The 144,179-nt window shown below is 44.8% G+C and overlaps 2 protein-coding genes across 2 annotated transcripts; one reads left to right on the top strand and one right to left on the bottom strand.

The window, feature by feature from the left end:
* Positions 1-11,169: 11,169 nt before the first annotated feature.
* slc5a12 (solute carrier family 5 member 12) lies at positions 11,170-29,642 on the top strand (the record flags this gene model as incomplete). The annotated part of the gene is made up of 15 exons (XM_084168691.1): positions 11,170-11,514; positions 18,059-18,124; positions 18,298-18,349; positions 18,671-18,738; positions 19,228-19,382; positions 21,037-21,177; positions 21,732-21,861; positions 23,929-24,017; positions 24,304-24,416; positions 24,521-24,588; positions 24,682-24,768; positions 25,041-25,234; positions 25,912-26,015; positions 27,157-27,278; positions 29,472-29,642. 15 exons carry the CDS (start codon positions 11,170-11,172, stop codon positions 29,640-29,642), a joined length of 1,905 nt encoding a protein of 634 aa, XP_084024817.1.
* A 5,754-nt stretch (positions 29,643-35,396) lies between these two features.
* On the bottom strand, positions 35,397-122,972 carry ano3 (anoctamin 3; the record flags this gene model as incomplete). The annotated part of the gene is made up of 26 exons (XM_084168525.1): positions 35,397-35,579; positions 36,976-37,171; positions 37,413-37,560; positions 38,354-38,506; positions 38,898-39,067; positions 58,129-58,226; positions 59,790-59,847; positions 60,490-60,601; positions 60,758-60,794; positions 61,325-61,489; positions 62,359-62,499; positions 62,750-62,832; positions 66,206-66,266; positions 74,053-74,149; positions 75,848-75,982; positions 79,166-79,287; positions 82,003-82,058; positions 87,549-87,655; positions 94,361-94,495; positions 95,369-95,413; positions 95,649-95,749; positions 97,027-97,182; positions 97,957-98,180; positions 100,866-101,034; positions 104,406-104,566; positions 122,927-122,972. 26 exons carry the CDS (start codon positions 122,970-122,972, stop codon positions 35,397-35,399), a joined length of 3,159 nt encoding a protein of 1,052 aa, XP_084024651.1.
* Positions 122,973-144,179: the final 21,207 nt, after the last annotated feature.

The following is a 144,179-nucleotide window of genomic DNA, read 5'->3' as shown; positions in this document are numbered from 1 at the left end:
AATGGGAGAAACTCCCCAAATACAGTTGTGCCAAGCTTGTAGCGTCATACCCAAGAAGACTCAAGGCTGTAATCGCTACCAAAAGGTGCTTCAACAAAGTACTGAGTAAAGGGTCTGAATACTTATAGACTTGATGCTGTAATCGCTGCTTCAACATTACGGGGTATTGTGTGTAGATTGATGAGAAAAAAAAACAATTGAATCAATTTTAGAATAAGGCTGTAGCGTAACAAAATGTGGAAAGAGTAAAGGGGTCTGAATACTTTCCGAAGGCAAAAAACTCTCAACAAATCCCTAAGTATTAAAATGTAACAAAATATCAAATTTAAAAAATGACCAGGTAAGACATGACATCGTGGGAGCCATGGCAACACACACATAACCATGGCAATGGCCAGTGGTATAGAAATTAAAGGATAGTTATGAAGTAAAGTGGTTGCTTTGTGTATATCTTGTTTCGTCTCTATTGCCATTGTCCTGGCTTGAAGACGGTTCAGTGAATGGCTAAGTCCCAAGTCCATAGTAAGTCAATAGAGCTGACTGGATAGCTAGCTAGCACGAAGAATTGGTAGCTACCCATGACAAATGTACATCTACCTTGCATAACATTAGTTTAAGGTAATTTTTTGCCTGTTTAACTCTAGCTGTCTAGCTAGATTATTACGATTCACATATCTAGCTGATAATTATGAAGTAAAACGTTTGCTTTGTCTATATCTTGTTTCGTCTGTCGTTGCCGTTGTCCTGGCTGGAAGAAGGTTCAGTGAATGTGGAGGTGCAGCTTGAGGTAATACAATAGGGGGAGTGCTTCTCAAATGTAATGTTTTAATGCGTTCTCCACACTTTCGTCCTCACAAGAACGTACTCAAGAGAACGGCGTTGGAGAATGCACTCGGAGCATGAGCGTGTGGAGCACGGTAGAATGCATATTGAGAAACATCTACTGTGTTCTGCCCTTTAAATCATTTTCTAACCAGCTACATGCAGCCCGGTCCAGGTCAATTGATGAACGCCTCTGAATAAGTAATGAGTGGAATCACAGTGTCGAAGGCTTTAGACAGGTTAATAAAAAGGGCTGCGCAATGTTTCTTCTTATCCAAACAATTAAGAACATCATTAAAAACAAAGAAGTAGCAGAGATGGTGCTATGACCTGGTCTGAAACCTGACTGGTGTATATTTAGAGTTAAAAAGGATCTAAGTTCAGTATTTACCAAGGATCCTATAATTTTTGCTAGGCAAGAGAGTTTGGAAATGGCGTGGTTACATGTGGTTGGACGAACTGCCAAATACTCTAAAGCTTATGGTAGAGAAATTAACATTAAATTGTAATAATGTAATGTAATATGGCATTTAGCAGACGCTTTTATCCAAAGTGACTTACAGTCATGTGTGCATACATTTTTACATATGGGTGGTCCCAGGGATCGAACCCACTACCCTGGCGTTACAAGCGCCATGCTCTACCAATTGAGCTACAGAGGACCAGTGGCAACAGCTCCGGTGGACATTCCTGCAGTCAGCATGCCAATTGCATGCTCCCTCAAAACTTGAGACATAATAATATAATAATAATAATACATCTGTGGCATTGTGTTGTGCCTTTTACTGTCCCCAGCACAAGGTGCACCTGTGTAATGATCATGCTGTTTAATCAGTTTCTTGATACATCACACCTGTCAGGTGGATGGATTAACTTGGCAAAAGGGGAAATTCTCACTAACAGGGATATAAAAATATTTGTGCACAACATTTGAGAAGAATAAGCTTTTTGTGAAACATAGGACCAACACTTTACATGTTGCATTTATATTTTTGTTCAGTGTAGTTTGAAGAGAAGAGAGTTGGAGAGACTTGTACTTTGTCTTAAGCTATGTTTTAATAGCCTACCTTTTAGGAGTGGGTGATATACATTTGACGGAGACAAATGTGGGTGATCAATATTTATTTCTAGGCAATGTAGTAAACTATACCCTAATCATTAATTTTTTTATTGCCTATTTAGGAAGTACATTTCCTTGGAGAGATAACTGCCCCGTGCTTCTCCGCCCATGCATAGGCTATAGCCTACTCTATTTAATTGAGACCACATGAGCACCTGATCTCACACGTATGGCTACTGAACTTGAAGCAGCAAGAATGATGAGAGACACTTGCACTTTCTCTCGAGCTACGTTTTGCATATAGGATGTGGCCTACCTTTCAGGAGGACGATTAGCATATAGGATATAGACAACCTTTCAGGAGGAAGATTAGCATATACACTACCAGTCAAAAGTTTGGACACACCTACTCATTCAAGTTTTTTTATTTTTTATTTTAAATTTTTTACATTGCAGAATAATAGTGAAGACATCAAAACTATGAAATAACACATATGGAATCATGTATATCATTTCATAGTTTTGATATCTTCACTATTATTCTACAATTTAGAAAATAGTAAAAATTAAGAAAAACCCTTGAATGAGTAGGTGTGTGTCACGCCCTGACTCAGGGGACTCTTATATGTTGAGTCAGGGTGTGAATATTCTATGTTAGTAGTTCTATGTTTTCATTCTAGGATTATGTGTCTGTGTTTGGCCGGGTGTGATTCCCAATCAGAAACAGCTGTCGCTCGTTGTCTCTGATCGGGGATCATACTTAGGCAGCCTGTTGGCACTCGTTAGTTGTGGGATCTTGTTCCGTGTTTAGAGGCTTGTTTTGTGTTTAGCCTTAGGACTTCACGTTTCGTTGGTTTGTTGTTTTGTTCGTGTGTTTAACGTTTTAATAAACACGTACGCATTTCACGCTGCGCCTTGGTCTGACCCGTCCTTCAACGCCCGTGACAGAAGATCCCACCAAACACGGACCAAGCAGCATGCCCAGGAGGACCGAACACCCTGGACACAGGTGGGGAAGATGTGGTCGTGGGAGGAGATATTTGCGGGAAAAGGACCCTGGGCGAAGAAGGAAGCCCAGGCAGGAGAGGAGCAACGGCAACACAGAAGCCGGCCGAGGAGGAAGCCCGATAAGCAGCCCCAATAAATGTTTTTGGGGGGGCTAAAGGGGTGGTCGGGGAGCGAGAGAGAAGAGCCCCGACCACTGCACCCGGTGGGTTTCCAGATTGAGTCCCTAAGACCATGGGAAAAGAGTGGGAACAGTATTATACTGAGGAGTCGGAGGATAACGACGACGATGAGTTTCTGTTCCCTAACTCGTGGGGGCTCCCGGAGGAGTCCTCACTGGAGGAGGAGTGCCGAGAGAGAGAGAAGGATCGGATCTGCAGGGTAAGAGAGGAGGCCACCACATTACGGAGGCTGATAGATAGAATAGAGCGGGAGAGATCCATCCAAGAGGAGGCACTGCAGGAGGCTCGTAGGGAAAAGGACGAAGTAGAGGCACGGAGAGAGGAGCTGGTTAGGCAGCATAAGGAGCGGGGGTTAATAAAGGAACCCAGGTATGCGGAGATACGCACTGCGTCACCAGTGCACGTTCCCAGTCCAGCCCGGCCTGTTCCTGCTCCTCGCACCAAGCCAGTGGTGCGTGTCGCCAGTCCGGCCGGCCTGTTCCTGCTCCTCGCACCAAGTCAGTGGTGCATGTCGCCAGTCCGGCCCGGCTCGTTCCTGCTCCTCGCACCAGACCTGTGGTACGTGTTCCCAGTCCGGCTCGGCCTGTTCCTGCTCCTCGCACCAAGCCAGTGGTGCGTGTCGTCAGCCCGGTACGCCCCGTACCTGCTCCCCGCACCAAGACCAGTGGTGCATGTGTGCAGTTCGGCACGGCTAGTGCCTGTTCTCCGGAGCCAGAGCAGTCCGCTTAGGCAGCCTATTGGCACTCGTTAGTGGTGGGATCTTGTTCCGTGAGTAGGCTTGTTTTGTGTTTGGCCTTAGGACTTCACGTTTCGTTGGTTTGTTGTTTTGTTAGTGTGTTTATCGTTGTAATAAACATGTAAGCATTTTACGCTGTGCCTTGGTCTGACCCATCCTTAAACGAACGTGACAGTGTGTCCAAACTTTTGACTGGTACCGTAGGATATAGCCTACCTTTTAGGAGGACGAGTTGCAGGAAGAGACAAATAAATGATTGTCACGAGTGTCGGTGTAATGCGGTGGATCGAAGTAAAGAATATAACACAGAATACCTCCACACAGGGAGGAACTAACCCGCACACCAACGACACACGAAACGAAAAAACAACCACGCACAAAACACATTGGGAGCCACTTGGTTAAATAGGGAAGGCGTGATTACAATAATGGGCAACAGGTGTGTGACAATATAGAAACATAGAATATAGATCGGCAGCAGCTAGTATTCTGGTGACGACGAACGCCGAAGCCTGCCCGAGCAAGGAGGAGGGGCAGCCTCGGCCGAATCTGTGACAGTACCCCCCCCCCCCCCCCCCCCCCCACCCCCCCCCCCCCCCCCCCCCCCCCCCCCCCCCGACGCGCGGCTCCAGCCGTGCATCGACACTGGCCTCGGGGACAGCCAGGACGACGCGGCGCAGGGCGAGTCGGATGACGACGGTGGAAATCCCTCAACATGGAGGGATCGAGGATGTCCCTCCTAGGGACCCAGCACCGCTCCTCCGGACAGTACCCCTCCCACTCCACGAGATACTGCAGGCCTCCCATCCGACGCCTCGAATCTAAGATGGAACGGACCGAGTACGCCGGTGCCCCCTCGATGTCCAGTGGGGGCAGAGGAACCTCCCGTATCTCAGACTCCTGGAGTGGACCAGCTACCACCGGCCTGAGGAGAGACACATGGAACGAGGGGTTAATACGATACTCAGGAGGAAGCTGTAACCTATAACATACCTCGTTCAATCTCCTCAGGACTTTGAATGGCCCCACAAACCGCCGACCCAGCTTCCGGCAGGGCAGGCGAAGGGGCAGGTTTCGGGTCGAGAGCCAGACCCGGTCCCCTGGTGCATACACCGGAGCCTCAATGCGGTGGCGGTCGGCGCTCGCCTTCTGCTGCCCGATGGCCCGATGCAGGCGCACATGGGCAGCGTTCCAGGTCTCCTGTGAGCGCCGAAACCATTCATCCACCGCAGGTGCCTCGATCTGGCTCTGATACCAAGGTGCCAGAACCGGCTGATAACCTAAAACACACTGGAACGGAGTAAGGTTAGTGGAGGAGTGGCGGAGTGAGTTTTGGGCCATCTCTGCCCAGGGGAGGAAAACCGACCACTCCCCTCGCCGATCAGACACTATATCCTCAGGTATCCCATAGTGCCGGAAGACGTGTGTAAATAGGGTCTCAGCAGTCTGTAGAGCCGTAGGGAGACCGGGAAGAGGAATGAGGCAGCAGGACTTAGAAAACCAATCCACAGCGACCAGGATCGGGGTATTTCCTTGTGAGGGGGGAAGATCTGTCACGAAATCCACCGATAGGTGGGACCACGGTCGTTGTGGATCGGGTAGGGGTTGCAATTTCCCTCTGGGCAGGTGTCTAGGAGCCTTACACTGGGTGCACACCGAGCAGGAGGAAACATAAACCCTCACGTCCTTAGCTAAGGTGGGCCACCAGTACTTCCCACTAAGACAATGCACTGTCCGACCGATACCAGGATGACCAGCGGAGGGTGACGTGTGAGCCCAATAGATCAAACGTTCGCGGACCTCCAGCGGGACGTACACACAACCCTCTGGACACTGGGGAGGAGTGGGTTCGTTACGCAACGCCCGCTCGATGTCCGCATCCACCTCCCACACCACCGGTGCCACCAGACACGACGCCGGAACTATGGGAGTGGGCTCCACGGAACTCTCCTCCGTGTTATACAGTCGGGACAGAGCATCTGCCTTAGCGTTCTGTACGAAAGGGTGAAACAAAAACGGGTGAGAAACATTGACCACCTTGCCTGGCGAGGGTTTAATCTCTTCGCCGCCCGGATGTACTCCAGATTGCGGGGGTCAGTCAAAATGAGAAAAGGGTGGTTAGCCCCCTCAAGCCAATGTCTCCACGCTTTCAGGGCTTGGACCACAGCCAACAGCTCCTGGTCCCCCACATCATAGTTGCGTTCCGCCGGACTGAGTTTCTTAGAAAAGAACGCACCTATCCCAGCCTCCGATGCGTCCACCTCAACCGTGAAAGCCAAGGAGGGATCCGGATGAGCCAGCACTGGAGCCGAGGTAAACAGGTTCTTCAGATGATTGAACGCCCTGTCCGCCTCAGCTGACCACCGCAGGCGCACCGGTCCCCCCTTCAGCAACGAGGTAATGGGAGCCGCTACCTGACCAAAGCCCCGGATAAACCTCTGGTAGTAATTGGCAAATCCCAAAAATTGCTGCACCTCCTTCACCGTGGTTGGAGTCGGCCAATTACGCACGGCCGAAATGCACCCTAGGAAGGAGATGGACTCCTAAAAGAACAGGCATTTCTCCGCCTTGGCATACAGGTCATGCTTCAACAGTCGTCCAAGTACTTTACGCACCAGGGACACATGCTCGGCCCATGTAGCGGAGTATATGAGAATGTCATCAATATACACCACTACACCCTGTCCGTGCAGATCCCTGAAAATCTCATCGACAAAGGCTTGGAAGACTGATGGAGCATTCATCAACCCGTATGGCATGACGAGGTACTCATAGTGTCCTGAGGTGGTGCTGAAAGCCGTCTTCCACTCATCTCCCTCCCGAATACGAACCAGATTGTACGCGCTCCTGAGATCCAATTTCGTGAAGAAGCGCGCCCCGTGCAGTGATTCCGTCATACATGCTATCAGAGGTAAGGGATAGCTGTACTTGACCGTGATCTGATTTAGCCCACGGTAATCAATGCACGGGCGTAAACCACCATCCTTCTTCACGAAAAAGAAACTTGAGGAAACAGGTGAAGTGGAGGGCCGAATGTATCTCTGTCTCAGAGATTCTGAGACATATGTTTCCATAGCTGCCTTCTCCGCCTGTGACAGAAGATACACGTGACTCCGGGGAAGTGCAGCGCCTACCTGGAGATTTATCGTGCAATCCCATCGTCCGTGGTAATTTAGTCACCCTCTTTTTACTGAAGCGAGAGCCAAATCGGCATACTCGGAAGGAATGTGCACTGTGGAGACCTGGTTTGGATTCTCCACCGTAGTAGCCCCCAAGGAAACCCCTACACACCTCCCTGAGCACTGACTGGACCATCTCTTGAGAGCCCTCTGTTGCCAGGAAATAGTGGGATCATGAGTGGTTAACCAGGGAAGTCCCAACACCACAGGATGCACAGGAGAATCAATCAGATAGAGACTAATCCTCTCCTCATGACCCCCCTGCGTCCTCATTAAGAGTGGTGCGGTAACCTCCCTGATTAGACCTGACCCTAGCGGGCGACTATCTAATGCATGGACAGGGAAGGGCACATCAACACGAACAGTAGGAATCCCTAAACTATGAGAATATTGACGATCAATAAAATTGATCGAGGAGAAAACTCTGGAAACACAACCTCTATACACAACTGACCAACAGGGAGCTCTGGGTGAGTCGGGTGCTTACTCACCTGAGATGGTCGACCAGTGCTCTGCTTACTGCCTCGACTCCCTGGGGACCCTCCCCAGCACCGACCCGCAGTGTGTCCTCTGCGGCCACAGTTGGTGCGTGGGACGGCCCCTCTCCTGGTCTCCCTAAGCGCAGCACCTCCGAGCTCCATGGGGGTAGAGTCGGAGGTGCTGGGGGATGGAATGAATGGGCCCTGATCAGAACGTCTGCGGGTCTCCAACAGGTTATCCAGCCTGATGGACATCTCCACCAGTTGGTCCAGGTTTGAGATTGGTATCCCTGCAGGCCAGTTCCCGCCGAACGTCTTCCCTTAGGCTGCACCGATATTGGTCGATCAGGGCCCTCTCATTCCATCCGGCGCTGGCTGCCAAAGTCCTGAACTCCAGCGCAAAATCCTGGGCGCTCCTCCTCTCCTGTCTTAGGTGGAACAGACGCTCGACCGCCGCTCTCCCCTCTGGTGGATGATTGAATACCGCCCGGAAGCGGCGGGTGAAATCCTCGTAGCGGACCGACCTAGCGTCAATTCCTCCCCACTCGGCGTTGGCCCACTAGAGCGCCTTCCCCAACAGACAGGAGATGAGGGCGGACACGCTCTCGTATCCCGAGGGCGCCGGGTGAATGGTTGCCAGGTAGAGCTCTACCTGGAGAAGGAAACCCTGACACCCGGCTGGTGTACCGTCATATGCCCTCGGGAGCGAGAGCCGAATCCCACTGGGCCCAGGTGGCAAAGGGGTGGACTGTGGTATGGATGGTGGAGTGGTTGGAGGAGGTGTGGGAAGGCCACCTCTCTCCCAACGGTCCGTATTATTCATCACCCTCCCCATGGCGGCGCCGAGAGCCTGGATGATACTCTCCCATCTTTGAAGTCGTTCCTCCATCGATTTGGACTGACTGGCTGTACCTGCTGACTCCATAAATGGTGCGTGGTTCTGTCACGAGTGTCGGTGTAATGCGGTGGATCGAATTCAGGGGAAAGATAACTTCCAAGTGATTCTCAGCCCATGCATAGGCAGCCTACTCTATTTCATTGAGACCACACATCTACGAGGCGCACTTGACCTCAAACGCTGACTGCACCACAACGATCTCTGTCAGGACCCGCGGGAACGTAGCCCCCCTAGCCCAAGCCCTCTATGTGATTTGAAAACAGCAGGGGTGTGCATATTTATTTGATATAATAGCACTGCATCAGTTTACCACAGCGGGCTTCCCAATTGGGCTAACAGTAACAGAGCTAACATTGGAATTCAACTTTATGGTCACAAGATTATTACTGACAATACCCCTGGGAACATGGTTATCTGTAGCAGTATGATAACGCTGTGAAATAGTGGCAATGGGAAGAACTAACTGAGCAAGGGTCAGGCTGATTACACTGTAAGAGGCCCTGATGTACATTTTGCCCCTTTCATATTTGGCTGCAATCCATCCCTCTTGTAAAACTGGGGCGTCTCCCAAAAGTGGTCAAAATTGTCAATGTGCTCCAAATCCATCGGGGAACAGCAGGATTTAAGCCACTAGTGGAGCCAGAGGAGACGACTAAAGCGTTCCATTCCACGACCTGTTGTTGGTTGAGGCCCTGAAATGAGAACCCACTTGTCTGCCTCCTTTAGTTTGTCTACGAGCACTCTGAAGTCAGATTTTAATTGCTCAGATTTTGTTTGTACCAACATTAACGACTATACTGTGAGCATACGGGTGCTTCTCCATCACAGCAGGGACCTGGTGATCTATGTCCTGAACACGGGATCCAGGGAAGAAGTGGGGCCTTTGCTTCCACGACCACCACATCCCCTAACTATGGAGCTCCCTAGAACAACCACCGCTGGAGGATGAGGAGAGGGCCACTGCGAGTCTGTGTGATGGGGGGGGCTGATGCTATGGGGGGGCTGATCCAAGGGATGACTTTTGATCTTTGCGCTGGGTGCTGAGGTGAAGTAGGAAGGACAGGGGGAGCGGCGTAGGGCCTCGTCAGAGGGCTCCGGTGAAGTCAGGGGGGGGCTGTTAGAGAGCCGCAGGGCTGGACGAGAGGGCAGAGGGAGGATACGTTTGAACCTTCCTCCTCTCTTACCTCTAACTTCATTCCACTTTGCTTCCGATGGTGTAGAGGAAGACGCAGTAGTCCTACGGTTCTCGTCGGTGGGATGTGTGGTCCGTAGATACTGCAGAGGTCATTTAGAATTGTTGCATCAAAAACAGCATGCAGTCTTGAAGTCTTCTTAGCCAGAGCGAGACGTTCTTTTAGGTCCCTGTTGTCCTCTAGTAGTTCAATGATCCAGTCTTTTGAGGCAACCAGCTGTTTACACCTTTCACAAGTGTATAAAGTCAGTAAATTCTTCGTCTTTCACAGGTCTCATATTTCACGACTTTACCATCCCATCTCCAGATCCGACTCCAAATCAGAGAAAATCCGACGTGCTTAAACTCCCAGAAACAGCGGTCCTGGCAACAAGATAAGCTTTGTCGGGTGACATCCAGATAACCTAGCTAGTTGGAACTAGCCGGGGATAGCCTGGTAACGCTAGCTCCAGGAGATGACAAAATCCAGCCAACACAGCGCGTTAAGAACAGCACTAACGCCGTGGTCCCAAAATAAAACACTTAAAACAAAATGTGTTTCAAAAGGTAGAACATGTATGTAGGTGTCTTAAAAAATATAAAAACACAGAAGCGCTGTATCGTCACGGAAACATTCTGCTTCCTACTTCCTGGTCACATGTCGACCCAGCCTACTCTCACTCCTACTTTCAGAGATACTGTGTCTCTAAGCAGTTTCTCAGCCTAAAATCCGTAATATATTAGTCAGTCAGAAACATGTTGACAAAGAGTATTTTTCAGGGAACATTAATAATTGATTAAAAGTGACAGTTGGTGTCTCGGTAACTGCTAGACCCAATAGCACTCCTATTTTGGAAATATAGGCCTACTTGCGCTGTGAGAGATTTGTGTAACTGACAAAGACAGAATGAGAGAGAAAGGGGTTTATTATGTTAAGAAGTAGGTTATTGAGACTAACAGAGTAAATCACATTGACAGTCTCAGCATGTGGGTATACAGGGAGAAGTTAATTGCTCCTGTAAGTCGCTCTGGATAAGAGCGTCTGCTAAATAACAAAATAATAATAATAATAATAAGTTAATGATTGACGTGATCAACCACCGCAGTGACAAACTTCATCAGCAAATTTGACAAACTTCCTAAATCATCAACTCTTGGTAAGCACTAAGCAACTCAGCACTAAGCACTTTCAGTTATTCAGTTAAGAAACAACATCTTTAGAGAATGGATCAGAGAGAGAGAGAGAGAGAGAGAGAGAGAGAGAGAGAGAGAGAGAGAGAGAGAGAGAGAGAGAGAGAGAGAGAGAGAGAGAGAGAGAGAGAGAGAGAGAGAGAGAGAGAGAGAGAGAGAGAGAGAGAGAGAGAGGCGAGAGAGAGAGAGAGAGAGAGAGAGAGAGAGAGGTGCATATAGTAGAGAGAGGTGGAGGAGGCAGAGGGGGCAGAGAGAGAGAGAGCGAGAGATAGAAAAGCCACTCTGCCGAAGTCTTTTTTCATTTAATTTGATTTATTTGTCAATTTAAAAACAAAGTTTAGCCACAGAAGTAAGCCTTCCCTGCATTACAAATTATTGAGGACAACAACACTAAAAAACGTATTTCCATTGTGGTCCTCTGACCACAACCATCTACTATAACCGTCATGGATGATGAACGAGTGGGGACCTTTGTGTCGTTGGACTATGTCGTATTCGCATGTCTGTTCGTGGTCTCCTCAGGGATAGGGGTGTTCTTCGCGGTGAAGGAGAGGAAGAACCCCTCATCGGAGTTCCTGGTAGGGGGTCGTCAGATGACCTTTGGTCCCGTGGCCCTGTCCCTCACCGCCAGCTTCATGTCTGCTGTCACCGTGCTGGGGGCGCCCTCCGACGTCTACCGCTTTGGGGGGTCGTTCATCCTCTTCGGCGTGGCCTACACCTTTGTGGTTATCGCTACAGCTGAACTGTTTGTGCCGGTGTTCTACAGATCGGGGATCACGAGTACCTACGAGGTACTGTGCTTTTTTTAATGATTTCATCTTTATTTAAAAGGGGCAATATGGGATTCTAACAACAACAAAGCCTGCCACCCCGCCATACATAAATGTTTTGGTAAACAAACATGGACGTATCAATCCCAGATTTCACCTTTAACCTTTATTTAACCAGAAGGTCCAGTTGAGGTCAGAATAACTCTTTCTTTACCAAGGGAGACCTGGGCAAGAAGGGCGGCCTGACTCAAGGATGGGAAACTGACGGCCCGCAGGCCACACCCATTTGTAGGCCCACAGATACATTTTCCAAAGACAAAACAAATATATATATATATATATATATATGTTTTTAAAAATGATTACTCAGTCAGGGTCTTAACTTACTGTTGAGAGTTAGAATAGAAGAATACGTAAGGTGCAATTTCTAAATTTTGATTGTGCACCAGCAGTTTTCTCTTGTTATGTCAGTCACTGACAGTCACTCAATTAGCCCATGTCAGCTCCATTCTTTTTAGATTGGTAAATTAGTCTAGCGGCCAGCTATTTAAACTTGTAATCATGGTCAAACGACTGACTGGGGGGGGGCCCTTGATTTTGTTAGTCACTCTCACTCAGATATCATATTAAAAACTTCAAACATTTCTCTCCAACCTATGGCAAAATGTGTAGAATTACAGGAAATGAGCTGTAAAACTGCACATTGTTCTCTCTGCCCCACGGCAAAATTAGTACAATTGCGTGAAATGAGCTCATACATTAATTTTAGTGCGACTTAATTCGTAGGAAAATACACACATTTTTTTTGTGTGACTTCATTCATAGGAAAGTACATTTTTGGGGGTGCAAACTTCAGAATAATCTTTTGAAAGTTATTAGGGCAATGAATGGTGTTCTACACTGCCTTTTTTGTTTGTTGTGTCCCACATTTATTTATATATATATATTTAAAAAAAACGTGTTAACAACCCAGTATTGTTAATCAACCAGGTTGTTTCGCCCGGAATAAATATAACATAATAGTAGCCTTACGTGGTTATTTGTTTTATTAACGCTGTTTGTTTTATGCTGTTTGTTTTATGCTTGTTTTCACATAATACTTTGGGATACTGGTGCACTTGTAGTCAGAGAGGTCCTTTTTTCCTGTAGACAACAGTCGGCCTACAAGATATTCTTCACAACTCATTTAATATTTCATGGAGACTACATTACACCATTTTCTTCATAATGCATTTTAATACAAGGCTTCACTTTTTGGTGTACATTACACCATTTTCTTTCATAATGCATTTTATACAAGGCTATGTCGAATTTTATTAGGGTGGCCAGATTGGAGAAGAAAATACAGATCTTTCTGTTTTTTTTTTTTTTTTGTGGTATCGATGAAGGTGTTTGATTGGGGAATGGGGATACATTATTATAATGGAAAAATATAATACACACACAAACACATATACACACACTCTCACTTTGTTTGTACTCATGTTATAGCCAACTCTTGACTTTCGTATGTATTAAAATATTTGTATCTAGTTGTCATGTATTCATTATCTTTCACTGCTTAAATATTTGCAGTTTGCATGTTTCAGTAATGATTAACATGGTTAAATAGTGGTAAATCTCTGCTTGATTTAGCTTTTGGTATATTATAGTCCCCTGTAGCTCAGTTGGTAGAGCATAGCGCTTGCAACGCCAGGGTTGTGGGTTCGTTTCCCACGGGGGGGTGGGGGGGGGGGCAGTATGAAAGATGTATGCACTCACTAACTGTAAGTCGTTTTATCGTCTGCTAAATGACTCAAATGATTTGGCATTTTTATACATATTCTGTATTTCCACTGAAGAAATAAATAATTCATCAACACACTACTGTAAAGAAATGGACACTACCTGTTATAAAACATAAAATGCTCTCCATAAATAAGTGGTGGGAAATGCTCAGTCTGAAGCCATTTGGCTATAGGTTTCACAGCCCTATAATAATGATACAAGATATATCACCTTAAAAAGGGTTTATTTACAACCTCTGGGTTATAACACGTTGGGCAAAGTGGTAAAGGAGAGTTTGACATATAACCCCTAACTTGAGTTCGGTCTTCACCAATGAGAACCAAGAGGGGTCCAGCTTCGTCCTTCAGGACTGGGAAAGGCCTCGATTCTAGGCCGTAGAAAATCCTTCATCCATCTCATTAGATGAAACCAGGATGGGGATCAACAGTGATTCAAAGTACTGGTTTGCGTCCTAAAAAAAAAAAAGGATAGTTGTGTTTTACTGCATGACACACTTACATTATGTGTCCACCCATATGATGTGGATCATTGTCAGGTTATTTGATGTATGAGCTTCAATAACACTTTAAACAGGTCGTTTGTAAATGTGTAGAATGTGTTTGTTTTATGTAAATTAGACAGTCACAGATGATTTTCTTCTGAATAACTGGTCAGGGCACAACACTTTCCATTCAGCTTCAGGCAACTTTGATTGTAAGGCTTGATCACACCTGTAGTGACTACTTCTATCCGTCACCGCCCATTGTTGCTCATCCATTGTTCACTAGATATATCAACGTAATTACACCCAACACAACGTTGAAAAACAGAACGCTTCCCACCGCTAGATCACATAACTAGACGTGAGCTGGACGTGATCCCAACGCTGCCACCAATGTAGCGGAAGAAAGTGAAAGCTGCAACAGGGACTCTGACCAGGGCAAAGAGAGCTCTAACGGCCGTTGCCATGACAGCCTAATAGTCCTCATATGCCTTGTCACAATTGCCTCAGTATATAACATGATTGACACGACCGTAACAATCATCATGGAATGGCCTTGGTAAGTGGCATAAGTGTAAGCCAACGTAATTCATTATTGTACATTAACCTGTTTAACTGCATTGATATGGCTTAATTGATCACAGTCCAGACTCGTTATAGTTGCAGATACCATGCAGTTGCACCAGGGGAATTTAAAACCAAACAGACTAATGTTTCCCCACATTTATTGATGAATTAATTTCCCATCATGAAAATGTATCCCCATTCCCCAATCAAATACCTTCATCGATGCCACAACAGCAAACAGACAAATACAGTTTTTTACTCCAATCTGGCAACCCTCATAAAATCCGACATAGAACCAGTATCCCAAAGTATTAAGCGAAAACAAACATAGAAACCAGTATCCCAAAGTATTAAGCGAAAACAAACATAGAAAACAATATTGGCATAAAAAAGGCTACTATTACATTATAAGTCTTTCGGTGACAACCTGGTTGATTAACAATATTGGGTTGTCAACACGTTTGTTTAAAAATATAAATATATGTGGGACACAACAAAAAGGCAGTGTAGAACCCCATTGCCCAAAATGCATTGCTCCAATAGCTTTCAAAAGATTGTTCCGAAGTTTGCCACCCAAAAAATGTATTTTTCTATGAACGAAGTCGCACAAAAATGTGTGTATTTTCCTACGAATTATGTTGAACAAAAATGTGTGTATTTTCACACAAATTAAGCCACACAAAAATGCACAAACACTGGCTAAATACTTTTTGTACATATTTGCACAAATTGAGTGTGAGAATACAGTGGGGGAAAAAAGTATTTAGTCAGCCACCAATTGTGCAAGTTCTCCCACTTAAAAAGATGAGAGAGGCCTGTAATTTTCATCATAGGTACACGTCAACTATGACAGACAAAATGAGAAAAAATATTCCAGGAAATCACATTGTAGAATTTTATATGAATTTATTTGCAAATTATGGTGGAAAATAAGTATTTGGTCACCTACAAACAAGCAAGATTTCTGGCTCTCACAGACCTGTAACTTCTTCTTTAAGAGGCTCCTCTGTCCTCCACTCGTTACCTGTATTAATGGCACCTGTTTGAACTTGTTATCAGTATAAAAGACACCAGAAACAAAATTGTAGACCTGCACCAGGCTGGGAAGACTGAATCTGCAATAGTTAAGCAGCTTGGTTTGAAGAAATCAAGTGTGGGAGCAATTATTAGGAAATGGAAAACATACAAGACCACTGATAATCTACGCAAGATCTCACCCCATGGGGTCAAAATGATCACAAGAACGGTGAGCAAAAATCCCAGAACCACACGGGGGGACCTAGTGAATGACCTGCAGAGAGCTGGGACCAAAGTAACAAAGCCTACCATCAGTAACACACTACGCCGCCAGGGACTCAAATCCTGCAGTGCCAGACGTGTCCCCCTGCTTAAGCCAGTACATGTCCAGACCCGTCTGAAGTTTGCTAGAGTGCATTTGGATGATCCAGAAGAGGATTGGGAGAATGTCATATGGTCAGATGAAACCAAAATAGAACTTTTTGGTAAAAACTCAACTTGTCGTGTTTGGAGGACAAAGAATGCTGAGTTGCATCCAAAGAACACCATATCTACTGTGAAGCATGGGGGTGGAAACATCATGCTTTGGGGCTGTTTTTCTGCAAAGGGACCAGGACGACTGATCCGTGTAAAGGAAAGAATGAATGGGGCCATGTATCGTGAGATTTTGAGTGAAAACCTCCTTCCATCAGCAAGGGCATTGAAGATGAAACGTGGCTGGGTCTTTCAGCATGACAATGATCCCAAACACACCGCCCGGGCAACGAAGGAGTGGCTTCGTAAGAAGCATTTCAAGGTCCTGGAGTGGCCTAGCCATCTCCAGATCTCAACCCCATAGAAAATCTTTGGAGGGAGTTGAAAGTCCGTGTTGCCCAGCGACAGCCCCAAAACATCACTGCTCTAGAGGAGATCTGCATGGAGGAATGGGCCAAAATACCAGCAACAGTGTGTGAAAACCTTGTGAAGACTTGCAGAAAACGTTTGACCTGTGTCATTGCCAACAAAGGGTATATAACAAAGTATTGAGAAACTTTTGTTATTGACCAAATACTTATTTTCCACCATAATTTGCAAATAAATTCATAAAAAATCCTACAATGTGATTTTCTGGATTATTTTTTCTCATTTTGTCTGTCATAGTTGACGTGTACCTATGATGAAAATTACAGGCCTCTCTCATCTTTTTAAGTGGGAGAACTTGCACAATTGGTGGCTGACTAAATACTTTTTTCCCCCCACTGTATGTTGAGACGGCAGCTGCAACGCTAAATATAAAGAATACATTTAGTCTAATCTTTATCCTATAACGTTTTGCCTATGGAGCGGACCCTCTCCACCTACTGGCTATATTCAGCTCTTGTTAAATCTCTGAATCTCAGCTCTTTCTCCAATCTCAGAGGGGAAAGCTGTACGGGTTCACCTTTAGATGACCTGAACAAAGGTGAAGCCGAAAAACTCTAGATTGCACATCCTGTTTCAGGTAATTGCATCATCAAGGGTGGCCTCTGACTGTCTCTAATACAGGTCCACCCTGACAGTGAGGCTTCAGCTGTCCAAAGGCATTTTATGGTAAACAGCAAGCAAAGCACACTAATTACATCCTCACAGGGTGGTCTCTGTCTGTCTGACTTTGATAAAGGTTGAATGTGATGGGACTAATAACAACAACTAATAACAACAAGATAACTAGTGTAAGACATGCTGTGTCCATAATAAGTATATAGGTTATATATTGTGAGCTTTTGTGAAAGAGCACAGTTAGAAAGATATGGCATATAGAAGCATACCGGATGGACATCATGAAAATGATCGGAGGAAGTTCAGGAGTAAAAACAAACAAAATATAATTATTGACTGTGTCCATAAAATGTATATAGTATGTATAAGCTGGAAGTAGAGGCCTAAGCATTTTTGTTCACTAGTTTACTCCAATTAGGGAGGGGATGGTGGGGTTGGAAAGTAATAAAGCGAAATATATATATCTTTAAAGGATATGTATGTATATATATATGTATATATATGTGTATATGTATGTATGTGTATGTATGTGTGTATATATATATATATATATATATATATATATATATATATATATATATATATATATATATATATATATATGCGAGAGAAAAAAAAACATATGGGGGATTGGAAGTGATGCAGACAATTACATTGATGGAAGTTACAATCTATCTGCAATATTAAAGCTGATACTTAACAGTGATGCCCTGATACAGATTAGAAACAGATGCTTTGAACTAACAGTGATGCCCTGATGCAGATTAGAAACAGATGCTTTGAACTAACAGTGATGCCCTGATGCAGATTAGAAACAGATGCTTTGAACTAACAGTGATGCCCTGATGCAGATTAGAAACAGATGCTTTGAACTAACAGTGATGCCCTGATGCAGATTAGAAACAGATGCTTTGAACTAACAGTGATGCCCTGATGCAGATTAGAAACAGATGCTTTGAACTAACAGTGATGCCCTGATGCAGATTAGAAACATATGCTTTGAACTAACAGTGATGCCCTGATGCAGATTAGAAACAGATGCTTTGAACTCAGAACAATTGTTTGTTATCCACTGTTACTTTGATCTAACAACATCTGTGTGTGTGTGTGTGTGTGTGTGTGTGTGTGTGTGTGTGCGTGCGTGTGTGTGTGTGTGTGTTTGTTTGTGTGTGTGTGTTTGTGTGTGTTCTCTAGTATTTAGAGATGCGGTTCTGTAAGGGGGTCCGCATGGCTGCCACTCTGATTTATATTGTGCAGACGGTGAGTTTGTCTGGAAACACACATGGCATGTAGCTTTACCATTCAGCATTTTTTTTTCTTCCACATAAACAATGTCAACAATGTCAACAAACATTCAGGGGATTATCCAGTTAGAGTTGTTGTATTTTCCTAGTGTTCCACTCTTGGTCTGTGTGTGTTTCTATACATTTCAGATCTTATACACAGGGGTGGTAGTGTATGCTCCTGCCTTGGCCCTCAATCAAGGTATGTCATTTTGCTCAGTGGTGCAGAATTTACCACATTGGGGCGGCAGGTAGCTTTAGTGGTTAAGAGCATTGTGCCAGTAACCAAAAGGTCGCTGGTTCTAATCCCCGAGCCGACTAGGTGAAAAATCTGTCGGATGTGCCCTTGAGCAAGGCACTTAACCCTAATTGCTCCTGTAAGTCGCTCTGGATAAGAGCGTCTGCTAAAATGACTAAAAATGTAAATAACAAATATAAAACCATTGTAAGCACATGAGTTGAATGCAAGTTCTTTATTTCTAAAGAATCTTTCTTTTTCTGAACCTTACATTTCTTCCCACAGTCACTGGCTTCAACCTTTGGGGTTCTATATTCGCAACAGGCATTGTGTGCACGTTCTACTGCACACTGGTGAGTTGGGTTGGGATAACAGGCATTGTGTGCACGTTCTACTGCACACTCTATGACTATAGAGTTCATCCTTCTTCCTGACATCATGCAGGCATCCTCTCTTACTGTGTTTCTGAAAGAGGAGCAGAGCACACCTGAATAAATAGTCTAGTAACATAAACAGTGACAGTGTAAACGAAGCACCTCCCAGTCCCAGGTCAGGACGCGGGACAATTCAGCTATGCTATACAGAGTGATGGTCATGTGGGGGAGGCTAGGTTATGGTGTGGTGCTGATGGATGGTCTGTGGTAATTATCTCTGGTGTGTGTGTGTGTGTGTGTGTCCCTGCGTGTTTCTCTCTCTCTCTCTCTCTCTCTCTCTCTCTCTCTCTCTCTCTCTCTCTCTCTCTCTCTCTCTCTCTCTCTCTCTCTCTCTCTCTCTCTCTCTCTCTCTCTCTCTCTCTCTCTCTCTCTCTCTCCCTCTCCCTCCCTCCCTCCCTCCCTGTGAAGGGTGGGCTGAAGGCAGTGGTGTGGACAGATGCGTTCCAGATGGTGGTGATGGTGGTGGGCTTCATGACCGTGCTGGTCCAGGGGACACGGAAGACAGGGGGCGCAGCCTCCGTGTGGGAGGTGGCTAAGACGGGAAACAGACTCGACATCTTTGAGTAAGTGCAGCCCACCACACTGATGACATCATACTCTCCTCAGGTCTTGGTTTGTCAATGGCTTTCACACAGACACTTCTATTTGTACGTCATACTGTCTATTGAACACAATGTATTTGAAGGTGAAGTTTAGGTATTAAAGGGATAGTTAGACATTATTGTTGCCTTGTGCTGGACGTTGCTAAATAATCTGCTAGTGGACATAAAAAGGTTTGGATGAAAAAACAACACTAAACTAAACACTAAAATTCACTAAAGTAAATTGAAAATAAGGTAAAACCTAAAGAAAAAGTGAGTGAATTATCCCTTTAAGTAGGGTGATAGGTCACAGGTCATAGGTTAAAGATAATGGTCAGGGTCGTATTCACCATATGGAAGAATGGGAGGGACTATATATTTTTGTCCAACAAGAAACTCTTGTTCCATTTTCCGTTGCAAAAAAACGTTTTGCTACGTTGTGCACTAATGTAGGGGTTCTCAAACTGTTTTGGGGGCCCGGGGACCCCTTTTGTGATAGACAATTCATCACGGACCCCCTCATAATCAGAACACACCCCGAGTGAGATAAAAATAGAAAGAGTTCTACTATGATTTTGGCAGTGCATGGCCGGACCAACCGGTCTCGGGGGCCTGGGAAGGAACATTTTAAAGGCTCATGTCTTGGCATTGGAGAGACATTTTTCAAGCAAATGTCCTGCGTTTTGCCATGGAGCAGAGAGAAAACTTTGCGACCTTAAAGCTTTAAACTTTACAGTGCGTTTACGTAAAAAAAAAAAAATCATTTATGGGAATAAAATAAGAACGATTGAGTTGATAAAATGTATAATTGGTGGAGTACTGTGGATACCAATATCCCTGTGAGCCTCTCAGGACCATGTTGCGCAGGGTTAATGCAGCATTCACGTGCCAGTCGGAACCAGGAAACCCGGGAAAACTCAGACTGGCCAATCAGCTGAGCCCCCCAGCCCCGACCAGCACACGAATGCAACATAAGAACAGAAATTGTAGATTCATATTACATTGTATTACACCCTCTAAACTTATTTCACAGATCCCTGGGACAAAATTGGTTTAATCTGTTGTTGTTAGTAATATTCATAAAAATATATATGATATATACACTGAGTATACTAAACATCAGGAACACCTTCCTAATATTGAGTTGCACTCCCCTTTGCCCTCAGAACAGCCTCAATTCGTCGGGGCATGGAGTCTATAAGGTGTCGAAAAGCGTTCCACAGGGATGCTGGCCCATGTTGACTCCAATGCTTCCCACAGTTGTGTCAAGTTGGGTGGATGGCCAGCAGCGTTTGCAGTTCTTGACACAAACCGATGCGCCTGCCACCTACTACCATACCCAGTTGAAAGGCACTTCAATGTTTTGTCTTGCCCATTCACCCTCTGAATGGCACACATTACACAATCCATGTCTCAATTGTCTCAAGGTTTAAACATCCTTCTTTAACCTGTCTCCTCTCCTTCATCTACACTGATTTGAAGTGGATTTAACAAGTGAATAAAAGATCATAGCTTTCACCTTTATTCACCTGGTCAGTCTATGTCATGGAAAGAGTGTATATATTTTGAGATCTGGCCGCGGACCCCCTGCAGTAACCAAAACCCTGCACTAATGAATACTACTCTATGCCCTCAGCTTTGACCCAGACCCTCTGAGACGCCATACGTTCTGGACCATCTCTATTGGGGGAACCTTTACCTGGCTGGGCATCTACGGGGTTAACCAGTCAACTATACAGAGATGCATCTCCTGCAAAACTGAGACACACGCCAGACTGTAAGCATCTTCCGTCACTAAGACATTTACCGTTTTCACACACCACTACTAAGCCGACCTGAGCTGTACTAAAACTGGCCTGGTTACGCATTCCACCATAGTTGAAACCGGTCCACCATCCAGATCCGACACGTGTTTTGGAGTCCACTCTAACAAGGCGCTTCTCTTTTTCGTGGTCGTTCGAGCCCGGATCTGGACAACTGCACAATATACTGTATACCTTTATTATGAAGAGTGTCTGTGTGGAGCAGACAGGATGCTTCACATCACTACCCAGTCTAGCTACCTTTGCCTGCTACCCAGTCTAGCTACCTTTGCCTGCTAGCCAGTCTAGCTACCTTTGCCTGCTAGCCAGTCTAGCTACCTTTGCCTGCTAGCCAGTCTAGCTACCTTTGCCTGCTAGCCAGTCTAGCTACCTTTGCCTGCTAGCCACGTGTCAAGGCTGTCTTACTGTACGGCACTTTGTGATAGCGGTTGATGTGAAAAGGGCTCTATACATAAAACATTTTTTAAAAAAGATTTTCAGTAGCATTTGTCTGTCATCCACTTCCCAGAGCTCTGTACTTCAACCTGCTGGGTCTGCTGGTCATCCTGGTGTGTGCGGTGTTCTCCGGTCTCATCATGTATGCTTTCTACGCCCACTGTGATCCATGGACCGCCCAGTCAGTCACAGCAGCAGACCAGGTTACTACTGCTGCTATCCTTAATGTCTCTGCTTGTCCCTTTATATTTACGTCATTTAGCAGACGCTCTTATCCAGAGCGACTTACATGAGCAATTAGGGTTAAGTGCCTTGCTCAAGGGCACATCGACAGATTTTTCACATAGTCAGCTCGGGGATTAGAACCGGCGACCTTTCGGTTACTGGCACAACGGTCTTAACCACTAAGCTACCTGCCGCCCGTTATACAGCCACAGTAGCAGACCAGGGGTGGAAGCACAAAGCACCACTTTTCCCTAAAAGGTTGGTATATATCAAATTTGAACTCGACAGGAAAGTGTGCGTACCTCCACATAAATCTCAGACAACTTGTAGTGGTTGAAGAATTGTATTACAATTAAAACATTGTTCTTTTTGGGGGAAATTGGAAGTGTTTGACGCACAGGAATTAAAAATAATGGTAGGCTTAATAAAAAACATTAAAATGTAGGCTAATGATAAAACAGAAGCATAGCCTAAAATATTTATTTTCAGTTTATTATATGGGCCTAAATCATCATCATACGTTCTGACATGACTGGTTTATTCCCGCTACACAATCAGTATTAGACTACCATTCATTCAATAGCCAAGCAAGGAAACAGACCGGTAGCCTAGACGGTATGGTGGACTGCAGTATAGACCGGTAGCGTAGACGGTATGGTGGACTGCAGTATAGACCGGTAGCGTAGACGGTATGGTGGACTGCAGTATTGACCGGTAGCGTAGACGGGATGGTGGACTGCAGTATAGACCGGTAGCCTAGACGGTATGGTGGACTGCAGTATTGACCGGTAGCCTAGACGGTATGGTGGACTGCAGTATAGACCGGTAGCCTAGACGGTATGGTGGACTGCAGTATTGACCGGTAGCCTAGACGGTATGGTGGACTGCAGTATAGACCGGTAGCCTAGACGGTATGGTGGACTGCAGTATTGACCGGTAGCCTAGACGGTATGGTGGACTGCAGTATAGACCGGTAGCGTAGACGGTATGGTGGACTGCAGTATTGACCGGTAGCCTAGACGGTATGGTGGACTGCAGTATAGACCGGTAGCCTAGACGGTATGGTGGACTGCAGTATAGACCGGTAGCGTAGACGGGATGGTGGACTGCAGTATAGACCGGTAGCCTAGACGGTATGGTGGACTGCAGTATAGACCGGTAGCCTAGACGGTATGGTGGACTGCAGTATAGACCGGTAGCCTAGACGGTACGGTGGACTGCAGTATTGACCGGTAGCCTAGACGGTATGGTGGACTGCAGTATTGACCGGTAGCGTAGACGGGATGGTGGACTGCAGTATTGACCGGTAGCGTAGACGGTATGGTGGACTGCAGTATTGACCGGTAGCCTAGACGGTATGGTGGACTGCAGTATTGCTGTGACTGAGGAAGGAGAGTGACGTCACAGCCTTCTTAATGTCAGAGCCTCTCTGATTCATCAAGGAAAACATGCGTCTGATTTATCAATGAAAACACAGCGTCCATGTTGCAATAATTTGTGGCGCACGCAAATCCTACAATATCCATTTACACCGGAATTTAGTAAGACATTTAGGCACGGTTGATAAATGAGGCCCCTGGTTACCGTCTCTGGTTGCGTCCCATAACACCCTATTCCCTATATAAAGTAGTGCACTACTTTTGACCAAAAGCCTTATTGACTCTGGTTAAAAGTAGTGCACTATAAAGGCGATAGGGTGTCATTTGGTACTCAGTCTCTGTTCCATTTCTAGCCCTAATTCTACTCCCATTCTAACGCTGTCACAGCCACAGACCAGGTTGCGGTCACTACCGTCCAATCAGGGTGTCTTGTTCTATATCCAACCCTTAATTCACATCCGGTCAATAGAGTCTGGGGTGAAATTCCATTTCAATTCAGGAAGTGACTGAATTGAAATGGAATTGACTCCAACCCTGGTGTCTAGTGACCTAAATAGATACAGTCTCCAGTGTTTGTGTCCAGGGCTCTGCTACCCAGTACTCATGAACTTCATCTCATTTCTCTGCGGCTCATGCCATAACCTTTTTCACCCTGTCTCTCTGCAGCTTATGCCGTATTTTGTCATGGAGATTCTGGGGGAGTATCCTGGACTTCCTGGGCTGTTTGTTGCCTGTGCCTTCAGCGGAACACTCAGGTTAAAGGAATCACTGTGTGGATCATTTGAAACTTGTTTAAGGGTGGGTTTCCCAAAAGCCTTCGTAGCTAAAGTAGTATGTTATTTAGCTCCCAACAACGCAGCCACAAGCGAGTAATTGTAAAAATCAAGTGTTTGGAGGTCAATCTTCAATGCATTTAAAAAAAACCAAGGCTTTGGAAAACCCAGCCCAGAATTACATTGTCTTGCCTTCATTGCGCTCTAGCTAAAAGTTCAGTATTTATTAAGAGATCTCAACTAATTCCCTGTCTGTGCCCTCTCTCAGTACTGTGGCAGCCAGCATCAACGCCCTAGCCACGGTGACCTATGAAGACTTTGTTAAGCAGTGTTGTACTAACCTCTCCAACAAAGCCAGCGGCTGGATCAGCAAAGGACTGTGTAAGAATAACTCCCAGTTATTACTATAATAGAGGCCATAAATTGGAGCCAAGCTTGTGCTGAATAACGCCAACGTACACACTTTACAATCTTCGCCTCTGCAGGTATCGTGTTCGGCATAGCCTGCACCACCATGGCAGTTGCCGCATCCTACATGGGAGGGATTGTACAGGTAACCACTGTCCCTGTTAGCGTGTGAATGACTAAAGTACGTGCACAGAGCTGACGCCTATGTGATTAATACGTCTTGCTGTGTGGTTCCCAGGCGGCTCTGAGTATCCATGGTATGTGCGGCGGCCCCATGCTGGGCCTCTTCTCTCTGGGAATCATCTTCCCCTGGACCAACTCTATGGTCAGCATAGAAAAACCTATTCCATCTTCTCCATGGTCCTTCCAGACAGATTAAGCCTGATCCTGGACTAAGAAACTATTTCACCATTAAGAATAATGGAATGATTAAGAATTAGGCTTAATCCAAGAAACTGGTCCTGAATGGTTACCAAAAACTCCACCTAAACACAAGCAATTCTACATACATCTATAGAAATTCAGTTATCAAGTAACTCATTTATAGATGATCATCTTCCTTAATTCAGTCCCGTGTGCTGTACTTGTTGTCTTCAGGGAGCAGCGGGTGGTCTGGTAGTGGGAATCTCCCTGTCGTTCTGGGCAGGTGTTGGAGCGTTCATCTACCCTGCTCTGGACATCAACACCAGGCCTCTGTCTCTCAGCACAGAGGGATGTGTTCAACCAAACTCATCTGTCCACACCACCACTGATCCACCTTCTTACCTGGACCCTTCCACTCTACCACCAAGGTACAGTACGGTCTCGGTCACCAGGGCCCTGTTCAGTATGGAGAAAACGTAGCAAAACTATTTTAACGGAAAATGAAAAATCTGTGTTGTTATTGGACAAGTTCAGGCTGTGCCCGACCCTCTTCAAAATATTTTCAAAAAACGATTTATCCCGGCTGAACACAACCCACGTTTACTAAGATCTCTTACAGAGCCCATTGGACCAGACATTTTGCCTCCAGAATGATGACTCAAATAGTGCCATGATACACTGGATGTATTGTATTCTGTACAGAACAGACCTCCCTTTAATACAGATGTAGGATCTTAATTTGAGCCAGTTTGCTACAGCAGGAAAATCCTGCAGTAACAGGAAATTTGAATTATTATTTGGATTATAATGAATGGATTTATTTTGTAGGGGTTGATACATTTTAAAGTGGAAATTACAAACTTTAGAAGCCTTTTTAAACATTGAATACACTAAAAGTGTGCATTTCCTGCAGTGCAGAAATCCTAGTTGGAGAATAACAGATTTCCTGTTTATTCTATTCTGACTCCGGGAATTTTCCAACCAGGATTTCTGAAAAACCTGGACATTCTGGGAAAATTACCAGAATTTTGCAACCCTAACTACAAATCAGTTGGATGTAAGGTATTGGAAATAGGCTACATTGTGACTCCTCTGTCCTCCACAGGTCACTTCTGGCTGATCACTGGTACTCCATGTCCTATCTGTACTATAGTGCTGTTGGATTTCTAGCCACCGTTACTGCTGGCCTGCTTATCTCCTTCATCACAGGTACTGTGTGTCTGCAGCATAGATATACAATTAGAACACTAGAATGGGAATTTATCATACAATTAGAACACTAGAATGGGAATTTATCATACAATTAGAACACTAGAACGGGAATTTATCATACAATTAGAACACTAGAATGGGAATTTATCATACAATTAGAACACTAGAATGGGAATTTATCATACAATTAGAACACTAGAACGGGAATTTATCATACAATTAGAACACTAGAACGGGAATTTATCATACAATTAGAACACTAGAATGGGAATTTATCATACAATTAGAACACTAGAATGGGAATTTATCATACAATTAGAACACTAGAACGAGAATTTATCATACAATTAGAACACTAGAATGGGAATTTATCATACAATTAGAACACTAGAATGGGAATTTATCATACAATTAGAACACTAGAATGGGAATTTATCATTACATACATTGGATGACAGAATTAAATAGAACATTTTAAAACCGGCAGTTCAGATCCTGGAATGCGTTCAAATGTTATTTTGCTGCTGTGCTTGCCTCTTGACATAACGTCAATATTATACATTCCTGTGGTCTGCTGCAAAGACACCTTGGAAGAGACATCCGTCAACAGGAAGAGGTCATAGAGAACAGGAATCAATGGCTGCTGTCTGAAAGACAGAGAAAGTGGTCTAAACCTCTTGAGTTATGTTGCTGTGGTTCCGGTACTCTCTATGTCATCACATTACCGGTCTGTCTGCAAAGATTCAACACACACTGTCTGTCTGTGAGGACGGATTCAACTACAACTGCTATAGAATATGGACCAATGCATGTGGTACTTTACAATCACACAAAGGCCATTTAGAAAACCATTGATTATATGTACAACTGCACTGAGAAAGACTGATTCATGATCTCATTCATTATTGAATGACCAGGGAGGGAAAGTCTGTTTGGCAGTGGGTCTAACATGTGGTCAGTATACCACATACCTACCAGTCACCCCAGCTAGCACAGAATGTTCCTGTAACATCCCCTAAAAAGGTTCTCCGTTCGTTTTTTTAGAATTTTCCCACAACATTCTGGAAACCAAACTTCATTTGCTGGGATGTGTCATTCTCTGAACTTGAAAGTGCTTTCTATCCTCGGTCTCTGACAGGACACACCAGGAGTCAAGATGTGAAACCGTGGCTCCTACGACCGGTGTGTAACCTCTTCTGCTTTTGGTCGAAGAAGTACAAGAAGATGTGCTGGTGTGGCGTCAACCATGAGTTAAAACAGGTGAAAGAGACACACGACAGACACGCTAACTTTTATTATATAACATAGCATAACCAGCATGACAAGGACCTTGTCAGCCAATCAACATTAGGACCATACATGTAGCATCTGGTCCTAGAAAAAAGTGGTAATATAAATCAAATCTCATTTTATTTGTCACATGAGCCGAATACAACAGGTGTAGACCTTACCGTGTAATGCTTACTTACTTACAAGCCCTTAACCAACAATGCAGTTTTAAGAAAGATATTTACTAAATAAACTACAGTAAAAATATTAATACATAAAGTAACACAATAAAATAACAATAACGAGGCTATATACATGGGGTACCGGTACAGAGTTAATGTGTGGAGGTACAGGTTAGTCGTGGTAATATGCACATGTAGGTAGGGGTAAAGTGACTATGCATAGATAATAAACAGTGAGTAGCAAATAGTCCGGGTAGCCATTTGATTAACTGTTCAGGAGTCTTATGGCTTGGGGGTAGAAGCTGATAAGGAGCCTGTTGGACCTAGACTTGACGCTCCGGCACTGCTTGCCATGCTGTAGCAGAGAGAACAGTTTATAACAAGGGTGGCTGGAGTCTTTGACCATTTTTTGGGCCTTCCTCTGACACCGCCTGGTATAGTGGTCCTGGATGGCAGGAAGCTTGGCCCCAGTGATGTACTGGGCCGTACGCACTACCCTCTGTAGTGCCTTGCGGTCGGAGGCCGAGCAGTTGCCATACCAGGCGGTGATGTAACCAGTCAGGATGCTCTCGATGGTGCAGCTGTATAACAAGGATCTGAGGACCCATGCCAAATCTTTTCAATCTCCTGAGGGGGAATAGGCGTTGTCATGCCCTCTTCACGACAGTCTTGGTGTGTTTGGACCATGAACTTGAAGCTCTCGACCTGCTCCAATACAGCTCCGTCGATGTGAATGAGGGCGTGCTCGGCCATCCTTTTCCCGTAGTCCACAATCATCTCCTTTGTCTTGGTCACGTTGAGGGATAGGTTGTTGTCCTGGCACCACACTGCCAGGTCTCTGATCGCCTCCCTATAGGCTGTCACATCATTGTCTGTGAACAGGCCTACCACCGTTGTGTTGTCGGCAAACTTAATGATGGTGTTGGAGTCGTGCTTGGCCACCAGTCGTGGGTGAACAGGGAGTACAGCAGGGGACTAAGCACGCACCCCTGAGGGGCCCCCGTGTTGAGGATCAGCATGGCAGATATGTTGTTGCCTACCCTTACCACCTGGGGGCGGCCCGTCAGGAAGTCCAGGATCCAGTTGCAGAGGGAGGTGTTTAGTTCCAGGGTCCTTAGCTTAGTGATGAGCTTTGAGGGCACTATTGTGTTGAACGCTGAGCTGTAGTCAATGAAAAGCATTCTCACGTAGGTGTTCTTTTTGTCCAGGTGGGAAAGGGCAGCGTGGAGTGCAATAGAGATTGCGTCATCTGTGGATCTGTTGGGGAGGTATGCGAATTGTAGTGGGTCCAGAGTTTCTGGGATGATGGTGGTGATGTGAGCCATGATCAGCCTTTCAAAGCCCTTCATGGCTACAGACGTGAGTGCTACGGGCGGTAGTCATTTAGGCAGGTTACCTTGGTGTTCTTGGGCTCAGGGTCTATGATGGTCTGCTTGAAACATGTTGGTATTACAGACTCGGTCAGGGACAGGTTGAAAATGTCAGTGAAGACACTTGCTAGTTGGTCAGCGCATGCTCTGAGTACGTGTCCTGGTAATCCGTCTGGCCCTGCGGCCTTGTGAATGTTGACCTGTTTAAAGGTCTTACTCACATCGGCTACGGAGAGCGTTATCACACAGTCGTCCGGAACAGCTGGTGCTCTCATGCATGCTTCAGTGTTTCTTGCCTCGAAGCGCGCATAGAATTCATTTAGCTCGTCTGGTAGGCTCGTGTCACTGGGCAGCTCGCGGCTGGGCTTCCCTTTGTAGTCCGTAATAGTTTGTAAGCCGCATCCGACGTGAGTCAGAGCCGGTGTAGTAGGATTCAATCTTAGTCCTGTATTGACGCTTCCCTGTTTGATGGTTCGTCAGAGGGCATAGCGGCATAGCTGTAATTAGCAGTACTACACAGGTATAAGAGCAACTCAATGTTAAGTCTCACCAATAAAGTGCGTACATGTCTGTACATGTGTTCAGCCTGGGTCTAGTATGACATATCAGTATCTCTTTCTCTTGTCTACTAGGACATGGAGGACCCAGACACAGACACTGTTAAAGATGAAGGTCCCTTCGTCAAGGAAGATACCGGCAGAAATGGGACGAAGAGGAAAGTACAGCCTGCCCAAAACTGCTATAACCTGCAAGAGAAAGTATATGACAACGCCGGCTTTACCGAAGACACACAGCCTTTTTAAAAGCCATAGAAATAGAATTACTAGCCAGTGGAATAATACTGTATTATCATACTACTGTAGTATAATACTACTGAAATATAATAATGACTGTAATTCTATGTGTAATGTTAAAAGCATTACGTTTAGTCTCTGAAAGGTAATAAACTGCTTAGATGATTGGTGACTACATGATAAAAGCAGCTACACCCACTCTCTCCTCCAACTCTCTCCTCCAACTCTCTCCTCCCACTCTCTCCTCCAACTCTCTCCTTCACTCTAAAAAACAACAACACATTCTGTGTGTTCCAAATGGCACCCTATTGATAGGGCTCTGGTCAAAAGTAGTGCACTATATATAGGGAATAGGGTGCCATTTGGGATGCATCCATTACAATATTGTAAAACCTGGCTGAAGCAATCAAAGAGTGCAGATGTTTTTTCATTTATGGTTGTTTACTTTGTACTCCCGGAATACAAACTGAGGCGTGAATATGAATCTAGTTCAACACACTGCCCCACTCAAAACAAACGCACATTCCGAACAGTTGATTCAAAAGATACAATCCATGATTTATTACAGAAAAAGTGTGATATCCAAATCTGATTAGGTTCCATCATATTCATTGAGTCTTTATACATATTTGGGTATGTTTTTCCACGTAAACAGGGATGACGTGATAACAGTGTTTAGTTTAGCTGCACCTCATGTTAGAACAGTTGATGACAACGTATAGATCGTAATAGTTTTATATTATTTTGGGACTTTACCTGGTTAATAAGGATGAATAAAAAATATCTAATAATGTGGTGGGTCATGGAAATTAGAACGATTTTTGAGTTGAGTCACAGCACACTTATTTTGCAACTTTTGGGGACGGTTTCAGGGACACAGATTAAGCCTAATCCTGGACTAAAAAGCTTTTTTTTTTATGGACTCCATAGATCTTGATTTTTAAACCAGGACTAGGTTGTGTCTGGGAAACTGTCCCCAAACGTTGCAAAAGAAGTGTGCTGTGACTCAACTCAAAAATCGTTCTAATTTCCATAACCCACCACATTATTCGATATTTTTATTCATCCTTTTTAACCAGGTGAGTCCCAAAAATAATATAAACAAAACAATGTTTTCAGCCAGATTCCAGTCTTAAGCTTCAAACAAGGAAGGTTTTGCTGCATCCGTCCTTGAAACATTACTAAACATTACGATGACATAAAAACACAATACAACAAAATGTTCTAATTCAAAATGTCTTCGGAAGATATATTATCAGCCGTGTACGTCAATCAGGGCATTAATCAATCAACAATCTATTATCTTGACTGATTAAACATCACGTATGATCAATCATGATGAAATAAACTATTTTCTTCTAACAGAATAGAGACATTGCTTTCCAAGACTTGTTGACTTGCTCTGGTTAAAGCAGTCATGCATACTCAACACCAATAATAAACTGATATCTGCTCTGGACACTGTGGTCATGGTACCACATGCTGAGCTTTCCAATGACCAATCACATCGAAGGGAAGATGTTTTATGACCAATCACGTTGAAGGGGAAATGTTTTCTGACCAATCACATCGAAGGGAAAATGTTTTCTGACCAATCACATCGAAGGGAAAATGTTTTCTGACCAATCACATCGAAGGGAAAATGTTTTATGACCAATCATACTGAAGGGAAGATGTTTTCTGAGCTTGAACATTCCTCAGTCAATCAATCCAAAAACCTACAAAATCTCAATCAATTCCATATAAACTGGACTTGTACTTAAAAGAGGAAACAAACCTATATTTAACAAATCCTGTTTATAACTGATTATATGTATTAAGACACATCAGACTACACATGATGTACTGACTGTATGTCGTTACGTTATGATGATTATAATATCAACTCTGGTATGGTTACGGTAAGGCTCTAGGATAGCTATATGTGCTCATTTGATACAATAAATTAACAAATCATGCTTTTTAACTTAAATTGAAGGTGCTTAATCGTCTTGACTTATGAGTGGTGGTGCGTCATAGTCATGCAAATGCTAAGAGTGCAAAACTATATATTTTAAAAAGCAGAAGAATACCTATTGATTGAATAAGATGATCAAAAGTGAAAATCACCTGCCAGACATTCAGAGGACACCTGAAGAAAAGCGAAAGTTTTACATTCATAGAAATATGATTACTAGAACGGGCAAAGCCCATCAGAGATTGAAAGGGAATGTACGTTCTAGCAATTCTATTTTTATGGTTACATTGCCTTGAATGCAGGTACAGAGAAGTGAACGTCGTGCTGGTCGATCGCATTCAGAATCGCTACAAAAATATATTATAAATAATAATACATTTGAAAAGTATACACATAGCAAAAAAAGTAAAAAATAAAACAAGTTTTATAGAAAGTGTATATACAGAATATAGCAAAGTAAAATAGAAAACTATAACAGTTAAACATTAAATAATATACAATAAAAGTAGAAACATGTAGAGTTGCAAAATTCCGGTTACTTTCCCAAAATTCCCAGACATTTTCAGAAATCCTGGTTAAAAACAAGTGAAGTTTTTGTCCTGATCAAGCCACAGTCTAATTCCCTTAAAGCCACAGTCTGTAATTCCCTTAAAGCCACAGTCTAATTCTCTGTCTGTTTAAAAGTAATGCACAAATAAAGGAGTTCCAGCGCTCCACTCCACTGAAGCTTCTAAAGCACAGCACAAATGCTTTAAATCATAACGCTGGGATGTGGTTGGTCTCTGGGTCTCCAGGACTTTACGTGTGGTTGGTCTCTGGGTCTCCAGGACTGTACGTGTGGTTGGTCTCTGGGTCTCCAGGACTTTACGTGTGGTTGGTCTCTGGGCCTTTAGTCAAAAGTAGTACACTACAAAGAGTTTAGGGTGTCATTCGGGGACGCTGCCTCAGCCACATTCTGAGCGCTTCCAGTAGCCAATGAAAAACAGATTGATTTTGTGAAAGGAAGAACAGATTTGCCAGTGCACTCTAGTGCATGTACAGTCCAGTTCACTTCAGGACTCACATTTGCTGTTTTTTTTTTTTTTTTTAGTTCTCTCTACTTTGCAGCGACATCATCAGAGAGTTTGACAGTGATATCTGGTCTTTTTTTTTCTCTTCATATCACAACATTCCTCCAAACACAATCCTCCGGGGGGGACATTTCAGAGTTTTGTTGTTCTAAGCCATTACTGGAGAAAACCGACAGGATAAATATATTTTTTTGCACGTACAGTAAAGCATCTGCAGCACAAACAGGCACATGTGATGTGACACATTTCGTGGTTGGTTAAAACTGTCGTTATAGTAGTCCCACACCTTATTCACATATTAACATCCCCCGACTCAGGACAATCAAGGCCGACAGTCTTATAATATCCACCATTCACACAGAATAGAAACGTACTGTACAATAAACCAGGCATCAAGACATGTATGTTGTCTATCCAGAAATACCAAACTAAATTAACCATGCATTTTACATGATTTAAATGGAGAGCATTAAACCTCTATCAAACTTCTGAATGGTAACATCTTCCCAGATATGTTTTTCAGCTGTTGTTTGACCAATGAACCAAAATACTTTTACAAATCAGCATGCTTTGAGGGCAACATTACTTACAGTCATTTTGCATAAACAACATTATTATTGTCCATTGTTATTTTTGGTAGCCACATACATACGTCACCAGAATCACTTCAGCCACAAGAAAAACCTCTACTAGTGTCATTCAGCATTTAGCGCACAGCCAAGTCCAGACAAGACAAACACAGCCAAGTCCAGACAAGACAAACACAGCCAAGTCCAGACAAGACAAACACAGCCAAGTCCAGACAAGACAAACACAGCCATGCTGTGAGCTGCACCAGACCGGAGTGTGGTATGTCATAGCAGGCTGCTAAGCTAGCTGCCACATAGAGAAGAGCCAACATAGAAATAGAGTGACATAGAAAGGGTCAGACATCAATACCCCTCAGCCCTTGTTCTGCATAGTAAACATTACACAGGTAGGTCCCCGCCCCCCCCCATCCCCCATCGAAGCCAGGACACGACACAGGACAGGCTTGACAGGGTACAGACAGGACAGGCTTGACAGGGCACAGACAGGACAGGCTTGACAGGGTACAGACAGGACAGGCTTGACAGGGCACAGACAGGACAGGCTTGACAGGGTACAGACAGGACAGGCTTGACAGGGCACAGACAGGACAGGCTTGACAGGGCACAGACAGGACAGGCTTGACAGGGTACAGACAGGACAGGCTTGACAGGGCACAGACAGGACCAAGGGTTCCTGAGGGATGGAGAGCTGAAAGGGGAGGTGGAGGACAGTAACAGGGATGGGTGCAGGGGACAGAGGATGGGGACAGGGGACAGAGGATGGGGACAGGGGACTGAGGATGGGGACAGGGGACAGAGGATGGGACAGGGGACAGAGGATGGGGACAGGGGACAGAGGATGGGACAGGGGACAGAGGATGGGACAGGGGACAGAGGATGGGACAGGGGACAGAGGATGGGGACAGGGGACAGAGGATGGGACAGGGGACAGAGGATAGGGACAGGGACAGAGGATGGGGACAGGGACAGGTACGGGGACAGAGGATGGGGACAGGGGACAGGGGACAGAGTATGGGGACAGGGGACAGAGGATGGGGACAGGGGACAGAAGATGGGGACAGGGGACAGAGGATGGGGACAGGGGACAGAGGATAGGGACAGGGGACAGAGGATAGGGACAGGGACAGGTACGGGGACAGAGGATGGGGACAGGGGACAGGGGACAGAGGATGGGGACAGGGGACAGAGGATGGGGACAGGGGACAGAAGATGGGGACAGGGGACAGAGGATGGGGACAGGGGACAGAGGATGGGACAGGGGACAGAGGATGGGACAGGGGACAGAGGATGGGACAGGGGACAGAGGATAGGGACAGGGACAGAGGATGGGGACAGGGACAGGTACGGGGACAGAGGATGGGGACAGGGACAGGTACGGGGACAGGGACAGAGGATGGGGACAGGGACAGAGGATGGGGACAGGGACAGGTACGGGGACAGAGGATAGGGACAGGTACGGGGACAGAGGATAGGGACAGGTACGGGGACAGGGACAGAGGATGGGGACAGGGACAGGTATGGGGACAGAGGATGGGGACAGGTACGGGGGCAGAGGATGAGGACAGGGACAGGTATGGGGACGGGGACAGGTACGGGGACAGGGACAGAGGATGGGGACAGGGACAGAGGATGGGGACAGGGACAGGGACAGAGGATGGGGACAGGGACAGGTACAGGGACAGATGATGGGGACAGGGACAGGTACGGGGACAGGGACAGAGGATGGGGACAGGGACAGAGGATGGGGACAGGGACAGAGGATGGGGACAGGTACGGGGACAGAGGATGGGGACAGGTACGGGGACAGGGACAGAGGATGGGGACAGGGGATGGGGACAGGTACGGGGACAGGGACAGAGGATGGGGACAGGTACGGGGACAGAGGATAGGGACAGGGACAGGTACGGGGACAGAGGATGGGGACAGGGACAGGGACAGGGAAGGATGGTAGGAGGGTTTCTGGTAACCGAAGAGGGCTTCTTTGGTGTGCAGGGGGAGAATGGGAATGCTTATGTTACCTGTGTGTGTGTGTGTGTGTGTGTGTGTACATATATATATATATTCAGTGTACTGTGTGTATATATGTGTGTATGCTGCAGACGAGGTTCTGTATGTATTACAGGGACATAACATCACATGACTAACGCTAAGGCCACTCGTGGTGATATCTCCTGCCATTCTTCTCTCTCTCCTTCTGTAGGTGCTCCAGCTCTGCTTCGTACATCATCTCCTGCATCAGGTACTTCTCCCTCCGCATGCGGTCACACAGACTCTTGGGCATGTCTGGGATCAGGTACGCGATGAACGACTTGAAGCCAAACACCAGGTGCTGAGGAGAGAAACGGAGGATGAGGAAGACTTTGTTGTCCATTGTCATTTTCAGATCACGGAAATTCAACACGGGGCAAAACAAACTCCCTGAGGGGTTTTTACGGGGGGGGGGGGGGGTAGGGTGCCGCAGCATCTAGGATATCTAGAATCCCCAGAGGACCACAGGACTGGTGAACCTCAGGTTGCAGGCCTTACCTCTCTAATCCTCGGCAGTATGGGAAGGTATGTGCAGGTCATTGCATCATGCTACCTAAAGTCTGACACACCTAATCAGTGTATGAGACTGAGAACTAGATTGAGGCGAGAGGATAGGAGAGGCAAGTGATCTACGCTACCGTTCAAAAGTTTCGGGGTCACTTAGAAATGTCCTTCTTTTTATTGGCAAGTCTGAGATATGGCTTTTTCTTTGCAACTCTGTCTAGAAGGCCAGCATCCCAAAGTCGCCTCTTCACTGTTGACGTTGAGACTGGTGTTTTGCGGGTACTATTTAATGAAGCTGCCAGTTGAGGACCTGTGAGGCGTCTGTTTCTCAAACTAGACACAGTAATGTATTTGTCCTCTTGCTTAGTTGTGCACCGGGGCCTCCCACTCCTCTTTCTATTCTGATTAGAGACAGTTTGCGCTGTTCTGTGAAGGGAGTAGTACACAGCGTTGTACGAGATCTTCAGTTTCTTGGCAATTTCTCGCATGGAATAGCCTTCATTTCTCAGAACAAGAATAGACTGACGAGTTTCAGAAGAAAGTTATTTGTTTCTGGCCATTTTGAGCCTGTAATCGAACACACAATTGCTGATGCTCCAGATACTCAACTAGTCTCAAGAAGGACAGTTTTATTGCTTCTTTAATCAGCACAACAGTTTTCAGCTGTGCTAACATAATTGCAAAATGGTTTTCTAATGATCAATTAGCCTTTTAAAATGATCAACTTGGATTAGCAAACACAACGTGCCATTGGAACACAGGACTGATGGTTGCTGATAATGGGCCTCTGTATGCCGATGTAGATATTCCATTAAAAATCAGCCGTTTCCAACTACAATAGCCATTTACAACATTAACAATGTCTACACTGTATTTCTGATCAATTTTATGTTATTTTTATGGACAAAAAAATGTGCTTTTCTTTCGAAAACAAGGACATGTCTAAGTGACCCCAAACTTTCGAACGGTAGCGTATATAGCGAGAGAGACAGATCTCAGACATAGAGAGTAGACGATGGCCCTAACCCTGTGATGTTTGCTGATCTGAAGGGTCTAGATAGGTATAATCAGTGTAGTTAGGAGAGAGTGAGAGAGAGAGGGATTTCTGACGTACCTCGAAGACTAGGATTAAGGCCAGGTGGGCAGCCAGGACGTGTCAGACAGACAGACAGAGCGTGGGCGTGCTGACCTACCTCAAAGACTATGATGAAGGCTAGTCTTGCAGCCAGGACGTGCCAGAACTGCAGAGTGAAGTCGTATGGTACTGGGCTCCAGGGAGAGGCTCTGTAGTCTCTGTACCTGCAGTATCTACTCTGCTCCTCACTCACGTTCCAGCGCACGCCCATGTCAAACACCGACAGGCTGCTGTTCATGTAGCCTCGCAGACACCTGCCATGGAGAGAGATGGGGGGCTCAGAACCATGGACTACAAATGGAAAATTAGCCGGTTGTCTAAATCTAGCACATTCACAGAAATGCACGTTGATCAACGTCCTGTCAAATGAGCCTAAAGTAAAGTAAAGAAAACGAACACTGGGACACGTGGCCCAATAGAATGGTTGGCTAAATCTGCACCGCTAAATCAGACAGTAGACATTGATGACCAAAGCGGGAGTAGAGGAGGACCTACTTCTCGTGGCGGTATCCCTCGTCCACACAGGGTCCGTATCTGAACGCGTAGACGAAGCGGGGGATGTAGTCGGAGGTGATGGCGATGACGAAGGCGTTGGTGATGACAGCCAGCACGCCGATCCCCTCCAGGATACCATGCCAGATACCTGTCAGACAGGGACAACAGCCTGTCAAGACAGGGACAACAGGGACACCAGCCTGTCAGACAGGGACACCAGGGACACCAGCCTGTCAGACAGGGACAACAGGGACACCAGCCTGTCAGACAGGGACAACAGGGACACCAGCCTGTCAGACATAGACAACAGGGACAACAGCCTGTCAGACAGGGACACCAGGGACACCAGCCTGTCAGACAGGGACACCAGGGACACCAGCCTGTCAGACAGGGACAACAGGGACACCAGCCTGTCAGACAGGGACAACAGGGACACCAGCCTGTCAGACAGGGACAACAGGGACACCAGCCTGTCAGACAGGGACAACAGGGACACCAGCCTGTCAGACAGGGACAACAGGGACACCAGCCTGTCAGACAGGGACAACAGGGACACCAGCCTGTCAGACAGGGACAACAGGGACACCAGCCTGTCAGACAGGGACAACAGCCTGTCAGACATAGACAACAGGGACACCAGCCTGTCAGACAGGGACAACAGGGACACCAGCCTGTCAGACATAGACAACAGGGACACCAGCCTGTCAGACAGGGACACCAGGGACAACAGCCTGTCAGACGGGGACAACAGCTGGTCAGCAGAGAAACCAACTCAGAAAAAGGACTCAAGAGCACAACGGTAGGAAACGGCATTTCCGACTTGGGACTCAAACCAGCAACCTTCTGATTGCAGGCCCGCCTCACATTAGGCTACCTGCTGGTTCGACTCACGTTTTCTTCACCTGTGATAAACAGCACAGACATTAAAAACCACTACTGACCAATGTCTGTGGCTCTGGCAGGCATGGGCCTTCTCCACTGAGTGACAAACTTGTAGGCGTCCAGTCGTATCTCTATGATGTTGTTGAGCAGAGCCAGGAGAGGAGCCAACGGGAACGCAGCTACGAAGATGGTGGTGAAACCAAACTGGAGAACTGAGTAGGAGAAAAGAGTAGGAGCAAGACGAGGAAGAACAAATAAAGAAGAAGAAAAAAAATGAAAAAAGAACGAAGAAGGAGGAGGAAGGAGGAAGTGGTTATGGTCGGTTTGAGCATCCTGTGGTGGGCCTCAGTAGAAGTCCTCTGTAGAACAAAGCGACCTCGGTCTAAGGCTAACTGAATACAGGCACAGGGGCAATGTAACAGATTTAACCATAACCACATTCTTATTGATTTAAAAAATAAACCATCACAGAACCATCAAGGACCATATTGAAATAAGTGTTGTCCTCTGGGCTTTGTACTTTTTAACTGTACATTAATGTTATTTAAAACAGGGAAGTTAATTGAGATGTCAAGGTAACATAAATAGCTGAAATGTCTTAACCCATCTCCAGGTACTCGTCCACCAGTCCGTGGGCGTTCATGGGCTGCAGGTTCCAGTCTTTGTCCCATTGAGGAAGCTGTACTTTGTTCTCCACATTCTGTCCCCCTCCTGTCCTCTCCTTCCTCTCTGTCCGCTTGATTTTCCTGCGAGACCACCAGTTCTGAAGCAGACTAGAACGAGAGAGAGAGAGAGAGCGAGGGGAAGCGAGAGCGGGAGAGAGAGAGAGAGAGAGCGAGGGGAAGCGAGAGCGGGAAAGAGAGCGAGGGGAAGCGAGAGAGGGAGAGAGAGAGAGAGAGAGAGAGAGAGAGTGAGGGGAAGCGAGAGCGGGAGAGAGAGAGAGCGAGGGGAAGCGAGAGGGAGAGAGAGAGAAAGAGAGAGAGAGAAAACGAGAGAGGGAGAGCGAGGGGAAGAGAAAGAGAGAAAGCGAGAGAGAGAGAGAGAGAGAGAGAGAGAGAGAGAGAGAGAGAGAGAGAGAGAAAGCAAGAGACGGAGCGAGAGGGGGGAAGCGAGAGAGAGAGAGAAAGCGAGAGAGAGAGAGAGAGAGAGAGAGAGAGAAAGCGAGAGAGAGGAAGAGATGATCTTCCTGTCAGACCACCAGTTCTGCAGTAGACTGAAAACACTGAACAATACAGTTAAACTTTAGCTAACTGTAAACTCAAACCCAATTGTCCCTGACGAAGCCCTGTAGGAGCACTAAGCTGAGCATGCACGGAGAAGGATTTGATGTGGGGTTTTTTCAGCTGAACAAAATACTTTTCATGTGGTAATGAGAAGAGATCTTGAGCATCTCCGTGTGCTGTACAGAAACACACACAACCAGGCTCAACATTACCACCGTTTTATGCAATGCTGAGTTTACACAGGCAGTAGAAATCTTATATTTTTCCACTAATTGGTATTTTGACCAATCAGATAAGATTCTTTGCCAATAATTGGGGAAAAGAAGATCAGAACTGTGCTTCCTGTGTAAACGCAGCTTCCTGTACGCAGCTTCCTGTGTAATCGCAGCTTCCTGTACGCAGCTTCCTGTGTAAACGCAGCTTAACACACATCCAGCAGAAACACTGGGCGAAACTGTAAAAACTGTTAAGAAAAAAATATATAGATTTTGGCATTTTATTTGTCTTTTATTAGGATCCCCATTAGCTGTGGCGAAAGCTGCAGCTACTCTTCCTGGGGTCCACACAAAACATGAAACATGACATAATACAGAACATTAATAGACAAGAACAGCTAAAGGACAGAACTACATGAATTTAAAAACGGCACACATAGCCTACATATCAATACATACACACACAAAATATCTAGGTCAAATAGGGGAGAGGTGTTGCGCCGTGAGATGTTTTTTTGAAAACAGGTTTGCTGTCCATTTCAGCAAAATGAGATGGAAGGGAGTTCCATGCAATAATGGCTCTGTATAATACTGTATGTTTCGTTGAATTTGTTCTGGACCTGGGGACTGTGAAGAGACCCCTTATGGCATGTCTGGTGGGGTAAGTGTGTGTGTCAGAGCTGTGTGTAAGTTGACAATGCAAACAATTTGAAATTTTCAACACATTGTTTCTTATATAAATAAGAAGCGATGCAGTCAGTCTCTCCTCAACTCTTAGCCAAGAGAGACTGGCATGCATAGTATTTATATCAGCCCTCTGATTACAATGAAAAGCAAGATGTGCCTCTGTTCTGGGCCAGCTGCAGATTAACTAGGTCTTTCTTTGCAGCACTTGACCACATGACTGGACAATAATCAAGATAAGACAAGACTAAAGTCTGCAGGACTTGCTTTGTGGAGTGTGGTGTCAAAAAACTTTGGCTTCCCTCCAGGCCTGAGAACAAAGACTTTCCTCTAGGCTTAGATTAAAGATATGACATATAGGAGTGGCTATAGAGTCAGCTACCATCCTCAGCTTTCCATCTAAGTTGTCAATGCCAGGAGGTTGACATAATATCTTTACAAAATCGATCTAACTTTGCCAAATTAAAACTTACAATGCTTTTCTTTCATTATTTGTTTTTTTAATGCATGAATACAATGGCTCACTGTTCGTTGTTGGCATTTCCTTCCTAAGTTTGCCCACTTTGTCAATGAAGTCATCATTAAAATAATTGGCAACATCAAAATGGTTTTGTGATGAATAAGCCATCTGATTCGATGAAAGACGGAGTTGAATTTGTCTTTCTGCCCATAATTTCATTTAAGGTACTCCAAAGTTTCTATCATTGATCTTGGCTTCATAATACAGTTTCTTCTTCTCTTTGTTGAGTTTAGTCACAATTTCTCAATTTGCAGTAAGTCAACCAGTCAGATGTGCAGCCAGACTTATTCCTCATCAATCCATGGAGCCTTAACAGTTCTAACAGTCAGTTTCTTAACAGAAGCAATTTCATAAATTCATGAAGTGCGGCGTCTGGATGCTCCTTATTAATCACATCAGACCAACACATATTTTTAACATCATCCACATAAGAGTCACAGCTAAATATTTTGTATGATCTCTTTTACACTATTTTAGGCCCAGCTTTTGGAACTTATACTATATGCCAATGGGTACGGATACAGCTTTTAGAACAAAGTTCTACAGTATTAGTAAAAATGTGATCAATACATGTGGATGATCTTGTTCCTGTAGTGTTTGTGAACACCCTGGTAGGTTGATTAATAACCTGAACCAGATTACAGGGAACTGGTTACAGTGAGAAGCTTCCTCTTGAGCGGACAGCTTGATGAAAACCAGTCACCAAGAAAGTAGACCTCTCTGTTTACATCACATACACTATCAAGCATTTCACACATATTATTTACTGACTGTTAGCATTTGGCAGGTGAACCTGCAATCACAGCACTTCAATAACACTTGACATGAGATCTTCTCTAAGCATTACAGGGATATGACTCTGAATGTACTGTATATAGCAACACCTCCCCCATAAGCATTCCTGTCTCTTCTATAGATGTTATATCCTTGTATTGCTAAGTGAGTCTCAGAAATGGCTAATATATGAATGTTATCTGATGTTAGCAAGTTATTGAATGGGGCCCCGTGTAGCTCAGTTGGTAGAGCATGGCGCTTGCAACGCCAGGGTTGTGGGTTCGATTCCCACGGGGGGCCAGTATGAAAAATGTACGCACTCACTAACTGTAAGTCGCTCTGGATAAGAGCGTCTGCTAAATGACTAAAATGTCAATGTAAAAATTTAATTAACCTTATTTCTAAGGCTACATATACTATAATAATAATAATAATAATAATAATAATAATATGCCATTTAGCAGACGCTTTTATCCAAAGTGACTTTTTTTTGTGTATGGGTGGTCTACTACATGACCAAAAGTATGTGGACACCTGCTCCTCTAACATCTCATTCCAAAATCATGGGCATTAATATGGAGTTGGTCCCCCCCCCCTTTGCTGCGATAACAGCCTCCACTCTTCTGGGAAGGCTTTCCACTAGATGTTGGAACATTGCTGTGGGGACTTGCTTCCTTTCAGCCACAAGAGCATTAGTGAGGTCGGGCACTGATGTTGGGCGACTAGGCCTGGCTCGCAGTCGGCGTTCCAATTCATCCCAAAGGTATTCGATGGGGTTGAGGGTAGGGCTCTGTGCAGACCAGTCAAGTTCTTCCCCACCAATCTCAACAAACCATTTCTGTATGGACCTCACTTTGTGCAGGAAAGGGCCTTCCCCAAACGTTTGCCACAAAGTTGGAAGCACAGAATTCTCCAGAATGTCATTGTATGCTGTAGCGTTAAGATTTCCCTTCACTGGAACTAAGGGGTCTAGCCCGAACCATGAAAAACAGCCCCAGACCATTATTCCTCCTCCACCAAACTTTACAGTTGGCTCTATGAATTGGGGCAGGTGGCGTTCTCCTGGCATCCGCCAAACCCAGATTAGTCTGTCGGACTGCCAGATGGTGAAGCATGATTCATCACTCCAGAGAATGCGTTTCCACTGCTCCAGAGTCCAATTGCGGCGAGCTTTACGCCACTCCAGCCGACGCTTGGCATTGCGCATGGTGATCTTAGGCTTGTGTGCGGCTGCTTAGCCATGGAAACCCATTTCATGAACTTCCCGACGAACAGTTATTGTGCTGACATTGCGGACAGAAGATTTTCAGCACTCTGCGGTCCCATTCTGTGGGCTTGTGTGGCCTACCACTTCGCGGTTGTTGCTTCTAGACATTTCCACTTCACAATAACAGCACTTACAGTTGACTGGGGCAGCTCTAGCAGGGCAGAAATTTGACGAACTGAGTTCTTGGAAAGGTGGCATCCTATGACGGTGCCACGTTCAAAGTCACTGAGTTCTTCAGTAAGGCCATTCTAATGCCAATGTTTGTCTTTGGAGATTGCATGGATGTGTGCTCAATTTTATACACCTGTCAAATCAAATCAAATTTTATTTGCCACATGCGCCGAATACAACAGGTGTAGACATTACCGTGAAATGCTTACTTTCAGCCCTTAACCAACAACCAAGATAACAGTCTATGACAAGGGTGGCTGGAGTCTTTGACCATTTTGAGGGCTTTCCTCTGACACCGCCTGGTATAGAGGTCCTGGATGGCAGGAAGCTTGGCCCCGGTGATATACTGGGCCGTACGCACTACCCTCTGTAGTGCCTTGCGGTCGGAGGCCGAGCAGTTGCCATACCAGGCGGTGATGCAACCAGTCAGGATGCTCTCGATGGTGCAGCTGTAGATCTTTTTGAGGATCTGAGGACCCATGCCAAATCTTTTCAGTCTCCTGAGGGGGAATAGGCTTTGTCGTGCCCTCTTCACGACTGTCTTGGTGTGTTTGGACCATGATTGTTTGTTGGTGATGTGGACACCAAGGAACTTCAAGCTCTCAACCTGCTCCACTACAGCCCCGTCGATTAGAATGGGGGCGTGCTCAGTCCTCTATTTTTTCCTGTAGTCCACAATCATCTCCTTTGTCTTGGTCACGTTGAGGGAGAGGTTGTTATCCTGGCACCACACGGCCATGTCTCTGACCTCCTCCCTATAGGCTGTCTCATTGTTGTCGGTGATCAGGCCTACCAATGTTGTGTCATCGGCAAACTTAATGATGGTCTTGGAGTCGTGCCTGGCCATGCAGTCATGGGTGAACAGGGAGTACAGAGGGGACTGAGCACGCACCCCTGAGGGGCCCCCTTGTTGAGGATCAGCGTGGCAGATGTGTTGTTATCTACCCTTCCACCTGGGGGCGGCCCGTCAGGAAGTCCAGGATCCAGTTGCAGAGGGAGGTGTTTAGTCCCAGGATCCTTAGCTTAGCGATGAGCTTTGAGGGCACTATGGTGTTGAACGCTGAGCTGTAGTCAATGAATAGCATTCTCATGTAGGTGTTCCTCTTGTCCAGGTGAAAAGGGCAGTGTGGAGTGCAATAGAGATTGCGTCATCTGTGGATCTGTTGGGACGGTATGCAAATTGGAGTGGGTCTACGGTTTCTGGGATAATGGTGTTGATGTGAGCCATGACCAGCCTTTCAAAGCACTTCATGGCTACAGACGTCAGTGCTACGGATCGGTAGTCATTTAGGCAGGTTATCTTAGTGTCCTTGGGCACGGGGACTATGGTGGTCTGCTTGAAACATGTTGGTATTACAGACTCAGTCAGGGACATGTTGAAAATGTCGGTGAAGACACTTGCCAGTTGGTCAGCACATGCTCGGAGTACACGTCCTGGTAATCCGTCTGGCCCTGCGGCCTTGTGAATGTTGACCTGCTTAAAAGTCTTACTCACATCGGCAACGGAGAGCATGCTCACATAGTCATCCGGAACAGCTGGTGCTCTCATGCATGCTTCAGTGTTGGTTGCCTCGAAGCGAGCATAGAAGTGGTTTAGCTCGTCTGGTAGGCTTGTGTCACTGGGCAGCTCGCGGCTGTGCTTCCCTTTGTAGTCTGTAATAGTTTTCAAGCCCTGCCACATCCGACGAGCGTCAGAGCCGGTGTAGTACGATTCAATCTTAGTCCTGTATTGACTATTTGCCTGTTTGATGGTTCGTCGGAGGGCATAGCGGGATTTCTTATAAGCGTCTGGGTTAGAGTCCCGCTCCTTGAAAGCGGCAGCTCTACCCTTTAGCTCAGTGCGGATGTTGTCTGTAATCCATGGCTTCTGGTTGGGGTACTTACGTACGGTCATTGTGGGGACGACGTCATCGATGCACTTATTGATGAAGCCAGTGACTGATGTGGTGTACTCCTCAATGCTATCTGAAGAATCCCGGAACATGTTCCAGTCTGTGCTAGCAAAACAGTCCTGTAGCTTAGCATCTGCGTCATCTGACCACTTTTTTATTAATCGAGTCACTGATGCTTCCTGCTTTAGTTTTTGCTTATAAGCAGGAATCAGGAGGATAGAGTTATGGTCAGATTTGCCAAATGGAGGGCGAGGGAGAGCTTTGTATGCGTCTCTGTGTGTGGAGTAAAGGTGGTCTAGAGTTTTTTTCCCTCTGGTTGCACATTTAACATGCTGGTAGAAATTAGGTAGAAAGGATTTAAGATTCCCTGCATTAAAGTCCCCGGCCACTAGGAGCGCCGCCTCTGGATGAGCGTTTTCCTGTTTAGTTATGGCCTTATACAGCTCATTGAGTGCAATCTTAATACCAGCATTGGTTTGTGGTCGTAAATAGACAGCTATGAAAAATATAGATGAAAACTCTCTTGGTAAATAGTGTGGTCTACAGCTTATCATAAGATACTCTACCTCAGGCGAGCAAAACCTTGAGACTTCGTATTAGATTTTATGCACCTGCTGTTGTTTACAAATATACACAGACCGCCACCCCTTGTCTTACCGGAGTCAGCCGTTCTATTCTGCCGATGTAGCGTATATCCCGTCAGCTGTATGTTGTCCATGTCGTCGTTCAGCCACGACTCGGTGAAACATAAGATATTACAGTTTTTAATGTCCCGTTGGTAGTATAACCGTAATCTTAGGTCATCTAATTTATTTTCAAATGATTGAAGATTGGCTAATTGGATTGATGGAAGAGGCAGTTTACTCGCTCGCCGTCGGATCCTTACAAGGCACCCCGACCTACGTCCACGATATCTCTGTCTCTTTCTCCTGCGAATGACAGGGATTTGGGCCTTGTCGGGTGTCTGTAGGATATCCTTCGCGTCCGACTCGTAGAATAAATAATCTTCGTCCAATTCGAGGTGAGTAATCGCTGTCCTGATATCCAGAAGCTCTTTTTGGTTATAAGAGACGATGGCAGAAACATTATGTACAGAATAAATTACAAATAACTTGAAAAAACACACATAATAGTACAATTGGTTAGAGGGCTGTAAAACGGCAGCCATTTTCTCCGTCCCCATTCTCATTGCTCCAAGATACAGTCTAGTATCTTGGAGTGTATCATGGCGAAGGTAACTACAGTCTAGTATGTTGGAGTGCGTCGTGGCGTAGGTAACTACAGTCTAGTATGTTGGAGTGCGTCGTGGCGTAGGTAACTACAGTCTAGTGTCTTGGAGTGCGTTGTGGCGTAGGTAACTACAGTCTAGTGTCTTGGAGTGCGTCGTGGCGTAGGTAACTACAGTCTAGTGTCTTGGAGTGCGTCGTGGCGTAGGTAACTACAGTCTAGTGTCTTGGAGTGCGTCGTGGCGTAGGTAACTACAGTCTAGTGTCTTGGAGTGCGTCGTGGCGTAGGTAACTACAGTCTAGTGTCTTGGAGTGCGTCGTGGCGTAGGTAACTACAGTCTAGTGTCTTGGAGTGCGTCGTGGCGTAGGTAACTACAGTCTAGTGTCTTGGAGTGCGTCGTGGCGTAGGTAACTACAGTCTAGTGTCTTGGAGTGCGTCGTGGCGTAGGTAACTACAGTCTAGTGTCTTGGAGTGCGTCGTGGCGTAGGTAACTACAGTCTAGTGTCTTGGAGTGCGTCGTGGCGTAGGTAACTACAGTCTAGTGTCTTGGAGTGCGTCGTGGCGTAGGTAACTACAGTCTAGTGTCTTGGAGTGCGTCGTGGCGTAGGTAACTACAGTCTAGTGTCTTGGAGTGCGTCGTGGCGTAGGTAACTACAGTCTAGTGTCTTGGAGTGCGTCGTGGCGTAGGTAACTACAGTCTAGTGTCTTGGAGTGCGTCGTGGCGTAGGTAACTACAGTCTAGTGTCTTGGAGTGCGTCGTGGCGTAGGTAACTACAGTCTGGTATCAAACGGCAGCCATCTTCTCCGGCGCCATCTCTTTCTAGCAACGGAAGCTTTTCCGTTTTTTCTATTTTTATTTCTAGCTGAAATAGCTGAATCCACAAATTTGAAGGGATGTCCACATACATTTGTATACAGTGTATATTAATATGGGCTATTTTCAGCCCTTTCTTAGCTTCTCAGAGATAAGACATAATATGGAAAAGAACAAAGGAAAATAAAACGAAAACATTCAGCAGTCCACGAATCAGTTGATGTGTGTAAGTGTGTGTGTGTGTGCTGCGGGGTTGAAGCTACAAACCCAAACTCATCCCTTCCAGGCTTCTGACAATGAGCCTGTCATAGCGGATGTAAGCAATGTCCCCACGCGCTCTGGCAGCTCTCGGGATAAGGCCGAGATAAGTTATTTTCTCTTCAGCTACCTTGTCCTTGAACCTCAGGAACTTGACCACTATCGGCCTGGGCCAGTCACCTGGGCCGTTGGTGGGTTTTCCAATCCTGTGGGCGCGGTCCACCTAAATCTTCTTGTGGTCCATCTTCAGTTTCTTTGAGATCATTTCCCTCACATTGTCCTGAGACTCCGTCCAGGTCTCATGTGGAGATTCTGCAATTCTGTCCACAACAATGTTGTTTCTGCCTTGATTGTCCCTCGAGATAATCTGATTTCTCCATCATTGTTATCATGGACTCACATACAGAACTGATGTCCTCTTTCAGTTTTCCTGTTTAAACTCATCGAGCTGACTCTGGGAGAACTGCAAACTGTTCTTCAGATCCTGGACCTCTCTGGTCAGGTTGTCCATTCTTTTATTAGTTGAATCCACCAGTATTTGGACACTTGAAGATATTTTCTTGTTGTTGTAACAACTGCTTGTAGAACTATTTTTGTTCGTTTAAAATATCCTTCACCTGTGATAGAGAGACACCACTGTCCTCAACAGTACTCCCACCGGCTTTGGTCTTTCTCATGGTAGCAATGTAGGCTACGTTGTTACTCCTCGCAGTTCCAGACAGGGTAGGTCACAGGGAAGATGGAAACAACAAACAGCAGGGATCTAGGCAGTCACAAGCCCGGGACAATCCGCGGTCCCAGCCACAAGGGCTAACCGTATCGCGGACAGCGTTCAAGCCCTCAAGGAAACCCCGTTAGCTTGATAGGCAGCTAACCGTTGCAGCTAGGCTAGCTGCTACACCAAGCAGCTCATCAGACCCTTGGTCAGCAGGATCCCTGGACAGATAGCAGCGGTCCAACTGATTCCCTGGACAGATAGCAGCGGTCCAACTGATTCCCTGGACAGATAGCAGCGGTCCAACTGATTCCCTGGACAGATAGCAGCGGTCCAACTGATTCCCTGGACAGATAGCAGCGGTCCAACTGATTCCCTGGACAGATAGCAGCGGTCCAACTGATTCCCTGGACAGATAGCAGCGGTCCAACTGATTCCCTGGACAGATAGCAGCGGTCCAACTGATTCCCTGGACAGATAGCAGCGGTCCAACTGATTCCCTGGACAGATAGCAGCGGTCCAACTGATTCCCTGGACAGATAGCAGAGGTCCAACTGATTCCCTGGACAGATAGCAGCGGTCCAACTGATTCCCTGGACAGATAGCAGCGGTCCAACTGATTCCCTGGACAGATAGCAGCGGTCCAACTGATTCCCTGGACAGATAGCAGCGGTCCAACTGATTCCCTGGACAGATAGCAGCGGTCCAACTGATTCCCTGGACAGATAGCAGCGGTCCAACTGATTCCCTGGACAGATAGCAGCGGTCCAACTGATTCCCTGGACAGATAGCAGCGGTCCAACTGATTCCCTGGACAGATAGCAGCGGTCCAACTGATTCCCTGGACAGATAGCAGCGGTCCAACTGATTCCCTGGACAGATAGCAGCGGTCCAACTGATTCCCTGGACAGATAGCAGCGGTCCAACTGATTCCCTGGACAGATAGCAGAGGTCCAACTGATTCCCTGGACAGATAGCAGCGGTCCAACTGATTCCCTGGACAGATAGCAGCGGTCCAACTGATTCCCTGGACAGATAGCAGCGGTCCAACTGATTCCCTGGACAGATAGCAGCGCTCCAAATGATTCCCTGGACCGATAGCAGCGGTCCAACTGATTCCCTGGACCGATAGCAGCGGTCCAACTGATTCCCTGGACAGATAGCAGCGGTCCAACTGATTCCCTGGACCGATAGCAGCGGTCCAACTGATTCCCTGGACAGATAGCAGCGGTCCAACTGATTCCCTGGACAGATAGCAGCGGTCCAACTGATTCCCTGGACAGATAGCAGCGGTCCAACTGATTCCCTGGACAGATAGCAGCGGTCCAACTGATTCCCTGGACAGATAGCAGCGGTCCAACTGATTCCCTGGACAGATAGCAGCGGTCCAACTGATTCCCTGGACAGATAGCAGCGGTCCAACTGATTCCCTGGACAGATAGCAGCGGTCCAACTGATTCCCTGGACAGATAGCAGCGGTCCAACTGATTCACTGGACAGATAGCAGAGGTCCAACTGATTCCCTGGACAGATAGCAGCGGTCCAACTGATTCCCTGGACAGATAGCAGCGGTCCAACTGATTCCCTGGACAGATAGCAGCGGTCCAACTGATTCCCTGGACAGATAGCAGCGGTCCAACTGATTCCCTGGACAGATAGCAGCGGTCCAACTGATTCCCTGGACAGATAGCAGCGCTCCAAATGATTCCCTGGACCGATAGCAGTGGTCCAACTGATTCCCTGGACCGATAGCAGCGGTCCAACTGATTCCCTGGACCGATAGCAGCGGTCCAACTGATTCCCTGGACCGATAGCAGCGGTCCAACTGATTCCCTGGACAGATAGCAGCGGTCCAACTGATTCCCTGGACAGATAGCAGCGGTCCAACTGATTCCCTGGACAGATAGCAGCGGTCCAACTGATTCCCTGGACAGATAGCAGCGGTCCAACTGATTCCCTGGACAGATAGCAGCGGTCCAACTGATTCCCTGGACAGATAGCAGCGGTCCAACTGATTCCCTGGACAGATAGCAGCGGTCCAACTGATTCCCTGGACAGATAGCAGCGGTCCAACTGATTCCCTGGACAGATAGCAGCGGTCCAACTGATTCACTGGACAGATAGCAGAGGTCCAACTGATTCCCTGGACAGATAGCAGAGGTCCAACTGATTCCCTGGACAGATAGCAGCGGTCCAACTGATTCCCTGGACAGATAGCAGCGGTCCAACTGATTCCCTGGACAGATAGCAGAGGTCCAACTGATTCCCTAGACAGATAGCAGCGGTCCAACTGATTCACTGGACAGATAGCAGAGGTCCAACTGATTCCCTGGACAGATAGCAGCGGTCCAACTGATTCCCTGGACAGATAGCAGAGGTCCTGTCACACTATAGAGGTGAACACTGGAAACACTGGACCTTGATGGCAAACCCCCATCTCCCTAAAAAACAACAGCTACACACACACATCGCAGCAGCGACACACACGTGCAACATTCCCATGTCTGCTGTGGGCCAGCCCTGACAAACAGAGCAGAGCACAGACCAACTAACCACTGTTACCACGGTTACTGTCCTCCCATATAGCTCTCTCCTCTCTCCCTGCTGCCCTTTCCCAGGCCTCTTAATATACTGTGGCCTTGATCCCTGTCTGCTGGAGGGGAAAATTACACAACCTTTGACCCCTTGGTCTGGCTGCAACCATACAACCAGAGGTCCAACCGCGTTGCGGGATCCTAACTCAAAAAGGGTAGCTAGCTAGTAACTCTTTCAATAGAACACTTTTTCACAACTTTCCAAAAACAACAAACCGAGCTCTCCCTTGTTTCCGCGTTCATGAGTCCCTGCCAAGTGAAACAAAAAATGAATTTTCTTTCCATCTTAGAGAGCTTTTCAGAGATGTAGCTACACAGGGTGGTAACTGTCCTGTATATGGTTATGTAGTGCCTTCAGAGAGTATTCATACCCCTTGACTTATTCATGAAGTGCTTTGAGAGACTAGTCAAGGATCATATCACCGCTACCTCACCTGCCACCCTAGACCCACTTCCATTTCCTTAACACCCCAATAGATCCACAGACGATGCAATCGCCATAACACTGCCCTATCCCACCTGGACAAGAGGAATACATATGTAAGAATGCTGTTCATTGACATTAGCTCAGAATTCAACACCATAGTACCCTCCAAGCTCGTCATTAAGCTTGAGGCCCTGGGTCTGAACCCCGCCCTGTGCAACTGGGTCCTGGACTTCCTGACTGGCCGCCCCCAGGTGGTGAAGGTAGGAAACAACACCTCCACTTCGCTGATCTTCAACATTGGGGCCCCACAAGGGTACGGTGCTCAGCCCCTCCTGTATTCCCTGTTCACCCATGACTGCATGGCCAAGCACGCCTCCAACTCAATCATCAAGTTTGCAGACGACACAACAGTAGTAGGCTTGATTACCAACAATGACGAGACCGCCTACAGGTAGGAGGTGAGGGCTCTGGGAGTGTGGTGTCAGGTAAATAACCTCACTCAACGTCAACAAAACAAAGGAGATGATCGTGGACTTCAGTAAACAGCAGAGGGAGCACCCCCCTATCCACATTGACGGGACCGCAGTGGAGAATGTGGAAAGCTTCAAGTTCCTCGGCGTACACATCACCGACAAACTGAAATGGTCCACCCACACAGACATTGTGGTGAAGAAGGCGCAACAGCGCCTCTTCAACCTCAGGAGGCTGAATACATTTGGTTTGGCACCTAAAACTTTTACAGATGCACAATAGAGAGCATCCTATCACCGCCTGGTACGGCAACTGCACCGCCCGCAACCACAGGGGTCTCCAGAGGGTGGTGCGGTCTGCCCAACGCATCACTGGGGGCAAACTACCAGCCCTCCAGGACACCTACAGCACCCGATGTCACAGGAAGGCCAAAAAGATCATCAAGGACAACAACCACCCGGGCCACTGCCTGTTCACCCCGCTATCATCCAGAAGGCGAGGTCAGTACAGGTGCATCAAAGCTGGGACCGAGAGACTGAAAAACAGCTTCTATCTCAAGGCCATCAGACTGTTAAACAGCCATCATTAGCACATTAGAGACTGCTGCCTATATACAGTGAGGGAAAAAAGTATTTGATCCCCTGCTGATTTTGTACGTTTGCCTACTGACAAAGAAATGATCAGTCTATAATTTTAATGGTTGGTTTATTTGAACAGTGAGAGACAGAATAACAACAAAAAAATCCAGAAAAATGCATGTCAAAAATGTTATAAATTGATTTTGCATTTTAATGAGGGAAATAAGTATTTGACCCCCTCTCAAGCAGAAAGATTTCTGGCTCCCAGGTGTCTTTTATACAGGTAACAAGCTGAGATTAGGAGCACACTCTTAAAGGGAGTGCTCCTAATCTCAGCTTGTTACCTGTATAAAAGACACCTGTCCACAGAAGCAATCAATCAATCAGATTCCAAACTCTCCACCATGGCCAAGACCAAAGAGCTCTCCAAGGATGTCAGGGACAAGATTGTAGACCTATACAAGGCTGGAATGGGCTACAAGACCATCGCCAAGCAGCTTGGTGAGAAGGTGACAACAGTTGGTGCGATTATTCGCAAATGGAAGAAACACAAAATAATTGTCAATCTCCCTCGGCCTGGGGCTCCATGCAAGATCTCACCTCGTGGAGTTGCAATGATCATGAGAACGGTGAGGAATCAGCCCAGAACTACACGGGAGGATATTGTCAATGATCTCAAGGCAGCTGGGACCATAGTCACCAAGAAAACAATTGGTAACACACTACGCCGTGAAGGACTGAAATCCTGCAGCGCCCGCAAGGTCCCTCTGCTCAAGAAAGCACATATACAGGGCCGTCTGAAGTTTGCCAATGAACATCTGAATGATTCAGAAGAGAACTGGGTGAAAGTGTTGTGGTCAGATGAGACCAAAATCAAGCACTTTGGCATCAACTCAACTCGCCGTGTTTGGAGGAGGAGGAATGCTGCCTATGACCCCAAGAACACCATCCCCACCGTCAAACATGGAGGTGGACAACTTCACCGCATCAAAGGGACGATGGACGGGGCCATGTACCGTCAAATCTTGGGTGAGAACCTCCTTCCCTCAGCCAGGGCATTGAAAATGGGTCGTGGATGGGTATTCCAGCATGACAATGACCCAAAACACACGGCCAAGGCAACAAAGGAGTGGCTCAAGAAGAAGCACATTAAGGTCCTGGAGTGGCCTAGCCTGTCTCCAGACATAATCCCATAGAAAATCTGTGGAGGGAGCTGAAGGTTCGAGTTGCCAAACGTCAGCCTCGAAACCATAATGACTTGGAGAAGATCTGCAAAGAGGAGTGGAACAAAATCCCTCCTGAGATGTGTGCAAACCTGGTGGCCAACTACAAGAAACGTCTGACCTCTGTGATTGCCAACAAGGGTTTTGCCACCAAGTACTAAGTCATGTTTTGCAGAGGGGTCAAATACTTATTTCCCTCATTACAAAGCAAATCAAGTCATAACATTTTTGACATGCGTTTTTTTCTGGATTTTTTTGTTGTTATTCTGTCTCTCACTGTTCAAATAAACCTACCATTAACATTATAGACTGATCATGTCTTTGTCAGTGGGCAAACTTACAAAATCAGCAGGGGATCAAATACTTTTTTCCCTCACTGTACCTAGATTAGAAATCACTGGCCACTTTAATAATTGGAACACTAGTCATTTTAATAATGTTTATATATCTTGCATTACTCATATGTACATTTTACATTTTAGTCATTTAGCAGACGCTCTTATCCAGAGCAACTTACAGTTAGTGAGTGCATACATTTTTCGTACTGTACAGTTGAAGTCGGAAGTTTACATACAGTGGGGAGAAAAAGTATTTAGTCAGCCACCAATTGTGCAAGTTCTCCCACTTAAAAATATGAGAGAGGCCTGTAATTTTCATCATATGTACACGTCAACTATGACAGAGAAAATCAGAAAAAAAAATCCAGAAAATCACATTGTAGGATTTTTAATGAATTTATTTGCAAATTATGGTGGAAAATAAGTATTTGGTCAATAACAAAAGTTTATCAATACTTTGTTATATACCCTTTGTTATCAATGACACAGGTCAAACGTTTTCTGTAAGTCTTCACAAGGTTTTCACACACTGTTGCTGGTATTTTGGCCCATTCCTCCATGCAGATCTCCTCTAGAGCAGTGATGTTTTGGGGCTGTCGCTGGGCAATACGGACTTTCAACTCCCGCCAAAGATTTTCTATGGGGTTGAGATCTGGAGACTGGCTAGGCCACTCCAGGACCTTGAAATGCTTCTTACGAAGCCACTCCTTCGTTGCCCGGGCGGTGTGTTTGGGATCATTGTCATGCTGAAAGACCCAGCCATGTTTCATCTTCAATGCCCTTGCTGATGGAAGGAGGTTTTCACTCAAAATCTCACGATACATGGCCCCATTCATTCTTTCCTTTACACTGATCAGTCGTCCTGGTCCCTTTGCAGAAAAACAGCCCCAAAGCATGATGTTTCCACCCCCATGCTTCACAGTAGGTATGGTGTTCTTTGGATGCAACTCAGCATTCTTTGTCCTCCAAACACGACGAGTTGAGTTTTTACCAAAAAGTTATATTTTGGTTTCATCTGACATTCTCCCAATCCTCTTCTGGATCATCCAAATGCACTCTAGCAAACTTCAGACGGGCCTGGACATGTACTGGCTTAAGCAGGGGGACACGTCTGCACTGCAGGATTTGAGTCCCTGGCAGCGTAGTGTGTTACTGATGGTAGGCTTTGTTACTTTGGTCCCAGCTCTGCAGGTCATTCACTAGGTCCCCCCGTGTGGTTCTGGGATTTTTGCTCACTGTTCTTGTGATCATTTTGATCCCACAGGGTGAGATCTTGCGTAGAGCCCCAGATCGAGGGAGATTATCAGTGGTCTTGTATGTCTTCCATTTCCTAATAATTGCTCCCACAGTTGATTTCTTCAAACCAAGCTGCTTACCTATTGCAGATTCAGTCTTCCCAGCCTGGTGCAGGTCTACAATTTTGTTTCTGGTGTCCTTTGACAGCTCTTTGGTCTTGGCCATAGTGGAGTTTGGAGTGTGACTGAGGTTGTGGACAGGTGTCTTTTATACTGATAACAAGTTCAAACAGGTGCCATTAATACAGGTAACGAGTGGAGGACAGAGGAGCCTCTTAAAGAAGAAGTTACAGGTCTGTGAGAGCCAGAAATCTTGCTTGTTTGTAGGTGACCAAATACTTATTTTCCACCATAATTTGCAAATAAATTCATTAGAAATCCTACAATGTGATTTTCTGGAATTTTTTTCCTCATTTTGTCTGTCATAGTTGACGTGTACCTATGATGAAAATTACAGGCCTCTCTCATCTTTTTAAGTGGGAGAACTTGCACAATTGGTGGCTGACTAAATACTTTTTTCCCCCACTGTATACCTTAGCCAAATACATTTAAACTCAGTTTTTCACAATTCCTGACATTTAATCCTTGTAATAATTCCCTGTCTTAGGTCAGTTTGGATCACCATTTTATTTTAAGAATGTGAAATGTCAGAATAATAGTAGAGAGAATGATTTATTTCAGCATTTTTTTCTTTCATCACATTCCCAGTGGGTCAGAAGTTTACATACACTACATTTGTATTTGGTACCATTGCCATTAAATTGTTTAACTTGGGTCAAACGTTTCGGGTAGCTTTCCACAAGCTTCCCACAATAAGTTGGGTGAATGTTGGCGCATTCCTCCCGACAGAGCTGGTGTAACTGAGTCAGGTTTGTAGGCCTCCTTGCTCGCACACGCTTTTTCAGTTCTGCCCACAAATCTTCTATAGGATTGAGGTCAGGGCTTTGTGATGGACACTCCAATACCTTGACTTTGTTGTCCTTAAGCCATTTTGCCACAACTTTGGAAGAATGCTTGGGGTCATTGTCCATTTGGAAGACCCATTTGCGACCAAGCATTAACTTCCTGACTGATGTCTTGAGATGTTGCTTCAATATATCCACATAATTTTCCTTCCTCATGATGACATCTATTTTGTGATGCACTCACACCTGCCTGCTGCCATTCCTGAGCAAGCTCTGCACTGGTGGTGCCCCAATCCCGCAGCTGAATCAACTTTAGGAGACGGTCCTGGCGCTTGTTGGACTTTCTTGGGTGCCCTGAAGCCTTCTTCACAACAATTGAACCTCTCTCCTTGAAGTTCTTGAGGATCTGATAAATGGTTGATTTAGGTGCAATCTTACTAGCAGCAATATCCTTGCCTGTGAAGCCCTTTTTGTACAAAGCAATGATTACGGCACGTGTTTCCTTGCAGGTAACCATGGTTAACAGAGGAAGAACAATGATTTCAAGCACCACCCTCCTTTTAAAGCTTCCAGTCTGTTATTCTAACTCAATCAGCATGACAGAGTGATCTCCAGCCTTGTCCTCGTCAACACTCTCACCTGTGTTAACGAGAGAATCACTGACATGATGTCAGCTGGTCCTTTTGTGGCAGGGCTGAAATGCAGTGGAAATGTTTTTTGGGAATTAAGTTCATTTTCATGGCAAAGAGGGACTTTGCAATTAATTGCAATTCATCTGATCACTCTTTATAACATTCTGGAGTATATGCAAATTGCCATCATAAAAACTGAGGCAGCAGACTTGGTGAAAATTAATATTTGTGTCATTCTCAAAACTTTTGACTACGACTGTAGATGTGGCCTTGTGTTTTAGGTTATTGTCCTGCTGAAAGGTGAATTTATCCCCCAGTGTCTGGTGGAAAGCAGACTGAACCAGGTTTTCCTCTAGGAATTTTGCCTGTGCTTAGCTCCATTCCGTTTCTTTTTTATCCTAAAGAACTCTACCGTCCTTAACAATTACAAGCATACCCATAACATGATGCAGCCACCACTATGCTTGAACATATGGAGAGCGGTACTCAGTAATGTGTTGTATTGGATTTGCCCCAAACCATAACACTTTATATTCAGGACAAAAAGTGAATTGCTCTGCCACATTTTTTGCAGTATTGCTTTAGTGCCTTGTTGCAAATAGCATGCATGTTTTGGAATATTTTTTATCCTGTAAAGGCTTCCTTCTTTTCACTCTGTCAATTAAGTTAGTATTGTGGAGTAACTACAATGTTGTTGATCCATCCTCAGTTTTCTCCTATTACAGCTATTCAACGCTAACCGTTTTAAAGTCACCATTGGCCTCATGGCGAAATCCCTGAGCGGTTTCCTTCCTCTCCGACAACTGAGTTAGGAAGGACACCTGTATCACTGGGTGTATTGATGCATCATCCAAAGTGTAATTAATAACTTCACCATGCTCAAAGGGATATTCAGTCTGCTTTTTATTTATTTTAATCTACCAATAGGTGCCCTTCTTTGCGAGGCATTGGAAAACCTCCCTGGTGTTTGTGGTTGAATCTGTGTTTGAAATTCCCTGCTCGACTTTACAGATAATTGTATGTGAGGGTTACAGAGATGAGGTAGTCATTCAAAAATCATGTTAAACACTATTTCTAAGTTGCATGAGTCCATGCAACCTATTAGGTGACTTGTTAAGCAATTTTTTTTATCCTGAAGTTATTTAGGCTTGCCATAACAAAGGGGTTGAATACTTATTTCATTTTTTATAAAAATTAATCTGTACACATTTCGAAAAACATAATTCCACTTTGACATTATGGGGTATTGTGTGTGTAGGCCAGTGACAAAAAAAATGTCAATTTAATCTATTTTAAATTCAGGCTGTAACACAACAAAATTTGGAAAAAGTCAAGGGGAGTGAATACTTTCTGAAGGCGCTGTATCTGTCATGTTCAGGGACCCTTTTCATGAGAGAGAGAGAGAGAGATAGAGAGATAGAGAGAGAGAGAGAGAGAGAGATAGAGAGAGAGGAGAGAGAGAGAGAGAGACAGAGAGAGAGAGAGAGAGAGAGAGAGAGAGAGAGAGAGAGAGAGAGAGAGAGAGAGAGAGAGAGAGAGAGAGAGAGAGAGAGAGAGAGAGAGAGAGAGAGAGAGAGAGAGAGAGAAAGAGAGAAATTCCATGGTACTTACGGATAACCCAACTCCATGAAGTTGTTCCAGATCTGTTTTAGTACCATGATGACTCCCATTTGAAGGCACAGATCGATCAGACAGCCACTGGGGTGGCACTGAAAGAAAGAAACAATAACAAAAAAAACTATTAATTACAAATCACTGAGTGAAACCATACTTCCTGCCACTGTGGTGGCACTGAATAAAATCAAACTAAGTAAAACAATCCCAAATTATTATATTCATATTTAACCCCATGCTAAATCAGAGAGAGCTTCATTAAATCACTTTTTAAATGACAAACTCAAATTCATGGGCGATGACTGCTACTCATTTCAAGCTCATTTTGAGTGTTTTGTTTTTAGCACCGTTACAAACCACAACGGATTAGTTACGAAAGAGATGAATGGTGAAATTTTACGGGCAAAGGAATTATTACATGTTATGCAAAAGTAATAATTAAAACGAATAAGATGGTGAATCACTATTGCGCTCCGTAAAATCTCCCCTCAAATGGAAAGGCAATAAGCAGCCTTAACAGTGTTTAAATAATAACCTTTTTTTATTGCTTTATTGCTTTATTATTGTTTTATTGTTAATAACCATCTCTAACAGTGTAATAACCGGGGTAGCGTCCCAAAATTGCACCCTATTCCCTATGTAGTGCACTACTTTAGACCAGAGAATGGCACCCTATTCCCTATATAGTGCACTACTTTAGCCCAGAGAATGGCACCCTATTCCCTATATAGTGCACTACTTTAGACCAGAGAATGGCACCCTATTCCCTATATAGTGCACTACTTTAGACCAGAGAATGGCACCCTATTCCCTATATAGTGCACTACTTTAGACCAGAGAATGGCCCCCTATTCCCTATATAGTGCACTACTTTAGACCAGAGAATGGCACCCTATTCCCTATATAGTGCACTACTTTAGACCAGAGAATGGCACCCTATTCCCTATATAGTGCACTACTTTAGACCAGAGAATGGCACCCTATTCCCTATATAGTGCACTACTTTAGACCAGAGAATGGCACCCTATTCCCTATATAGTGCACTACTTTAGACCAGAGAATGGCACCCTATTCCCTATATAGTGCACTACTTTAGACCAGAGAATGGCACCCTATTCCCTATGTAGTGCACTACTTTAGACCAGAGAATGGCACCCTATTCCCTATATAGTGCACTACTTTAGACCAGAGAATGGCACCCTATTCCCTATATAGTGCACTACTTTAGACCAGAGAATGGCACCCTATTCCCTATGTAGTGCACTACTTTAGACCAGAGAATGGCACCCTATTCCCTATATAGTGCACTACTTTAGACCAGAGAATGGCACCCTATTCCCTATATAGTGCACTACTTTAGACCAGAGAATGGCACCCTATTCCCTATATAGTGCACTACTTTAGACCAGAGAATGGCACCCTATTCCCTATATAGTGCACTACTTTAGACCAGAGAATGGCACCCTATTCCCTATATAGTGCACTACTTTAGACCAGAGAATGGCACCCTATTCCCTATATAGTGCACTACTTTAGACCAGAGAATGGCACCCTATTCCCTATGTAGTGCACTACTTTTGACCAGAGCCCTGTATAGGGAACAGGGTGCCATTTGGGATGCAGACGTAGTTTTATTGTTGCTTCCTGACTCCACTCACCTCCTCCAGCCTCCACCTATTGAACAGTTTGTTATATTTCCCTGGTCTGCCGGCGAACCTAAACATAGGTCAGAGTGAAGATATTAGCTCCTAAACATAGGTCAGAGTGAAGATATTAGCTCCTAAACATAGGTCAGAGTGAAGATATTAGCTCCTAAACATAGGTCAGAGTGAAGATATTAGCTCCTAAACATAGGTCAGAGTGAAGATATTAGCTCCTAAACATAGGTCAGAGTGAAGATATTAGCTCCGGTTTAATTCTCAGGACAGTTGGGGGGGGGGGGGGGGGGGGGGGGGATTGAAACTTGCACAGAACCTTACTCACACAGAAAACTTATTTGGTGAATCAACTTATTTCGGGGGAATCTTGAGGAATCATGTAATTCTAAAAACGGGTTTATTCTTATAGAAAAGATAACCTGCAATGGGAAAAAAAGGGGGGGGGGAGCTTGTAGGACTTCTGCTGTTAAATGTATTGAGGGCGGCTTCCATAAAACCGTCTGTTACAAATAATAATAATATGTCATTTAGCAGACGCTTTTATCCAAAGCGACTTACAGTCATGCGTGAATACATTTTTATTTTGTGTATGGGTGGTCCCCGGGGATCGAACCCCACTACCTTGGCGTTACAAGCGCCGTGCTCTACCGGGCGAGCTACAGAGGACCACTTGTTTAGAAGGTGACCTTCTAATAGTTACCTTCCAAGGAAGAACGCGACGTAGAACGTAGAGCTGTTCAAGTTAACAAACTGGAAGAGAAACATCTTGAGAGCAAAACTGTTCTCCCATTCTGACTCAGTCCGTGGGTGTTCTAGAGAGAGAGAGGGAGAGAGAGAGAGACAGAGGAAGAGATAGAGGGAGGGAGGGGGAGAGAGAGAGAGAGAGAGCGAGAGAGATGACAGAAGTTGACATGTACCTCTGAAGCTGTTAATGAAGCATATGTGTATCGAATGAGGGTTATGCTCACCTAAATTGGTGAGCAGGTAAGCCACCTTTTCATATACCTGAAGAGAGATAACCCAGATACCCACCACATTCACAGACATGGTGAACAGAAAGTTACAATTTGGCTTTGGATCAATATGCAACATTATTTTAAATTTTAGTCATTTAGCAGACGCTCTTATCCAGAGCAACTTACAGTTAGTGAATGCATACATGTTTAATAAAAAATACATTTAAAAAAAATCATACTGGCCCCTCATGGGAAACGAACCCACATCGCTGCCGGCCAAACCCTCCCCATACCTTGGACGACGCTGGACCAATTGTGCGCCGCCCATGGGTCTCCCGGTCGCGGCCGGCTGCGACAGAGCCTGGACTCTAACCAGGATCTCTAGTGGCACAGCTAGCACTGCGATGCAGTGCTTTAGACCACTGCGCCACTCGGGAGTCATGCACGACTGTGGATGAGGTGGCTTGGCTTAATAGTTTGGCCAGACATCCACCACATTGAGGGACATGACATCTGTTCTTCTGATTGTGGATCAAATATAATTACACTATTCTATGGTTTGGTTTGGCCTGCACCCACCACATTCAGAGACATGATGATCATGAAGTTGATACAGACTCCGGTGCCAGAGGTGGCAAACTGCCAGTTCTTCTTGACAAACACCCAGTCGAGAGATGCAAACTTCTCCATGACGATCAGTCGGAACACCACCACCGCAAACACCGCCGTCAGGACCAGAGAGATCTGGAGGACACACAGAGAGAAAGAAGCGGGGAGGGGGGGAGAAAGAGAGAGACAGACAGAAATAGAAAGAAGAACTATACCGGTCAGATAAATCATCATCCTCTGAGGATAATGTATTGAAGCTGTCAGTTTTGGGGTAATGCCATCCTGGCTGGGTCTGGGATCGTACATTTACAACGTCTAGACTCTATGGAGTCATATTGTTAAACAATGAGTCACTGTTACATGTCACAGACTCTAGACACTTCCTTATTGTAGTTGAGTGATGAGCAACAATGAACAATGAAAAACAATATCACAACTACTGAGGGGCAGAGTCAACTGTTTCCAAGGAGTGGCTGTTGCAGTGATGGATCCCCTCCACCAGGGGGCGGTAGCAGGCTGATAGAAGCTAATCACTCTGGTAGGTAGTAAACCGTGTTCCAGGGTTGGGGTCAGTTCCATTTCAATTCAGTCAATTTAGAAAGTAAACCGAAATTCCAGTTCCAATTAGATTTTCAATTAAAACATTTCAGTGTACTTCTAGAATTGCCTGAATTGAAATGGAATTGATCCCAAACCCTGCAGTGTGTAGGATAGATCCACACCACAGCCTTTTTATTTGTGTGATGGAAGGTCTTACCTGTGAAGGAGATCCCAGACACAGACAGACAGACAGACAGACAGACAGTACAGCCTGATAAGTCATATATAATAATAATAATATAATAATAATAAGCCATTTAGCAGACGCTTTTATCCAAAGCGACTTACAGTCATGTGTGCATACATTTTTTACGTATGGGTGGTCCCGGGGATCAAACCCACTACCTTGGTGTTACAAGCGCCATGCTCTACCAGCTGAGCTACAGAGGACCACAGGGTCTTACCATGAAGAAGATGCCGGACACAGAGATCATGAGTCTGCTGACTTTGTCAGTGAAGGGCTGGAAGGGCTCCGGCTTGCCAGAGATAGGGTTTACTCTCTCTACCCTGGAGTACTTCGCTTCGAACTGGGGCCGCAGATTCTCCTGGGACAAACACACACACACACTCCATTATCAATCACTCTGATATTTCTGACTTGACCCAATCATAGATACCCCCCATCCAGTCAATGCTTGACTGTATCATAAGAGACATTGAAATGGCTGAATATGGTATGACATCAACCAGATATTGCTGAATGAGAAACGGCTGAACACTAGTCTACATACATGTACACACGTGTCTCTGACGTGATATCACATGAATAAACCAGATATTTCTGACTGGACCAACCTCTTCCTCCTCCCAGTCGATGAGGTCCCAGTCATATGTCAGCTCCGCCCTCCTCCTCTTCCAGAACTCCAGGAACACCGTGGCTACAGGGACAACATTCCAACAGAACACGGAACAGGGATCAATCAACCTTCCATGGAATGACTTCAGTGATCTATCCCAGTAGAGCCTGAAATCCTGAACCTGTTCTGCAAATATTCCGCTCCTTGTACAACGTGACGTGTCATGTTTTGCATGACAAGGAGTGGCAAGGAGTGGAATAATAGCTCTTGGGGGTGCCTGACGTTTCTAGGGGGGTGCCTGATGTCTCTTGGGGGTGCCTGATGTCTCTTGGGGGTGCCTGGTGTCTCTTGGGGGTGCCTGATGTCTCTTGGGGGTGCCTGATGTCTCTTGGGGGTAAAGTCAATATCTTTGACAATTTTGGGAGGGCCCACATTGATATTTGAATTCTCAAGGGGGAATAACTCTACGGCACATTCCCTAAACACAGAAACATTGGATACACATGAGAATATGGTGATTTCAAAAAGTGATGCGAATGTATTTTTAAATGGGCAGCAAGATTCAACTTGAATAGAGCTTGAACCACTTCTGTTTAAAGAGGGAGAGTACATGGGGAAAACAGGCTTTAGATGCCTGGGTTCTTTCCCTCATCTACACACACACACACACACACACACACACACACACACACACACACACACACACACACACAGCTGCTGTCCCATGCTATAGAGACATTGAACCACTGGTCACTTCCCGTTTCACAATGTGTATTTAAATACTGTATCCCTGACATAGCTCATCATAATATTTCTACTACTCTACCTTGTATTTTAGTTACACTGTTTAAATCAAATAAAAAAACAACAGGTGTAGACCTTACAGTGAAATGCTTACTTACAAGCCCTTAACCAACAATACAGTTATACACACACCACATATTTATTTATACACTGGATTCGTGACATAACTTCCTCTAATATATACACTGCTGTTAATATCATTCTTAGTAGATCTTGTGTAAATTCCTCGTGTACATACACGATATATACACACACAAAAGTATGTGGACACCCCTTCAAATTAGTGGATTCTGCTATTTCAGCCACACCCGTTGCTGACAGGTGTATAAAATCAAGCACACAGCCATGCAATCTCCATAGACAAACATTGGCAGTAGAATGGCCTTACTGAAGAGCTCAGTGACTTTCAACGTGGCACCGTCATAAGATGCCACCTTTCCAACAAGTCAGTTCGTCAAATTTCTGCCCTGCTAGAGCTGCCCCGGTCAACTGTAAGTGCTGTTATTGTGAAGTGGAAACGTCTAGGAGCAACAACAGCTCAGCCGCGAAGTGGTCGGCCACACAAGCTCACAGAACGGGACTGTTGAGTGCTGAAGCGCGTAAAAAAAAAAAAAATCGCCTGTCCTCGGTTGCAACACTCACTACCAAGTTCCAAACTGCCTCTGGAAGCAACATCAGCACAATAACTGTTTGGTCGGGAGCTTCATGAAATGGGTTCCCATGGCCGAGCAGCCGCACACAAGCCTAAGGTCACCATGTGCAATGCCAAGCGTCGGCTGGAGTGGTGTAAACAACTGCATTGTTAGGAGCTAACAACATAAGCATTTTGCTGCACCTGCTATAACACCAACTAAACTGTGTACGCAATAAACTTTACATTCGATTCACAGTACAGTATAGGGTTTGGCTGCGGTAGCCTACAGTGAAACGTCCCATTCACTGTAATGGAGTCTGGGCCTTCGTCCAAAAATGGCACCCTATTCCATATAAAAGGGCACTACTTTTGACCAGTGCCCTATTGGGCCCTGATCAAATGTAGTGCACTATAAAAAGGGAATAACGGTGGCATTTGGGACGCACATGGACGTTTTTCCACGTACTTCATTGGAGTCTCGTTGGACAGAGTGGAGAGGTATTAAAAGATTGCTTTGGGAAGGTGTTAGAGAACGATGCCGGGACACGGTCCAACAGCCAGGTGTGGTGTTAGCTAACATCAGTGTGGTGCTGTGTGGCACACAGATTCTCCCTCCTGGGTGTTTCATTCCTCAGCTTAATTACTCATTACTGTTAGACTTAAATTAGTAAGCCAAAGAGTCAAATCAAAGAAATTAACTCTGGGTTCTGGCTTAGTAAACCGTGACAATGTATCTTGCTCTAGTTATTGTCTTGATTTCTCAGGTGAAGAAGTTATTTATTTATTTTTGGAGCTCTTAAATGATCCGTTCAGTAATAAATAGACTCAATATACCGCTGGTTACAGTTGTGTAACGGTAAATGTGTGTGTGTGTGTGTGTGTGTGTGTGTGTGTGTGTGTGTGTGTGTGTGTGTGTGTGTGTTTGCCCACAAATTATTGAAAATAACCAAATCTCTTGGGCCGTTGGAACATTCAACTGAGAGAAAGCCCCCCCGTTTTTCCGGATGACTGTGTGATCTCGCTCTCCGTGGCCGACGTGAGCAAAGAATGCGCAGACCAGCTGGCAATCTCTCCTTGTCCCAGCCTGTAATCCCAACATGTTTCAAGATGACCACCGTTGTCCCTGTTCCCAGGAGCTCCGAGGTAACCTGCCTAAATTATTATCATCCTGTAGCACTCACATCTGTAATTATGAAGGGCTTTGAAAGGCTGGTCATGACACACATTAACACCATCATCCCAGACACTGACGACACAACGGTGGTAGGCCTGATCACCAACGGTGCAGAAATGTTTTGGTACCCTTCCCCAGATCTGTGACACGACACAATCCTGTCTCGGAGCTCTACGGACAGTTCCTTCGACCTCATGGCTTGGTTTTTGCTCTGACGTGCACTGTCAACTGTGGGGCCCTTATATAGACAGGTCTGTGCCTTTCCAAATCATGTCCAATCAATTGCATTTACCACAGGTGGACTCCAATGAAGTTGTAGAAACATCTCAAGGATGATGAATGGAAACAGGATGCACCTGAGCTCAATTTCGAGTCTCATAGCAAAGGGTCTGAATACCTTTATGTAAATAAGGTATCTGTTTTTTAACTTACTTATGCATTTGCAAAAATGTCTAAAAACCTGTTTTTGCTTTGTCAGTATGGGGTATTGTGTGTAGATTGATGAGGATTTTTATTTATTTAATCCATTTTAGAATAAGGCTGTAAAGAAACAAAATGTGGAAAAGGTCAAGGGGTCTGAATACTTTCCGAAGGCACTGTATATACACAGCATATACACACTCCTTCACACACACTACATTGACACTCCCACACAAATAACACACACCGACACAACTCAAACACACATGCATACACATTACACGCACACACACAAACTTTTACACTCATCATGTGATGCTGCTACTCTGTTCTTTAATAATGTCTGGAATAGAGTGAATAGAATGGTATCAAACATGGATACCAGAGAGAAACTGAGAAAAATGTCCGAATAATGTATTTACCCCATATAGCCATGAAGATAGCAAAGAACACAGTTCCTCCATTGTCAAAGAGATGAGTCACCTGCAGAAACAGACACAGATGTAAATAAACAATTCCTTTGGGTTAGAATCAAGAGTCAATACCTGCTGGAACGAGGCACCATAATAATAATAATAATATGCCATTTAGCAGACGCTTTTATCCAAAGCGACTTACAGTCATGCGTGCATACATTTTTTGTGTGTGGGTGGTCCCGGGGATCGAACCCACTACCCTGGCGTTACAAGCGCCGTGCTCTACCAGCTGAGCTACAGAGGACCATGACACGAACGTCGATGACATCCCTGCAGGCTGTCACGACTTCCGCCGAGGCTGCCTCCCCTCCTTGTTCGGGCAGGTTTCGGCGTTCGGCGTCACCGGCTTTCTAGCTACTGCCGATCCATTTATCATCACTCCATTTGTCTCGTCTTCAATCACACACACCTGGTCCTTATTCCCTCATTAGTCATGGTATAAGTGTTCCCTCTGCTTCCTTGTCTGTGTGGGGTGATTGAATTATTTTTTTTTGTTTTTTTATATTCTTTTTTTAAAATATATATATATATATATTATTTATTTTTTTTTTGTTGTTGTTGATGGATCAGCTTAATATTGCAGATAGATTGTATCTTCTATCAATGTAATTGTCTGCATCACTTCCAATCCCCCATGTTTATTTTTATTTTTTATATATATATTCCCCTTTATTACTTTTCAACCCCACCATCCTTTCCCTACTTGGAGTAAATTAGTGAACAACAACGCCCAGGCCTCTACTTCCGGTCTATACTTACTATCTACACCTTATGGACAGAGTTAATTTTACAATAATTCTATGTATATATATATATATATATATATATATATATATATATATATATATATATATATATATATATATATACATATATCTATTTATTTTTTTGCTCCTGAACCTCTTCTACTCTCAACCTCTCCGATCATTTTCATGATGTCCATCCGGTTTGCTTCGAAATGCCATATCTTTCTAACTGTGCTCTTTCCCAAAAGCTCCCAACATACAACCTATATACTTATTATGGACACAGTATGCTTACATTATTAGCTATCTTTGTTATTATTTGTTGTTATTTGTTATTAGTCCCATCCTTCAACTCTATTCAATACCTCCCATCTATCTCTTAACACCATCCATATAGGATTTATATTTGCCATATATATTTCAACCGTACTGTGATGTTTTACAAAAGTTCTGAACCTTTCTATTCTCATTACTTCTACAGATTGTGAATTAAAAATAAACATTTTTGCTAAAAGTATTATTATATTATTGATTGATTGACTATGACTTTTCAGATCACCCAGTAATGCTATCTGCAAGGTTAGTTCCAGGTAAATATTGCAATCCTTTAGCCATTCCTGGACCTGTGTCCAAAAACAAGCTACAAATGGACAGAACCAAAACAAATGATCTAATGATTCTATCTCTTCACAGCAAAATCTGCAGAGCTGGGAAGATTGTATCCCCCATATAAATAACATTCTATTGGTAGCAAGAATTTTATATAATAATTTAAATTGAAAGATTCTAATTTTTGAATCCGGTGTCGTTTTGCGTGTCAGTTCATAAACACTATGCCATGGGATCGGTACGTCAAAGATCTCTTCCCAACTATTTTGCAATCTATATGGGACGGCTGTCAATCCTTTGGTCCTTAAGTGAAACTGATATACTTTTTTATTTATCACAGTTTTCCTTAACCAATTATGTTCTTTAATGCAAGGCTGACAGACAAGTTCCTTACTCTCTCCCCCTTCAACTTTCCTCTTCCACTTTTGCGGTAAGGCTGCAATTATTTGGTTGTAATTTTGGATAGAGCAGACATTTCCATATGTTTTTGTTAGCTGCATGTGCGACATAACTCCACCAGTCCTACCGATGATATCATTTACGAAGATTATACCTTTTTTAAACATTCTGTCAGAAAATAAAGGTTTTTTGTCAATTAGTATATTTGAATTTAACCACAATATTTGTTGCATTATTTGTTCTGTCGTTTCTGGAGGATTAAATTGAAATTGCAACCAACTTTCTATGGCTTGTTTTAGAAATAGTGACATTTGGGAGATTATTTCCTTTTCAAATAACTGAAAGTGAGAGGTTGTAATCTGAATAAAGGGAAAAAGGCCTTTCTTGAACAGTGGGTGAGATAATCTTACTAATTTGCTTGAGAACCAGTTCGGATTTAAGTATAACTTTTGGATGACTGAAGAATTTAGTGATAGGTCTAATGCTTTAATATTTAATAATTTCTGTCCTCCGAATTCATATTCATTATATAAATATGCTCTTTTAATTTTGTCTGGCTTGCCGTTCCAAATAAAATTGAATATTTTTTTCTCATATAATTTAAAAAACTGTTTGCTAGGCGTAGGCAAGACCATAAGCAAATAGGTAAACTGGGATAATACTAAAGAGTTAATCAGGGTGATTTTTCCACAAATTGACAGGTATTTTCCTTTCCATGGTAGTAAGATCTTATCTATTTTTGCTAACTTTCTATTAAAATTTATTGAAGTGAGATCATTTATTTCCTTTGGGATATGTATTCCGAGTATATCCACATCACCATCAGACCATTTTATTGGTAAACTACATGGTAATGTAAAAATTGTATTTTTTAGTGATCCAATACGTAATATAGTACATTTGTCATAATTTGGTTTTAATCCAGAGAGGTTAGAAAATGTATCTAGATCCTCTATGAGGCTGTGGAGGGATTCTAGTTGTGGATCTAAAAGAAAACATGAATCATCTGCGTACAATGACACCTTTGTTTTTAAGCCCTGTATTTCTAATCCTCTGATATTATTATTGGATCTGATTTTAATAGCTAACATCTCGATGGCCACAATAAATAGATATGCCGATAGTGGACAACCTTGTTTCACTCCTCTTGACAGTTTAAAACTTTCTGAGAAATAGCCATTATTTACTATTTTACACCTAGGGTTAGTATACATGATTTTGACCCATTTTATAAGAGATTCTCCAAAATTGAAATGCTCCAGGCATTTATATATAAATTCCAGTCGAACTTTATCAAATGCCTTTTCGAAGTCTGCTATGAATAGCAGGCCTGGTTTCCCATATTTTCCATAGTGTTCTATTGTTTCCAATACTTGCCTTATATTATCTCCAATGTATCTTCCATGTAAAAAACCTGTCTGATTAGAATGAATAATATCCGACAATACCTTTTTAATTCTATGCGCTATACATTTTGCTAGGATTTTTGCATCACAACACTGAAGTGTAAGGGGCCTCCAATTTTGTAAATGGACTGGATCTTTATATTTTCCACTTGTATCCTGTTTCAGTAATAATGAGATCAGACCTTCTTCTTGAGTGTCAGATAATCTACCATTTACATAGGAGTGGTTAAAACATGCTAATAACGGTCCTCTTAGTATATCAAAAAAGGTTTGGTATACCTCGATTGGTATGCCATCCAACCCTGGAGTTTTCCCGGACTTAAAGTCTTTAATTGCATCCAGAAGTTCCTCCTCTGTAATTTCACCTTCACATGAGTCTTTCTGTGTGGCTGTTAATTTGACATTATCAATAGAAAAAAAATCTCTACAATTAGCTTCAGTTAGAGGAGATGGAGGCGACTGAAAAGAAAACATATGCTTAAAATACTTTGTTTCTTCCTTCAAAATATCATTAGGTGAATTATGGGTGACTCCGTCAATTGTAACCAGTTTCATTAAGTTATTTTTGGTAGCATTCCTATGTTGAAGATTAAAAAAGAATTTTGTGCATTTTTCCCCATATTCCATCCAGTTTGCTTTATTTTTATAATATATTACACTTGATCTTTCTTGAATAAGTTTTTCCATTTCTTTTTGTTTTTCCTCTAATTTATTCTGAGCCTCTATGTTACAGTTTTTATTGCCATCTATCTGTTCTGTTAGACTTTCTATTTCCTTTCTTAGTATAAACTCTTTTGACCTAAATTGCTTTTGTTTTCGAGATGAGTACTGAATTGCATGGCCTCTAAAGGAACATTTAAAGGTGTCCCATACAATAAGGGGATTCGCTGTACCTATGTTATGTTGGAAAAAGTCAGTTATAAATTTCTTTGTTCTAATTATAAATAAATTATCATCTAATAGGCTTTGATAAAATTTCCAATATCCTCGCCCACGTGGAAATTCAGTCAGAGTAATGTATATGCCTATTATATGATGGTCCGACCGCATTCTGTCCCCTATCAACACTTTTTTTTTACTTTTGGTGCCAACGAGAATGAGATAAGAAAGAAGTCAAGACGACTAGCTTGATTCAGTCTCCGCCATGTATATCTCACTAGATCAGCATATTTAAGCCTCCATATATCTACTAGTTCTAATGTATCCATGACATTCACAATTTCCTTAAGAGCATGTGGGTGATTGTTTGTGGTGTGATTTCCTTTTCGGTCCATTGAGCTATTTAAAACAGTATTATAATCCCCCACCATAATAATATTGTCTTGAGTTGCTTGCAGGCTTGATAATTTATTATATATATTGTCAAAGAATTGTGGATCATCATTATTTGGTCCGTAAAGGTTAATGAGCCATATCTGTTTATGGTCCAATACCATATTTAAAATAATCCATCTACCTTGCGTATCTATTTGGACAATTTGCACATTCGGATCGAAATTACTATTAATAATATCATCACCCCTTTTGAATTTCTTTGCCCATGGGAGAAGTATATTTCCCCCCCCCATTCTTTTTTCCACGCTACTTCATCTCGAATTGTTGAATGAGTTTCCTGTATACAATAGATATTATATTCCTTGTTTATTGTGGAGGTTAGTGAAGCTCGGTGGAGCTCGTGTATTTTGTATCGACGGGAGTAATTTCCCGTGTGCCTTGTATTTTCCAGTGCAAGTAGCCTTGAACGGCTAACTGGATCAGGAGCCTATCTCCTGTTTCTGTGGTGTGAGGCAGCTTGATGTTCAAGTAGGCCTACACACCCTGGATAGGACGCTACTCTAACCCCGATCTAGCTCATAAATGCTGAGTGTCAAGGAGAGACGCACTGGGTCCCATTTTTTTTACAGTCTTTTGGTATGACTCGGCCAGGAATCGAACTCCCAAACTTTCAATCTCAGGGTGGACACACTAACCACAAGACCACTGAGTTGGTCAGCATCGCTCAGCCTATATCAGCAGTAGTGTGATACATTTACATTACATTTTAGTCATTTAGCAGACGCTCTTATCCAGAGCGACTTACAGTTAGTGATTACATATTATATTTTTTTATACTGGCCCCCCGTGGGAATCGAACCCACAACCCTGGCGTTGCAAACGCCATGCTCTATCAACTGAGCTACATCCCTGCCGGCCATTCCCTCCCCTACCCTGGACGACGCTGGGCCAATTGCGCGCCGCCCCATGGGTCTCCCGGTCGCGGCCGGCTGCTACAGAGCCTGGATTCGAACCAGGATCTCTAGTGGCACAGTTAGCACTGCGATGCAGTGCCTTAGACCACTGCGCCACTCAGGAGTTTACAGGGCTGGGGTCAACATTCTATTTAAATTCCAGTCAATTCCGAAAGTCAAATCCCAATTCCACATTTTTCTCATTAACCACGTTTCCATCCACAGTTTAAGTCATGTCTTCATTTTTGAAAAAAAAATTTTAACCACCGCGGTGATGGAAACAGGAGTTTCTGGTGACGTGTAGCTCAGTTGGTAGAGCATGGCGCTTGCAACGCCAGGGTTGTGGGTTCGATTCCCACGGGGGGCCAGTATGAAAACATAAGTGAAAAAAGTACATTTTGTGCACTTCGTCATCACGCTGATTGTTATCCTCAACAAGTCCATTTGGTGGAAACAGCCCACTAGTTGGAAAATGTGCGGATTCTAGAATATTCTCATGAAAATCTATCACCAATTGGATGGAAACCTAGCTACTGAAACGCATTGAAGAGAATTGGAATTCGAAGTACTAACAGTAATATTACTTCTGTTTACTACAGTACTAGCTAACAGTAATATTACTTCTGTTTACTACAGTACTGACAGTAATATTACTTCTGTTTACTACATTTTACATTACATTTTATCATTATTCATTTAGCAGACGCTCTTATCCAGAGCGACTTACAGTTAGTGAATACATATATATTTTTTAATACTGGCCCCCCGTGGGAATCGAACCCACAACCCTGGCGTTGCAAACGCCATGCTCTATCAACTGAGCTACATCCCTGCCGGCCATTCCCTCCCCTACCCTGGGCCAATTGTGCGCCGCCCATGAGTCTCCCGGTCGCGGCCGGCTGCGACAGAGCCTGGATTCGAACCAGGATCTCTAGTGGCACAGTTAGCACTGCGATGCAGTGCCTTAGACCACTGCGCCACTCAGGAGACACTACAGCACTAACAGTAATATTACTTCTGTTTACTACAGTACTAGCTAACAGTAATATTACTTCTGTTTACTACAGCACTAACAGTAATATTACTTCTGTTTACTACAGCACTAACAGTAATATTACTTCTGTTTACTACAGCACTAACAGTAATATTACTTCTGTTTACTACAGTACTAGCTAACAGTAATATTACTTATGTTTACTACAGTACTAACAGTAATATTACTTCTGTTTACTACAGTACTAACAGTAATATTACTTCTGTTTACTACAGTACTAGCTAACAGTAATATTACTTCTGTTTACTACAGCACTAGCTAACAGTAATATTACTTCTGTTTACTACAGCACTAGCTAACAGTAATATTACTTCAGTTTACTACAGTACTAACAGTAATATTACTTCTGTTTACTACAGCACTAGCTAACAGTAATATTACTTCTGTTTACTACAGTACTAGCTAACAGTAATATTACTTCTGTTTACTACAGTACTAACAGTAATATTACTTCTGTTTACTACAGCACTAACAGTAATATTACTTCTGTTTACTACAGCACTAACAGTAATATTACTTCTGTTTACTACAGCACTAACAGTAATATTACTTCTGTTTACTACAGTACTAGCTAACAGTAATATTACTTCTGTTTACTACAGTACTAACAGTAATATTACTTCTGTTTACTACAGTACTAACAGTAATATTACTTCTGTTTACTACAGCACTAGCTAACAGTAATATTACTTCTGTTTACTACAGTACTAACAGTAATATTACTTCTGTTTACTACAGTACTAACAGTAATATTACTTCTGTTTACTACAGTACTAGCTAACAGTAATATTACTTCTGTTTACTACAGCACTAACAGTAATATTACTTCTGTTTACTACAGTACTAGCTAACAGTAATATTACTTCTGTTTACTACAGTACTAACAGTAATATTACTTCTGTTTACTACAGTACTAGCTAACAGTAATATTACTTCTGTTTACTACAGCACTAGCTAACAGTAATAGTACTTATGTTTACTACAGCACTAACAGTAATATTACTTCTACAGTACTAATAGTAATAGTACTTCTGTTTACTACAGTACTACAACCCTGGCGTTGCAAACTACAGTACTAGCTAATAGTAATAGTACTTCTGTTTACTACAGTACTAGCTAATATTAATAGTATAGTACTTCTACACATACAGCATAGTTCTAATTCCTCATGGGTGTTACTAATCATGGAAGCCGCCAAATCTTGGGTGAGTTAATTAGCACATTTATGTTAATGATCTCAAACTGTTTTACGATATATCAGCATCTAATTGACCTTTGCATAGACAAAGCTGTCACTGAGCTCCCAAGGTGGAAAAGCAGAACAGAATAGCTTCGTGGTCTTATTACTGACCTTTGCATAGACACAGCTGTCACTGAGTTTCCAGGGGTTGCAGTTCTGCTCACACATAGGACACATGATCGTAGTGTTGGCCTCACAGATCTCTTTACTGATGGGACGAAACAGGAAGATACATTAGACAGACAGAACTTCCATGTCTTTAAAACACAATATCAAAAGAGGAGATGAAAAACCCCAAACGAAGATAATCCAAATGCAAATGAATCATTAGAAGGTGATTCTAAGGCCTTATGTAATTAGAAAAAGGATATTCAACGGGTAAATCCAAAAGGTTAAGGTTAGACAAAGTTAGGGTTAAGGTAATGGTTAAGGCATAGGGGTTAGGGGGGACTAGGATAAGGGTGAACAAACTGCGATTTGAAACCATTCTGCGACATCAATAACACTTTAATGGAGAGTTCTGGTCTGATTCCAAAATGGCACCCTATTCCAGGGCCCACAGTAGTGCACTATAAAAGGAAAATGGAATACCGAATGCCATTTGAGACGCATCCAGGATGTTTTCCATTTACTGTTACTGTAGTCTGGGCAGAGTGGAGGGAAAATTGCATTTGGGAGGGTGTTAGAGCACGATGCCCAGGTGCAGGGGTGGGGAGAGATGGGGTTGCGGAGGGACCCACAGTTTATTGGGGGAGAGCACGATGCCCAGGTGCAGGGGTGGGGAGAGATGGGGTTGCGGAGGGACCCACAGTTTATTGGGGGAGAACACGATGCCCAGGTGCAGGGGTGGGGAGAGGTGGGGTTGCGGAGGGACCCACAGTTTATTGGGGGAGAACGACTGTGAGAAGGTCAGTTCTGGTGATTTTTCAAAAGGACATTCTACTACAGAATAAAATAAAATAAAATATAATTTCCCCCTCCAGAAATGAGCCCAATAACATATTGTTCCATATTATCAGTCAGGTGTGCTATTTAGCAATAAACATCATCACCTGATATAGCCCATCCGATGCAGCATAGTGGCTATAAATAAACAGGCTGAGGGTTACCCATCTGCATGTATCCCATTGGGATAATCATTAACTAGATCACAAACTCTAGTCTAAACGTCAGGCTATCTTGTTGCTAGTTAGCAACATATTGATGACTTCCGAGTGTCCCCCCCAAAAAAACATTGCACTGGCACTTAGCCAACCCCAAGGATCATGTACTGTGAATATAATGTAGGCCGTTACACCGGGCCCCCTGTTACATTTAGCCCCGGTTTTCCCTATTCATTCAACGCCATTGACGCTGCTAAAATCTCTGGTTCTAAAATGGTGCATTTTTACTAATTTCTTGGATTTGACAAATAAGCGTAGCCTAGTAACACTGTAAGTGGCTCTGGATAAGAGCGTCTGCTAAATGACGTAAATGTAAATGTAACACTCGAAAGCTCAGTGATCGTCCTCCTTTTAACAGTGACCGTCAAAACTGCTTTCACAGGTGGGTTTTTCCTGTGACTGCATTTAGAATGTTGTAGCCTACAATGACTGGGCCATGCATATTTCTCTCCCTGTGCGGCACTTGCAATTTGAATGTGCCTCGAGAGGAATATAATTTTCTTACACAGACGGCGACAGGCTGAACAGGTCAACTATTCTACTATGGGGTTGTCTGATTTTGCTGTTGCTTACTTGTGTTGTTAGCTGTAGAAAATGTAATGTGGACCAAAAAAAATTTCATTAGATTATTCAAATAACCAAAGGTACCCGGTAACAGCTCCGCCTGGCTCTCATTTGGATCATAGGTGCCGGGTCTCGGACCCGGCCCAATTTAACCCCTGCCCTGGTGTGTCCTGACTGACCTGACTTGACTAGTGTCCATAGTAAGGAGTCCGTAGAGGAAGACGAGGAGACCCACCAGAGCTGCAGGGATCAGCATGCCAGTGTACCAGCCCAGCCAGGCAAAGTACAGCCCAATCTTCTCCCCAAAGTAACGCCTGGAGAGGAAAGTCCAATGAAAAAAGATAGATTAGCAAAAGCTCCCTAAAATGGTTGGGGTTGACCTTAAATTCAGACCCAGCTGTATGCCTGGCAGAAAACAGGTACTTTGTAACCCACCAGGCAAGGTACAGGCCAAGCTTCTCCCCAAAGTAAAGCCTGTAACCAGGCAAGGTACAGGCCGACCTCCTCCCCAAAGTAAAGCCTGCAACCAGGCAAGGTACAGGCCGACCTCCTCCCCAAAGTAAAGCCTGCAACCAGGCAAGGTACAGGCCGACCTCCTCCCCAAAGTAAAGCCTGCAACCAGGCAAGGTACAGGCCGACCTCCCCCCCCCAAAGTAAAGCCTGCATCCAGGCAAGGTACAGGCCGACCTCCTCCCCAAAGTAAAGCCTGCAACCAGGCAAGGTACAGGCCGACCTCCTCCCCAAAGTAAAGCCTGCAACCAGGCAAGGTACAGGCCGACCTCCTCCCCAAAGTAAAGCCTGCAACCAGGCAAGGTACAGGCCGACCTCCTCCCCAAAGTAAAGCCTGCAACCAGGCAAGGTACAGGCCGACCTCCTCCCCAAAGTAAAGCCCAATAGAGAGAATAGATTAGCAAGACTCCCCGACATGGATTGATTAAATTGGAGCCATTCAGACCTAGTTGTATTTGCCTGAAAAGGAAACAAGTCCATTAATATAAATGAGTACAGGTATATTTAGCACACCTGTCATGTTTCCAGGTAGATGGACGAATGAAAAAACTATTAATAAAAGCACAGATGTGATCTTGAATGCACAACTAATCATTTTAATGCATCTCACCTCAACATTTTGTCAATAGCCCTTCATCAGGAGTCCAACAAACTAAATAGATTAGGAAAAACATCGCAGGCAGCTGCATTGGGGTTGAATTGAAATTGGACCAATTTCAAACTTAGTTGTATTTCAGATGTGTTTCATACAGAGGAAAGAAGGTCAATGGTCAAGATATAGTCCAATTGGACCTGTTAGAACCTACAGTGAGGGAAGAAAGTATTTGATCCCCTGATGATTTTGTATGTTTGCCCACTGACAAAGAAATGATCAGTCTATAATTTTAATGGTAGGTTTATTTGAACAGTGAGAGACAGAATAACAACAAAAAAATCCAGAAAAACGCATGTCAAAAATGTTATAAATTGATTTGCATTTTAATGAGGGAAATAAGTATTTGACCCCCTCTCAATCAGAAAGATTTCTGGCTCCCAGGTGTCTTTTATACAGGTAATGAGCTGAGATTAGGAGCACTCCCTTTAAGAGTGTGCTCCTAATCTCAGTTTGTTACCTGTATAAAAGACACCTGACCACAGAAGCAATCAATCAATCAGATTCCAAACTCTCCACCATGGCCAAGACCAAAGAGCTCTTCAAGGATGTCAGGGACAAGATTGTAGTCCTACACAAGGCTGGAATGGGCTACAAGACCATCGCCAAGCAGCTTGGTGAGAAGGTGACAACAGTTGGTGCGATTATTCGCAAATGGAAGAAACACAAAATAACTGTCAATCTCCCTCGGCCTGGGGCTCCATGCAAGATCTCACCTCGTGGAGTTGCAATGATCATGAGAACGGTGAGGAATCAGCCCAGAACTACACGGGAGGATATTGTCAATGATCTCAAGGCAACTGGGACCATAGTCACCAAGAAAACAATTGGTAACACACTACGCCGTGAAGGACTGAAATCCTGCAGCGCCCGCAAGGTCCCCCTGCTCAAGAAAGCACATATACATAACTGTCTGAAGTTTGCCAATGAACATCTGAATGATTCAGAGGAGAACTGGGTGAAAGTGTTGTGGTCAGATGAGACCAAAATGGAGCTCTTTGGCATCAACTCAACTCGCCGTGTTTGGAGGAGGAGGAATGCTGCCTATGACCCCAAGAACACCATCCCCACCGTCAAACATGGAGGTGGAAACATTATGTTTTGGTGGTGTTTTTCTGCTAAGGGGACAGGACAACTTCACCGCATCAAAGGGACGATGGACGGGGCCATGTCCCGTCAAATCTTGGGTGAGAACCTCCTTCCCTCAGCCAGGGCATTGAAAATGGGTCGTGGATGGGTATTCTAGCATGACAATGACCCAAAACACACGGCCAAGGCAACAAAGGAGTGGCTCAAGAAGAAGCACAGTCTCCAGACCTTAATCCCATAGAAAATCTGTGGAGGGAGCTGAATGTTTGAGTTGCCAAACGTCAGCCTCAAAACCTTAATGACTTGGAGAAGATCTGCAAAGAGGAGTGGGACAAAATCCCTCCTGAGATGTGTACAAACCTGGTGGCCAACTACAAGAAACGTCTGACCTCTGTGACTGCCAACAAGGGTTTTGCCACCAAGTACCAAATCATGTTTTGCAAAGGGGTCAAATACTTATTTCCCTAATTAAAATGCAAATCAATTTATAACATTTTTTACATGCATTTTTCTGGATTTTTTTGTTGTTATTCTGTCTCTCACTGTTCAAATAAACCTACCATTAAAATTATAGACTGATCATTTCTTTGTCAGTGGGCAAACGTACAAAATCAGCAGGGGATCAAATACTTTTTTCCCTCACTGTAGTTATGGGTTGACTGGTACATTGGACCTGTTCAGACCTAGTTATGGGTCGACTGGTACATGGGACCGGTTCAGACCTAGTTATGGGTCGACTGGTACATTGGACCGGTTCAGACCTAGTTATGGGTCGACTGGTACATTGGACCTGTTAGAAACTAGTTATGGGTCGACTGGTACATTGGACCAGTTCAGACCTAGTTATGGGTCGACTGGTACATTGGACCGGTTCAGACCTAGTTATGGGTCGACTGGTACATTGGACCGGTTCAGACCTAGTTATGGGTCGACTGGTACATTGGACCGGTTCAGACCTAGTTATGGGTCGACTGGTACATTGGACCTGTTAGAACCTAGTTATGGGTCGACTGGTACATTGGACCTGTTAGAACCTAGTTATGGGTCGACTGGTACATTGGACCGGTTCAGACCTAGCTGCTGTATTTAATTTAGATAGGACTCCTGAGAAGGGAACTTTGCCTCGGGGTCCCCTGTGGAGGTTCCTGCCCTGACACATTACATGAGCACGGCTTCATTATACAGACTCCACGCACACACACACACACACACACACACACACACACACACACCTACACACATCTACCTGATAAGGTCGAGAGGCTGGTACTTGAACCACATGCCCCAGCGAGCCCACCTCTCGTACAGCAGGTGTCTGTGGTTCTGGGCACCGTGGGTCTTAATAGGGTGTTGGCTCTTGTAGCCACCCTGAAAACACAAGCACAGGACACCGAGAACGAACATTAGTGGAAGACAGGTGGTCACTGGTCTAGTCCCACTACCGGATCTACTTTTGGTATCCAGAGAATTAACAGGTGGATCTTCATTTGAGCCAGTTTGCTACAGCAGGAAAATAATCCTGCAGCAACAGGAAATGTGAATTATTATGTGGATTATAATTAAAATGGACATATTTGTAGAGGTTGATACATTTTTTAGTAAGGGAAAAAATAAAGTCTGAAATGTCAAAGTGGAAATTTCAAACTTCAGAAGCCTTTTTAAACCACAAATACACTACAAGTTTACATTTTCTGCTGTGCAGGAAAGTTCTCCCGCAACAGGGTGACACAAAGTATGATCCTACAGCTGTAGTGACAGCCTAGTTCCTTACTGTAAGGGCTGTAGCCAACTATTTTATATCTGCCCAGAAGCACAGAACGCAGAGAATTCACACTAGCAGAAGACAGGTAGACACTAGGCCAGGGTTCTTCAATTTCGGTCCTGGAGGGCCGAAACACTTCTGTTTTTTTATTTCTACCTGGTAGTTAATTGCACTCACCTGGTGTCCCAGGTCTGAATTAGCCCCTGATTAGAAGGAGAGGTTGAAAAACAGAGGTGTTTCGGCCCTCCAGGACCGGAATTGAAGAACCCTGCACTAGGCTAATCCCATGCTTTTGTATCCGCCTTGAAACAGAGGCACAGAACCTTATGTAACAGGTGGAGTTTCTGATAAATCAAATCCTGCCGACTACGCCAAATGTAATGCCCCCAAATGGTTAGTAACACAAGTGTACTGTGTATAGCAATCCTTATCTTCGTAATGTAATTGTTAAAACAATAACAAGGCACGGTTTTCCGACAGCGATGGAATTTAGGCTTACGAGTGTTTTAACGATGCAAGGCAGAAGACATAACATGTGTTTCCCAAAACACCACGCAGCGAGAATGTTCGCTAAAATGCGTCGTTGAGGCATAGTGTCGATACTGATAGGATCGAAAGAAAGGATTATCACCTATGGTTGCAAATAGTGCTGCAGGCGTATTCTAACGCTTACCCTAACATAATGCACTAAATCAAGATTTGGCACATCATTGATCACCAGTTAGGCTACACATCATGAAATATATTGAGACAAAAATTACAGACAGTAGCCAAATAAGACTAAATTGAATGAACATGAAATTGATTTCAATATAATTTAAATATATAGGCATAACTGTAGGTAGGGTATTTATATTTTAATGCAGTCATCTCGGTTTTCATCTTAAGCATCTTTTTATCCTTCGCTTGTTTGTAACAATTGCAAAGACACAGGCAACTTTGTATGTGTAGTCAACTTCGTTGGGAAGTTATCGACGGTCACGGAGACAGATAAATATGTTCTGTGTATAAAATTGATCTTACGACACACTGATCTGAGGCAGTCGGTAAATTAGGAGCGTTTTCGAGTGCAACTTTAGTAACGACGGTTTTGGGAAACAGCTCAGAGATTTAACGATGCTCCTACGAAGGTTCTAACGATGGAGGGCCCAAGGGCCCGTATCCACAAAGCATCTCAGGAAAGGTCCTAGGAATCCTGTTAAAACCTGTTTTAAGACAACAAAAATCCCAGCTCAGAGTAGGTTTTAGGATGATGTTAAGACACTGCCCAGACAAAGTCTGAGCCATGAGTAAAATCAACTCATAAAGTTAATCTCAGCTGGTCAATCTCACGACAGTTTGAGGTACCGCAAAGGAAGAATACGCTCATTGACTTTGTTGCAAATTACGAGGAATAATCAATAGCGCTTGGGGTGCATAATACTTTATTTTGGACCAATTCTGATGGTTGTTAAAAGCTGACGTAAATTGTTTTATTACAGTTATATCAACACACTCGTCAATCCCGTTTTCATCGAACACAATCAAAGTTAACATAGGCCCTAGATGCCTTTAATTGCCCAATTTATATGCAAGTCAGGCCTATTTTTTTAACAATGTGTTATTGCTCTCCAAAGGGACAACTTGAAATAACATGATGTAGGTTAATTAAGTAACCTAAAGAAAAATATATGATTATTTATTAGCTTATGTGGTTATAAGTATTTTTGGTATATCATGTGAAATAAGAGTCATGTGAAATCATTTTCAAAAGCCTGTAGGTCTAGATTATTTCTGGATTGATCACATAGAAATATTAATACGTTCTTTCAACCACTCCAAAGCAATTGCATGCGGCACAGGATCCACTGAATACTTTTTCTATTATAAAGACACCTACTGGTAACTTAACTGGTTAGGACACCTCATGAGGTGAATATAATATAATATAATATAGGTCAATATCTGTCAACTAGGTGGGACTCTTATGACTAAAGAGGCTTCATGCATAGCTTTTATTTTGACCCATCAGAGTAGGAGTAAAATGTCTCTATTCTCAGCACTTACGGTCAATTCTGCACTCTGGAGACGCTTTGTGGATATGGCCCATGGTCTCTAATTCGTTAGAGGTTGAGTTTATGATAAATCACATCCTGCCGACTACGCCAATATATAACGCACATCTGCAAAAGCAGTGCTAGTAAGAGTGAAGGAGGAGGCTGGAAGACACGTAGCAGACACCCCTGAAATTTAAGTGCACTGTATAACAATAGTAATCTGTATTAGTAATAATAATAATACAGTGTTTTAATGTCCTAATATCATTATAACGATGTTCGTACCTCGTGTGGCGGAAATGCAGCCTCATATGTTCCATTGCCCAATAACCTGTTGATACCTACAATAGAAGAAAAACACTTAATAACATCATCCTGCCAAGCAGAACCAATAGTAGACTGGAAATAAGCTATAATAATTCAAAAAAATTTGTTTTCCCTTCCCAAGACTCAAAATGCATTGCTAGACCCCATCACAATTAGACAGAGGCCGCCACTGAGGATTCTATCTAAATAATGATTATTATACTGCATGATATAAACAGAGAAGGTCAATGATGAGCTAGTTATGTTCGATGGCACCCCTGGTTGTGGTGATGGAAGTGGGACTAGATAATTGTGTCCCCCTGTTACAGACCTTGGGCATCTGCACTAGCCGTGTATGCTGGAATATTGTTAATGTGGGAGGCAAACTGTCTGCCTAGGGAAACTAGACGGAGCGCGGTGGGTGTCTGTAGCAGGCTAGGTCACAGAATAGCCTCGAATCCAACTGATCAGTGGCAAACATTTTCACTGGGGTAGCTAACGGGGGGTAGATTGGTCATTGCGTAAGGATGCTTGTAATATATGGTGTGCATGTGTGCGTGCGCTAATCCAGGGCCCCTTGTAGCTCAGTTGGTAGAGCATGGCGCTTGCAACGGCAGGGTTGTGGGTTCTATTCCCACGGGGGGCCAGTATGAAAAAAATAAAAAAAATAATACATGTATGCACTCATTAACTGTAAGTCGCTCTGGATAAGAGCGTCTGCTAAATGGCATTCAGTCCAATGACTTCAGTCTTGGTTTCATCAGACCAGAGAATCTTGTTTCTCATGGTCTGAGAGTCCTTTAGGTGCCTTTTGGCAAACTCCAAGCAGGTTGTGATGTGCCTTTTACTGAGCAGTGGCTTCCGTCTGGCCACTCTACCATAAAGGCCTGATTGGTGGAGTGCTGCAGAGATGGTTGTCCTTCTGGAAGGTTCTCCCATCTCCACAGAGGAACTCTGGCGCTCTGTCAGAGTGACCATCGGGTCCTTGGTCACCTACCTGACCAAGGCCCTTCTCCCCCGATTGCTCAGTTTGGCCGGGGCGGCCAGCTCTAGGAAGAGTCTTGGTGGTTCCAAACTTCTTCCATTTAAGAGTGATGGAGGCCACTGTGTTCTTGGGGACCTTCAACGCTGCAGACATTTTTTGGTAGCCTTCCCCAGATCTGTGCCTCAACACAATCCCGTCTCGGAGCTCTACGGACAATTCCTTCGACCTCATGGCTTGGTTTTTGCTCTGACATGTACTGTCAACTGTGGGACCTTCCATAGACAGGTGTGTGCCTTTCCAAATCATCTCCAATCAATCAAATTTACCACAGGTAGGACTGTGGCAATCACGAAATTTCGTCAGCCGGTGATATTCAAGCAAATAACTGTCGGTCTCACGGTAATTGACCGTTAATTAACATAAACACATTTAGCATCTCCTGACTTCCACACACAGCCTACAAGCCACTGATGCGGACCTTTGGAACATCTACATATTAAAAAGTCTAATAAATCCATGTAATATAGCCTACACCTTCACAATAAATCCATTATTTATTTTAGACAGGTCTAAAGAAACATGATATGAAGAAAATGTAGTCAATTTCAGAAGAACAGAATAGCATACTCTGAGTTGTCCTTATGTTAGGTCCTGATCTGGCTATGCCAAATGGCTGTGGGCTACACTAGTTCATTTAGCAGACAAGATTTGCTTAGAATTTTGTGGCATTATTTTATAGTATGAAGAATACAATTTGAACAAAGCTGAATAAAATAGAAAGGATATTTTCTCCAAACGATTTGAGGGAGTTGTCACGACCGTCTTCAAAAGGAGCAGACCAAAGCGCAGCGCGTTGAGTGAACATGACTTTATTAGAGTAAAGACACGAACGACAAAACAATAAACAAAGACGGCTAGTGAAGTCCACAGTTACAAATACTGAATACGGAGCAAAAACCCACAAAACCAAGGTGAAACCACACAGTTTAAATATGGCTCCCAATCAGAGATAACGAGCCGACAGCTGTCACTCGTTACCTCCGATTGGGAGTCACATGAATACAAACAAGGAAGACAACCACCATAACAGGACCAAGCAGCGTGAAGAAGAGAGAGGATGGACTTGGGAGCAGTTGAGTAGGAGTCTCGACTGGGCCAAGCCAAGAGAAGAGGAGAGAGGTTGGACTTTGGAGCAGTGGGGTGAGAGTCTGGCGAGAACGATGGAGGCCTGGCCCACGGGGAGGAGAGACCCCCAGAAAATTTTTAGGGGGGGGCTCACGACGTCGGACCAGCAGGAGGCCGCGATAGAGCGGCCCAGCGGGTTGCCAGAGGAGGCCGCCAGGTTACGGGGGCCACTGGTCGAAGAGGGGATGGAGGATGTAGAGGCACGGCGAGAGGTACTGGGGTGTGTTACCAGTCCGGTCCGGCCCGTTCCAGATCCCGAGGTAGAGCCAGTGGTGTGTGTCCCCAGTACGGTCCGGCCTGTTCCAGCCCCTCGCACCAAGTGTACGGTGCGCGTCGCCAGCCCAGCCCGGCCTGTCCCTGCTCCACGCACCAAGCCTACGGGGTGCGTCGCCAGCCCAGTCCGACCCATCCAAGCTCCCCGCACCAAGCCAGTGGTGTGCGTCATCAGTCCGGCACGGCCCGTGCCTGCTCTCCGCACCAAGTCTGTGGTGCGTTTCGTCAGCCCTGTCCGGCCCGTTTCTGCTCTCCGCACCAAGCCTACGGTGTGCGTCGCCAGCCCAGCCCGGCCAGTCCCTGCTCCACGCACCAAGCCTACGGGGTGCGTCGCCAGCCCAGTCCGGCCCATCCAAGCTCCCCGCACCAAGCCAGTGGTGTGCGTCATCAGTCCGGCACGGCCCGTGCCTGCTCTCCGCACCAAGTCTGTGGTGCGTTTCGTCAGCCCTGTCCGGCCCGTTCCTGCTCTCCGCACCAAGTCTGTGGTGCGCGTCGCCAGCCCAGTCCGGTCCATTCCTGCTCCACGCACCAAGCCAGGGGTGCGTATCGTCAGTCCGGCTCCGGCCAGTGGGGCCAGACCGGACCAGGGGTACTTTGGGGGGTTGGAGAGGGAGTGGGGATCAGGCCCGGAGCCGGATCCGCCGCCAAGGCGGAGTGCCCACCCGGTCCCTCCCCTGTGGGATTTAGTTGGCGCGGTCGGAGTCCGCGCCTTTAGGGGGGGGTACTGTCACGCCCTGGCTCTGGGGACAATGTTATGTTGAGCCAGGGTGTGTATTCTATGTTTGATTTTCTATGTTGGGCTGAGTGACTCCCAATCAGAGGCAACGAGTGACAGCTGGTTGTCTCTGATTGGGAGCCATATTTAACTATCGGTCTTTTCACTTTGTGTTGTGGTTTCTTGTTCCGTGTTGGTTTGTTTTTGTAACCAAGGACGTCACGTTTCGTTGTTTTGATCGTGTGATCTTGATAAAATAAATATGTTTGCTTTCAACGCTGCGCCTTGGTCCTCTCCCTCCTTAGACGATCGTGACAGGAGTGTGCACATGCGGCTATTCTGTGTTGAGCGGTTAACAAAGAAATAGGTATTCCTATATGCTTAATTTAGAGTTATTAATGTAACTTTAGTTGTTCTACAAACGTTGGGCTATATATATATATATATGTTTTGATTTTTAATGCATTGTAAGGCTGCATGATGCGACTAAAGAAGGAAGGACAACCCACTTTAAATAAGTGGAGAGAGACTGATACAGTGCATTCGGAAAGTATTCAGACCCCTTGACTTTTTCCACATTTTGTTACGTCACAGCCTTTTTCTAAAATGTATTAAAATATACACACACACACACAATACCCCATAATGACAAAGCGAAAAACATGTTTTTAGAATTGTTTGCAAATGTATTAAAAATAATATTATTATTATATAGTATTCATACCCTTTACTATGAGACTCGAAATTGAGCTAAAGTGCATCCTGTTTCCACTGATCATCCTTGAGATGTTTCTACAACTTGATTGGACATGATTTGGAAAAGCACACCTGTCTATATTAGGTCCCACAGTTGACCGTGCATGTCAGAGCAAAAACTAAGCAATGAGTTGGAAGGAATTGTCCATAGAGCTCCGAGACGGGATTGTGTCGAGGCACAGATCTAGGGAAGGGTACCAAAACAAATTCTGCAGCATTGAAGGTCCCAAAGAACACAGTGGCCTCCATCATTCTTAAATGGAAGAAGTTTGGAACCACCAAGACTCTTCCTAGAGCTGGCCGCCCGGCCAAACTGAGCAATCGGGGGAGAAGTGCCTTGGTCAGGTAGGTGACCAAGGACCCGATGGTCACTCTGACAGAGCTCCAGAGTTCCTCTGGAGATGGGAGAACCTTCCAGAAGGAAAACCATCTCTGCAGCACTCCACCAATCAGGCCTTTATGGTAGAGTGGCCAGACGGAAGCCACTCAGTAAAAGGCACATGATAGCCCGCTTGGAGTTTGCCAAAAGGCACCTAAAGGACTCTCAGACCATGAGAAACAAGATTCTCTGGTCTGATGAAACCAAAATTGAACTCTTTGGCCTGAATGCCAAGCGTCACATCTGGAGGAAACCTGGCACCATCCCTACGATGAAGCATGGTGGTGGCAGCATCATGCTGTGGGGATGTTTTTTAGCGGCAGGGACTGGGAGACTAGTCAGGATCGAGGGAAAGATGAACGGAGCAAAGTACAGAGAGATCCTTGATGAAAACCTGCTCCAGAGCACTCAGGACCTCAGACTGGTTCACCTTCCAACAGGACAACGACCCTAAGCACACAGCCAAGACAATGCAGGAGTGGCTTCGGGACAAGTCATTGAATGTCCTTGAGTGGCCCAGCCAGAGCCCGGACTTGAACCAGATCGAACATCTCTGGAGAGACCTTAAAATAGCTGTGCAGCATCACTCCCCATCCAACCTGACAGAGCTTGAGAGGATCTGCAGAGAAGAATGGGAGAAACTCCCCAAATACAGGTTTGCCAGCTTGTAGCGTCACACCCAAGAAGACTCGAGGCTGTAATCGCTGCCAAAAGTGCTTCAAATCAAATCAAATCAAATCAAATTTTATTGGTCACATGCGCCGAATACAACAGGTGCAGACATTACAGTGAAATGCTTACTTACAGCCCTTAACCAACAGTGCATTTATTTTAAACAAAAAAGTAAGAATAAAACAACAACAAAAAAGTGTTGAGAAAAAAAGAGCAGAAGTAAAAAATAAAGTGACAGTAGGGAGGCTATATATACAATAGAATTCATTGTAAGCTATATATACAATAGAATTCATTGTAAGCTTCACCAAAGTACTGAGTAAAGGGTCTGAATACTTATGTAAATGTGATATTTCAGTTTATTATTTGTAATACATTTGAAAAAATGTCTAAAAACCTGTTTTTTCTTTGTCATTATGGGGTATTGTGTGTAGATTGAGGAAAAAAACGATTTAATCCATTTTAGAATAAGGCTGTAACGTAACAAAATGTGGAAAAAGTCAAGGGGCCTGAATACTTTCCGAATGCACTGTAGATAGATAGCTAGCTTAGCTCCGTACCCATCTTAGACTTCCCGTCCTCATACTTGGTGCGTTGGAGAACATGGTGGACTATTCTGCTTCTGGTGGAGTTCGAGAAGAATGTCTGTCTGTTGTTGATGGTAAAACTGAGAAGAAAAGTAAAACCAACCAACAGTTAGCATTATTATGATACAGTATATCATCCATATGAAGGAGAGTAGTAGAAACCAACCAACAGTCAGCATTATTATGATACAGTATATCATCCATATAAAGGAGAGCAGTAGAAACCAACCAACAGTTAGCATTATTATGATACAGTATATCATCCATATAAAGGAGAGCAGTAGAAACCAACCAACAGTCAGCATTATTATGATACAGTATATCATCCATATAAAGGAGAGCAGTAGAAACCAACCAACAGTTAGCATTATTATGATACAGTATATCATCCATATAAAGGAGAGTAGTAGAAACCAACAGTCAGCATTATTATGATACAGTATATCATCCATATAAAGGAGAGCAGTAGAAACCAACCAACAGTCAGCATTATTATGATACAGTATATCATCCATATAAAGGAGAGTAGTAGAAACCAACTGTCACTCCTGCTCCCTCTGGCGCTCGACATCGCCGGTCTACTAACCACCGGTGCTGGCAACCCACATTGGCCACACCTGGCAACCATTATTGCGCACACCTGGTCCCCATCATTATGCATCTCCATACCCCTATCAGAGGGCCTCCTACCACGGGTCGTCACAGTGAGCCAGTCCCCCAGCCTACCCAGCCGTCCGTCCAGGTCAGCGATGCCCGACTTTCCCTTCCCAGAGAAGTATGACGGTACTCCATCAAAATGCCGTGGCTTCCTACTCCAGTGCTCCCTTTATTTCGCATATCAGACGGGAGCCCCCCACCACCGAGAGGTCAAAGGTTGCCACGGTCATTTCCCTGCTGACCGGACGGGCGTTGGAGTGGGCCACGGCCGTCTGGGAGAGAGGAGAGGAGGAACTGGGTTCCTATGAGAGGTTCATGAGACAGCTGGGGCTCTGTCAGAGGAAGGCCCTAAAAATTAGCAAAGACTCCAGCCACCCTAGTCATAGACTGTTCTCTCTGCTACCGCACGGCAAGCGGTACCGGAGCGCCAAGTCTAGGTCCAAAATGCTTCTTAACAGATTCTATCCCCAAGCCATAAGACTTTTGAACAGCTAATCATGGCTACCCGGACTATTTGCATTGCCCCCCTCTTTTACGCTGCTGCTACTCTGTTAATTATTGATGCATAGTCACTTTAACTCTACCTACATGTACATATTACCTCAATTACCTCGACTAACCAGTGCCCCTGCACATTGACTCTGTACCGGTACCCCCTGTATATCATCATTTCATTTTAGTCATAACCTCCCTACTGTTATTTTATTTTACTGCTGCTCTTTAATTATTTGCTATTTTTATTTTCTTCTGAAACTGCATTGTTGGTTAAGGTAAGCAAGCATTTCACTGTAATGTCTACACCTGTTGTATTCGGCGCATGTGGCCAATACGATTATTTGTCCCTATTGCGGCCAGGAGGGGCACCAGCTTCAGCAGTGTCCGGTGCATCCTAACCCGGGGTGCATCCTAACCCAGGGTGCATCCTAACCTAGAGCAGAGGGCAGTGACCTTCCGTCTCCCAGGGTAGGCGTGAGAATTCCATTATCATAGTTTTCTGCCAAACCCTTTCTGGTTCCCCATTTCACTGGCTGGCTGTCCCTCACGTGTTGTCTCTAGTGTACTCCGGTGCCGCTGGGAACTTCATCGACCAGGCTCTCGCCTCTTCCCTGAACTTAACTTCATACCCGCTCTCCTTTTCCTGTCCAAGCCCTGGATATGTGACCATCGGGATCCGGCACAATTACGCACATCACATCACAGCACCACTCACCCTCACCGTGGGACCCAGGCACCAGGAAAGCCTTCCCTTCCTCATCACCACCGCACCCTTACACAAAGTAATCCTCGGTCTCCCGTGGCTCCAACGTCACAACCCCACCATCTCCTGGTCGAGGATGAAAATCAACCCCTGGGGACCAGGATGCCGGAGGACCTGCTTTCCCGTACCCTGTGGTTCCACGCCGGTTGAGAGTCCTGTAAGTGTGCTCAAATCGGTCCTCCAATATCGTTGGCCCCGTGTTTTGGGACGTAGATGTGGACATCCGCCAGGCTCTGGAGAGGGAACACGCTCCTGCTACCTGCCCTCCAGAACGCCTCTACGTCTCAATGGGGGTGAGAGATCATCTGTTGACCTGGGCACACACATACCTGGGTGTCCAGCGGCGAGGAATCACCCGCACCATCCAATCCCTCTCCGAGAAGTACTGGTGGCCTCACCTTGGTGCAGGACGTCGCCCAATTTGTCAACTCATGCTCCATATGTACCCAATCCAAATCTCCCCGACACGGCCAAGCAGGGAAACTACTTCCCCTTCCTCAGCAGCCTTGGTCACATCTGTCCATAAACTTTGTAACTGATCTCCCCCTTTCTGATGTTTTACCACTATTCTGGCTGTTGTTGACAGATTACAGTGGGGGAAAAAAGTATTTAGTCAGCCACCAATTGTGCAAGTTCTCCCACTTAAAAAGATGAGAGGCCTGTAATTTTCATCATAGGTACACGTCAACTATGACAGACAAAATGAGGGAAAAAAATCCAGAAAATCACATTGTAGGATTTTTTATGAATGTATTTGCAAATTATGGTGGAAAATAAGTATTTGGTCAATAACAAAAGTTTCTCAATACTTTGTTATATACCCTTTGTTGGCAATGACACAGGTCAAACGTTTTCTGTAAGTCTTCACAAGGTTTTCACACACTGTTGCTGGTATTTTGGCCCATTCCTCCATGCAGATCTCCTCTAGAGCAGTGATGTTTTGGGGCTATCGCTGGGCAACACAGACTTTCAACTCCCTCCAAAGATTTTCTATGGGGTTGAGATCTGGAGACTGGCTAGGCCACTCCAGGACCTTGAAATGCTTCTTACGAAGCCACTCCTTCGTTGCCTGGGAGGTGTGTTTGGGATCATTGTCATGCTGAAAGACCCAGCCACATTTCATCTTCAATGCCCTTGCTGATGGAGGTTTTCACTCAAAATCTCACGATACATGGCCCCATTCATTCTTTCCTTTACACGGATCAGTCGTCCTGGTCCCTTTGCAGAAAAACAGCCCCAAAGCATGATGTTTCCACCCCCATGCTTCACAGTAGGTATGGTGTTCTTTGGATGCAACTCAGCATTCTTTGTCCTCCAAACACGACGAGTTGAGTTTTTACCAAAAAGTTATATTTTGGTTTCATCTGACCATATGACATTCTCCCAATCCTCTTCTGGATCATCCAAATGCACTCTAGCAAACTTCAGACGGGCCTGGACATGTACTGGCTTAAGCAGGGGGACACGTCTGGCACTGCAGGATTTGAGTCCCTGGCGGCGTAGTGTGTTACTGATGGTAGGCTTTGTTACTTTGGTCCCAGCTCTCTGCAGGTCATTCACTAGGTCCCCCCGTGTGGTTCTGGGATTTTTGCTCACCGTTCTTGCGATCATTTTGACCCCACGGGGTGAGATCTTGAAACCAAGCTGCTTACCTATTGCAGATTCAGTCTTCCCAGCCTGATGCAGGTCTACAACTTTGTTTCTGGTGTCCTTTGACAGCTCTTTGGTCTTGGCCATAGTGGAGTTTGGAGTGTGACTGTTTGAGGTTGTGGACAGGTGTCATTTATACTGATAACAAGTTCAAACAGGTGCCATTAATACAGGTAACGAGTGGAGGACAGAGGAGCCTCTTAAAGAAGTAGTTACAGGTCTGTGAGAGCCAGAAATCTTACTTGTTTGTAGGTGACCAAATACTTATTTTCCACCATAATTTGCAAATAAATTCATTAAAAATCCTACAATGTGATTTTCTGGATTTTTCTTTCTCAATTTGTCTGTCATAGTTGACGTGTACCTATGATGAAAATTACAGGCCTCTCTCATCTTTTTAAGTGGGAGAACTTGCACAATTGGTGGCTGACTAAATACTTTTTTCCCCCACTGTATCTAAATCCTGCCGTTTTATCCCTATATTACTCTCCAGGTCGCTGAGGTACTGTTTCAGCAGGTCTTCCGAGACTATGGCCTTCCGGAGGATATCGTCTCCGACCGTGGCCCCCAGTTCACGTCACGGGTCTGGAGAGCCTTCATGGAGAAGCTGGGGGTCACGGTCAGCCTCACATCCAGGTCCCGGCCTCAGTCCAACGGGCTGGTGGAGAGGACCAACCAGGAGCTGGGGAGGTTCCTGAGGAGTCACTGTCAGGACCGGCAGGAGGAGTGGGCCTGGTTCCTTCCCTGGGCCCGAAATACGCCCAGAACTCACTTCAACACTCCTCCACCGGGCTGACTCTCTTCCAGTGCGTACTGGGATATCAGCCGGCCCTGGCTCTGTGGACTACGAGCCAGACTGAGGCTCCTGCAGTCGACGAGTGGTTCCGGTGCGCAGAGGTGGTGTGGAACGCTGCCTACGTGAGGCTCCAGCGCGCCATCAGAAGGATCAAGGCAGACCGCCACCACAGTGAGGCTCCCATGTTCCATGCTGGTGATCGCGTCTGGCTCTCCACCAGGAACCTCCCACTCTGCTAAGATAAGCCCCCGGTTTGTGGGGTCCTTCAAGGTCCTCCGGAGGGTCATTGAGGTAACCTATCGTCTCAAACTCCCCACCAACTACTGGATCTCACCCTCCTTTCATGTTTCCCTCAGGCCGGTGGTTCCAGATCCCCTGGCTGATGCCGTCCCACACGACACCCCTCTGCCTCCCCTGGACATCGAGGGGACCCCCGCCTATGCTGTTAGGTCCCTCCTGGACTCCCGACGTGAGGGTCGGCCCCAGTACCTAGTGGACTGGGAGGGGTACGGTCCAGAGGAGCGCTCTCGAGTCCCGGTGGCGGACATCCTGGACCCTAACATCATCCAGGATTTCCATCTCCGCCGTCTGGGTGTAACCGTCACGCCTACTCCTGCTCCCTCCCTCCGGCGCTCGACGTCGACGGTCTACTAACCTCCGGACCTGGCAACCATTATTGCGCAAACCTGGTCATCATTTTCTCCTTGATTCCTGAAGTATTAAGTATTATTTAGATGTTGGAATCTGTCTCTTGGGTCTCTACTAACCACCGGTCCTGGCAACCCACATTGCTCACACCTGGCAACCATCATTACGCACACCTGGTCATAATTTTCTCCTTGATTTACTCCCCCTTTATTTAGCTCTCAGTTGTCATCAGTCATTAGGTAGTATTGTCTTCTCTCACGTTCAGTACGCTTCTCATGTTTGTTAATTTGTATAATTTCATTATTAAACTCACCTTCTGCACCTGCTTCCTGACTCCCGGCGTATACGTTACACCAACAAACAGTCAGCATTATTATGATACAGTATATCATCCATAAAACTGAGAAGAGAAGTAGAAACCAACAAGCTCTTTGATAAGGCATTCAGCAGTCAATCATCTAATAATATCTCCACTAAATTGGGGATTTCCAGGACCAACAGTCAGTAATTAGATGAAATGCTGCAACAAAAAAAAGCAATAACTCATTTTTTTTAAATCCAAGAACAAAAGGCTGTCAAAGAGATGAGGAGATTTAACCAATCTGGCAGAAAAACAATGCATGTAAATGAGTTGAATTATTGACTTCCATCAAAGAGAAAGAGTTTGAGTAAAGAAAGGGGGAGTTGTCATAACAGAGACAGCAGCTGCCGTTATATTAACTGTATTGTGAAATCTTTTATTTGCAATCATTCTATCTTCATAATTGTGTCCTCCTTGTTGCCCCCAATTCACACAAACACATAACATATCATACAAGTAAGCCAGTCTATTTTACAAGTGATGGGAGGATTGAGAGGCTAGCAGGAGAGATGGTCATAACAGTGACAGAACACTGCAGTCACTGTCTAAAAATAACTTAATCTCTTCCTCCTCCGTTAACACCTCCAGTATAGCCTATAACAAACACACATCATATGAGCCAGTCTGTTAGAGTGAAATGAGGACCGAGAGTGTAACTGAGGAGACTAACCAGGACAAACATAGGCCATGTGGGTGGACACAAAGACATTCATTTTCTCTGCATCACTGCTTAGTGGGTTGGGGTTAGGTTAGGGGGTTGAGGTAAGGGTAAGGGTTAGGGTTAGGTTAGGGAGTTGAGGTAAGGGTTAGGGTTAGGTTAGAGGGTTAGGGTTAGGTTAGGGGGTTGAGGTAAGGGTAAGGGTTAGGGTTAGGTTAGGGAGTTGAGGTAAGGGTTAGGGTTAGGTTAGAGGGTTAGGGTTAGGTTAGGGGGTTGAGGTAAGGGTAAGGGTTAGGGTTAGGTTAGGGAGTTGAGGTAAGGGTTAGGGTTAGGTTAGAGGGTTAGGGTTAGGTTAGGGGGTTGAGGTAAGTGTAAGGGTTAGGGTTAGGTTAGGGAGTTGAGGTAAGGGTTAGGGTTAGGTTAGGGTTAGGTTAGGGGGTTGAGGTAAGGGTTAGGTTAGGGAATTGAGGTAAGGGTTAGGTTAGGGAATTGAGGTAAAGGTTAGGGGGTTGAGGTAAGGGTAAGGGTTAGGGTTAGGGAGCTGAGGTAAGGGTTAGGTTAGGGAATTGAGGTAAGGGTTAGTTTAGGGGATTGAGGTAAGGGTTAGGTTAGGGTGGTTAGGGGGTTCAGGCTAGGGGGTTGAGGTAAGGGTTAGGTTAGGGTGGTTAGGGTGGTTAGGGTTAGGTTAGGGTGGTTAGGGTAAGGGTTAGGTTAGGGTGGTTAGGGTAAGGGTTCTAGATATATTACAGTAACCTACTGGTGCATGCGTGCCCTGCTGAAGGGGGCTGTATAGCAGTCCGTCTCCTCCAGGTCAGGTAACGCCTCTTTGTCCAGCTTCATGGGGTTCCTGGGTAACCAACTCTTTATCTGACGACACCTCCGATGGAACCGGCTTCAGGGAGAGAGGACACAGAGAAAAACAGATTAATTTACCCGGATTAACCTAGCAACAGACCACACAGGGTTAAATTACCAGGATTATACCAGATATCGTTTTATTTGATCAATGATAATAATTAAATCACATGGAAATCACATTTTAGCATTTTACAGGCAAATACTCAATAGAAGACCGCATTATTATCACTGATTTACTTTGCAGCAGACAGTCTTTAATGATTCAGGGTGACTTATTATTGGGTTTAAAAGAGCTTATTATCTCACATTTGTACACACAACATAACAGGTTTAAATAGCAGGATAAACTAATCCTGAACGAATTAATTAAAATCATGAATTAAAAGTCCTCTGGGGTAGAGCTCAATGACAGGTTGACCCATTCACCCTCTGTGATCAAATGACAGTTTACCCTCTCCTACCTAACTCCCTGACGGCCCATGAGCAACGGCTGCATCTTTAATACAACATCCGGAGTGCTGGAGTCTGGTGTAGCAGTGGGACTGTCGACCCAAGACCACGCAACTCCCCTGCTTTCCCGTCGGTGCCATTTCTACCTCTATCTCACTCTATCCGTAACTCCCCACTGTCCTTTCACACAAATAATATTATCTCTATCTCTATTCTACAAATTAAAATAACAGCCTCAGCACCATCAAATGACAATGACCCTCATCTAGCTTCCCTGATCGGCCGATGATGGCTGCATCTTAAAATAACTGCTAGAGCTCACAGTGATGTCAACAGGGGCTGTGCTGAATGCTCCTGATCCTGTATCTTCATTAGAAGTGCTCTGCAGTGCTCAGCCAGTCAGCTCAGCATCACACTGCGCCTGATCGTAATAGGATAATCATGTAAATTCACGTACCTGCCCATAGCTTTACTCTTGCAATCCGTAAAGTACATTTTTTTCCTGAAAAAAATTAAACAATAAAATTAGATGGCACTATCGGTTGGGTCAAAGAATCCAAACGGATCAAAGCCATACGAGAGATCATAATGCTTTATGGAATGAGCTGTTGTCATAGATGTTTATGAGTGGTTATTAGCGCTTATGTCGTGCATTACAATGCATTATGTACAGCTCTTGAGGCGTTATAGATGTGTTTATAACGCATTACGTAGAGGGTATTCATAGGACGTGTTACCTGAATGGCATCCTGATATTCATCTGCTCAGCGTATTTACAGAGTGTGTCCCAGGGAGCATGGATCTTCACAAACAATATGTCGGTGTTGGTCAGAGACGGCTTTCAAGGGGACGAAATTGGAAATTAGCTTGTGACAATATTTGAGAATATCATTTCAAAGACATGATGACAATGTTTGAGAATATGCTCACGAGTGCCACCCCACTGGACAAACAACTGGTTGAATCAACATTGTTTCCACGTCATTTCAACAAAAAAAGTTTGTGATGACATTAAATCAATGTGGGAAACTGATTGGATATGCAAAAAAGTAATCAACACTTTCTTTCACCCAACTTAACCTAAATACAATGACATGGTGACATTTTTGGTTGATTTCATGTTTAGTTGACAACTCAACCAAAAGTAGACGTTGAACAGACGTCTGTGCCCAGTGGAACACCACTTTTGATCAACAGTTGTTAAAACAAATTCAAGGCATAAACATTCTCTGTAGCAAAATACGAAGACGAAGAAAAACTTTGTCATTAATAGGAAAGAGTATGTACTATATTAATGTAGTTGTAGTATACAGTAGTAGAGTATATCCTATATTAAATGAGGTGAAATAAAAGATCCCAGAAATTTACCATATGCACAAAAAGCTTATTTATCTCAAATTTTGTGCAGAAATTTGTTTACAACCTCGAGCATTTCTCCTTTGACCAAGATGATCCATCCACCTGACAGGTGTGGCATATCAACAAGCTAATTAAACAGCATGATCATTACAAAGGTGCACCTTGTGCTGAGGACATAAAATGCCACCAAAATGTGCAGTTTTGTCACAACAATGCCACAGATGTCTCCAGTTTTGAGGGAGTGTGCAATTGGCATGCTGAGTGCAGCAATGTCCACCAGAGCCGTTTCCAGATAATTTAATGTTCATTTCTCTACCATAAGCCGCCTCCAACGTCGTTTTTAGAGAATTTGGCAGTATGTCCTACCAGCCTCACAACTGCAGACCACATAACTATGCAAGCCCAGGACCTCCATATCCGGCTTCTTCACCTGCGGGATCGTCCGAGACCAGCCACCCGGACAGCTGATGAAACTGAAAAGTATTTCTGTATGTAATAAAGCCCTTTTGTAGGGAAAAACTCTATTGGCTGGGCCTGTCTCCCAATTGGGTGGGCCTATGTATTCGTAGGAATACTTGGGAACAGATTTCCAAAAATTAAACTCCTTTTTTGCTGAATGAAGTGATTTTTGTCTCTTTTTTTTTTTTTTTTTTTACCCAAAACTAAAATCCTAAAAGAAAGTATAACTCGCGGGCCGGTTTTGGCCGGAGGCCCCCTGTTGCCGACCCGTTATTTACTGTGACACATGTACCCTACCTCCTTCTCCAGCATCACCCCCTCAGCTCTCAGGTTCCTCTCGAAGGTGACTCTCTTCTCCACCAGAGGACTGGACTTCTTATAGACCAGGATGTAATCGATACGCCTCTTCCCATCTCTGAACAGCAGACCAGATGGCTTCCCGGGGTTGGTCCCCTACGGCAATAAGTGTTTATCAGTAATACTTTATTTGAAGGGTACCTACAAAGCCTGTATAACACATTCATAAGCAGTACATAAGCAATTCATAAACGCTTATGTCAACAACTTGTTTTTTTTTTATCAACTAAAACATATTAATAACCTCAAATAGATTCATGTTTTAAACAGCATTTAGTGTGGTGCAAAACAGAGAATAACTTCATTAATGCTTGATAGTTAGCCTCAATCAAATGTTTCAAAGCTGCGTAACTGTGAGACATTGAAAGAGATTGGTGCAGTGTCATTCTGGTTATTGGGTGGGTGGGTGGGTGTGCGTGTGAAAAAATGGCTAGCTGGAGCTCGTCATGAGCGGTTGGCTTTGAGCCCTCACCTGCAATGTACTTATGTGCTGATTGACATAGATCTGACCACTCTAGGGTTGTCTGGTCAGAACGTGATGTTGAGGCCCATAACTGTACGCTTGGTCACCACCTCACACGGAACCACACCGCTTCCATTTGAAGATGTTTTATCTACTTGTGTGGTCTTATTTCAAATGGTATAGGTTAGGAAACAGCATGTGAATAGTCCGTCAGCACTTTCTTCCTCTTTTAACAGCATGTAAACGCGCTAACTTGAGGTGTCGAGGAAGGAGCCCTGCTGTGCTTCCAAGCGTCCTGATTGGTTGGAATAGCCGGGTGATTGACACGCCTGACGGCCAATCTTTTTTTTTTTTTTTTTTTTTTTACTGTGTGTGCATGTGTGCATGTGTGCTTGTGTTTGTGGTACCTGAAGGAAATCTGCGCGTGCCTCTAATTTGGCTCGGACTGCATTTTTCTGAATGAGAAACGACTCATCTGTCCTTCCTGCCTCGTACACACTAGCTTCTGACTCCTCCCCATAGTGGACCTTCACAGCTTCTGACTCCTCCCCATAGTGGACTTTCACAGCTTCCGACTCCTCCCCATAGTGGACCTTCACAGCTTCTGACAGACAGACAGATACAGGATGATCTGTAAAAGGTCAAGACAGTATTTGTATTCTTAATGTTTGGATGTCATGTCATGTTATGTCATGCTGCAAAGCATCACTTGAACAATGCTGTTCCTTCCTATACTTTCTTCAAAAGCACTACATTCTGAAATGTTACCCAGCAGGCAAAACAGGGGAAAACTGGTTGAAATAATGTCATAATAATCTCAAAACGTCATTTGAACCAGTTTCTGTTATAATGATGTCCTTTCAACCAGTTTTCCCAGCTGATTTTCTGAATATACATATACAGTGCATTCGGAATGTATTCAGACCCGTTGACTTTTTGTTTGCGAATTTATAAAAAAAAAATCACATTTACATACAGTACCAGTAAAAAGTTTGGATACACCTACTCATTCAAGGATTTTTCTTTATTTTTTACAATTTTCAACATTGTAGAATAATAGTGAAGACATTAAAACTATGAAATAACACATATGGAATCATGTAGTAACCAAAAAAAAAGTGTTAAACAAATCAAAATATATTTTATATTTGAGATTCTTCAAATAGCCACCCTTTGCCTTGATTACATTTACATTTACGTCATTTAGCAGACGCTCTTATCCAGAGCGACTTACAAATTGGTTATTTTTTTTTTTAAAGAGGGGGGGGGGGGGGGGGGGGGGGGGTAGAAGGATTACTTTATCCTATCCCAGGTATTCCTTAAAGAGGTGGGGTTTCAAATGTCTCCGGAAGGTGGTGAGTGGCTCCGCTGTCCTGGCGTCGTGAGGGAGCTTGTTCCACCATTGGGGTGCCAGAGCAGCGAACAGCTTTGACTGGGCTGAGCGGGAACTGTGCTTCCGCAGAGGTAGGGGGGCCAGCAGGCCAGAGGTGGATGAACGCAATGCCCTCGTTTGGGTGTAGGGACTGATCAGAGCCTGAAGGTACGGAGGTGCCGTTCCCCTCACAGCTCCGTACCTTGATGACAGCTTTGCACACTCTAGGAAATTTCTCTCAACCAGAGACCTCTCCCGAGCCCGTTGGGGAGTTGCAGCGATGAAACAAGATCGTAATTGGGTAGAAAAAGGGGGTAAAATACCAAATAAAAATATATAATAATAAAAATATATAATACAAGTCTAAAACAGTTAATTTGTTGAAAACAGACTCATTTAAATCACATAGTTAACAAAGTTAGCAAGCATGTCATTTTCTTTTGACTGCTCACAGCATGTCGCAAGCAGAGATTTGGCCGAGTGGGGAGGGAAGGCAGATAATGCGTTTTTTTTAATCAAAAGCAATCACTTTTGCATTATGAAAACACAGAATCCTACTCATTACTACACGTGCTTAATTACGTAATTTTTTTGTTTTGAGCCAAACTTCGTCGTCAGACAGAGCAGACACCTGGCTCACTTTCCGGGAGGCAGCCCGTTTCCAAATCGAATGCGATCAACTTTTCAGCCGGAGTAAAACACGAGTACACGTGTGCCCGGGCGAGATTAATCGAACCCCTTCAAAGATTCTGACGTTGTTTTACCTGGGTGCACCGTGTGCAGCACCCGCACCCCCTGACTACTTTTTACTTGTTGATGGCAACTTCTGATTTTCTGGGAACACACTGAAAAGTAACTTGACACAGTGTTAATGTAGATTATACTCATGACAGGAGGGGAATCGGACCTGGAATGTATTCTACACGTTTGAAAACAGCGGTGCTGTCCGTCGAGAAGCAAGTGGCATTGGCTGTTGTTCTGGGGGAATAGCGCCAGCCTGTGGTGGGTTCTGGATTTGTTATAAATAAATTTATATTTTAAACTAAAGTGATGGAATAGACTACAATTATAACATCAGAAAAAGGACACAATATAATTCGTAATAGTTATTATAATTATTATTGATAGTTATTGCAGTTATTAGCTCCTGAGTGGCGCAGTGGTCTAAGGCACTGCATCGCAGTGCTAACTGTGCCACTAGAGATCCTGGTTCGAATCCAGGCTCTGTCGCAGCCGGCCGCGACCGGGAGACTCATGGGCGGCGCACAATTGGCCCAGCGTCGTCCAGGGTAGGGGAGGGAATGGCCGGCAGGGATGTAGCTCAGTTGATAGAGCATGGCGTTTGCAACGCCAGGGTTGTGGGTTCGATTCCCATGGGGGGCCAGTATAAAAAAATAAAAAGTACTAATAATATGTATTCACTAACTGTAAGCTCTGGATAAGAGCGTCTGCTAAATGACAAAAATGTAAATGTGCTTCACGGTTGGGATGGTGTTCTTCGGCTTGCAAGCCTTCCCCTTTTTCCTCCAAACATAACGATGGTCATTATGGCCAAACAGTTCTATTTTTGTTTCATCAGACCAGAGGACATTTCTCCAAAAAGTACAATCTTTGTCCCCATGTGCAGTTGCAAACCGTAGTCTGGCTTTTTTAATGGCGGTTTTGGAGCAGTGGCTTCTTCCTTGCTGAGCGGCCTTTCATTATGTCGATATAGGACTCGTTTTACTGTGGATATAGATACTTTTGTACCTGTTTCCTCCAGCATCTTCACAAGGTCCTTTGCTGTTGTTCTGGGATTGATATGCACTTTTCGCACCAAAGTACGTTCATCTCTAGGAGACAGAACACTAAAAAACGGTATGCACTGTAAATCGCTGTGGAATGTGTCTAAATCTCTGACAGGCTGTGTGAAGAACAGACAGACAGACTGACACACAGACCGACCGACCGACTGACCTGTCTTGGAGGAGATGAGGGTGCAGGGGGTGCTGTGACTGTGGGTAAGAGGCTGGGTCTGGGGTTGGGTCTGGAGCTGAGAGTGGTCCTGGCCCTGGTGCTGTAGCCAGGGGTCGGCCTGCTGGGTCTGGACCTGGGCGTGTGTCCGGTCCTGGAGCTCAGACTGCAGACAGAAGAGGAAAAATAGATCCAGCTAGTCGGCTGCACCTGCTATTTATCGTCCTATAGCTTCTCACGGCCCTCTCGTCTCTCTGCAGCAGACATAAAATGAGCAATATGTTTGGAATATCAAATCTCAATCGATATAATCATGATACATACAGTGCATTCGGGAAAATATTCAGACACCTTCACTTTTTCCACATTTTGTTACGTTACAGCCTTATTCTAAAATTGATTAAATTGTTTTTTCCCCTTCAACCTACCCACAATATCCCATGATGGCAAAGCAAAAAACAGTTTTTGAAATTTTTGCAAATGTATTAAAAATAAAAAAACTGAAATATGACATTTACATACAGTACAAGTCAAAAGTTTGGACACACCTACTCATTCAAGGGTTTTTCTTACATTTTACTATTTTCTATATTGTAGAATAATAGTGAAGACAAACTACGAAATAATACATCAATCGATCGAATCATGTAGTAAACAAAGAAAGTATTTTAGATTTTAGATTCCTCAAAGTAGCCACCCTTTACCTTGATGACAGCTTTGCACACTCTTAGCATTCTCTCAACCAGCTTCACCTGGAATGCTTTTGAAGGAGTTCCCACATATGCTGAGCACTTGTTGGCTTCTTTTCCTTCACTCTGCGGTCCAACTCATCCCAAACCATCTCAATTGGGTTGAGGAGGCCAGGTCATCTGATGGTCAAATAGCCCTTAGACAGCCTGGAGGTGTGTTGGGTCATTGTCCTGTTGAAAAACAAATGATAGTCCCACTAAGCGCAAACCAGATGGGATGGCGTATCGCTGCAGAATACTGTGGTAGCCATGCTGGTTAAGAGTGTTTTGAATTGTAAATAAATCACAGACAGTGTCACCAGCAAAGCACCCCCACACCATCACACCTCCTCCTCCATGCTTCACGGTGGGAACCACACAAGGAGATCATCCGTTGACCAACTCTGCATCTCACAAAGACACGGTGGTTGGAACCAAAAATCTCAAATTTGGAATCATCAGACCAAAGGACAGTTTCCACCAGTCTAATGTCCATTGCTCGTGTTTCTTGGCCCATTCAAGTCTCTTCCTCTTATTGGTGTCCTTTAGTAGTGTTTTCTTTGCAGCAATTTGACCATGATTCACACAGTCTCCTCTGAACAGTTGAGATGCGTCTGTTAATATGTGAAGCATTTATTTGAGATGCAATTTCTGAGGCTGGTAACTCTAATTAACTTATCCTCTGCAGCAGATGTAACTCTGGGTCTTCCTTTCCTGTGGCAGTACTCATGAGAGCCAGTTTCATCATAGGGCTTGATGGTTTTTGAGAATGCACTTGAAAAAAACGTTCAAAGTTATTGGAATTTTCCGGATTGACTGACCTTCATGTCTTAAAGTAATGGACTGTCGTTTCTCTTTGCTTATTTGAGCTGTTCTTGACATAATATGGACTTGGTCTTTTACTAAAGACGCTATCTTCTGTATATCACCCCTACCTTGTCACAACACAACTGATTGGCAGAAACACATTAAGAAGGAAAGAAATTCCACAAATTAATAAGGCACACCTGTTAATTGAAATACATTCCAGAAATACATCCTCATGAAGCTGGTTGAGAGAATGCCAAGAGTATGCAAAGCTGTCATCAAGGCAAATATATAAAATATATTTTGATTTTGTTTAACACTTATGGTTACTACATGATTCCATATGTGTTATTTCATAGTTTTGATGTCTTCACTATTATTCTACAATGTAGAAAATAGTAAAAATAAAGAAAAACCCTGGAATTAGTAGATGTGTCCAAATTTTGACTGGTACCGTAAGTATTCAGACCCTTTACTCAGTAACTTGTTGAAGCACCGTTGGCACCGATTACAGCCTTGAGTCTTCTTGGGTATGACGCTACAAGCTTGGCACACCTGTATTTGCGGAGTTACTCCCATTCTTCTCTGCAGATCCTCTCAAGCTCTGTCAGGTTGGATATGGAGTGTCGCTGCAGAGCTATTTTCAGGTCTCTCCAGAGATGTTCGATCGGGTTCAAGTCCGAGCTCTGGCTGGGCCACTCAAGGACATTCAGAGACTTGTCCCGAAGCCACTCCTGCGTTGTCTTGGCTGTGTGGTTACGGTCGTTGTCCGGTTGGAAGGTGAACCTTCGCCCCAATCTGAGGTCCTAAGCGCTCTGGAGCAGGTTTTCATCAAGGATCTCTCTGTACTTTGTTCCGTTCATCTTTGCCTCAATCCTGACCAGTCTCCCAGTCCCTGCCGCTGAAAAACATTCCCACAGCATGATGGTGCAACCACCATGCTTCACCGTAGGGATGGTGCCAGGTTTCCTCCAGACGTGACGCTTGGCATTCAGGCCAAAGAGTTCATTCTTGGTTTCATCAGACCAGAGAATCTTGCTTCTCATGGTCTGAGTCCTTTAGGTCCCTTTTGGCAAACTCCAAGCGGGCTGTCATGTGCCTTTTACTGAGGAGTTGCTTCCGTCTTGCCACTCTACCATAAAATGCCTGATTGGTGGAGTGCTGCAGAGATGGTTGTCCTTCTGGAAGGTTCTCCCATCGCCACAGAGGAACTCTGGAGCTCTGTCAAGTGTGACCATCGGGTTCTTGGTCACCTTCGTGACCAAGGCCCTTCTCCCCTGATTGCTCAGTTTGGCCAGGCGGCCAGCTCTAGTACCCTTCCTCAGATCTGTGCCTCGACACAATCCTGTCTCGGAGCTCTACGGACAATTCCTTCGACCTCATGGCTTGGTTTTTGCTCTGACATGCACTATCAACTGTGGGACCTGATATAGACAGGTGTGTGCCTTCCAAATCATGTCCAATCAATTGAATTTACCACAGGTGGACTCCAATCAAGTTGTAGAAACATTTAGGATGATCAATGGAAACAGGATGCACCTGAGTTCAATTTCTAGTCTCATAGCAAAGGGTCTGAATACAATTAGCAAAAATGTATAAAACCTGTCTTCGCTTTGTCATTATGGGGTATTGTGTGTAGATTGCATGAATGTATTTCCTCATCAATCAATTTTAGAATAAGGCTGTAACGTAACAAAATGTGGAAAAGGGGAAGGGGTCTGAATACTTTCCGAATGCACTGTACATAGAATCACAATATGTATTGAATCATTGGTTCTCAAACCCCTCCTCGGGGACCCCCCCAGACGTAAAATGTTGTTCTCTATTCCAGACCTGATTCAACTTGTCAACTAATCAAGGCCTTGATTAGATTAATCCGGTGAGCTTGTTCAGGGCTACAACATAATTGTGAAACATCTCGGGATCTCCGAGAAGTGGTTTTTAGAACTACTGACTTAAGTATTGTGATAAAATCCCTGCCAACTCCCAGCCCTACCCGTGGGTGTGTCTGGGGCTTGTCGTTGGGGGTGCAGGGCATGGACAGAAAGCGGTTGAGGCTCTGTGGGTGTGTCTGGCTCTGGGCCAGGCAGGGCAGGCTGCGACGGGACGGCTTCAGCGTCTTCCCCTTCAAGATCTCACTGATGCTTGTGTGCATGCCTGGAGGAGGGATGAGGGGGTGGGGAGAGGAGAGGGAGAGGGGGGAGGAGAGGAGGAGCGATAGAGGGAGAGGAGGAGGGGAGAGGAGGTGGGGGGGGGGGCAGATGGAAAAATAGATTAACTTAATTGTCCAATGTGAATCGTAAATCTGTGTTTTTGCTATTTTATGTTATAACCCTAACCCCACACACACCATTCATAGGTTGGGAGCAGCACAGGGTCATAGCCTGGGAATAACACAGGGGGTTAAGTGCCTTGCTCAAGGGCACAACGGCAGGGGCCTCAACATGTCTATCCCCTGATCCCATAAGACTGGAGCTAGTCTCAACATGTCCCCCAGTCAGTACAAGTAGCAGCTGGTTTAATGGGCCTACGGGGGGCATGGCTTGGTGACTCCCCAATGAGTTTGAAATAGTCCTTTCACTGAATGGAGTTTCTATTGTGTGTATAAATTAGCACCCATGGAAATTCTACATGGGTTTGAAGAGGAAACTGGTGTGTGTTTGTGAAGAAACCAGTCGCCAGGGGAACTGTGGCGGCAAGGGAGGAGGGATATGTGACGTGGGGATGACATGATTGTTTAGGGAGGTTGGACACGTGACCTCACATCACTGCCAGGCTAAAAACATTTTCAAGGCATCAAGGCAAAGGGTGGCTATTTGAAGAATCTCAAATATAAAATATATTTTGATTTGTTTAACACTTTTTTTGGTTACTACATGATTCCATATGTGTTATGTCATAGTTTTGATGACTTCACTATTATTCTACAATGTAGAAAATAGTTTTAAAAAATAAAGAAAAACCCTTGAATGAGTAGGTGTTCTAAAACTTTTGACCGGTAGTGTATACATGGCTGTCTCGGAAAAATGTTGCGCAAAGAATTTCAAATGTAATGATATTGAACTCAAAAGCACACACCCACGCATGCACACTCTCCCAAAACTGCAGCGCTGCCTACGATTATTGTTCAGAGCCCGGACTGGGGTGATGCCCAGAGCTTCTCCTGAAGAAGCTCTGGGCAGGTTTTCTAAGCAGCAATCAATGCGTTTCTCTCTCTGTTTGGCAACTTATCGAAGAACACAGGCTACGTCCCAAAAGGCACGGTATTCCCTGATTAGTGCACTACCTGGGCTTAGGGTGCCATTTGGAACTCACACACACACACACACACACAGTCTATTAGGTTCACAGATGGGTGTTCAGGCGTCATTAGTGAGCTAAGCAAAAATGTGAAGCTACTAAAACTAAATCTTAACTTCAGTTGATAATTGCATTTCTTTGAATTAGAGCTTTAACACTCAAAGCCTCGAAGGCCCCCCAGACGTTTTCACAATTTTGTGAAACTTTTTGAATTTTGAACTTTTGAATTTTGAAAGCTCTGAAAGGGAAAAGAATGGTGTTGTCATGATACCAGAATTTTGACTTTGATACCGATACACCAGGTTTAGTATCACGATTCTCGATACTCGATACCAAAACAAGGCAAAAAAAAGAAGGCGTATTAGCCAGTCACAGAATTACAATCAATTTGACTTTGTTTTTTACCAAATCTAACTACATAACATCATAATGGTAATCATTTATTTCAATGGTACATTTCTATTGATAAACTGGGTAAATCAACACCCCATAAAAAAATACAACAAATTCCCCATAATGACAAAACAAACAGGTTTAGAGAAACGTTTGCAAATGTATATTTTAAAAAACAAACAGAAATACTGTATTTACATAACCCTTTGCTATGAGACTCGAAATTGAGCTCATGTGCATCCTGTTTCCATTGATCATCCTTGAGATGTTTCTTCAACTTGATTGGACATGATTTGGACACGCACACACCTGTCTATATAAGGTCCCACAGTTGACAGTGCATGTCAGAGCAAAAATCAAGCCATGAGGTCGAAGGAATCATCCGTAGAGCTCCGAGACAGGATTGTGTCGAGGCACAGATCTGAGGAAGGGTTCCAAAACATTTCTGCAGCATTGAATGTCCCCAACAGAACAGTGGCTTCCATCATTCTTAAATGGAAGAAGTTTGGAACCACCAAGACTCTTCCTAGAGCTGGCCGTCGCCTGGCCAAACTGAGCAATCGAGGGAGAAGGGCTTTGGTCAGGGAGGTGACGAAGAACCCGATGGTCCCTCTGACAGAGCTCCAGAGTTCCTCTGTGGAGATGGGAGAACCTTCCAGAAGGACAACAATCTCTGCAGCACTCCACCAAACAGGCCTTTATGGTGGAGTGGCCAGACAGAAGTCACTCCTCAGTAAAATGCACATGACAGCCAGCTTAGAGTTTGCCAAAAGGGACCTAAAGACTCTCAGACCATGAGAAACAAGATTTTCGGGTCTGATGAAACCAAGATTGAACTCTTTGGCCTGAATGCCAAGCGTCACGTCTGGAGGAAACCTGGCACCATCCCTACGGTGAAGCATGGTGGTTGCAGCATCATGCTGTGGGAATGTTTTTCAGCGGCAGGGACTGGGAGACTAGTCAGGATCGAGGCAAAGATGAACGGAACAAAGTACAGAGAGATCCTTGATGAAAACCTGCTCCAGAGCGCTTAGGACCTCAGACTGGGGCGAAGGTTCACCTTCCAACCGGACAACGACCGTAAGCACACAGCCAAGACAACGCAGGACTGGCTTCGGGACAAGTCTCTGAATGTCCTTGAGTGGCCCATCCAGAGCCTGGACTTGAACCTGATCGAACATCTCTGGAGAGACCTGAAAATAGCTGTGCAGCGACGCTCCCCATCCAACCTGACAGAGCTTTAGAGGATCTGCAGAGAAGAATTGAAGAAACTCCCCAAATACAGGTGTGCCAAGCTTGTAGCGTCATACCCAAGAAGACTCAAGGCTGTAATCGCTGCCAAAGGTGCTTCAACAAAGTACTGAGTAAAGGGTCTGAATACTTATGTTAACGCGATATTTCAGTTGTTTATTTTTTATACATTTGCAAAAATTTCTAAAAACCAGTTTTTGCTTTGTCATTATGGGGTATTGTGTGTAGATTGATGAGGGGATTATTTTTTTTAAAATCCATTTTAGAATAAGGATGTAACGTAACAAAATGTGGAAAAAGTCAAGGTGTCTGAATACTTTCCGAATGCACTCCATCTATACACTGAGTATACCAAGCATCAGGTACACCTTCCTAATATTGAGTTGCACCCCCCCCTTTGCCCTCAGAACAGCCTCAATTCATCAAGGCATGGACTCTACAAGGTGTCGAAAGCATTCCACAGGGATGTTGGCCCATGTTGACTCCAATGTTGACCCACAGTTGTGACAAATTGGCTGGAGGTCCTTTGAGTGATGGACCATTCTTGATACACACGGGAAATTGTTGAGCGTGAAAAACCCAACAGCGTTGCACCTCTTGACACAAACCGGTGCCACAAACCGGTGCGCCTGGCACCTATTTCCATACCCTGTTCAATAGCACCTATATATTTTGTCTTGCCCATTCACCTTCTGAATGGAAGACATTCACAATCCCAAGTCTCAATTGTCTCAAGCTTAAAAATCATCCTTTACCCTGTCTCCCTTTCATCTACACTGATTGAAGTGGATTTAACAAGTGTCATCAATAAGGGATCTTAGCCTTCACCTGGAGCAGGTGTTCTTAATGTTTTGTCAGTGTAGACAACGTCTACAGTGAAGAGGTGACTCCTTAATATTTTATTTTTATTGTCCAGTCTGAGATATGGCTTTTTCTTTGCAACCCGGCCTAGAAGGTCAGCATCCCGGAGTCGCCTCTTCACTGTTGACATTGAGACTGGTGTTTTGCGGGTACTATTTAATGAAGCTGCCAGTTGAGGACCTGTGAGGAGTCTGTTTCTCAAACTAGACACTAATGTATTTGTCCTCTTGCTCAGTTGTGCACCGGGGCCTCCCACTCCTCTTTCTATTCTGGTTAGAGACAGTTTGCGCTGTTCTGTGAAGGGAGTAGTACACAGCGTTGTACGAGAACTTCAGTTTCTTGCCAATTTCTCGCATGGAATAGCCTTCATTTCTCAGAACAAGAATAGACTGACGAGTTTCAGAAGAAAGTTCTTTGTTTCTGGCCATTTTGAGCCTGTAATCGAAACCACAATTGCTGATGCTCCAGATACTCAACTAGTCTCCAAACTTTTGAACGGTAGTGTATATATACACAAATATATGTGGACATCACTTCAAATTAGTGGATTCGGCCATTTCAGTCACACCCCTTGCTGACAGGTGTATAAAATCGAGCACACAGTCATGCCATCTCCATAGACAAACATTGGAAGTAGAATGACAGTGACTTTCAACGTGGCACCGTCATAGGATGCCACCTTTCCAACAAGTCAGTTCGTCAAATTTCTGCCATGCTAGAGCTGCCCCGGTCAACTGTAAGTGCTGTTATTGTGAAGTAGAAACGTCTAGGAGCAACAACGGCTCAGCCACGAAGTGGTAGGCCACACAAGCTCACAGAAAGGGACCGACGAGTGCTGAAGCGCATTGCGTGTAAAAATCGTCTGTCCTCGGTTGCAACACTCACTACAGAGTTCCAAACTGCCTCTGGGAGCAACGTCAGAACAATAACTGTTCGTCGGGAGCTTCATGAAATGGGTTTCCATGGCCGAGCAGCTGCACACAAGCCTAAGATCACCATGAGCAATGCCATGTGTCGACTGGAGTGGTGTAAAGCTCACCGCCATTGGACTCTGGAGCAGTGGAAACGCGTTCTCGGGAGTGATAAATCATGCTTCACCATCTGGCAGTCCGACGAATCTGAGTTAGGCGGATGCAAGGAGAACGCTACCTGCCCAAATGCATAAAGTTTGGTGGAGGAGGAATGATGGTCTGGGGCAGTTTCTTCATGCACAGAGCCCTGACCTCAACCCCATCGAACATCTTTGGGATGAATTGGAACGCCGACTGTGAGCCAGGCCTAATCGCCCAACATCAGTGCCCGACCTCACTAATGCTCTTGTGGCTGAATGGAAGCAAGTCCCCACAGCAATGTTCCAACATCTAGTGGAAAGCCTTCCCAGAAGAGTGGAGGCTGTTATCGCAGCAAAGGCGGGACCAACTCCATATTAATGCCCATGATTTTGGAACGAGATGATCGACGAGCACATACTTTTGGCCATGTAGTGTATTTAAAAAATATATATACGATTGATTGGAAATGATGCAGACAATTACATTGATAGAAGCCACAATATATCTGCAATATTAAGCTGATCTACCTCCTAAGAAAAAACTGGAGTTAATTATCATAATAACACTGAATCATGTAATTACTATGTAAATACCGGGTCAGTAACAGATTGTAAAGCGTAAGCAAAAAGAAAGGCATACTGTGTGCATCTGTTCATAGTAAAACTCCTACCATCTGTTCATAGTTAAACTCCTACCATCTGTTCATAGTAAAACTCCTACCATCTGTTCATAGTAAAACTCCTACCATCTGTTCATAGTACAAGCATACAGACAGCAGACTACACCGAATACTACCATTTGTGTGCATCAGTATTTCTCCACATCTGATGAGTCTCTCTGTCCACTTCTAGTTACATAACAGAACAGGTGGCGGGCTGGGCCGGGCCTGACGGGGGTGTTGTGCAATCAAAGCAGCAGCTCTTCACCACACTCACACAGAGGAACGCACGCGCAGGGCACACACACGCGCACACACACACACACACACACACACACACACACACACACACACACACACACACACACACACACACACACACACACACACACACACACACACACACACACAAGACAAAAACCACTGAGGAAACCGTATCTCTTGATAACATTTTTGTCTACTTTCAATATACTCTTATGTTTTCGCCTTCTGGGTAAATTAGATTTTTCTTTGACGGTCCTTTCTACATTATCTTTACTAAAAGTTTGCGTTTTTGCTTTTCATTGTTTCCAGCTACGTGAGCAGGCTGCATACGGCATATAGGCCTACAGTTGACTCCTGATGCAACGGCTTGGGACTGTGTGTGTTTGTGTGTGTGTGTGAATGTTGTCAACAGAAATAGTGACTAAAATATTAGTAAAAAACGCCTATTTTTCAGTGGCAATTGACGAGACTATAACTGACTAAAAAGATCCAGAAAAACTATAACAAAAAAAAAAAAACATTTTTAATTTCAGTTCACTAAAACAAGACAAGACCAAATTATCTCTGTGACTAAAATCGGACTACTAAGCGGACTGGACAAGAGTCTTCGGGGCGATTGAGAGCTTTTCAGTGATAAACACAATTAAATATAAAAAGTACAGATGCGCAGTTCTGTCCAGCAGAGGGAAGGACGTGTCACACCCGACAAACACAGCCTGCAACAGCTGGTGAGCTGCGGGGGGAGCAGGCGATGAGTGTGGGCAGACAGGCTCCGCTCCGGCTCAGATTATACGCGTCTCGCGGGCGACTCTTGCTTCACCTTTAGCTAACTAGTCACCTGGACCAGCCTTCTAGTTAGCTACCCTTTGCCTGGTTAAAAAAAAAAAAAACCTGCCTTACGAATTTACAAACAATAGCAGCGTTGAGTTTAATAGTAAAACAGTTTAGCTATGTTTTTTTTCTCTCCCTGGAGAGTCTGAGTTTGTAGTCTCGCTCAACCCTCCCACTGCATTTCATATACAGCCTCCCTATTTTCCTCAGAGAAAACAGATTGATTCTAACCCTTAAGCTACCGTTCAAAAGACATTACCTATAATACCGGCGCTATGTTATTTTCTTTCCATCGTTCATTGGCGGGTCCCATTTTCCATTCATAAACCATATCGCGGGCCGTTCTAAAACTAGGCTACTTGCAGACCGGACCGTTAACCATTTGTTAAGGCTACACCTTGTTCAGTCATGTTACCTCATTAGGTAGCTATAGCTAACAACCTGGAACGTTCAGATAGAAATATGCTATGTAGAACAAACATGCCTCTCTGACATGTTGAATAAGGAATGACGTCGGCTCTATTCATGGAATTTCTATCTGCAACGTTCGAGAACATTTTTCAACTGAACGTGGTCCTGGTAACATTACGAGTAGCCTGCTGAACATAGCCATGGTAACATTACCAGTAGCCTGCTGAACGTAGCCATGGTAACATTACCAGTAGCCTACTGAATGTAGCCATGGTAACATTACCAGTAGCCTACTAAACGTAGCCATGGTAACATTACCAGTAGCCTGCTAAATGTAGCCATGGTAACATTACCAGTAGCCTGCTAAACGTAGCCATGGTAACATTACCAGTAGCCTGCTAAACGTAGCCATGGTAACATTACCAGTAGCCTGCTAAACGTAGCCATGGTAACATTACCAGTAGCCTGCTAAACGTAGCCATGGTAACATTACCAATAGCCTGCTAAACGTAGCCATGGTAACATTACCTCATAAACGACATCTCAGTCATATCCGAGTTTCAATATTCTGTCCTCATTCCCTACTAAGCACAGGGCTATACTACATCCTCTCTGCTGAGAGATCATCAGTCGGATAGATGGAACACTCATTACTCCTCATCAGACAAAACCTGTGAGCCAGACCAATAGATCAATAGAGCAAGACTTATAAAGCAACAGATCAATAGAGCGAGACTTCTAAACCAATAGATCAATAGAGCGATGACTTTTTTTAGTCATTTTAGCAGACGCTCTTATCCAGAGCGACTTTTTTTATTTTTATTTTATTTCATTTATTTCACCTTTATTTAACCAGGTAAGCCAGTTGAGAACAAGTTCTCATTTACAACTGCGACCTGGCCAAGATAAAGCAAAGCAGTGCGATAAAAACAACAACACAGAGTTACATATGGGGTAAAAAAACATAAAGTCAAAAAATACAACAGAAAATATATATACAGTGTGTGCAAATGTAGCAAGTTATGGAGGTATGGCAATAAATAGGCTATAGTGCAAAATAATTACAATTAGTATTAACACTGGAATACTAGATGTGCAAGAGATTATGTGCAAATAGAGATACTGGGGTGCAAAAGAGCAAAATAAATAACAATATAGGGATGAGGTAGTTGGGTGGGCTAATTTCAGATGGGCTGTGTACAGGTGCAGTGATCGGTAAGGTGCTCTGACAACTGATGCTTAAAGTTAGTGAGGGAGATAGTCAGTTTTACGAGGGCATGTTTAGCAGCATGAGTGAAGGAGGCTTTGTTGCGAAATAGGAAGCTGATTCTAGATTTAACTTTGGATTGGAGATTCTTAATGTGAGTCTGGAAGGAGAGTTTACAGTCTAACCAGACACCTAGGTATTTGTAGTTGTCCACATACTCTAGGTCAGACCCGTCGAGAGTAGTGATTCTAGTCGGGTGGGCGGGTGCCAGCAGCGTTCGATTGAAGAGCATGCATTTAGTTTTACTAGTGTTTAAGAGCAGTTGGAGGCTACTGAAGGAGTGTTGTATGGTATTGAAGCTCGTTTGGAGGTTTGTTAACACAGTGTCCAATGAAGGGCCAGATGTATACAAAATAGTGTCGTCTGCGTAGAGGTGGATCTGAGAGTCACCAGCAGCAAGAGCAACATCATTGATATACACAGAGAAAAGAGTCGGCCCAAGAATTGAACCCTGTGGCACCCCCATAGAGACTACCATAGGTCCAGACAACAGGCCCTCCGATTTGACACATTGAACTCTATCTGAGAAGTAGTTGGTGAACCAGGCGAGGCAGTCATTTGAGAAACCAAGGCTATTTAGTCTGCCAATAAGAATGCGGTGGTTGACAGAGTCGAAAGCCTTGGCCAGGTCGATGAAGACGGCTGCACAGTACTGTCTATTATCGATCGCGGTTATAATATCGTTTAGGACCTTGAGCGTGGCTGAAGTGCACCCATGACCAGCTCGGAAACCGGATTGCATAGCGGAGAAGGTACGGTGGGATTCGAAATGGTCGGTGATCTGTTTGTTCACTTGGCTTTCAAATACTTTCAAAAGGCAGGGCAGGATGGATATAGGTCTGTAAGAGTTTGGATCTAGAGTGTCACCCCCTTTGAAGAGGGGGATGACCGCGGCAGCTTTCCAATCTCTGGGGATCTCAGACATTACGAAAGAGAGGTTGAACAGGCTAGTAATAGGGGTTGCGACAATTTTGGCGGTTAGTTTTAGAAAGAAAGGGTCCAGATTGTCTAGCCCAGCTGATTTGTAGGGGTCCAGATTTTGCAGCTCTTTCAGAACATCAGCTGTCTGAATTTGTGTGAAGGAGAAACGGGGGGGGGGGGGGGGGGGGGGGGGGGGGGGGGCATGGGCAAGTTGCAGCGGAGGGTGCAGAGTTGGTGGCCGGGGTAGTGGTAGCCAGGTGGAAAGCATGGCCAGCCGTAGCAAAATGCTTGTTGAAATTCTCGATTATTGTAGATTTATCGGTGGTGACAGTGTTTCCTAGCCTCAGTGCAGTGGGCAGCTGGGAGGAAGTGCTCTTATTTTCCATGGACTTTACAGTGTCCCAAAACTTTTTGGAGTTAGTGCTACAGGATGCAAATTTCTGTTTGAAAAAGTTAGCCTTTGCTTTCCTGACTGCTTGTGTATATTGGTTCCTAACTTCCCTGAAAAGTTGCATATCGCGGGGGCTATTTGATGCTAATGCAGTACGCAACAGGATGTTTTTGTGCTGGTCAAGGGCAGTCAAGTCTGAGGAGAACCAGGGGCTACATCTGTTCTTAGTTCTGTATTTTTTGAATGGGACATACTTATTTAAGATTGAGAGGAAATTACTTTTAAAGAACAACCAGGCATCCTCTACTGACGGAATGAGATCTATATCCATCCAGGATACCTGGGCCAGGTCAATTAGGAAGGCCTGCTCGCTAAAGTGTTTTAGGGAGCGTTTGACAGTGATGAGGGGTGGTCGTTTGACCGCGGACCCGTTACGGACGCAGGTAATAAGGCAGTGATCGCTGAGATCCTGGTTGAAGACAGCGGAGGTGTATTTAGAGGGTAAGTTAGTCAGGATGATATCTATGAGGGTGACCATGTTAACGGATTTAGGGTTGTACCTGGTAGGTTCCTTGATAATTTGTGTGAGATTGAGGGCATCTAGTTTAGATTGTAGGATGGCCGGGGTATTAAGCATATCCCAATTTAGGTCACCAAGCAGTACGAACTCTGTGGATAAATGGGGGGCAATCAATTCACATATGGTGTCCAGGGCACAACTGGGGGCTGAGGGGGGTCTGTAGCAAGCGGCAACAGTGAGATACTTATTTCTGGAAAGGTGGATTTTTAGAAGTAGAAGCTCAAACTGTTTGGGCACAGACCTGGATAGTATGATAGAGCTCTGCAGGCTATCTCTACAGTAAATTGCAACTCCACCCCCTTTGGCAGTTCTATCTAGACGGGAAATGTTATAGTTGGGGATGGACATTTCAGAGTTTTTGGGGGCCTTCCTAAGCCAGGATTCAGACACTGCTAGACTTACAGGAGCAATTAGGGTTAAGTGCCTTGCTCAAGGGCAAATCGACAGATTTTTCACCTAGTCGGCTCGGGGATTAGAACCAGCGACCTTTCGGTTACTGGCACAACGCTCTTAACTAAGCTACCTGCCGCCCTCAATAGAGCGAGACTTATAAACCAATAGATCAATTGTCACGAACGTTGAGTGAAGGATCGGACCAAGGTGCAGCATGGTATGCGTACATATTAATTGATTAAAGAAACACAGACAACAGAACGTGAAGTTCTACAGGCTACACAGCAACAAGCCAAACCAGAAACAAGATCCCACAAACAAAGGTAGGAACATGGCTGCCTAAGTATGATCCCCAATCAGAGACAACGATCGACAGCTGCCTCTGATTGGGAACCACACCGGGCCAACATAGAAATAGACAACCTAGACAGTATACCCCAAATCACACCCTGACCTAACCAACTAGAGAATAAAACGGATCTCCACGGTCAGGGCGTGACATCAATAGAGCAAGACTTATAAACCAATAGATCAACAGAGAAAGACTTATAAACCAACAGATCAAGGGAGATTTACAAACCAACAGATCAATACAGTGAGACTTATAAACCAATAGATCAATAGAGAAACTTATAAACCAATAGAGTGAGACTTATGAACCAACAGATCAATAGAGCGAGACTTATAAACCAATAAACCAACAGATCAATAGAGCGAGACTTAAAAACCAATAGATCAATAGAGCGAGACTTATAAACCAATAGATCAATAGAGCGAGACTTATAAACCAATAGATCAAGGGAGATTTACAAACCAATAGATCAACAGAGAGAGACTTATAAACCAATAGATCAACAGAGCGAGACTTATAAACCAATAGATCAATAGAGCGAGACTTATAAACCAATAGACCAATAGAGACAAGAGACCAATAGAGACAAGAGACCAATAGAGACAATAGAGACAATATACCAATAGAGACAATAGAGACAAGAGACAATAGACCAATAGAGACAGAGACAATAGGCCAATAGAGACAATAGAGACAAGAGACCAATAGAGACAATAGAGACAAGAGACCAATAGAGACAATAGAGACAAGAGACCAATAGAGACAATAGAGACAAGAGACCAATAGAGACAATAGAGACAAGAGACCAATAGAGACAAGAGACAATAGACCAATAGAGACAATAGAGACAATAGAGACAAGAGACCAATAGAGACAATAGAGACAAGAGACAATAGACCAATAGAGACAATAGAGACAAGAGACAATAGGCCAATAGAGACAATAGAGACAAGAGACCAATAGAGACAAGAGACCAATAGAGACAATAGAGACAATATACCAATAGAGACAATAGAGACAAGAGACAATATACCAAGAGACAATAGAGACAAGAGACCAATAGAGACAATAGAGACAAGAGACAATAGACCAATAGAGACAATAGAGACAAGAGACAATAGAGACAATAGACAATAGGCCAATAGACCAATAGAGACAAGAGACCAATATAGACAATAGAGACAAGAGACCAATAGAGACAATAGAGACAAGAGACAATAGAGACAAGAGACAATAGACCAATAGAGACAATAGAGACAAGAGACAATAGACCAATAGAGACAATAGGCCAATAGAGACAAGAGACCAATAGAGACAAGAGACAATAGACCAATAGAGACAATAGACCAATAGAGACAATAGAGACAAGAGACAATAGAGACAATAGAGACAATAGACAAGAGACAAGAGACAATAGACCAATAGAGACAATAGACCAATAGAGACAATAGGCCAATAGAGACAATAGAGACAAGAGACAATAGAGACAATAGAGACAATAGAGACAATAGACAAGAGACAAGAGACAATAGACCAATAGAGACAATAGGCCAATAGACCAATAGAGACAATATAGTTCTACTAGTGACATATCATCATTACAAAGAGACCACGGTGCAATTCTCATTCTGTGTCTCTTTCTGTCTCTCCCTCTGTCTGTCTGTCTGTCTGTCTCTTTCTGTCTCTCCCTCTGTCTGTCTGTGTCTTTCTCTGTCTGTCTGTCTGTCTGTCTGTCTGTCTGTCTGTCTGTCTGTCTGTCTCTTTCTGTCTCTCCCTGTCTGTCTGTCTGTCTGTCTGTCTCTTTCTGTCTCTCCCTCTGTCTGTCTGTCTCTTTCTGTCTCTCCCTCCCTCTGTCTGTCTGTCTGTCTGTCTGTCTTTGTCTCTCCAGCCCTCTCTTTCTCCATCTCTCCTTCTCTCGCTCTCTTTATATATCCCTCTTTCTCTCCATCACCCCTGTCTCCATTCATTATACAATCCTCCGTTCATCGTTTAGATATGGACAACAGAAAATACATTATGAATAATTAAATTATAGTCGCGCTAATGTTCTTTAAAAGAGCCGGGCGTACATACATTCCACAATCAATATGGGCCATAAACTCTGTCTGTGTTCCGAATGGCACCCTATTCCCTATATAGTACACTACCTTAGACCAGGGCTCTAGTCAAAGGTAGTGCACTACGTAGGGAATAGGGTGCCTTTGGGACTTAAACCAGTCAGGAGAGGGGAAGAGGTAGATGAATGAGTCGATCAATATTCCTAGCTATGTGGATGTGCATTAACCACCGCTCACTGAAAGGGCCAAATGTGCCATAAATTGCCCATATTTCACTATGCAACGAGGCGATCCGACATGAAGTGCAAGATCAGCTAGTCAGACAGTGTGATGAATCTAACTTCGGTTTGACAGAAGACCGGATGTGTGAACATTGCAAAAGAGGGGTAGCACAAGACTGGAAATGAAACACATTACGTGGGCTCTGAAGGGCCCATCTTCTGTCTCTACAAGTTTACCTGTGGGTCAAAACTGGTCATGATAACGTCATGACTTCAAATCAACCCTTTACTGGTTGTAATGATGTCAGTTCAACCAGATTTGCCCACTGGGTTCCTTGTACTGTGTCTTTGTGGTACAAACTCTATGAAGAAAGACATTTACCACAGTTCCCACTCCAAGGCCCTGCAATAGACTAGTGTCTTGTCCAGTGGGTGGACTTGTACGTCAAACTACCTCACGCTACGGAAACAGGACATAGGCTTCTACCCTACGGACCATTCTGGCTCGGACAAGGCCTACTTCCTCCTAAACTAGCCCGGAATCCAAACTGATGTGCTCTGTTTCACCATTGTTTGACAATGTGTAAATGAACCATATACCTTTGGAACCCAGGCTAATTCCAAAACATGGTCAAATGTTGAAACTCATACTATTATGTTCTGTACAAGTCTCCCGGTAATCTGTGTCATGTTTTATATATATATACAGTGGGGAGAACAAGTATTTGATACACTGCCGATTTTGCAGGTTTTCCTACTTACAAAGCATGTAGATGTCTGTAATTTTTATCATAGGTACACTTCAACTGTGAGAGACGGAATCTAAAACAAAAATCCAGAAAATCACATTGTATGATTTTTAAGTAATTAATTTGCATTTTATTGCATGACATAAGTATTTGATACATCAGAAAAGCAGAACTTAATATTTGGTACAGAAACCTTTGTTTGCAATTACAGAGATCATATGTTTCCTGTAGGTCTTGACCAGGTTTGCACACACTGCAGCAGGGATTTTGGCCCACTCCTCCATAGAGACCTTCTCTAGATCCTTCAGGTTTCGGAGCTGTCGCTGGGCAATACAGACTTTCAGCTCCCTCCAAAGATGTTCTATTGGGTTCAGGTCTGGAGACTGGCTAGGCCACTCCAGGACCTTGAGATGCTTCTTACGGAGCCACTCCTTAGTTGCCCTGGCTGTGTGTTTCGGGTCGTTGTCATGCTGGAAGACCCAGCCACGACCCATCTTCAATGCTCTTACTGAGGGAAGGAGGCTGTTGGCCAAGATCTCGCAATACATGGCCCCATCCATCCTCCCCTCAATACAGTGCAGTCGTCCTGTCCCCTTTGCAGAAAAGTATCCCCAAAGAATGATGTTTCCACCTTCATGCTTCACAGTTGGGATGGTGTTCTTGGGGTTGTACTCGTCCTTCTTCTTCCTCCAAACACGGCGAGTGGAGTTTAGACCAAAAAGCTCTATTTTTGTATCATCAGACCACATGACCTTCTCCCATTCCTCCTCTGGATCATCCAGATGGTCATTGGCAAACTTCAGATGGGCCTGGACATGCGCTGGCTTGAGCAGGGGGACCTTGCGTGCGCTGCAGGATTTTAATCCATGACGACGTAGTGTGTTACTAATGGTTTTCTTTATAACTGTGGTCCCAGCTCTCTTCAGGTCATTGACCAGGTCCTGCCGTGTAGTTCTGGGCTGAACCCTCACCTTCCTCATGATCATTGATGCCCCACGAGGTGAGATCTTGCATGGAGCCCCAGACCCGAGGGTGATTGACCGTCATCTTGAACTTCTTCCATTTTCTAATAATTGCGCCAACAGTTGTTGCCTTCTCACCAAGCTGCTTGCCTATTGTCCTGTAGCCCATCCCAGCCTTGTGCAGGTCTACAATTTTATCCCTGATGTCCTTACACAGCTCTCTGGTCTTGGCCATTGTGGAGAGGTTGGAGTCTGTTTGATTGAGTGTGTGGACAGGTGTCTTTTATACAGGTAACGAGTTCAAACAGGTGCAGTTAATACAGGTAATGAGTGGAGAACAGGAGGGCTTCTTAAAGAAAAACTAACAGGTCTGTGAGAGCCGGAATTCTTACTGGTTGGTAGGTGATCAAATACTTATGTCATGCAATAAAATGCAAATTAATTACTTAAAAATCATACAATGTGATTTTCTGGATCTTTGTTTTAGATTCCATCTCTCACAGTTGAAGTGTACCTATGATAAATATTACAGACCTCTACATGCTTTGTAAGTAGGAAAACCTGCAAAATCAGCAGTGTATCAAATACTTGTTCTCCCCACTGTATATGTTTTATAGCACAAGCTTTATCAAGACTATTTTTTGTCAGTCTCCACTCTTAAACATGGTCAAATGATTTTTTTTTGGTCATTTAGCAGACGCTCTTATCCAGAGCAATTAGGGTTAAGTGCCTTGCTCAAGGGCACCGACAGATTTTTCACCTAGGTCGGCTCGGGGATTAGAACCAGCGACCTTTCGGGTTACAGGCACAACGCTCTTAACCACTAAGCTACCTGCCGATAGGACACTGACAGTCATGAAAAGGAGGGTTGCTGGAGGCTAACACTGCCTCTCATATTACATTATATTTAGAGGAGGACAGAGATTCCCTCAGCGACGCCCTATTCCCTATATAGTACACTACATTTGACCAGAGCCTTATGGGTGAATAGGGTGCCAATTGATGCCTGTGGATGATAAAATGCTGTGTGTGGAATTAGCAGGAGCACCACTCGAGGTATTGTCTCTGAATTATCACAGAGAGTGTAGAGCGGGAAATCTCCGGCTTGCGTCTCAAATTCCCCCATAATGCTCTACATTTGAGTCATTTAGCAGATGCTCTTATCCAGAGCGATTTACAGGAACAATTAGGGTTAAGTGCCTTGCGCAAGGGCACGTCAACAGATTTTTTTCACCTACAGTGAGGGAAAAAAGTATTTGATCCCCTGCTGATTTTGTACGTTTGCCCACTGACAAAGACATGATCTGTCTATAATTTTAATGGTAGGTTTATTTGAGCAGTGAGAGACAGAAATGTCAAAAATGTTATAAATTGATTTGTATTTTAATGAGGGAAATAAGTATTTGACCCCTCTGCAAAACATGACTTAGTACTTGGTGGCAAAACTCTTGTTGGCAATCACAGAGGTCAGACGTTTCTTGTAGTTGGCCACCAGGTTTGCACACATCTCCAGAGGAATTTTGTTCCAGTCCTCTTTGCAGATCTTCTCCAAGTCAGTAAGGTTTCGAGGCTGACGTTTGGCAACTCGAACCTTCAGCTCCCGCCACAGATTTTCTATGGGATTAAGGTTTGGAGCCTGGCTAGGCCACTCCAGGACCTTAATGTGCTTCTTCTTGAGCAACTCCTTTGTTGCCTTAGCCATGTGTTTTGGGTCATTGTCATGCTGGAATACCCATCCACGACCCATTTTCAATGCCCTGGCTGAGGGAAGGAGGTTCTCACCCAAGATTTGACTGTACATGGCCCCGTCCATCGTCCCTTTGATGCAGTGAAGTTGTCCTGTCCCCTTAGCAGAACAACACCCCCAAAGCATAATGTTTCCACCTCCATGTTTGACGGTGGGGATGGTGTTCTTGGGGTCATAGGCAGCATTCCTCCTCCTCCAAACACGGCGAGTTGAGTTGATGACAAAGAGCTCGATTTTGGTCTCATCTGACCACAACACTTTCACCCAGTTCTCCTCTGAATCATTCAGATGTTCATTGGCAAACTTCAGACGGCCCTGTATATGTGCTATCTTGAGCAGGGGGACCTTGCGGGTGCTGCAGGATTTCAGTCCTTCATGGCGTAGTGTGTTACCAATTGTTTTCTTGGTGACTATGGTCCCAGCTGCCTTGAGATCATTGACAAGATCCTCCCGTGTAGTTCTGGGCTGATTCCTCACCGTTCTCATGATCATTGCAACTCCACGAGGTGAGATCTTGCATGGAGCCCCAGGCCGAGGGAGATTGACAGTTCTTTTGTGTTTCTTCCATTTGCGAATAATCGCACCAACTGTTGTCACCTTCTCACCAAGCTGCTTGGCGATTGTCTTATAGCCCATTCCAGCCTTGTGTAGGTCTACAATCTTGTCCCTGAGATCCTTGGAGAGCTCTTTGGTCTTGGCCATGGTGGAGAGTTTGGAATCTGATTGATTGATTGCTTCTGTGGACAGGTGTCTTTTATACAGGTAACAAGCTGAGATTAGGAGCACTCCCTTTAAGAGTGTGCTCCTAATCTCAGCTCGTTACCTGTATAAAAGACACCTGGGAGCCAGAAATCTTTCTGATTGAGAGGGGGTCAAATACTTATTTCCCTCATTAAAATGCAAATTAATTTATAACATTTTTGACATGCATTTTTCTGGATTTTGTTGTTGTTATTCTGTCTCTCACTGTTCAAATAAACCTACCGTTAAAATTATAGACTGATCATTTCTTTGTCAGTGGGCAAACGTACAAAATCAGCAGGGGATCAAATACTTTTTTCCCCTCACTGTAGTTGGCTCGGGGACTCGAACCAGTGCCCTTTCGGTTATTGGCTCAACACCAATAACCACTACGCTACCTGCCTAGACCCAGGTAGTGCACTATATAAGGAAGAGAGTGCCATTTGGGATGCGTGCTTTACCTTGATGGGAAATAGCCTGCCCATTTTTTTTTGGTGACGCAAGATATTTATGTGCCAATTTTAAAACTGCAATTCAGCACTTCTTGAAATGAATCCCATTTTCCTGAGAAATGTTTATATTTACAGCCTAACACAAATAAGTTTGTTTGAACAGGGTTTGGCCTTACTTTCTCCACTGACAAATCCCTTAAATAAGGCTGGTCAAATGTAAAGTGTTTGCATACAACCAAAGCCGGATCAATGAAAAGTGTTAAACTACCGATCAATGCATCTGATTTATGGGCGCAGAATTAAAAAAAATGGCTAATATTTGGCCTTATTTAGCCTGGCTCATCAATACCATGTTGCATAGATAGAAATGTGATTGTTCATCAAAAGTCAATTCATTTCATTTCAATGGTAAATGACAACGAATTGAAAAATACCCGTACGTAATTTCAGACTACAGAAAGGCCAGGACCACGCGTTCCAGGGCGACCCTGTTATCGTCGCACGTGGGCAATGAAGCAGAGGCGCAAGCTCGTGACGGCTCGTCAATTCCCCAAAAAACAGAATTCCCAAAACGAGGTATTAAAAAGTCCACTTCAACCATCACATTAAAAAGTAACACGACTAATCAAAGCGGAAAACTAACTCATACTCATTACTACTAACCGTTTTGCTGCTTGAAGGACTGTATGGATCCCGAGTGATGCACCATAGTGCCGTTTTGGTTGTTGGTAATTATTTCCACCGTAAATCATACACCGTATTTTGAAAAGCAAGGTTACTGAATACATGGGAAACTATGGTGAGATTTGCGTAGGTGTTCTGGCAGCTCACTACAGTCATCACAGCAAGGATGTCTAGAGCGATGCGCAAACCCCATCAACACCTGTACTGATCTCCTCTCCTCCCTCCGCATGCTGCTCCCCATCCCATGGCTGTTGTCATGGTAACAGACCGGAGGGGAGGACCCGTGATGGCCATGGTCCCTCCTCTCCACCCCCCTTTCCACACACAGCGGACCTGGTTCTGAATTCAGGCCACTGTTTCTTCTCTGTAAACATCCAGTATTTTGAAAATTAAAAATAAAACAATCATGTCCATTCTCCTTGTAAAATATGACATAATCCTTAGGTCTACCACCCTCACCACACCATCAGTGACTTATTGTCTGTCCTGACTGGCAGCGTTACCGTAGAGTTACTGCTCATGGGACTAGTGAGAGGGAGAGGATGACCTGGTCAGACAGGTTAAACCAGGTTAGATACTGTCTGGGCTGGACTAAGGCTACAGGTCAGGTTAAACCAGGTTAGATACTGTCTGGGCTGGACTAAGGCTACAGATCAGGTTAAACCAGGTTAGATACTGTCTGGGCTGGACTAAGGCTACAGGTCAGGTTAAACCAGGTTAGATACTGTCTGGGCTGGACTAAGGCTACAGGTCAGGTTAAACCAGGTTAGATACTGTCTGGGCTGGACTAAGGCTACAGGTCAGGTTAAACCAGGTTAGATACTGTCTGGGCTGGACTAAGGTTACAGGTCAGGTTAAACCAGGTTAGATACTGTCTGGGCTGGACTAAGGCTACAGGTCAGGTTAAACCAGGTTAGATTCTGTCTGGGCTGGACTAAGGCTACAGGTCAGGTTAAACCAGGTTAGATACTGTCTGGGCTGGACTAAGGCTACAGGTCAGGTTAAACCAGGTTAGATACTGTCTGGGCTGGACTAAGGCTACAGGTCAGGTTAAACCAGGTTAGATACTGTCTGGGCTGGACTAAGGCTACAGGTCAGGTTAAACCAGGTTAGATACTGTCTGGGCTGGACTAAGGCTACAGGTCAGGTTAAACCAGGTTAGATACTGTCTGGGCTGGACTAAGGTTACAGGTCAGGTTAAACCAGGTTAGATACTGTCTGGGCTGGACTAAGGCTACAGGTCAGGTTAAACCAGGTTAGATTCTGTCTGGGCTGGACTAAGGGTACAGGTCAGGTTAAACCAGGTTAGATACTGTCTGGGCTGGACTAAGGCTACAGGTCAGGTTAAACCAGGTTAGATACTGTCTGGGCTGGACTAAGGTTACAGGTCAGGTTAAACCATGTTAGATACTGTCTGGGCTGGACTAAGGCTAAAGGTCAGGTTAAACCAGGTTAGATACTGTCTGGGCTGGACTAAGGTTACAGGTCAGGTTAAACCAGGTTAGATACTGTCTGGGCTGGACTAAGGCTACAGGTCAGGTTAAACCAGGTTAGATACTGTCTGGGCTGGACTAAGGCTACAGGTCAGGTTAAACCAGGTTAGATACTGTCTGGGCTGGACTAAGGCTACAGGTCAGGTTAAACCAGGTTAGATACTGTCTGGGCTGGACTAAGGTTACAGGTCAGGTTAAACCAGGTTAGATACTGTCTGGGCTGGACTAAGGTTACCTACTCCTGGTGGTGCTGTTGTGGGCATCCTTGTGGGAGGAGAGAAAACATAGGAATATCATCTATTCTCATGGATTAGATTCTATTATTCTATTAATTCTCATGGATTAGATTCTATTATTCTATTCATTCTCATGGACTAGATTCTATTATTATATTAATTCTCATGGATTAGATTCTATTATTATATTCATTCTCATGGACTAGATTCTATGATTCTATTCAATCTCATGGATTAGATTATTCTATTCATTCTCATGGACTAGATTCTATGATTCTATTAATTATCCTGGATTATATAATATTTTTCTATTCATTCTCATGGGCTAGATTCTATGAATCTAGATGATGTTGTTTATTCTATGGTCTACAGGAGAGACTCGTGGTTCGTCTAAAAATAAACAGCCGGATAGAGGAAGAGCATTGGCATCACGTTGTGCACAATTGGCCCAGCGTCGTCCAGGGTAGGGGAGGGAATGGCCGGCAGGGATGTAGCTCAGTTGATAGAGCATGGCGTTTGCAACGCCAGGGTTGTGGGTTCGATTCCCACGGGGGGCCAGTAGCGTCTGCTAAATGACTAAAATGTAATGTAAATGTTGTGATATCTTATAAAATCATGGAGTTCACGTCCTGAGTAAGGTAAAACAAAATAACAGCTGCTCTAACATTTTAAACTAGTGTTTCATGAATAAGGGATGGATCAAAATGGACAGAATGGATACCTGGAGGAAAATGGGGGAGGGTCATGCTTTTTCAATTTCAGTCAAGAGTGAGGTTTAGTACAGGGGTGTCAAACTCATTTTAGCTCAGGGGCCACATGGAGGAAAATCTATTCCCAAGTGGGCCGGACCCGAAATATCATGGTATATATAACTTAAAAACAACAACTTCAGATTGTTTTCTTTGTTTTAATACGATCAACATACAACATAAAGCTGGAGCCTGAGGACAGTGTGTCCAAAATAGTACAAGCACAACATCACTATTAATCATAAAACACGTCAAGTTTATTTGAAAATTCTAAAGAAAAAGAACACACAAACACACAATGCCTCAGTGATTAACAGAACTGTTTCACAGATCACAGAACTATATCAGGGTGTCATTTCTCAGGCAGAAATGTAGATAAAAATAATGAAATCCTGTTCCCCAAACAAGTGCAAGAACCACAGAGTCAAGAATAGGTTAAATATACAAATAAAATCAATTAAAAACAATAGCACATCAACATAAAAACATATAAACATAAAGCTGGAGCCTGAGGACAGTGTCCAAAAGCACAACATCACTATTAATCATAAAACACCTCAAGTTATTTGAAAGTTCTGAGGACAAAGAACACACAAACACACAATACCTCAGTGATTAACAGAACTGTTTCACAGATCACAGAACTATATCAGGGTGTCATTTCTCAGGCAGAAATGTAGATAAAAATAATGAAATCCTGTTCCCCAAACAAGTGCAAGAACCACAGAGTCAAGAATAGGTTAAATATACAAATAAAATAAAATCAATTAAAAACAATAGCACATCAACATAAAAACATATAAACATAAATCTGAAAGCGTTGCTCTAACTCCCGTAACAGTCCCGTTATTTTATCTTTGAACCGCTTCATGTCTGCCACATGTTGGGTCGCGCACACATTTTTCAGACAGGGGAAGTGAGCTGCATCACCACCGGCAAGTTGCGTCTCCCACAATGACAGCTTCAACTTGAAAGAACGTATGCTGTCATAATACTGCGTGACAACTTTGTTGCGCCCTTGCAGCTGTTTGTTCAAGTTATTCAGGTGCTCTGTAACATCCACCATAAATGCAAGGTCCGGCATCCATTCTGCGGAATGAAATTCTAACACTGGTTTGCCCTTTTCTTCCATGAACTGTTCAATTTCTTCTCGTAAATCAAAGAAACGCCTCAGCACAGCACCTCGGCTTAACCATCTTACCTCAGTGTGGTATGGCAGGCCATAGATGTGGTCTTTCTCTCTGAGAAGGCTGTCAAACTGACGGTGATTCAGGCTTCTGGATCGGATGAAATTAACAGTTTGGATGACCACCTTCATGACGTTATCCATCTTTAATGACTTGCAACACAAAGCCTCCTGGTGCAAAATACAGTGAAAAGTCAAAAAGTCACGTCCTCCATTTGCAGATTGCACTTTCTCTCTGAACTTTGTCACAACGCCTGCTTTTTTCCCGATCATTGAGGGCGCACCATCTGTAGCCAGGCTGACAGCGCGGGACCAGTCCACTCCGACCCTGTCCAGCGCGCCGACGAGTGCGTTAAAAATATCAGCTGCTGTCGTTGTATCTGTCATCGGCACCAACTCCACGAACTCCTCGGTGACGGTCAATGTGTCATCAACTCCGCGGATGAAAAAATTGCCAGTTGTGCAACATCTGTAATGTCCGTGCTTTCATCAATTGCAACCGAAAACGCAATAAATGACTTTACTTTTTGCTTCAACTGGCTGTCCAAATCCACTGAAAGATCGGAAATCCTGTCTGCAACTGTGTTTCGTGTCAGGCTGATATTTGCAAAAGCCTGCCGCTTTTCAGGGCACACAATCTCCGCTGCCTTCATCATGCATGTTTTTACAAATTCACCCTCACTAAATGGTTTTGAAGCCACTGCGATTTCATTAGCAATGAGGTAGCTAGCTTTCACTGCAGCGTCACTGATGTCTCGGCTGTGAGTAAACATAGACTGCTGTTTCTTCAGACCCGCCAACAGTTCATTCACCTTCTCTCATCTCCGCTGTCCTTGAAAGTTGTCATATTTGTCGGCATGAAGACTCACATAGTGGCGACGAAGGTTATATTCTTTCAGCACTGCAACATGCTCTGAACACACCAAACATACAGCTTTCCCATTCAATTCCGTGATTAAATAGGATGACCATTTTTCTTGGAACACTCTGCACTCTGCGTCCACTTTTCTCTTTTTTGACAGAGACATATTGGGGCAATGAGGGTGCCAAAGCACATAATGTTAAAAGTAGAAGCCTTAATAAATATCGCGGGCAAAACAAAGTAGCTCATTGGCTGCACATGCTTGACCTACTTGCTCTGCCCCGATATAAACAGTTTGCTTGCTTAACACAATTGCTATTGCGCCATCCAGTGGACGCAATTGGAACAGCAGTTTTTTTTATTGAAAAATTGCAGCGCATTTTTATATTTTACAAAATAATTTTTTATTTTTTTTATAAATCATCTCGCGGGCCGGATTAAACCCGTTTGCGGGCCTGATCCGGCCCGCGGGCCGTACGTTTGACACCCCTGGTTTAGTATATATTTTTAACCTAGTCCAGGGGAGGATCATGTAATTTATAATTTGATGAAATGTGTAATTGACGAAATGTCAATATCTCTCAGTGTTTTATAATTAATGGCTTATTAGGTTATACACTGAGTGTACAAAACATTAGGAACACCTCCCTAATATTGCGTTGCACAACCTTTTGAATTGAATTTATTTTGGGTAACAGACATATACAACAGAATGTACAGTGTGGACCCAGAGGATATCACTTGAAAGTTTTAATTAAAACGCTTGTTTCCAAAGTTTGCATTCAGAACAGCCTCAATTCATTGAGGCATGGACTCTACAAGCTGTTGAAAGCGTTCCACAGGGATGCTGACCCATGTTGACGCCAATGCTTCCCACAGTTGTGTCAAGTTGGCTGGATGTCGTTTGGCTGGTGGACCATTCTTGATACACGGGAAACTGTTGAGCGTGAAAAACCCAGCAGCGTTGCAGTTCTTGACACACTCAAACCGGTGCACCTGGCATCTACTACCATACCCTGTTCAAAAGGCACTTCAATCTTTTGTCTTTCCCATTCACCCTCTGAATGGCACATATTCACAATCCAATTAGCTATTGAGTGTGGTCTCAATTCAAATGATCCCGTGGCTATGAAGTGCATGCTGGGAGAAGCGCAGAACAAACGTACATTTCTAAGATAGCTGTTGGGATGGTGTAAATAAAACTAGTCTACATTACACATTGGATATTCCCACCCTGAGCCCCAGCCTGCACTGCTATTGCTGATAAAAAAATGTTTTTGGTGCTGCCTACTTTGCAGTTCAGGAGGAGAGTCATAGAATTCTTCCGAAAATAAATGTTTGATTAGGTCTAGTCCCAAAAAATTCAATATATTGTGCGCGTAGCCTATAGCCTGTTCTGTTCAGTTTGAAAAAGAGAGCGCTGAGATGAGGAGGAGGACCGGAGGTCAACTATATTTGATTTGATAAAAAAAACAAATGTTTCTTTCCCATGATGTCTTTATCAGAGTTCTTGACCTCACAATAAGCCAGATTCGAGTAACTTACTGTACATTGTGGTGCTGAAACTTGAAGCAGCAGTCGCGCACAATGGACAGCTCATGGTGCTGAAAGTAGGCAAAGTCGAGTAAGCTTAATTCATTTAAACAGTCTTCATTTTACACCGAACAAAAATATAAAAACGCAACATGCAGCGCGACACATCTCCTTCGCATAGAGTCGATCAGGCTGTTGTTTGTGGCCTGTGGAATGTTGTCCCACTCCTCTTCAATGGCTGTGTAAAGTTGCTGGATATTGGCGGGAACTGGAACACGCTGTCGTACACGTCGATCCAGAGCATCCCAAACATGTTCAATGGGTAACATGTCTGATGAGATGCTTGCCATGAAAGAACTGGGACAGCTTCCAGGAATTCTGTACAGATCCTTGCGACATGGGGCCATGCATTATCATGCTGAAACATGAGGTGATGGTGGCAGATGAATGGCATGACAATGGGCCTCAGGATCTCGTCACAGTAGCTCTGCGCATTCAAATTGCCATCCATAAAATGCAATTATGTTCGTTGTCCATACAATAACCCCACCGCCACCATGGGTCAAACTGTTCACAACGTCACCATCAGCAAACTGCTCGTCCACACAACACCATACACGCCGTCTGCCATCTGCCCGGTACAGTTGAAATCGGGATTCATCCATGAAGAGCACACTTCTCCAGCATGCCAGTGGCCATCGAAAGTGAGCATTTGCCCACTTAAGTCGGTTACGACGCCGAACTGAAGTCCGGTCAAGACCCTGGTGAGGACGACGGGCACGCAGATGAGCTTCCCTGAGACGGTTTCTGACAGTTTGTGCAGAAATTATTCGGTTGTGCAAACACACAGTTTCATCAGCCGTCCAGGTGGCTGGTCTCAGACAATCCCGCAGGTGAAGAAGCCAGATGTGGAAGTCCAGGGCTGGCGTGGTTACACGTGGTCTGCGGTTTTGAGGCCAGTTGGACGTACTGCCAAATTCTATAAAACGACGTTGGAGGTGGCTTATGGTAGAGAAATGAACAGTAAATTCTCTGGCAACAGCTCTGGTGGACGATCCTGCAGTCAGCATGCCAATTGCACACTCCCTCAAAACTTGAGACCTCTGTGGCATTGTGTTGTTGTGTGACAAAACTGCACATTTTAGAGTGGCCTTTTATTGTCCCTAGCACAAGGTGCACCTGTGTAATGATCATGCTGTTTAATATCAGCTTCTTGACAAAATGAGAAACGCTCACTGACAGGGATGTAAACAAATTTGTGCACAAAATGTAAGAGAAATAAACTTTTTTGTGCGTATGTGTCACGTCTACTCCCGCTCCCCCTCTCCGGTGCTCGACGTCACCGGTCCTGGCAACCCGCACACCTGGACTCCATCACTACCCTGATTACTCCCCCTTTATCTAGCACTCCCTAGGGATCATTCTTCAGGTATTGGTTATGTTTTCCTTGTCAGACGTTTCTCTTGTTTTGTTCCTTTCAATGTTAATTATTATTAATCTAAACGGCTTACTGCTTCCTGACTCCCTGCGTCGACGTTACAGAATACTGCCTCAACAAATGGAAGCAGCAGATAAATCAGGACATCTCCCTACTTCTCCAACACCACGACCAGCTAGCACAACTTCGGACGGCTATGGATGAGGAGGAGCTGGGAATCCTGGCTCTGTTCAGGGGGGTCTTCGACCATCCACCGGAGGGCAGAGAGGGGGGTGAGCGCCCACGGCAGGATGGCCAGACAATGGCGGCGTTCCTCGCTCACCATTCGAACAGTGGCAGCATCCAGCAGATGGAGCAGAGCCGGCACTCTGCACCCTATTCAGAGGATTGACTACATTGACTAGGCTTGACTAGACTTGGCGCTGCGGTACCGCTTGACGGAGTTGGCGTGTCGAGACGACAATCTAACCTTGGACACATTCATCGCGATAGCCATCCGTCGGGATAACCTTCTTCGGGAGCGTCGGAACCCCCATAGCCTCTCTCCCTCCTTCGTTGACAGTTCTGAGTCAGAGCCTGAACCCATGGAGGTAGGGGCCACACGCCTCCCCGTGGCTGTGCGGCACCGTCATTGTGGTCAGGAGGGGCACCAGCTTCAACGGTGTCCGGTACGTCCCAACCCAGAATCCACGAGAGAAGAGGGAAGGCCCTGTGATCATCTGTCTCCTGGGTTAGGCGTGAGTAATCCATCATCACTTTCCACCAAACCGTTTTTAGTATCGATTTCACTAGCTGGCTGTCCCTCATCTATTGTTTCTACAGCTCTAGTGGATTCCGGTGCCGCAGGGAATTTTCATTGACCAGGCCCTTGCCTCCTCCCTGCACATCACCTTATACCTGCTCTCCTCTCCATTTCCAGTCCAAGCTTTTGGATATGCGACCATTGGGATACGGCACTATTATGCACGTCACAGCTCCACTCACCCTCACCCTCAAGCACCTCATCACCTCCGCACCCGTGCACAAAGTCATCCTTGGCCTCCCGTGGCTCCAACTCCATAATCCCACCATCTCCTGGTCAGAGAGGAGGATTACCGCCTGGGGATCAGGATGTCGGAGGACCTGCTTTCCCGCACCCTGTGGTTCCACGTCGGTGGAGGGCATTGTGAGTGTCCGCCAGCCCATCAAATCGGTCCTCCCGTATCGTTGTCCCCGTGTATTGGGACGTTGATGTGGACATCTGCCAGGCTCTGGAGAGGGAACCCACTCCTGCCACCTGCCCTCTGGAGCGCATCTACTTCCCCACGGGGGTCAGAGATCGGTTGCTGACCTGGGCACACACATCCCTCGCCACTGGACACCCAGGTATCACCCGAACCACTCAATCCCTTTCTGAGAAATACTGGTGGCCCACTTTGGCGCAGGACGTGGGCACACTACGTCAACATATTCAGTCTAAATCTCCCTGGCACGCTCCAGCAGGTAAACGCATTCCTCTTCCCGTGCCTCAGCGTCCCTGGTCTCATCTGGCCATTGATTTTGTCACTGATCTCCCCTCCTCTGATGGTTTCACCACCATTCTGGTGGTTGTGGACAGATTCTAAAAATCATGCCATTTCATCCCTCTCTCTGGTCTCCCTACTGCTCTCCAGGTCGCTGAGGCACTGGGTCCAGCAGGTCTTCCAGCATTATGGTCTTCCGGAGGATATAGTCTCCGATCATGTCCCCCAATTCACATCACGTGTATGGAAGGCTTTCATGGGTATCACGGCTCAGGCTAAGACACAGATGCAGACAAAGGAGACGGATAGTATGAGTCTCAGAGTTTATTACTGAACAAGGGGCAGGCAAAAGGTAAGTCAAGGCAGGTAAAGAGTCGGAATCCAAATCAGAGTCAGGCAGGTACAGGACGGCAGGCAGGATCAGGGTCAGGACAGGCAGGATCAGGGTCAGGACAGGCAGGATCAGGGTCAGGACAGGCAGGATCAGGGTCAGGACAGGCAGGATCAGGGTCAGGACAGGCAGGATCAGGGTCAGGACAGGCAGGATCAGGGTCAGGACAGGCAGGATCAGGGTCAGGACAGGCAGGATCAGGGTCAGGACAGGCAGAAAGGTCAGAACTGGGAAGACTAGGAAAAACAAAAACTAGAGCACTGGAAACACACTGGTAGGACTTGACGGGACAAGACGAACCGACAACAGACAAACAGAAAACGCAGGAAGAATAAATGGGGGAAAATGGGAGACACCTGGTGGGGGGTGGAGACAAGCACAGAGACCGGTGAAACAGATCAGGGTGTGACAACGGAGAAGCTGGGGGTCACAGTCAGCCTCACTTCCGGGTACCGGCCTCAATCTAACGGGCAGGCGGAGAGGATGAACCAGGAGCTGGGGAGGTTCCTGAGGAGTCACTGGCAGGACCGGCAGGGGGAGTGGGCACGATTCTTTCCCTGGGCTGAATACGCCCAGAATTCCTTGCAACACTCCCTTCCAGTGTGTTCTGGGTTGTGAGCCGACCCTGGACCCGTGGACTCCGAGCCAGACCGAAGCTCCTGCAGTGGACGAGTGGTTCAGGCGCGCAGAAGACGTATGGAACGTTGCCCACGTGAGACTCCAGCGCGCTGTCTGCCGTCAGAAAGAACAGGCGGTTTGCCACCGCAGAGAGGCTCCCGTGTTCCATCCTTGTGATCGCGTCTGGCTTTCCACCAGGAACCTCCCGCTCCGCCTGCCCTGTAAGAAGCTGTGTCTCTGGTTTGTGGGGCCGTTCAAGGTCCTCCGGAGGGTCAACGAGGTAATTTATAGATTACAACTCCCCACTTGATTTTGTATCACTGGTCTACACACAATAACCCATAATGTCTAAGTGGAATTATGTTTTTTACAAATCAAAATCAGTATTCAACTCCTTTGTTATGGCAAGCCTAAATAAGTTCAGGAATAAACATCTGCTTAACAAGTCACATAATAAGATGCATGGACTCACTTTGTGTGCAATAATAGTGTTTAACATGACTTTTGAATGACTACCTCATCACTGTACCCCACACATGCAATTATCTGTGAGGTCCCTCAGTCGAGCAGTGAATTTCAAACAGATTCAACCATTTACATTACATTTTAGTCATTTAGCAGACGCTCTTATCCAGAGCGACTTACAGGAGCAATTAGGGTTAAGTGCCTTGCTCAAGGGCACATTAACGTCATTTAGCAGACGCTCTTAGCCAGAGCGACTCACAAATTGGTGCGTTCACCCTATAGCCAGTGGGATAACCACTTTACAATTGGGGGGGGGGGTAGAAGGATTCCTTTATCCTATCCCAGGTATTCCTTAAAGAGGTGGGGTTTCAAATGTCTCCGACCAGGGAGGTTTTCCAATGCCTCGCAAAGAAGGACATATAATATCCCTTTGAGCATGGTGAAGTTATTAATTTCACTTTGGATGGTGTATCAATACACCCAGTCACTACAAAGATAGACATCCTTCCTAACTCAGTTACCGGAGAGGATGGAAACTGCTTAGGGATTTCACCAAGAGGCCAATAGTGACTTTAAAAAACAGTTAAAGAATTTAATGGCTGTGATAGAAAACTGCGGCTGGATCAACAACATTGTAGTTACTCCAAAATACTAACCTAAATTGACAGAGCGAAAAGAAGAAAGCCTTTACAGAATAAAAATATTCCAAAACATGCATCCTGTTTGCAAAAAGGCACAAAAGCAATTGACTTTTTGTCCTGAATACAAAGTGTTATGGTTTGGGGCAAATCCAATACAACACATTACTGAGTACCACTCTCCATATTTTCAAGCATAGTGGTGGCTACATCATGTTATGGGTATGCTTGTAATCGTTAAGGACTGGGGAGCTTTTCAGGATAAAAAAACTGGAATGGATCAAAGCACAGGCAAAATCCTAGAGAAAAACCTGGTTCAGTCTGCTTTCCACCAGACACTGGGAGATTAATTCACCATTCAGCAGGACAATAACCTAAAACTCAAGACCAAATCTACACTGGAGTTGCTTACCAAGAAGACAGTGAATGTTCCTGAGTGGCTGAGGTACAGTTTAGACTTAAATCTGCTTGAAAATCTATGGCAAGACTTGAAAATGGTTGTCTAGAAATTATCAACAACCAATCTGATAGAGCTTGAAGAATTTTGAAAGATTAAAAATGGCCAAATATTGTACAATCCAGGTGTGAAAAGCTCTTACCCAGAAAGACTCACAGCTATAAATCACTGCCAAAGGTGATTCTAACATTTCTGTTTTTTTATTGTCAATAACTTTGCAAATATTTCTAAAACCATGTTTTCACTTTGTCATTATGGGGTATTGTGTGTAGATGGGTGAGAAAAAATATATTTAATCCATCTTGAATTCAGGCTGTAACAAAACAACAAAATGTGGAATAAGTCAGGGGGTATGAATACTTTCTGAAGATTTGTCAGCCAATTCCTCCACCCACCATGCACTCTTTAAATAGCCTACCTCTGTGTCAGTGAAGGGCTGTTAAGTTAAAACCAGGACTCGAATTGAGGGTTTATGAGAGGGTATGCCATAGGCCTACTTGAAATGGTGGTCCTCTGTAGCTCAGCTGGTAGAGCACGGCGCTTGTAACGCCAAGGTAGTGGGTTCGATCCCCGGGACCACCCATACACAAAAAATATATAATGTATGCACGCATGACTGTAAGTCGCTTTGGATAAAAGCGTCTGCTAAATGGCATATTATTAAATAAGTCATGTGTTAGTTTAGACAAAAGACAGTGGTAGTAAAGGGGGGGGTAGAAGGATTACTATTATACTATTCCAGGTATTCCTTAAAGAGATAGGGTTTCAAGTGTCTCCGGAAGGTGGTCAGTGACTCCGCTGTCCTGGCGTCATGGGGGAGCTTGTTCCACCATTGGGGTGCCAGAGCAGCGAATAGCTTTGACTGGGCTGAGCGGGAACTGTGCTTCCGTAGAGGTAGGGGGGCTAGCAGGCCAGAGGTGGATGAACGTAGTGCCCTCGTTTGGGTGTAGGATCAGAGCCTGAAGGTAAGGAGGTGCCGTTCCCCTCACAGCTCCGTAGGCAAGCACCATGGTTTTGTAGTAGATGCGAACTTCAACTGGAAGCCAGTGGAGTGTGCGGAGGAGCGGGGTGACGTGAGAGAACTTGGGAAGGTTGAACACCAGACGGGCTGCAGCGTTCTGGATAAATTGCAGGGGTTTAATGGCACAGGCAGGGAGCCCAGCCAACAGCGAGTTGCAGTAATCCAGACGGGAGATGACAAGTGCCTGGATTAGGACCTGTGCCGCTTTCTGTGTAAGGTAGGGTCGTACTCTGCAAATGTTGTAGAGCATGAACCTGCAGGATCGGGTCACCGCTTTGATGTTAGTAGAGAACGACAGGGTGTTGTCCAGGGTCACACCAAGGTTCTTTGCACTCTGGGAGGAGGACACAATGGAGTTGTCAACCGTGATGGCGAGATCATGGAGCGGGCAGTCCTTCCCGGGAGGAAGAGCAGCTCCGTCTTGCCGAGGTTCAGCTTGAGGTGGTGATCCGACATCCACACTGATATGTCTGCCAGACATGCAGAGATGCGATTCGCCACCTGGTTATCAGAAGGGGGAAAGGAGAAAATTAATTGTGTGTCGTCTGCGTAGCAATGATAGGAAAGACCATGTGAGGATATGACAGAGCCAAGTGACTTGGTGTATAGGGAGAATAGGAGAGGGCCTAGAACTGAGCCCTGGGGGACACCAGTGGTGAGAGCACGTGGTGCGGAGACAGATTCTCGCCACGCCACCTGGTAGGAGCGACCTGTCAGGTAGGATGCAATCCAAGAGTGAGCAGCGCCGGAGATGCCCAACTCGGAGAGGGTGGAGAGGAGGATCTGATGGTTCACAGTATCAAAGGATGCAGATAGGTCTAGAAGGATAAGAGCAGAGGAGAGAGAGTTAGCTTTAGCAGTGCGGAGAGAAGAGCAGTCTCAGTTGAATGACCAGTCTTGAAACCTGACTGGTTTGGATCAAGAAGGTCATTCTGAGAGAGATAGCAGGAGAGTTGGCTAGAGACGGCACGCTCAAGAGTTTTGGAGAGAAAAGAAAGAAGGGATACTGGTCTGTAGTTGTTGACATCGGAGGGATCGAGTGTAGGGGTGCAACTCTCGCCCTCTTGAAGACGGAAGGGACATAGCCAGCGGTCAAGGATGAGTTGATGAGCGAGGTGAGGTAAGGGAGAAGGTCTCTGGAAATGGTCTGGAGAAGAGAGGAGGGGATAGGGTCAAGCGGGCAGGTTGTTGGGAGGCCGGCCGTCAATAGAAGCTGTTTAAACCCAGACAGCTTTTAGGGAAACACTTGTGACCTTCTCTCTTTGGGTTATGCCACAGAAGAAGAGTAGCCATGTGATGTCTGATTTGAAGGAGTGCAAATCACAGAATAAAAGGTTTATTCCGAACGCAGTAGTACGCAGCAATGCATCAAACACTTCAGTGCGGAAAACAGGCGCACTGGAAAAACAACGATGCACACGGGTGAAAATAACCCAGCGATACAAAGGGGGCAGAGGGAACACTTATACAGGTACTGATGAGGGGATATGAACCAGGTGTGTGTAATAAACAAGACAAAACAAATGGAATGATGAGATGAGGAGCGGCAGTGGCTAGAAGGCCGGTGACGACGAACGCCGAAGCCTGAACAAGGAGAGGAGGCAGCCTCGGAGGAAGTCGTGACAAGCCACAGTTAAAGCTTTCATTTTTCTGCGTTGGTAGGCGTACTGTCTGGAGTGGAAAGGTAGGCCTAACTTTTGAAAGTACCATACTCAGATTCCTAATGACGTCTCAGATTTCATTATTTGCAAACAGGGACAGTTTAGTTGCAAACACACACCACTGCTTTGGCATTGGAAAAATATGATAAGATGAACACATAGGGCTATCTTTCTTAGGTTGTAATTTCAGTAATTTGTGTGGTATTAAAAAAAGATTCTGCTAATATGTAAAATGTCGTAGAATTGCATGAAATGTTTATAAAACGAGTTCAGGGAAGGTTTAGGTAAAACATATTTTGCTGAAGGGAGGGCATCCATTTCAGAGAGGTCAGATTTTGTCCATGTAACCCTTATTATAAATAACATTCCCTCCCTAATAGTTTCATAATGTAGAATCAGAAGCATTGTTGTATAAAATTATAGAAGACTCCACAGAACTTCGTAAAGAAAAGGGGATACATGTATTATTCATTTGTGGGCATTTTTCGAATGTAAGCATACTTTCTTCACTTCGGTAATAGAGAGAACCAGAGATTTCTCATATACAAAAATGTAGTGGACTTACAGAATCTCCTGATATTCACGTTTCCATTGCAAACCATACAAGGACAACCGTAAGCCACTTCCTCTAAACCAGGGTTCTTCAATTCCGGTCCTGGAGGGCCGAAACACTTCTGTTTTTTTTTTCTTTCTACCTGGTAGTTAATTGCACTCACCTGGTGTCCCAGGTCTGAATTAGCCCCTGATTAGAAGGAGAGGATGGAAAAACAGAGGGGTTTCGGCCCTCCAGGACCGGAATTGAAGAACCCTGGTTTAGAGGAAGTGGCTTACGGTTGTCCTTGTATGGTTTGCAATGGAAACGTAAGCCACTTCCTCTAAACGTTTCTCTCTAATTCATATGGTTTCATGCTCATGTCATCATCACATCATCACATCCGTCAACACTAAAAACACACAATAGAATAATAATAGATAAGTCAGAATAAAGATTCCTGCTTTAGAGGACAAAAAAACACTTATAATACAACGGAATAGTCAGGGTTCTACCCAATCATATTCCTTCTAGGCGACAATGAAACTAATGGTCGTTCTGTCTGCCAGCCAATGTCATTGGTCTGATTTCAATGTCAACGGGCCAGCAGCAGCCAATCAAAAGTCCAGTCTGCCTCCATTCACTGATTATTGCAATCGGCTTATTATCTTAGGATATAGACTCTAAGACGTTTTACTACTCACAATGGAGAGAGAGGATATGTATGATTCAATTTAATTGATAACACTTTTTTTTGGATTGGTCAACTAGCAGGTCTGTAGACTACATTAGGGCACTGCTTTAAATACCTTGTCTCTCTGTCTGTGGTTTGGACAGGGGTCTGTAGTCTCTAGTCCCAGACAGAAATACCATCTGGTCTCCTCACAGCTCCTCAGCAGGCCTCTAGCTCTCTCTCTTCCATCTGTCTTTCATTCTCTATCCCTCTCTCTTCTCTCTCTCCCTCTCTCTTCCCACTGTCTCTTCCCACTGTCTTTCTCTCTCCCTCTCTCTTCCCACTGTCTCTTCCCACTGTCTCTGTCCCTCTTCCCTCCCACTGTCTTCATATTTATGGAGAACTGATGGAGAACGCAGCATGTGCATGCCAGCTCCCTGGTACATTCCATTCCCCTCAACCACACACACACACACACACACACACACACAGCTTCTAGGTCAATGAATAAATAATGAAGTAGCTCTTAAAATGTGTAAATATGAATCTCCTCTATTTCTGTGTGTTAATGTTTAGATCTGATGTAGGTCAGGATTTCATCTCTGCAGAGGGAGCTCCTGTAGGCTGTTTTATGTAAAGGAACACTGCCACCTTGTGGTGACTGTGGTGAACTGAATAATAACTCATTTGTGGTGGTGGTGATGATGCAGATTTGGATATTCATCACAATTATCTGGCCCAAGTCTCTGAGGAAGTTCACAGTCATTAATTATTTAGATGTCAGGTGTCGGGTAATGAACTTAAATTAAAAGAGATGACTTTTCCTTAAGAAGCATATTTGTAGGCTCCTTATGATTTACAATCTTTGGGTTACTGGCTTTCATAGGTGGTCATTTCCCCTTGGTCGCATATGGGTTCCCTGCTAACTTAGGCGGGAACCCACATGGGAGAGAACCCACATGTGACCATGGGGCAAAAGTACCACCTATGAAAGTCAGTATCAAGCTAATCAAAATAACTTGCATAAAGTAAAGTAATTGATGAAAAAACAATGTACTAAAATGTTTAAGCTGTGTTCAATTGGAAAAAGACCAGGTAGTGTGTGTTACTGAGCATCTGTCCATTCACTTCCAGTCTATTGATCTCAAACATTGCTCACTGTTTTCAGTACATTTCCCCCCCTCACAGCCTGAATCACAGCATCACTCGTGATGAACCCAAAAATCAGTAGTTTTAAATACGTCGCTATCGACGCCTCCTTCATGCACTCAGCTACCAACACACAGCAGTAATTTGCTGATAAGGTTATTTGACCAGCAGCAGCTCAGAGAAAACACGGAACAGGGCTTGACAGATCCTCTCCCACTAAATGTCCTTGTAGACAGCTAGGCCAAACAGGAGACTGCAGCTGCTGAGGTGACTTCGGTCTACAGGGTTGATTCTATGCACGCGCAAGCGCGAACACACACACACACACACACACACACACAGTCTCACATCACAGAGTCATCAGTTAACCTATGAGTACTGTGTTAACCTATGAGTACTGAAAGCGCCAACCACCGCATTTAACCACGGGCAAGGTGACTGGGAATATGGTCGAATACAAACAGTGTGGTTATTCCTTCATCAAGGCAATCAAACAGGCAAAACGTCAGTACAGAGACTAAGTGGAGTCGCAATTCAACGGCTCAGACACGAGACACGTGTGGCAGGGTTTACAGACAATTGCGGACTACAATAGGAAAACCAGCCAGGTCGCCGACGTCTCGCTTCCGGACAAGCTAAACACCTTCTTCGGGCCCGCTTTGAGGATAACACAGTGCCACCGACGCGGCCCGCTACCAAGGACTGTGGGCTCTCCTTCTCCGTGGCCGACTTGAGTAAGACATTTAAAATGTGTTAACCCTCGCAAGGCTGGCGGCCCAGACGGCATCCCTAGCCGCGTCCTTAGAGCATGTGCAGACCAGCTGGCTGGTGTGTTTACGGACATATTCAATCTCTCCCTATCCCAGTCTGCTGTCCCCACATGCTTCAAGATGGCCACCATTGTTCCTGTACCCAAGAAAGCAAAGGTAACCGAACTAAATGACTATCACCCCGTAGCACTCACCTCTGTCATCATGAAGTGCTTTGAGAGACTAGTCAAGGATCATATCACGTCTACCTTACCTGTCACCCTAGACCCACTTCAATTTCCTTAACGCCCCAATAGATCCACAGACGATGCAATCGCCATCGCACTGCACACTGCCCTATCCCATCTGGACAAGAGGAAAACCTATGTAAGAATGCTGTTCATTGACTTTAGCTCAGCATTCAACACCATAGTACCCTCCAAGCTCATCATTAAGCTCGAGGCCCTGGGTCTGAACCCCGCCCTGTGCAATTGGGTCCTGGACTTCCTGACGGGCCGTGAAGGTGGTGAAGGTAGGAAACAACACCTCCACTTCGCTGATCCTCAACACTGGGGCCCCACAAGGGTGCGTGCTCAGCCTCCTCCTGTACTCCCTGTTCACCCATGACTGCATGGCCAAGCACGCCTCCAACTCAATCATCAAGTTTGCAGATGACACAACAGTAGTAGGCTTGACTACCAACAATGACGAGACAGCCTACAGGGATGAGGTGAGGGCTCTGGGAGTGTGGTGCCAGGAAAATAACCTCTCATTCAACGTCAACAAAACAAAGGAGCTGATCGTGAACTTCAGCAAACAGCAGAGGGTGCACCCCCCTATCCACATCGACGGGACAGCAGTGGAGAAAGTGGAAAGTTTTAAGATCCTCGGTGTACATATTACTGACAAACTGAAATGGTCCACCCACATAGACAGTGTGGTGAAGGAGGCGCAACAGCGTCTCTTCAACCTCAGGAGGCTGAAGAAATTTGGCCTGTCACCTAAAACCCTCAACTTTTACAGATGCACAATTGAGAGCATCCTGTCGGGCTGTATCACCGCCTGGTATGGCAAATGCACCGCCCACAACCGCAGGGCTCTCCAGAGGGTGGTGCGGTCTGCCCAACGCATCACTGGGGGCAAACTACCTGCCCTCCAGGACACCTACAGCACCCGATGTCACAGGAATGCCAAAAAGATCATCAAGGACAACAACCACCCGAGCCACTGCCTGTTCTCCCCGCTATCATCCAGAAGGCGAGGTCAGTACAGATGCATCAAAACTGGGACTGAGAAACTGAAAAACAGCTTCTATCTCAAGGCCATCAGACTGTTAAATAGCCATCACTAGCACATTAGAGGCTGCTGCTGCCTATTGAAATCACTGGCCACTTTAAGAAATGGAACACCAGTCACTTTAATAATGTTTACATATCTTGCATTACCCATCTCATATGTATATACTGTATTCTATACTATCTATTGCATCTTAGCCTATGCTGCTCTGATAATGACATTGCTCATCCATATATTTACATATTCTTATTCCATTCCTTTACTTAGATTTGTGTGTATTAAGTATTTGTTGTGGAACTGTTAGATATTACTTGCTAGATATTGCTGCACTGTCGGAACTAGAAGCACAAGCATTCCGCTACACTCGCAATAACATCTGCTAAACACGTGTACGTGAGGAATACATTTGATTTGATTTAATCTATGAGTACTGTGTTTATCAGGTGAGTGGAGGAAAAGACGAGCTCAAAAACAAACTGCAAATAAAACTGTATTTTTCCATATGGTCAATCATGTTGCTGACCTACTGTATACCTCGTCTGTGCCTTGGCTACAGAGGGATGTTTATGTAACACTAATGATGCTCCACCATGTCAGAGATCCCTGTAAGACACACTGTCTGTCTCTGTCTCTATACAATATGAACCTTGACTACGCCTTGACTACGCCTTGACTACGCCTTGACTACGCCTTGACTACGCCTTGACTACATCTGGACTACGCTTTGACTACATCTGGACTACGCTTTGACTACGCTTTGACTACGCCTTGACTACGCCTTGACTACGCCTTGACTACGCTTTGACTACGCCTTGACTACGCCTTGACTACGCCTTGACTACGCCTTGACTACGCTTTGACTGCGCCTTGACTACGCCTTGACTACGTCTGGACTACGTCTGGACTACGCCTTGACTACGCCTTGACTACGTCTGGACTACGCCTTGACTACGTCTTGACTACGCTTTGACTACGCCTTGACTACGCCTTGACTACGCCTTGACTACGCCTTGACTACGCTTTGACTACGCCTTGACTACGCCTTGACTACGCTTTGACTGCGCCTTGACTACGCCTTGACTACGTTTTGACTACACTTTGACTACGTCTGGACTACGCCTTGACTACGCCTTGACTGCGCTTTGAATATGCCTTGACTTTGCCTTGACAACGTCTTGACTACGCTTTGACTACGCCTTGACTACGCTTTGACTACGCCTTGACTACGCCTTGACAACGCCTTGACTACGCTTTGACTACGCCTTGACTACGCTTTGACAATGCCTTGACTACGCCTGGACTACGCTTTGACTATGCTTTGACTACGCCTGGACTACGCCTTGACTACGCCTTGACTACGCCTGGACTACGCTTTGACTACGCTTTGACTATGCTTTGACTACAGAGGAAAGCTTGCGGAGCACTAATGATCAGAGACGTTCTACCACGTCAGAGATCCCTACGCGACTCACTCAACAGAAACCGTCTCTGTACAATGTTAACTTAAACTTTGACTATATGCGTTGACTACAGAGAGAGGTTTATGTAAAAAGACATGTTGTCAGAGATCTCACTCACCAGAGCCGTGATCTGTCTCAGTGTCTCCAGTGTGAAGGCTGCTAGCCAGGGAGGATCTCCAGGATCTCCTGGTCCATATGGAGCCTGGGTCGTCGTCCTCCTGCAGCAGGGGCTGCCTGCCTCTCCTGGTCCATATGGAGCCTGGGTCGTCCTCCTCCTCCAGCAGGGGCTGCCTGCCTCTCCTGGTCCTTATGGAGCCTGGGTCGTCGTCCTCCTGCAGCAGGGGCTGCCTGCCTCTCCTGGTCCTTATGGAGCCTGGGTCGTCCTCCTCCTCCAGCAGGGGCTGCCTGCCTCTCCTGGTCCATATGGAGCCTGGGTCGTCGTCCTCCTGCAGCAGGGGCTGCCTGCCTCTCCTGGTCCTTATGGAGCCTGGGTCGTCCTCCTCCTCCAGCAGGGGCTGCCTGCCTCTCCTGGTCCATATGGAGCCTGGGTCGTCGTCCTCCTGCAGCAGGGGCTGCCTGCCTCTCCTGGTCCTTATGGAGCCTGGGTCATTCTCCTCCTCCTCCAGCAAGGGTTGCTGAATCTCCTGAAGACATGACCCTGAAAGGGAGGGTTCGCAACACACAACCAATCAACTTTTGAGCCTTTAACAAAGCAGATGGTTGGTTCTCTATTGTTTACGCATGCAGGCACACACTTGTGTTTCCAAGATCTCCAGTCTTTCAGGGTACTTAGGAGTTGCTCTCCTTGTTGGTTGAAACATTCCCTAGCCTAACAAGGTCTCTCCTTGTTGGTTGAAACATTCCCTAGCCTAACAAGGTCTCTCCTTGTTGGTTGAAACATTCCCTAGCCTAACAAGGTCTCTCCTTGTTGGTTAAAACATTCCCTAGCCTAACAAGGTCTCTCCTTGTTGGTTGAAACATTCCCTAGCCTAACAAGGTCTCTCCTTGTTGGTTGAAACATTCCCTAGCCTAACAAGGTCTCTCATTTATAACTCATTCATTTCAAAGAGAAGTAGAGAATCAAACAGAGGAAGGCTACTCATCTTTGAGCCCTTTGTGGTTT

The sequence above is a fragment of the Coregonus lavaretus genome, assembly GCF_964263955.1.
Source record: "Coregonus lavaretus genome assembly, chromosome: 9".
Taxonomy (NCBI): Eukaryota; Metazoa; Chordata; class Actinopteri; order Salmoniformes; family Salmonidae; genus Coregonus; species Coregonus lavaretus.
This window is presented reverse-complemented; position numbering and strand designations above follow the sequence as displayed.